Source organism: Bubalus bubalis, chromosome 2 (genome assembly GCF_019923935.1).
Source record: "Bubalus bubalis isolate 160015118507 breed Murrah chromosome 2, NDDB_SH_1, whole genome shotgun sequence".
Lineage (NCBI taxonomy): Eukaryota > Metazoa > Chordata > Mammalia > Artiodactyla > Bovidae > Bubalus > Bubalus bubalis.
In genome coordinates, this window is record NC_059158.1 from 14,347,813 (window position 1) to 14,491,991 (window position 144,179).

Sequence of the window (144,179 nt, forward strand, 5' to 3'; positions counted from 1 at the left end):
CAAGTGTGCTACAATATAAAAAAAATCGGGGCTTTTGCTGAAAGCCTTCCTTTGTCTGCTTGCTAGCCTAGTTTGCCATCCAAAAGATTCCACAGAGTTGATGTTTCCGTTCCTTTAATTCAGTGTTTGGGATGACACAGCCCCAGCCCAGCTGTCTCCCAAGTGAACGGGTGTGTGTGTAAATGTTACCCAGTGTTTTCTCGGCCTCTTTTCTTTCTTTGGGTCGGAAGCAAGGCTGTCACGCTGTATGTTGTTATTTAAGGGGTATGCTGAGATGTTTCCTTTCTGCGATGGAAAAGATCTTTTCAAGGGAGTCTCTTTATTCCTCTGACATTTCCACTCTTGAAAAGCTGACCCAGTTCCCGCAGAATGACAAAAGAAGCACACAGAGAAAACAGATTCCCCTGGGGGACTGATAAACCCAGGTGAACTCTGGCCAACTGAGTTTCCCTTAGAGCACCAGGCAAACTGCCAGAAAGCTGAGGAAGAGTCGCATCTCAAAGATACGTGGACAAATTAGGATCTGTTCAGCTTTGAGCTGCCTTTCAGAATTTGTCTGTTTTTATAAGAGTCCACAAGAAAGTTCATTCAATCCCACACTCAGTCTGTGTGCAATGATGTCTGGACATCTGGTCTACCATTTGTCTTCCTTTGGTTCTAGAGGGTCCTACCTGGGGTCTAAGGATTCACCTTTAAGCCAGGGTTTCTGAGTCAACATGAATAAACCAAAGAAGTTTCCAAGACTCCAGAGACTTGAGTCAGCTCACATTCACTACAGGTATTGGCCTCTCCAGAAACTAGCACTACTATTGGGTTGTAGAATCTGGGAAAAGGAAGGAGATAAATGGATATAGTACTAGGTCCTGTATACCTCACACAGCTTTAAACATTACAGTTGTTTGTCTAATCATTGCTCAGAAAATTCTGAGTAGAAGTTGACCCCTTTGTGTAACTTACTTGCAACTCTTCCCAGATCCTCTGTATTTACCAACATTTCAGCCTTTTTTTCCCCTGATAACTAGAGAGAGGCTCAAAGTTTAATTTCCCTCTACTCGGTTTCCTCTTATTAGGGTGAGTCTGAATTATAAAACCATGACTGCTTTTGTGACTGGCCTATAATTTGGCGTTTTATGTACAAAGTAAAGAGGAATTCTTTAGGATACATGTTCTTTTCATCAGATTCTGTGAGCAAAGAACATCAATCGATGTATCCACTTGGCTTGTCTCATTCCATATGTTTTCTTAGATCATATTCCCTATCCTTTACATTTTCAATTGAATTTCATTGACTCCTTTCAACTATCTTTTTTCCATTTAGTCATTCAACCAACAATTTCTGTAAGTAATTGTAGGTATTGTCCCAGAGAATGGAACAAAGAGACTCCTTGCCCTCTAAGAGATGATGGTAGGTGGGAGAAATCAAAATAAGAGCATCACAGTATGATCAGTAACAGAACCAAGAATTGATGCTAGAAGAGAGACAGATACAGAGTGCCTTGGGAGCAGAAGAAATAAGAATCCCTTATTCTGCCAGGGAAGATTGCCAGTCAAGATTTCTGGGAGAGATAGCAATAACCTCAGATATGCAGATAACATTACCCTTATGGCAGAAAGGGAAGAGGAACTGAAGAGCCTCTTGATGAAAGTGAAAGAGGAGAGTGAAAAAGTTGGCTTAAAACTCAACATTCAGAAAATAAAAATCATTACATCTGGTCCCATCACTTCATGGCAAATAGATGGGGAAACAATGGAAACAATGACAGACTTTATTTTCTTGGGTTCCAAAACAACTGCAGATGGTAACTGCAGCCATGAAATTAAAAGACACTTGCTCCTTGGAAGAAAAGCTGTGACCAACCTAGACAGAATATTAAAAAACAGAGACATTACTTTGCCAACAAAGGTCCATCTAGTCAAAGCTATGGTTTTTCCAGTAGTCATGTATGGATGTAAGAGTTGGACTATAAAGAAAGCTGAGCACCGAAAAATTGATGCTTTTGAACTATGGTGTTTGAGAAGACTCCTTAGAGTCCCTTGGACTGCAAGGAGATCCAACAAGTCCATCCAAAGGAAATCAGTCCTGAATATTCTTTGGAAGGACTTACATTGAAGCTGAAACTCCAATGCTTTGGCCACCTGATGAGAAGAACTGACTCCGTGGAAAAGACCCTGATGCTAGGCAAGATTGAAGGCAGGAGGAGAAGGGGATGACAGAGGATGAGATGGTTGGATGGCATCACAGACTTGATGGACATGAGTTTGAGCAAGCTCTGGGAGTAGGTGATAGACAGGAGGCCTGGCGTGCTGCCATCTATGGGGTTGCAAAGAATCAGACATGACTGAACAGCTGAACTGAACTGAACCAGGGAAAAACTGGAAATGTTTCACAAATGAGTTGTAGGTGATAACAGTACAGCAGTGAGCAAACAGTGGGTTAACTTGTCCTGTCTACTTATTCATAGTCCCTAGCTGAAGGTGAAAATGAAATCAGGATTTTCCTCTGTGTGAACTTAAATCGATTTTTGAAAACTTTACAGAATTAATGTTTAGCAAAAGGTAATAATGAGTCAGTGGCATTGAAACTATCAAATATTCTCAATGAGGGAATCTTGTCAATAATGATGGAAAACTGTTTCACACACACACACTTACATGTGCACAAGCATGAATTTAGTTACACATACAAGTAGCTCAGACAGTAAAGAATCTGCCCACAATGCAGGAGACCTGGGTTCGAGCACCGTGTTGGGAAGATGCCCTGGAGAAGGGAATGGCTACCTACTACAGTATTCCTGCCTGGAGAATTCTATGGACAGAGAACCCTGGTGGCCTTGGACTACAGACCATGGGGCCACAAAGAGTTAGCCACAATTGAGGGACCAATGCTTTCACTTTCACATATCCATTCTACCCTAGTGGCAGATTTGTGAGTGGGAGATGCAGGTGAGGAGTGATGGCTATATAGTCATGGCACCTCATCAAATCACTCCTGAGAAGGCCATAGACCCTCTGACCTGTCTGTGTGCACACCCCAGTCCCTTGTCCCAAGTGTTAGGAAGGGCCATCTTCATGGCCATGCCAGCTCCACAGGGACCAAAATCATCACACCACCTCTGTCTCTGTGCCAATGTATTTATCACTCAGTCAGTTTTCTGAGTGTCTAAGTGTGTTCAACCCTAAAGAAGAGAAAAAGTATTTGTTGTCACTGTTTAGTTGCAAGTGTCCCACTCTTTGCACCCCCGTGGACTGCAGCCAGCCAGGTTTCCCTGTCCTTCATTATCTCCCAGAGTTTATTCAAACTCTTGTCCATTGAGTCGGTGATGTCATCCAACCATCTCATCCTCTGTCACCCCCTTCTCCCCCTGCCCTCAATCTTTCCCAGCATCAGGGTCTTTTCCAATGAGCTGGCTCTTTGCATCAGGTGGCCAAAGTATTGCAGCTTCAGCTTCAGCATCAGTCCTTTTAATGAGTATTCAGAGTTGACTTCCTTTAAAATTGGTTTGATCTCCTTGCTGTCCAAAAATGTATATTGTATTTAATGCCTTCTATGTGCCAAGATCGGGAGAAGGCAATGGCACCCCACTCCAGTACTGTTGCCCAGAAAATCCCATGGATGGAGCCTGGTGGGCTGCAGTCCATGGGGTCGCTAAGAGTCAGACACGACTGAGTGACTTCACTTTCATACATTGGAGAAGGAAATGGCAACCCACTCCAGTGTTCTTGCCTGGAGAATCCCATGGACAGAGAAGCCTGGTAGGCTGCAGTCCATGGGATCGCACAGAGTCGGACATGACTGAAGCGACTTGGCAGCAGCAGCATGTGCCAAGATCATGTTTCTACCTTCATGTATTGTCACCTCACTTAAACCTCATAATAATCCTGCGAGACAGACATTGCCATTTCTAAATTTCGTTCCAGTAAGCCAAGTCTCAGAGGAGTTAAAATGGCTGGCTAACATCACAGAGCTTTCAAGTGATCTTCCTTTGTCATAAAAGGTATATGGATCAGAAGCTAAACTATGTGTGTTGGAGTTCTTCTTACATCTGTGTCCTAGCTCTGAGACAGATATATAATACTGGATCATCTTGGAAAAATTTCTTCCTCTTCCTTAGCCTCAGTTTATCTGTAACAGAAAGATAATACTAATTGCAGAGGTTTATAAGGATTAAATGAGACAGTGTTTATAATGTGATTAACCCTTTGTCCGGTACACAGCAGGCACCTAATATATAACAGCTGTCCTAAAAATGGTTAAATTGGGAGTTCAGGTCTGTTTTCATTACATCCCTTCCATAGGAAACTTTGGTGAATTTCCTTTTTCCATTTTTTCCAGCTCCACCCTTAATGTCAAAGAGATGTCACCGGTTCAAGGCCAGAGCCTAATGGACCATGAACAAGCAGCTTTCAGGTATGAGCCACCAGCTGGGATGCTTGTTACTCATCGTCCAATCCTCTCTCTCCTTCTGCAGCTTAGTCCCTAGTGGCCCCTAAGGATAAAAAGAGCAGTTATTCTGGGGCACACATGGCATGTGAGGATGTTTTCTTTTTACTGAGTGGCACAGGCAGTAATCCAATTCCAAATAATACATAAAGCTAAATGATGGAGTTAGCCGAGTATACCTGAAAAGGCCAACATTCAGCTCATGATTATTAAATGCCTACCTAGGCTAGACGCTAGTCATACAAATAATTCACAGCCCTGTCTATCTACCACAGGCTCAGGGTCAAGCCAGGAAGACCAACAAGAGAACAAGGTCCATTTAGGGCAAAGGGCACTACCAGCCTTGCAGAGAGGGTTGCAAGCTAAGGCTGCAAGTGTCCCACCTCAGCATCCAGGTTGGCACATAGACAGCATGTGAGTGGTACGGATGGCACCTGCTCAAGCCTGTCATCCAAGCCATGCTGTGATTGAGCTCCATTCATATGAAAGGGTGAATATTTCCCCAAATTTCCTTGACCATTTGTCTTGATCTGTTCATACAATTTCTTCCCACGTAAGGACTTAAATTTTAAATACAAAATAAATGCTACTGGTCATTTCGCACTAAGTTCCCAAATATGAACTCCTTAACTGGATTATGAGACTTTCTCTATTTTTTCTGGTGGAGGATCAAAGGTGAGAACCTGATAAAGAGGCACGAGGGGGAATCTGCCACAAGGCCAGAATCTGCCAATATTGCCAAAAACATGAATCCACTTCACCTGGCTTTGGGAGTAGCTGAAGGAAGAAGATGCATTCCAGGACAGAAAGGCACATCTGAGGTTTACAATGGGAGTTAGAAAAACTTGCATCAACATTATTTAGATTTCTTAAAATATCTCCTTATAAAGCTTTGGTCATATCTAAAGAAGTTTAGTTAAGTGTGTGAATGTGTGTGTTTTTCTTTTGAGAATTGTGAAATACCAAGATGCTTGATACAGAGAAGGCGATGGCAACCCACTCCAGTACTCTTACCTGAAAAATGCCATGGATGTAGGAGCCTGGAAGGCTGCAGTCCATGGGGTTGCTGAAGGTCAGACACAACTGAGCGACTTCACTTTCACTTTTCACTTTCATGCATTGGAGAAGGAAATGGCAACCCACTCCAGTGTTCTTGCCTGGAGAATCGCAGGGACAGGGGAGCCTGGTGGGCTGCCGTCTATGGGGTCACACAGAGTCGGACACAACTGAAGTGACTGAGCGGCAGCATAGCAGCAGCAAGATGCTTGATAATAGAATGCATCAAGACCCTTGGGTAGTGGTACTTGGCTGCTATGTTTTAGACTTTGCAAATACAATGACTGTTTTGGAGATAGTTTCTTAGAACCTAGTTCTGTGCCTGGCTTTGTGCTGGATACTGCAGGGCTGTGGAAAATGAAACATGTCTTCTGGGCGGCTTCTGTTCAGAGGCTGACACAGAGATCTCACCTACAACTGAAAAAACTTTGAGCAGGTATATAAATCAAATGATGAAAAAGAATAACACTCCGAACCAGCATGGGGTAAATGCTGCATATAAATCTTTGCATTACTGCAAACCTCGAAGGTACTGCAACTACCCTCAGGTGCTTTGGAAGCATTCCAAAATGCATAGTTTAGTTAAATGCGCCTATCCAGATGTTGAGATAAAATTAAGATCTTTCTTGGACTCCATACTAGAGAACTTCATCACATCTCTACATGACTAAGTCACTTCCTAAAGTGTTTAGTGTGATGTGAAGTGCCTGGAGGAGAATTTCAGAGAAGCTGGAAATGGCTAAAAAGTTAGAAAAGAAGTATTATAAGAAAAAAAACCCACAAAACTAGATAAGACCATTCTACTTATAGAAGAGAGCTAAGTGAAAATAAAATCTCTTCCCAGGTGGAGTTAAACTAAAACCTCCACAAGCCCCTTAGAAGCCAGAGGAAAGTGGGTGAAGGAATAAGTAACTTAAAGTGAGCTAGTGGGAAGGGCCGAGCATGAATCCAATTTTGTGCTTAATCTCCTGGCAAATTGGAATGGATCCTCAAATCCGTAGTACTTTTCTCCAGAAATCTGGGGAATTTGATTAATATTTGCTACACTTTGCCACGGTACAATGCTAGCAGGCAGATAAGATATTGGGTATCTTATTGGGTTCAAGTTCTCTGGGATGCAAGTAACAAATCTGACTAACAAAAACTGAAAGGGACCTTACTTGAAGGGCTGGGGTAACTTACTGAATGCAAAAGAAAGCTGAAGTTAACAAACGATGTGAAACACTTTGGGGAAGGACAAAGCCCATAGCCTTCTCTCCCTTTGATATCAAGATGACTCAAGTCTTCTGTTGTAAGGCATGTCTCTCTGGCCCCAGGGAGAGAAAAGTCTGTTGGGTCTACCAGCAGTCCTGACTGATTGTGAGGCCAGGAGCAGGAACAGGGACAGAATATAGATATGGCACATGGGTGTCCACTCCTATATTTTAGGAGTAGTTGCCAGAGGAGAGGGGACCCCTGTAAGCCATTCCAAGAGAGGGCTACAGTTCCCCAAAAGGAGCTGTTTGTTACAACAGTGCACAGTGAGTTGTTTCTAAACTCCATGGATTGAGGGTAGGGAGACAAGGAGAAAGAGAAAAGAAGGGTATTCATCAGAGGAAGAAGCATTCACATTTACTCTGACAGACAATATTGTGATGAAGAATGTTGTTAAATATGGAATGTATGCATACGTGCTTGCTAAGTCGCTTCAGTCATGTCCAACTCTTTGAGACTCCATGGATTGTAGCCCACCAGGCTCCTCTGTCCATGGGATTCTCCAAGCAAGAATACTGGAATGGATTAACATTTCCTCCTCCAGGGAGTCTTCCCAACCCAGGGATCGAATCCATGGTTCTTTTTTTTTTTTTTTTTAATTTATTTCTTTGACTGTGTTAGGTCTTAGTTGCAGCATGTGGGATCTACTTCCCTGACCAGGGATGGAACGCCTGGCCCCCTGCTTTGGGAGCATGGAGCCTTAGCCACTGGACCACCAGGGAAATCCCGAACCCGTGGTTCTTAAGTCTCCTGCGTTGGAAGGCAGGTTCTTTATGACTAGCCTGGGAAGCCTTATGAAATGTCTCCTCGCTAAAAAAATGAACTGTAAAAATAGAAAAGGATCATGCTTGGAAATAGGATATATTCTCCTTTGCTTACAATGGCTAGGTTGTAATTCTGTTAAAAAGACAGGATGACCTCCTGAGGCTCCTCTCACTAAGATTTTGTGATTTTGTGGTAAAATGTTCCCCTACTGCAGATCAGCATTTATTAAAATTTGTCCATTAGATGTTAATCATTACATGTTCTATTAATTACAGAATTCCAATTTCATCAGGTTTGAGAACTACTAAAGTTCATGCTTGCTGCTGTTTTGTTATAGAATTTCTCCCAGTATTAACATATACCATGATTCTTTAAAAGGTGAATAAGATAATAAATGTGTAGATAGGAAAGACCCCTAGTGGGGTTTGGGGAGTTGTTAGGCAGTCAATCCACCATACTGCTTTAAAACCCTAATCTAGTCTGGAGGTTATAGTTGTCTTTGCGAAGACTTGAGCATAGCTCACATGGGAAGGATGTAGGGAAATTTGAGATAGGTAGGTGAAGGGAGAAAGGACTGGAGGAAAAAACATTTCATGTGCTGGAGATAGCCTGTTGGAAGGTCCCAGTGCAGGATAGAACTTTATGCATTAAAGTTACTGAAAGAAGCCCAGTGTAGCCAGTGTATCAAGGGAGTAGACAGGGGTCAAAACGGACACTGGGGACAGATTAAGTAATTTGAATTGGTCCCTAAAATTAGTGGGAAACTGTTAGTGTATTCTAACCATAAGTGTGACCCAGGTCCTCAGAGTCTTATTCTATTGGTCTTTCCACTCTTTCTCATAGGTTTTGTAATCTTATGGTATCAATAATCTCATTGCTAGACTCTCTTCAGAGAAAGTGAGTTATTCTAAAATTTAGTTCAACCAACTATCTTAAAGAGCTTCATGCTGAGGGAAATCTAGGGACTGATTTCCACATCTGACAGTTTAACATCTCAGCTGTGATACTCAATGGTAAAAAGTTGAAAGCCTTTCCTCTAAAATTAGAAACAAGGAGTAAGATGTTAGCTGAGTGTTTGTCATAAATGGCTTTTATTATGTTGAGATATGTTCCCTCTTTACCAACTTTGATGAAAGTTTTTATAATCAACAGGTTGAATTTTGTCAAATGCTTTTTCTGTATCTATTGAGATAATAATGTGATTTTTATCCTTCCTTTTGTTAATGTGGTATATCACATTAATTAATTCATGAATATTGAACCATCCTTGCTTCCCTGGAATAAGTCCCACTTGGTCATGCTTTATGATCCTTTTTATATATTGTTGAATTCGGTTACAAATATTTTGTTGAGAATTTTTGCATCCATATTCATCAGATATATTGACCTGTAATTTTCTCTTTTTGTAGTTTCTTTTCCTGGTTTTGGAATCATGGTAATGTTAAAAATGTTACAAATATTAGAAAGCTAAAAAAATAAAACTATACTTTCTAAGCTCTTGCAACAAGATCTGGACACAATCTGTGTTCTGCCAAGTAGAGGCATCCACAACAGACTTGGCAGAAGAAATGAGCCATGAAAAGCAGTGCTGGCAGGGGGCTAGGGAAGGGCAGATGAAGGGCACTGGGCTTCTTAGCTCTTCTGGCAAGCACAACTGCAGAGACACTGGGTCCTTTTGTGGTTAAAGTTCCGGTCAGGGTTTGAGTTTCGCTGGATCATGGAAAAAGCAAGAAAGTTCCAGAAAAACATCTATTTCTGCTTTATTGACTATGCCAAAGCCTTTGACTGTGTGGATCACAATCAACTGTGGAAAATTCTGAAAGAGATGGGAATACCAGACCACCTGATCTGCCTCTTGAGAAACCTATATGCAGGTCAGGCAGCAACAGTTAGAACTGGACATGGAACAACAGACTGGTTCCAAATAGGAAAAGGAGTACGTCAAGGCTGTATATTGTCATCCTGCTTATTTAACTTATATGCAGAGTACATCATGAAAAACGCTGGGCTGGAAGAAACACAAGCTGGAATCAAGATTGCCGGGAGAAATATCAATAACCTCAGATATGCAGATGACACCACCCTTACGGCAGAAAGTGAAGAGGAACTAAAAAGCCTCTTGATGAAAGTGAAAGAGGAGAGTGAAAAGTTGGCTTAAAGCTCAACATTCAGAAAACAAAGATCATGGCATCCGGTCCCATCACTTCATGGGAAATAGATGGGGAAACAGTGGAAACAGTGTCAGACTTTACTTTTTGGGCTCCAAAATCACTGCAGATGGCGACTGCAACCATGAAATTAAAAGATGCTTACTCCTTGGAAGGAAAGTTATGACCAACCTAGATAGCATATTGAAAAGCAGAGACATTACTTTGCCAACAAAGGTCCGTCTAGTCAAGGCTATGGTTTTTCCAGTTGTCATGTATGGATGTGAGAGTTGGACTGTGAAGAAAGCTGAGTGCCAAAGAATTGATGCTTTTGAAGTGTGGTGTTGGAGAAGACTCCTGAGAGTCCCCTGGACTGCAAGGAGATCCAACCAGTCCATTCTGAAGGAGATCAGCCCTGGGTGTTCTTTGGAGGGAATGATGTTTGAAGCTGAAGCTCCAGTACTTTGGCCACCTTATGTGAAGAGCTGACTCATTGGAAAAGACTCTGATGCTGGGAGGGATTGGGGACAGGAGGAAAACGGGACGACAGAGGATGAGATGGCCGGATGGCATCACCGACTCGATGGACATGAGTTGGAGTGAACTCTGGGAGTTGGTGATGGACAGGGCGGCCTGCTGTGCTTTGATTCATGGGGTCACAAAGAGTCGGACATGATGGAGCGACTGAACTGAACTGAACATCATAGGAACCTTGTGATGAGTAACAAAAGGAGGCAGCAGTGAGATTTCTACTAGAGCCATCTAGAGGAGTTTGGGTAGTTCTTCTGTCTGCTCTAACTCCTGATGGTTCTATCCTAGCTTGTTTACTTGTCCCTTCTGAAGTTTCTGAAACTTCTAACTATTGTCTAAAAATTCTTTTCTTCTTAAGCTAGGTAGAGGATATCCTGTTTTTGCAATTAACTATTACAGGTCTCCTGTTCTATACCCTTATTGTTCACTATACTTTTCCTTCATAGTATATATCACAACTGCAACTAAATAATTGTTTAGTTTTAGTGCGTATCTGTCATCTCCACTGGATGACAAACTCCCTGAGGGCCAGAATTGGGTTGTGTTTTCAGCGCCTAACATCATACCTGGCACATAATAGGTACTCAGTAAGTATCGATGAACACATGGCACTTTGCCCCAGCTCTACCTCTTCTTAGTAATTTTACCTTGAGCAGCTCAGTTCTCCCACCTGAGCTTCAGGAGTCTGTGAAGATAGTGCTCTGATTCACTGGGATTCATTCAAATGGAAGAAGATATTTGGAAATACTTTATGAAGATTTCATTCAAATGTCAAAGGTTGTTAATCTGGGCTAACAAGAAACAAAGAGTAAAGAAGACAAACATAGTCTAATCATTTTTCTGAGCCCAACTATAATAGATCTTTTATTTTCTTAATACTGCAAGTCAATGCAAGCCCACATATATGGGACTACTGTTCAAATTCCAGAGTCATCCTAAGCACTCCCGGATGTCCAGAACTCGTAATACAAACATTAGAGAGTGATATTAATTTATAGCATGGACATGGCACTGCTCTTAATGACAACCCAAGGTCAAATACACATATACTGGAAGACAGAGAGATTCTTCTCTTGGAAGATTTCAAAAAGGGTTTGTGGACATAAATGTTTATACAAAACAGAATAAGGATTCAAAATATATAAGCAGAATTATATTACTACTTTGGAAGTTACAACTTTTCATAACTCAAATGATACCTTATCTTGAAGTAAGTGCAACAAAAACTCTCCCATTCCTTTGCCTGTTGTGTGCACCAAGTTGAATTATGTAGGGCAACATGCAAGTAGTTGTCAAGCCATGTTTCTGGGGGTTAGAGCTGGACTTACTGATTTTTCACTCATATTTTTTCCCACAAAAATAATTTCAGGCTCTGCTTTGACCCAAATCCCCTGTTGACCTGCTTTGAGGGCTAGGTGAGAGAACTGAGGACTGAGGATTCATGAAGGCAAAGCATCTCCGTTTGTAAGAGGGAAAGAGAAAAAAGAGTAGCAAAGGAAAATTGAACAGGCTTTAAGGTAATTAGCAATTTTCAAATGCAGCAATGGGCAAAGGAAACAAAATGTAGAACATGTATTAAAAGTCAAGCGAATGGTTTAGAAAATACAGCTGTAGGATCACACAGATTTTGACCATCCAAACCAAATTCAATTATCATGTCTGTGCTGCTTTTCTATTTCCGCCACTGAAAGGCTATTATTAGGTGCTCTCTCTCTTTTCTACATCTCCAAGTATTGCCTTCGTAAAACATTCCAAAAAGTAAACATTAGCTTTAGGCCATTTGATTACTGGTTTCCCAGAACGCTATGTTCTGTCCTGTTTCTCTCCATATTCCTTTAATATTAAAAATAGGAAGTGACTGAAGGCAGTTGAATGGCTCTGCCTTAGAGGCTGTTCCCCTAGCCAGCCTCTCAAGCATTGTTGGGTCCTTACGCTCTAAAATCCATTTTGTCCTTATTACATAGACAGTCCTCTGCCAAGCAGAAAAAAAATAAAATAGAAACTGAACATTTCTTTCCTCTCTACCAATTACTATTTTTTCAAAGTGCCTTTTGCTTTGTTTAACAAGCCTCCTTAGCTGTGGTTCATTTTAAGTAAGGCTCATTTTCTTTTTCGTGCTGGATTAGCATCTGAATGGGGAGGAGAGCTGGCTCTGGCAGTGTCTTTGAACAGGTGATATAAACAGAGCCTGGGATAAGGAGAAAGCACGACACGGCCCCCCGCGGGTGGCACCCAGGAAGTGATCTGGGCTGATAGAGGTGTTAGCTGTGTTTACCGCAGATGCACTCTTATTCACACACTACTTCCTTCCAGCTCTGAGCTGACCCAGGGGAAATGGTGTGTGACATGCCTTGTGTAGGAACCATTCCTGGGAGTCTCACAGGGCAGAGAAACAGCTAGGAAGACAGACTGTGTATTTCTTTGACGGTGCAGATGGATATGAGATGAACATAGGAACCTGTGCTCCACATTGCAATTCTTCCTACACTCCTCTAAAGCAACACGGAGTAAAGTTTGTCCCAGTCAGTTTATTTTTCCTCGTCACACACCTCTAAAGCAAAATGCAAAAAAAAAAACCCCACAAAAAATGATCATGCAGTTAAGCCAAGGAAGAACTTAATCCTGAAACCAAAATCATTTCAACATAGATTTAAATAACATTTTAGGGGACTTCTCTGGTGGCCCAGTGGCTAAGACTCTGAGTTCCCAATGTAGGGGCCCAGGTTCTTTCTATTCCTGGTCAGGGAACTAGATCCCATGTGTCCCAACTAAGAGTTCATATGCTACATGAACCAACCAAGATTGAAGATCCTGCATGCTGCAGCTAAGATCCGGCAGAGCCAAATACCTGCATTGGCAGGTGGGTTCTTTACCACTAGCACCACCTGGGAAGCCCAATAAATAAATTAAAAAAAATATTAAAAAAAAATAACATTTCAGAAAACCTTAAATCATACATCACTTTGCATTCTTTTTGGGGCTTCAGTAACATTAAAAAATACATTTGTACACAGATATAATTGTTGCCTTTTTCTTCCAAAATTTAACACTAGTTCACACATTTTCATGAACTATGTATCAACATAACCCATGAACTTATTTGTAATACTGATATAGAACACATTCTTTCATTTACTTAATCACTCGTCAAATATTTATGAGTGCTCCTAGATACTGGAGACCTATCTATAACCACAAAGGAGATTCTGAAAGATAACTCACGAGGGTTGCTTTTCAGTAGGTTCTAAAGCCAATCTCTTTATATTTTATTTTGCAAAGTCAGATTTCCACATCATTAAATGCAGACAGTTTTTTCCCTAAAGAAAAAGTAAGCATAGAATACAAAATCTCATCTCACTTGTCTGGGCCTTCACTTCTATGCAAAATGAAGTAGGGGTAAATTTAATATCTAAGCTCCCTCCCTTTTTTTCCCCTGGAATTGTATGGTCTGGGTTTAAGGATATAGCAGAAAGATAACATGCATAGTGTCATCAAACATCTTATAAATGCCCTTAGGAGTCATAATGCTTTTTCTAATTCATCAGCGACAATTAAGCAAGAACCTAGATTTTTATTTCTTAGAGCCCTGCTAAGTATTTAGTTTAAAATAGGCATCTTCGGAAATGGAGACCAGGAATTTAGGAACTAGAGACAGAGGGGCTGACATAAGGAATACAATTTACTTCTGTTTCTTTCACTATGATGAGGAAAGACCAAGAAAGACTTGAGAAGACTAGAATATCCCACTACAGGATCCAAAGAGAAGAGTGAAACACATTTCCTCCTTAATAAGTGTGCTTTTATGTTCATTCCGGCCACCTATTAATCCAAATTTTAAAAAAATGTTCTTGACATTCCCGTCTGAGCCCATGGCTGTTCTGATATCCCACTGAGATCTGTAAGTAATCAAGAAATCAATAATTCCAAATAGTGTTTATAGGACCACTTCTGTCCATAACCTGTAAGCTGTTCTTTGATGAAGACAGATGGATAAAGTCTGTAGGACCCTGTCTTTGAAAACTGTCTTTGAGAACTTTTGACAACCAGTGGGGATGCACGTCTGTCTCTATTTAATTGAGTTCATTATAGTTAATATTTTTGTGACTTTCAATCATTGCTCAAGTGTTACATGTTTTAATCAAAAGTGAAACACTTTATGGCACAAATACTGTTAAAAATCCCAAGTTTGACTATATTATTTTTGGAAAAAAGTCTTCTGGAGCAAGATACTTTTTAAAAAAGTAGGGAGGGGCACAGTTCTTATGATTTTTGTTTGCTGAAATCGATGTAAATGGAATAATAAACAGGCCCAAGTTACCTTAAGAATGAAGCATTGCCCCTTGTTACTTTCACAGATCTCTTTCTTTAGTAAGCCATTTTCTGGTCTGGCTTAGAGGATTTTATTTTATTGGCTACTAGTTTAAAAGACATAGTAAATATAGTACATTTGACATTTTATTGACCAAAATTATGTAGTAAATGGCGCTTCTGAGTTTACTAGCAAAATGATAGTTGTTACTGACACGGATGATAGAGAACAGTAGGCCATAAGTCAAAAAGTCAGATGGAAACCAAAGTGGTCCTTGGGGGCAGGGAACATTAGAAAGTGTCACTCATCGAAGAGAAGAAAATCCTCTTTATTGTAGGACTTCAGGGTGTGATTCTGGGGGTATTTCTAATACTGGAATTAAGAAGCCCCTTTTGATGTGATTAGGAAGTGAAAATTTAGTCAGTGTACACTTGAAATGATAACCTATTTGAGACACTGGTGATAAGGAATTGCCATGGCAAACAGATCTGAGAGGCATGGCCCTAAACAGAATCTAGGAACGTAGAGTTGAGGGTGTAAGAAATTTTCAACTGCTTGTTTTCAGTGCAAAGATAAAGCTCGTTGGAATGCTGAAAGTACTGTGATGTGGGCCAAGTAGGTAATTGGATGCAGGTAATTCAGCAATTTACCACCATGCCATGGAAATGACCTGGAGATCTCTCAACTCCCTGTGTTCCATAAACCAGCCAGAGAATCTTCTTTTTTTTTTACTTAAAATTTATTTATTTATATTTTTGGCTGTGCTGGGTCTTCGTGGCTGCACTAGCTTTTCTCTAGCTGCAGAGATCAGGGGCTACTCTCTAGTTGCGATGCTCGGACTTCTCACTGTGGAGGCTTCTCTTGTTGTGGAGCATGGGCCCTAGGGTGCAGGAGTTTAAGGAATCAGGCTCAATAGTTGTGGTACACAGGTTTAATTGTTCTGCCACATGTGTATCCTCCCAGACCAAGGACCAAACCTCTGTCTCCTGCATTGGCAGGCAGATTCTTTACCACTGAGCCACCAGGGACAGCAACAGAATCTTAATTTGGCTTCTTGATAAAGAACGGGAATACATTGATTGAGCCAAGCAAATCAGTCATTCAATTTGGTGGTAAATTATGACTTGTTTTAAATTAGTAAATTGACATTCAGGTACAGATTCATGTCGTGCTGAATGCTGGAGGGACTTAGAGTCCTGATTCCCATCATGCAGTGAGGTCCAGCATAAACCAATGTTGATTCTAACAGAATTCCCATGTTACCACCAAAGTGTTGCAAGGCTCTGCGCGCATTTTCCAAGAAACATTAAATCATGTTAAATGGAAATTATGTTATATTTGTAATTCCCTGAAAATCATGATTTAGATAATAATAATACTAATACCTAATAGTTATTAAGTCAGTTATCACTCGTTATTGATTCATGTCATGGACTCATTTAAGATTTTTATGTATGTTATTTTTTTAAAATCCTCATCACATGCCTTATACCCATTTTACAGATCAGACAATGGAGGCACAGAGAGGTTTAATAAATTGCCCAGGATCACACAGCTAGCAAAAGGCACGGTCAAGATTTGAGCCTTGGCTCTTAAGATCTTCAGTCCATCCTCTTAATCACTAGACAAAAGCTCTTTATTAAATAAATATTTCATTGAGTAGCCTGTGCCATTCTCCAATCAAGCCAGAAAAAAGTTTTACTAAGTGAAGGAAGACTTCTCCATTTGCAGTAGCATTCCCTAGCATTTTGTCACCCTGTTTTGACTTTTGTATTCAGGAATATATCTTTTCTTCATGCCTCCAATGTGTCTGAGGTCACAGTTTTGATATGTGATACATTCTTTGCCAGATCAACCCCTTGACTTCCAACCGCAAGTTTACTATGAGTAATTAAATACCCTGAAATGCAAAGATTATGGTTGGGTCAGAGAAAGGCAGAAAAGGGCAGGACCCGGCTGCCATTCTTATTTGTTTTTCAGTGTGGATACACTGCCAGCCACTTTCAGCTTATATCATTTTTTTCCTTTGCCAATTATTGACCCTGGGAGTGTTAAACAAAAACTTCTCTCCCTTGCTATTCTTGAAGCAAACACACAGTTAAAACACAGGTGTGTTTGTTTCACTGGAGTCTTTGCCGTGGAAATTCTTTAAGATATCACCCAGGGAGAATAAGGTAACCTCACTATGTCACTGAACAAGAGAGATGGGGCACTCTAAAGAGACACACTGATCTCAGAGCGTGACCTTGACAATGCATTCTGCATGGCTTGCCAGGGGCACCTGCACAGCAGAGTGCATAAAACAGGTGCTCCAACCACAGGCATTGCCTAAGGGGGTAGACATATCCCGTGGAACGGACTGAGGTCATCAGGCCCAGCCAAGACAACAGAGAACCCAGTTTGATTCTATTAAGACCCTGATTCTGGGAAAGATTGAAGGCAGGAGGAGAAGGGGATGACAGAGGATGAGGTGGTTGGATGGCATCACCAATTCAATGGGCATGAGTTTGAGCAGACTCTGGGACATAGTGAAGGACAGGGAAGCCTGGAGTGCTGCAGTACCTGGATTTGGTCACAAAAAGTTGGACACTGAGTGACTGAACAACAGTAACAAAAGTAACTCGAGGATTTAGGCAGTAGTCCTGGATATTCTTTGGAAGGAATGATGCTAAAGCTGAAACTCCAGTACTTTGGCCACCTCATGCGAAGAGTTGACTCATTGGAAGACTCTGATGCTGGGAGGGATTGGGGGCAGGAGGAGAAGGGGACGACAGAGGATGAGATGGCTGGATGGCATCACTGACTCAATGGATGTGAGTTTGAGTGAACTCCAGGAGTTGGTGATGGACAGGGAGGCCTGGCATGCTGCAATTCATGGGGTCACAAAGAGTCAGACACGACTGAACGACTGAACTGAACTGAACGAAACACCAGGTTGGTGAGACAGGAATAGTAGCAGGAGACCTTGTAGCCTGAAGGGGTTGTTCATCTTCCACAGTGAACTCTTCATTCAGTCTCTTATTTATTCATAAAAACATGTTATTATTGAAGGCCAACTATGTTCCAAGTGCTGAAAAACACAGGAGCTGTCTCTTGCCCTCAGCAAAAGTGTAGCCTAGCTCAGGAACCTGGCTTGACCAGAAATCAACTTCCAAGCAGCAGGCCCACCAGAGAAGTGGGAAGAGAGTGACAGCAAAATGGACAAGGTGGACAGTGTGGGGTGGAAAGAGGGCAGAGGATGTCCAGCCTAGGACCTGTGTCTGTAGGAATGTCTGCAAAGACTAGAAGACCACTGGCAAGGCTCAGAGTCTGTGAGGTCAAAGACAGTTAGGTATAAAATAGCTAGTCTGCCACCTAACAGCAGAGGCTGGTCTTAGAATGTCAGGCTGTATACTATCAGCCCAGACTCAGTTCCTGCTGTGGGGCAGTCAAGGCTCCATGGACCTTGAGCGCAGATTAAAGATGGACCCACACTTGCAAGTAAACTGCCTCCTACTGATCCAGGTAAAATCCACCTCAGAAACAAGTAGAGGACTTTGCCTAACCCCGGGTCCTTTTTGCATCTGTGGTGCAGCTGTAAGGATGAGGCCAGGTGCCAGGTGTGGCTTGGAGATCTGCAGAAAGCATGTGGCAATGGCAGTGAATTCTAGGACTGACAATACATACTCAGGCAAATGGTATTAAACTGAGCACTTGAATCATCCAGATACAAGAGACGGTGCAGGAGGATCTTATATCCCATTATAGGTGCTTCTTGGATTTCCATCCTCACCTTAGCTGAACTGTATGGAAAACTACTTGATACCTGTGAGGTGAAGGTCAGCTAGGTAAAGAGCTCAGGTGCAAATAAGAATCTCAGCCCAGGTATTGAGCAAGGAGGCCAACATAGATGCACGAACCCCGGATTTGGGTTCTTATGTCAGAATTCTTTTCCCCCCAAGGTTTGTCAATTACTCCTTCTTCCTGGCTTTAGCCCCTGTGAAGTGACAATCAGTAGTTATCTCACGGCTGTTCGGGTTAGCTATCCATCTACCTAAGTTGGAATGTTGTGTGCATGCTCCTTGTTCTTCCTCGTAAAGTACAAACTCGCTGCCCTCTGTTGCAGGCTCTTTATTTCCTCCCATTGTGCTCATCAGAAATGCTTAGCTGCTTTCCTGCTCAGATGCTGAATTAATAAATTACAAATGCCTGTTATCAGAGATTTGGAGGTTTTGACAAGTGATTTAGTTGATCACAAATGCAAGGTTGTGTTAGGGAGAACCTTTGTTTTCGGCCTATAGAATGTAGATGAGCCTTGAATCTGAAAAATAAACAGGCAGGTTTGATGAACTGAAATTCATGGCAGGGCTTCTTAATATTTCCTGAGGTTCTAATCAAAGGAGCATCTTAACTGGCCCCAGAGGGAAATGGAAGATGAAAGGCACTGACATTGATGCCCACTGCACCTTGCCTCATCACAACTCTTTTTTTTTCCTCCTTCCTTTTGCCTGTTTCTAAAAATATCTGGGCAGGTAAGAATTAGTGGTAGGATGTTATTTAGGCAAAAACAAAAAACCCACTGCATAAGGCACCATATCTTTAAATTTTTTAACATCTATGAAATTAAAATCAAGGAAATTGACATAGATAGGATGAAAGAAGACACAGCACCTCTAGCTTATGCCAACTAAAAATAAGAATTATTAATGAAGCTCGGCTTTCTTCTGCTGTGCACATTAATTATTTATGATAATAATACTCCGCACTGCCATATTAAAGAATTTTCTTCACCCAGCTTCCCAGAAAACTCTATCTTCTTGGGGTGAAAAAAAAAACGGAACCTTAACATGTTAAGCCCACAAAAGAATACATTCCTCTCGGTGTATTTATTATACAGGAAGATGAATATAGTCTTGGGTTATTAAACTGGAATGAAAAACACATCTTATTAGAACTTACATGGTGATTTTTATTCTCACTAGTTTCATATAAACTTAATGATGCAGACTGCATTTTTATGCTCATCTATTTTAAAATGGTGCCTGGAGCAAAAAAATCTTCCATTAATGCCAGTTTGGTATTTCAAATACAATTTGATGTAATTTACTTCAAATATATGTGAACAGAAAAGGATAATGCCAAGTGCATTTTCTAGATTCAGATGTGGGTTAGCTTATGGCAATGATTTGTAACCCTAAGTTTTCTGTAAAAAAAAAAAAGAAGAAGAAGAGTATTTCTTTGGGTTATAAAATGCAAAAAAAGAAAGAAAAAGAATATATTTCTACTAGGGTTAGAGGAGGGGGAAGAAAAATGCTGGGTTTTATGATAAAAGACTGGCTTTAACTTATTCTAGTTTTCAATATTTATTAACTATAAACCAATTATAATGCATTTCCCTCTGGTGATAAGCTTAACCATCAAAACCCATTGTTTTCTTATATTCACACATTATAGCATTATATTCATGAGCATGTCGACATCAAATCACATAGTTTAGAGGGGTTTGGTATACTCTAAGCTTGGCAGATAGCTATTAAATGCTTAGATTTCCCAATATTTACATTTTTCTCTCAATTATTTCTGGAATTATATTTTTTACAAATGAAAAAAAGAAGTTTAATTATTATTGCCCTGACAGTTAATTCTAGAAATAAGTCAAGACTGATTTTCTTGTTGAATCTCAAGAGTGGAGTTTGCATCACCTTCTCCTTTTTCTCTTGTGATCCACTTCTGTTCTCTGCTGCTCTGTGTTGATGCTGGGTCAGCCTCCATGTGAGGGATGGCTGGTGTGTCTGTTGGAAATGCCAAGGCGTCTTCACACACTGTGGTTGTTTGGTGAGATGACAAGTGTGTGTGCTTAGTGTCTCAGTCATGTCCGACTCTGTGAGACCCCACCAGGCTCCTCTGCCCATGGGGATTCTCCAGGCAAGAATACTGGAGTGGGTTGCCATGCCGTCCTCCAGGGGATCTCCCGACCCAAGGATCAAACCCAGCTTTCCCGCATTGCCGGCAGATTCTTTACCATCTGTGCCACCAGGGAAGCCCAGCAAGATGACAGAGCTTTTGCTAATTTAAAGGACTGACTCTTCTGTGGTGATACTTCAGAAACAGTGAATCTCGCTGCCCCATCTTTATTCTACTTCCTATTTGAAATTGGTCTTTAAAGGGCCAACCAGTCATTACTTGTGAGCCCTAAAATATCCTTTTTACTGAAACACAGTATGCTGAAAGGAGTGGGTCCTGGTATTAGAATCTCTTAATTTTCAGCCCAATGGCACATCCCTGTGACACAGAAATGGTCTCTTTAAACTTGGGCTGCATTTTCACTTTCCTATTGCTTGGGGCAGGGCTGGGGCACAGTGAGCAGGGCAGGGCAAGAGGCCTGAGTGGGCAGGAGACGTGGACAGCTGCCCTCACTCTTCCCTTCCTGATTTTTCCCCAGTGGCTGGGAACGCTCGGGGAAGAGAAAACATACCCTGTTTCTCGCCAGGGTGTTGAAGAAATGACAGGAGGAGAGGGACCTGCTAGGGGTGAAACAACTGGGAAATTCTGGTGGCTTCTCTCTCAGAACCTTTGAAACACTGCCCCTGCAGGGGAGGGCGTTTCTCAGCCCCGCCGCCTAGAGAATACAGTCCATCGCCATCAATGACGAGGCTTCCCAGGGGGCGGTAGTGGTAAAGAACCCACCTGCCAATGCAGGAGATGTAAAATATGCGGGTTCAATCCCTGGGTTGGTTCAAGCCCTGGAGGAGGGCATGGCAACCCACTCCAGTATTATTGCCTGGAGAATCCCATGGACAGCGGAGCCTGGCGGGCTCCAGTCCATGGGGTCGCAAAGAGTCGGATACAACTGAAGTGACTTAGCACTTGCACGTCAGTGACGAGGCTCTGAGGGCAGGGCTATATTTGAGCAAGAAACTGGGAGGGAGATAGATATCAATCAGAAAAGTGTCTGTCCCTGGCTTCACCATGCCTGGATTTAACCCAGTAAGTGGCCTGGAATCTCTAGCATCAGCTTGCCTATCCCCAGGCTAGAGTTGGGGCTGGGAGAGGAGAGCAGATGAGAAGTTCCAATGGAGAAAAAGAAGGGAGACGTGTTGGCCTTTACGTTTCATCAGTGTGTCTGTCAGTAACCAGTAACTAGGCCTGTTTTGCTGCCACTAATAAAGGCAGTTGTTAAACAAGCCTCTATTTAGGAAGACCCACACATTTCCAGGAGTCCTGCTTGTGTGTCTATGCCAGAGCTCAGCCCCCACCCCCATCCCCAAATAACGCAATGGTCGGTGCTTTCTTAAAGTTCTGCAAGAACCTGAAAAGTTATTTAATGGCTTTTAAAGCTACATGGTTTTCGCCTTCAAACTATAAGCTAGAAGTGATCAGCAACGACGTATCTGTGTCCAAAATCAGGGTCCTAGTGTGAGCCCAGTAAGAAACCAGTAAGAGGTAAAAATCCCAGTAAGAAACTGACCTAGAAAGATTCAGAGAGATGCAAGAGTGTTCCCATAGTCCTCTCCACCTTCCCTTCTCCTCATTAGCCAAAAGATGAGGACGCTGAGCCTCAAGCGGTCAAAGAAATGTCTTTAAAAATCTAAGACACTTTTCATGTTGCAGCTTAGGACACACACAACAGAAACAAGTGAACCTTAACACTACTTAGCCTTCCTATAGACAGGAATATGCTGGTATTTTCTATTTCATTCTATTCCAATTTGAAGAACTAAGATGAAGAACTGAATGACTGCTCATCCCACTTCTGGGTTATATGGTGATGGTGGTGGTTTAGTCGCTAAGTTGTGTCTGAGTCTTTGCGATTCCTCTGTCCATGGAATTCTCCAGGCAAGAACACTGAAGTGGGTTGCCATTTCCTTCTCCACGGAATCTTCCCAACCCAGGGATCAAACCCAATTTCCTGTATTTCAGACTGATTCTTTACCAGCTGAACCACCAGCGTAGTCCACTGGGTTATACACCCAGTGTATAACAGTGTTTGAAAACTGTGGGATCAAAAAGACCAGCCCCAAGCCCTGTAATGCTTTAGGATTTTCCAGAATCCGATTTCTATGTTCAATTTCCTTGTATTTGGGAAGGAAAGTGTCTATGACTGACTGTCAAAGATACCTCTGAGAGAGCAGATTGTCTTTCTTTCACTACGTTTTTACAGGGAAGGAAAAAGCTAACATTGAAAGAGATAGAAATAAAAAGCCAGCTCATCATTTTGGATGAGGGATGGTCAGGAATTGGGTTAGGAAAAATGCAAACACAAGACTAATAACTTGTCGGGAGACTAGAGCCTGAGGAGAAAGGCATCTAAAGGACCTTTTAGAACAGGAACGTTCAGTGTGTTTTACACTGTTTCCCTTATTCCAATGTAAATTTTTCCATGTTCTTGAATGGTAGTAAAGTCTGACACATTCAAATAGCCATATGCTGGGTGGAAAATAAAGGACCCCATGTGCTAAATGGAGCTCAGACTCTCCCACACCCACCCTCTGCTGACTCTAGGGTGTGGAAGCAGAAGCCTACTAAGGGGTCAACATCAAGTCCTTCCAGAAACTGACCAATTTAAGGAGTTAGTGGTGCTCAGGAAGGGCAGAACAGGAGAGTGACACCCCGACTATGATGTGTTCTTGGTAAGAAGGCTGATTTTCATAAAGAGAACTCTGGTACACATCTATTTAAACAAGGGTTTACTTGTTTTATCTCTTCTCTTGTGGTTACCACATATCACAAATCAAAAACTCTTGTCAAAATCCAGCTGAAGCATCTATTATTTCAACAGAGGCCTCTTTTTGTATCAAGTAAGTTATTTTTTATTTTATTTCTTTTATTCATTGAGATTTAATTGACATATAACATTGTGTAGGTTTAAGGTGTACAATGTGGTGATTTGATACATGGATATATTGTGAACTGATTGCACAATAGGCTAATTAACCCATCCATCACCTCACATAGTTATCGTTTTGTGTGTGTGTGGTGAGAATACTCAAGACCTCGTCTCTTAGCAAGATTTACATATACACTACAATATTGTTAATAATGTCACCATACTGTACGTGATATCTCCGTAACTTATCCATCATATAGCTGGAAGTTGGTAGCTTTTGACCACATTTACCCATTTCTCTCATTCTCCACCACCCACCTCCTACCCCTGGCAACCACCAATCTAGTCTCTGTTTCTCTGTTTCTATGAGTTCGGTTGTTTTAGATTTTACATATAAGTGAGATCATACAGTATTTGTTATTCTCTGTCTGACTTATTTCACTTCACATAATACACTCAAGTTTTACCCTTGCTATTGCAAATGGCAAGGTTTCCTTCTTTTGTAATAGTTGGATAATACTTAATTGTGTATTATAATACTCCATTGTATACACATATAGATACATCACATTTTCTTTATGCATTTATTTGTCAGTGGACACTTAAGCTGTTTCCACGTCTTAGCTACTGTAAATAATGCTTCAGTGAACATGATGGTGCAGATATTGCTTCAAGATACTAATTTCATTTTCCTTCAGAAGTAAGATGGCTGGTAGTTTTGTTTTTAATTTTTTCAGGAATCTTCATACTGTTTTCCTTAGTGGCTGAATCAATTTACATTCTCACCAGCAGGGTGCAAGGGTGTCTTTTTCTCCACATCTTCTCCAGCACTTTTTATCATTTGTCTTCTTTATAATAGCCATTCTACAAGGAATGAGATTTTGATTTGCACTTCCCTGATGATTAGTGATACTGAGCAACTTTTTCATGTGCCTCTTGCCCATTTGGATGTCTTCTTTGAAAAAATATCTGTTCAGATCCTTTACCCATTTTTTAATTGGATTACTTGTTATTTAGCTATTGGATTATATGACATCCTTATTTTGAATATTAACCCCTTCTCAGATATAAGCTTTTTCTCCCACACCATAGGTTGACTTTTCATTTTGTTGATCATCTCTTTTGCTATCCAAAATCTTTTCACTTTGATGTAGTCCCACTTGCTTATTTTTCCTTTGTTGCCTTTGCTTTTTCAACAAATATGTACTGAGCTTGTCTTAGCTATTGGGCAGCAGAGATAAACAAGGTCTAGTTTCTACACTTAACGATGATTGTATTCAACAAAAATGATATGTTTAAATATCCAAACTACTAAAAAGTAATAATTGCCATAAACAATGCACTGTGAAGTTTCAAAAAGTAGGTCATTTCTCAACTTTGAGACTGGGAAAGAGTTCATTAGGGACTGGAGAGATTATGATTGGAAGGTATTTGATAGTCAAAGAGTGAGGTAAGAGAGCAAAGGAATTAGAGCAAAAACATGGAATTAGTGTGATGAGATGTAAAATTGCTTCTTCAACTTTGTGACCCCAATGCCTGGCAAACAATAGGCACTCAGTAAATTATTTTTTAATGAAATAATGAATACAAATTTGGAACCTGACCTGAGGGCGTAATTCATAGCATGCTTAGGTGCTCAGACTTTACCCTGTACATTTTTGGTACAGCAGCAGGATTAGAGTCATGCTTTAAGACGATGAATTACGCATCCTTGAGAAAGAAAGAGAGAGAATTAGGAAGTTGAAGGCTAGTGTAATAGTTTATTAGATTTTTAGCAAGACAATAACAACATAAGGGTAAAAATGGATTAAAAAATACATTTTGAAGATAGAATTATCAGACATTGTAAATATTTAGATGTGAGCAGCAAGCAAAAGAAAGAAGTCTTGGACTTTGAGTTTAGGTGGCTGTTTATGAAGGGAAAGTCCATTGAAGAATTAACTTAATAAGTTTAGATATTATATATGGAATATGGTTGTGCATATACATAACAACACAAAATGGTGAAGTCCTACAGCACTGTGATTCTCTATATATTCCTCTTTCTGTATTAACTCTGATTAACTATCTGTGGAAAAAAAATCTTTGAACTGTTCTCCCAAGAGAAAGCGACAGGTTTATATTGATTTATCCAGTTCAGTTCAGTCGCTCAGTCGTGTCCGGCTCTTTGCAATCCCATGAATCACAGAACGCCAGGCCTCCCTGTCCATCATCAACTCCCAGAGTATACTCAAACTCATGTCCATTGAGTCGGTGATACCATCCAACCATCTCATCCTCTGTCATCCCCTTCTCCTCCTGCCTTCAATCTTGCCCAGCATCAGGGTCTTTTCAAATGAGTCAGTTCTTCGCATCGAGTGGCCAGAGTATTGGAGTTTCAGCTTCAACATCAGTCCTTCCAGTGAATATTCAGGACTGGTCTCCTTTAGGATGGACTAGTTGGATCTCCTTGCAGTCCAAGGGACTCTCAAGAGTCTTCTCCAACACCACAGTTCAAAAGCATCAATTCTTTGGCACTCAGCTTTCTTTATAGTCCGAATCTCACATCCATACATGACTATTGGAAAAACCATAGTTTGACTAGATGGACCTTTTCTGGCAAAGTAATGTCTCTCTTTTTAATATGCTGTCTAGGTTGGTCATAACTTTTCTTCCAAGGAGCAAGAGTCTTTTAATTTCATGGCTGCAGTCACCTTTTGCAGTGATTTTGGAGTCCCCCAAAATAAAGTCTTTCACTATTTCCATTGTTTCCCCATCTATTTGCCATGAAGTGATGGGACCAGATGTCATGATCTTAGTTTTATGAATGTTGAGCTTTAAGCCAACTTTTTCACTCTCCTCTTTCACTTTCATCAAGAGGCTCTTTAGTTCTTCTTTGCTTTCTGCCATAAGGGTGGTGTCATCTGCATATCTGAGGTTCTTGATATTTCTCCCAGCAATCTTGATTCTAGCTTGTTTTTCCAGTAATTCCTATATACTTATCATTAAAATAGCTAGAATTAAGGGTGTAGTCTGAGCCTATCAACAAGCAGAGTTAATTAGCCACATAGAGAAAGAATTCTAAACTCTTAATTTCTTGGTCCCCAAATAGACAAGCTATAGTCTAGTGTTGAGTTTTCAAAAACAAATGAAAGAAAAGTGAAAAAGTTACTGAAATTTACTGAGTCAAATCTAAGTTGTTAAGTAATTATTTCACTTAGTTTGATAGTGGTTTTTTTTTCCTGATGATTTGGCTGCCCTAATCGGATTTCTCATCAGAATTATCTGGAAAGATTTTTAGCACTACAGATTCCCTGGCACCACTCTTGGGAATTCCAATTCAGCGGGCACATGGTAGAGTCCAGGAATCTGATGTTGTTCAGTCACTCAGTTGTGTCTGACTCTTTGCAGCCCCATGAACTGCAGCATGCCAGGTTCCTTCACTATCTCCGGGAGTGTGCTCAAACTCATGTCCATTGAGTCAGTGATGCCATCCAACCATATCATCCTCTGTCGCCTTCTTCTCCTCCTACCCTCAATTTTTACCAGCATCATGGTCTTTTCTAGTGAGTCAGCTCTTTGCATCAGGTAGGCAAAGTATTGGGAGCTTCAGCTTCAGCATCAGTCCTTCCAATTAATATTCAGGGTTGATTTCCTTTAGGATTGACTGGTTTGATCTCCTTGATGTCCAAGGGGAATCTGATAGAAGAGACAATTTCTTTGACAGTCCTTCATTCAACAGAGTATAACATGAGTTAACTTTTCATAACTACTCAACTTTGCAGTAATTCTTTATCAAATATACTTTTATTTACTTTTTGTTGTATTCATGGTCTTAATATGCTCTGAATGGAATATAGAGTAAAATTTAATACTATAAGCAAACTTGTTTAGATAACTGAATTTTGAATGTGGTCACAGATAATGTTAATTACCCTGTGAGCCCACTGAAACTACTGAAAACTGAAATCAAGTTTTCATTTTTGCTTTTCCTAAGGACTTTCTCAGCCAGGACTTGCATAATTAGTTATTTTTGTTGTTGTTACAGTTGTTGTTCAGTTCAGTCGCTCAGTCGTGTCCAACTCTTTGCGACCCCATGAATCACAGCACTCCAGGCCTCCCTGTCCATCACCAACTCCCGGAGTTCACTCAGACTCATGTCCATCGAGTCAGTGATGCCATCCAGCCATCTCATCCTCTGTCGTCCCCTTCTCCTCCTGCCCCCAATCCCTCCCAGCATCAGAGTCTTTTCCAATGAGTCAACTCTTCACATGAGGTAGCCAAAGTTTTGGAGTTTCAGCTTTAGCATCATTCCTTCCAAAGAAATCTCAGGGCTGATCTTCAGAATGGACTGGTTGGATCTCCTTGCAGTCAAAGGGACCCTCAAGAGTCTTCTCCAACACCACAGTTCAAAAGCATCAATTCTTCAGCGCTCAGCTTTCGTCACAGTCCAACTCTCACATCCATACATGACCACTGGAAAAACCATAGCCTTGACTAGATGGACCTTTGTTGGCAAAATAATGTCTTTGCTTTTCAATAACAGTTGTTGTTATTCTGATTCAAATAACAAATTGTACATTTACTGCAGTTAAATTGTACTGTGTTGGATTTAACTCACAGTAAATGTAGAGTTAGTAAATTGTAGTGGCTTAGTTGATTCTCCCTACTATCCATTGAATTTGTGAGCTCACCAGGCTTTTCATCATCTGCAGACATGATAAGAATACCTTCTTGTCCTCATGCAAGTTTCAAATTTTAAAATTTAAAAATTTTAAATTTTTAAGTGGATGAGAACAGGGTGAAAACAGCCTCCAATGGGCATGTCTCTAGAAATCTTTATCTAAGGCTGTATAAAGAGACATAGAGGCAAGGGTGGGATGATTTGAGAGAATAGCATTGAAACATGTTTATTATCATATGTGAAACAGATTGCCAGTCCAGGTTTGATGCATGAGACAGGCTACTCAGGGCTGGTGCACTGGGATGATCCTGAGGGATGGGATGGGGAAGGAGGTGGGAGGGGGGTTCAGGATGGGGAACACATGTACACCCATGGCTGATTCATGTCAGTGTATGGCAAAAACCACTACAATATTGTGAAGTAATTAGCCTCCAATTAAAATAAATTAATTAATTTAAAAAATAAAATATACAGTAGCTTACAAACAAACAAAAAAAACCTTTAGCCAGCACTCTTTGAAATCTAACATTCTACTAGATAATCTACCTTCGATCTAGTAGATAACTCCCACTTGGAGAACTCTTGCTCCATCTTGCTAGTAATTATGTTCACAAATAATTGTCTTAATAATCAAGTGTAGAATCTGATTAAGATTTCAGTCAGAAAAAGCATGCTCTTTCCAGGGTTGGTGCTAACTGTTGTTAGTTCAACCATGTTTTCATAGATAGTCCATCCAGCTTTTAGAGAGTTGACTTGAGTAAAGATGCAGATTGTGGCCATACAACAGTGCTTCTCCTTTGCATGAAACTATCACACCTATCCAGAGATCAGACCCCAAACCTTGACCTGGGCAATGCTACCCTCCATCATTTGAACTGGAATTCATCCATAGAAACAAAAGACTCAAGGGACCTGTGTGTCTTGATCCACTACCAATCTCAGTCAATGAAAAGGTGCTTAGAAAGTATTCCAGGTTTATTCAAGTTTACCTCTCAATAGACTCTCATCTTTCCACCCATTTTTGCTGATTATTGCTAAACATTTATATCACACAAATACACAATATTTGTAAACTTTTCATTATCCTCAATAAAAACTCAATAATGTATGGCAGGAAATTAAGATATGCAGAAGCTATTGATTTGCTAATGACAGAAACAGATATTTTTTCAAGCCTGTGATTTAGACCAAACATTTGGATTGCTGGCCAGATTTGGCCCACAGTAATTTTTGTAAGTTTCATAAACTAAGAATAGCTTTCAGGTAGTTGTTATATGGAGCTTTCCAGGTGGTGCAGTGATAAAGAACCCTCCTGCCAATGCAGGAGACCCAAGAGACCCAGGTTCTATCCCTGGGTTGAGAAGATCCCCTAGAGTAGGAAATGGCAACCCTCTCCAGTATTCTTGCCTAGAAAATTCCATAGGCAGAGGAGCCTGGAGGGCTCTTGGAGGCAGAGGAGCCCATAGTCCATGGGGTCACAAAGAGTCAGACATGACTGAGTGATTAACACACACACAGTTGTTTTATTTGAAAACTATAATAATTCAGATAATCCTGGTTTTCATTTGATTTTTTTTCTTAGCCTACAAAGCCTAAGTAGTTATTATTTAGTTAATAATTCTGAGGGTTTCTTTCTTATACAATAATTCTGATTTTTTCCCCCTTAAACTGTGAAGTCTAAATATTTACTATTTGGCCTTTTGCAGAAAAAATTCCCTGTTCCTGATTCAGAATAGCCAAACTTATCATGAAACTATCACCAATTTACTGAAATGTAGTGATAATTTTTATTTTACCTTTAAAAAAAATTATTGAGTTAGCACTTCTCATCTCCTTGCCACTAAGCAATATGTTGAAAACAACCCAATATATTCAGGGCTTGTTTAGGAGGTAGAAAAAGACTCGAAACCACAGGGCATCAGGAACCCAAGGTCTCTGCCTCCTGGTTCTGTGAACCCTCCTAGTGGGCATTCATTTGATGTGAATTAGTCAACACAGCAGAAGAGAGAGATTTCACCACAAAACAGCATCCTTTCTCCATGGTTACCAAGAGAAAGTCTCCAAAGGGGCTAATCAGCCATATTAAAATGAAGATGACACAAATCATTGATGTAAATAAGCAAAATGAAAGAAGCAGGAGTCCTTTTTTTTAAAAAAAAAAAAAAAGCTTTCTCTTTCCCGATGATAATTCAAAGGACCCTCCCAAGCTTCTTAACCCTAAAAAGTGTAACCTGAGGAAAAACATGGAAGCTATAAAATAGGAGATTATATGAATAAAGATAACAGATGTACTCCTAACCTCACATTTCCTGCACGTTTGCTACCATTCAGTGATATTTGAAGCCCATGTTGCTGTCAGATCCTTAAGTAAAGGTTAAGGGTGAAAAACGCACATGTTACCTTCCACGATACTGTTGTGGAGTTAGTGTTAAGACTAGCTGCTGTCAGATTCACTGATTTGGGACTCATCTTCCGACAAAGTATATATGCTGATGAAAAGCTGCTTTCGTTGCAGAGAGACTGCTAATTGTTTGATTATACAGGTCTTCACATTAATGAAGCACTATTCCATGGGTTTGCGGCATGGCGTGCAACCAAATTACCACCCCAGCCCTCTCGCTGTGAAATCTGATTATTCATTAGCCAGTCAGTGAGTGGTACCAACATCTTTTCTTTTTTCAAACCATCAAATGAGAATGACTGCTGTTCACCACTGCCCCCTCCCCCCAACTTTAAGAATATGAGGATTTAAATTTGCTGCATACTGGGAAGGGGCGCTGCAGAGAGAGATGGGGTTTCCATAAAAGTTGGTTCCACACGTTTAATGCAGTGTATGTTATGACAAACAAGGAGCTATATGGATTGCCACTTGCTGCAAAAAATGGAGCCTTGTTCCCATCATCCGGCTTCACATACTCTCAATCCTGGGTGTCCTTGAAAGAAGGTTTCAACCATCCAAATGTGGTTGCTTGAGTGATCTGGAATTTTACCACCTCAGCACTGCCTGATGAAAATCACTATAACACAAGTGTTCAAAGTAAAAAAAGGGGAAGGGGAGGTCTTTTGTACATGTGTTCGTACGTGTGTGTGTTCTATGCACGTGTGTGTTCTATATGTGTTTGTTTTTTTGTTTGCTCATTATAAGTACTTTTATCCCCATAAAGAAAAGCAGAATAGTCTAAAGAAGACATAATTACTAGATTAATTTATTAAAGAAAGTGAAAGTGTTAGTCACTCAGTTGTGTCCGTTTGTGACCCCATGGACTGTAGCCTGCCAGGCTCCTCTGTCCATAGGATTCTCCAGGCAAGAATACTGGAGTGGGTTGCCATTCCTCCTCCAGAGGCTCTTCACAAGCCAGGGATTGGACCCGCACCTCCTAGAAGAATCTCCTGCATTGGCAGGTGGTTTCTTTACCACTAGCGCCACTGCTGCTGCCGCTAAGTCTCCTCAGTCGTGTCCGACTCTGTGTGACCCCATACATGGCGCCACTAGCCTAATCTATTAACATCCTTTAGATTTTTCTATAAGTGAACAAAATGCTTTCCTCATTTAACTGCCAACAAAACCATTTTTTTTATTATGCCCTTTATGTCTAAAGCCAAGACTGATAGAAATTTAGTGTGACAGGTTTAAAGAATCCACCTCATATATTTCAGCGCCAATATCAAAAGTCAGAGGAAGCATTCAGCCATGATCACTCTATTTTTAACTGGAGCTGGATTGGGTTTCCAAACAAATGGTAGGAATCCCTTCCTCAGTACCAAGGAAAGATACTGACACTTTGGCAAATGGGATTATCTTTAATGAGATTACACTCAGAGTGATTAAGATGTGAATTGACACTCCCCATGAGAGGCGACGAGGTTGCTAAAGAAGCAGAAACAGAAGTGAGTGAAGTATAAGAGGAAGAGCTGTTCCCAAGAAAAAAAATACTCTTTTTTCAAAGACCCAAAAAGAACTAGGAACCAACCTTGTTTTCTAAACCTGCCCACAAGAAAAGCTTGTGATCATCAATAAGAGGGTCTCAGAAGTGAATGAAAACTGCCATAAAACCTATTCTAGACCATTTTAAAAATGTTATTTATTTGTTTATTTTTGGTTGTGCTGGGTCTGCGTTGCTGCGCTCAGGCTTTCTGTAGTTGTGGTGAGTGGGCTTCTCATTGCAATGACTTCTCTTGTTGTGGAGCACAGGCTCTAGGCATGAAGGCTTCAGTATTTGCTGCACACAGGCTCAGGAGCTGCAGCTTGTAGGCTTAGTCGCTCCATGACATGTGGGATCTTCCCAGACCAGGCATTGAACTGGTGTCGCCGGCATTGCTAGATGGATTCTTATCCCCTGAACCACCAGGGTAGCCCTAGACCATTTTTTATAATAGAACATTTTGAGTCTTCTCTTCCAGGTTGGTGAAGCATCTCTCCCGTAACTTTTGGCCTTGTTATTCCTCCAGTGTGAACACCGCCCTGAAGAAATCCTCTCCAGGTGTTTCTCTAGATTGAACCAGGTTCTTTCATTGTTAAAGGAAATGCAGAGATGCTGAAGCCAGTGTGCCCATTAATAGATGAAGAAACTGAGCTTCGGGGGGCTCAGGGACGTGCCTGGGTCCCACAGTCCATTGGAGGCACTGGCAGCTATAGGATTAGAGCACAGGTGCTGGGTGAAAGGCTGGAGAGGTAGTACACAGAGCAGGGGCAAATAGTGAAAAGCGTGCCAACCCGCAAAAGACAAGACAGAGATGGGGAAAGAAGGGCACAGGGAATATCATCTGCTGCGAAGTTCTGTTAAAATAAAAACAAAGCAGTAGGTCCATCATGTAGCTCCAGCAGTTCCTTTGAGGCCACGGTAGAATACTGTTTCTCTGTGTCACCTTGAACATTCCACCTTCATGGGAGTCCATAGATCAGTTCTATGAGAGAGAGACTCAATACCCCCACAGGCATGAGATGAACTGGAGTTGCAGGGAGGGGGGTGGGTTCCAAGAATTACTTTAGTTTCTATTCTTATCTTGCTATACTCCCTTTAGAAACTCTTTTATCTACAGGTATAATGAAGTGAAGTGAAGCGTTAGTTGCTCAGTCCTGTCTGACTCTGTGATCCCGAGGACTGTAGCTTATTAGGCTCCTCTGTCCATGGGATTTTCCAGACAATATTGGACTGGGTTTTTCTCGTTTGTTGGTTAATTGCTAAGTCCTGTCTGACTCCTTGAGACGCCACGGACTGTAGTGCACCAGGCTTCCCTGTCTATCACTAACTCCTGGAGCTTACTCAAACTCATGTTCATTGAGTTGGTTATGCCATCTAACCATCTCATTCTCTGCCACCCCTTCTCCCCTTGTCCTTGGTTTTTCTAAGCATCAGGGTCTTTTCCAATGAGTAGGCTCTTTGCATCATATGGCCCAAGTATTGGAGTGGAGTGGGTAGCCATTCCCTCCTCCAGGGGATCTTCACAACCCAGGGATTGAACCTGAGTCTCCTGCATTGCAGGCAGAATTTTTTTTTACCATCTGAGCCACCAGGGAAGCCCCCAAAGGTATAATATAGGTGAAATAATACTACCTATCTCACTAGGGTGCTGTGAAGTGTCACTAACTAATGTTTATAAAGCACCAAGAGACTTTCTAATGAAAAATTCCACATACAATAATTACGAGTATTAGCATTATTATTAACTTGCAACATTCATTACCAGCTTCATTATCATTCAAGCTGTAGGTTTTTTGTTTCGTGTGTGTGTGTGTGTGCGTGCGCTAAGAAAGACACTCCTGACATTTCTTGTATCTGCTCTTTTCTTCTTCTACAATTGGTCCTCACAAGGATTTTTAGGCACAACCAGTACATAAGTTAAGAAACCATACATTAAGACACTTGTTACAATTTCACGTGGGTTTTTTCCTAATTAAATTATTTCAAAGAAATCCTCAAATCAACTACATTATAGGTAAGCATAACATAGTGGTTTTAGAAGTTTTTTTTTGGATCACAATTCCCTCTGATTATCTAATAAAAGCTATGTTACACTGCTTCCTGGAAAATGTCATACATATATCTTGCAATCAATTTCAAGGTGTTTATGGACTTTTAAATGAAGGAACTGTTTCTTTATCACCTGCTACAGGCTAGACACTGCCCTAGGCACTTAGGAAGCATCAATGAATAAAATACACAAAGATTCCTACACTACTTGATCTTACATGGATGAGAGAAAACAGATAATAAAAATAAATGTAATCAATAATGAAAGTTTATTATGTTAGAAGGAGGTAGGTTTTATGCAATAAAGAAAAAATAGAGCAGGCTAAGAGGAACAGAGAGAACTTGGTAGGGATTCTCTTTACAGCTTGAAATAGAGTAGTCCAGATAGGTATCATTGAAAAAGTGAGTTTTGAACAAAGATTTGAAGGAAGTGAATGAAGTAGGCAAGTGTATGACTGCTGGAAAAATATTCTGTGAAGAGGAAAAAGCCCAGTTTGAAAGCTCTAAATCAGGTCAATGTGCTAGAGCAAGTAAGCAAGGGGAAGGACAGCAGGAAATGATGCCATTATTGCCATGATGGTTGTAACCAGGATGGTAGCAATAGGGACAAAGTGGTTGAGTGGTCAGACTCTGATTAGATTTGAAGAGTCAACAGGATTTTCTCTTAGTTTGAAGGCAGAGCATGAGAGAAGGAGTGATGAACAGATCAAAGCTGATTCTGAAGATTTTGGTCTGAACAACTGGAAAATGGAGCAAGTTTGGGGGTAATCTTACTCAAGGATCACTGTACCACCTTTACCCTCTAACGTTAAGAACACTGCATCAAGAGCATTTCCTTTCTAAGAGAAGGAATTTCTCTCTCTCTTTTTTTGTTCTTAATTGACGTACAGTTGAGTTTTCCCAGGTGGTGCTATTGTTAAAGAACCCACTTGCCAGTGCAAGAGACGGAAGAGACATGGATCTCCCCTGGGTCAGGGAGATCCCCTGGAGGAAGGCATGGCAACCCACTCCAGTATTCTTGCCTGGAGAATCCCATGACAGAGGAGCCTGGTGGGCTACAATCCTTTGACACAACTGAAGTGACTTAGCACTCACACATGAAGTATAGTTGATTTATAATATTTTATTAGTTTCAGGCATACAACAGAGTGAGTCAATATTTTTATAGATTATACTCCATTTAAAGTTATTACAAAATAATGGTTCTGTTTCCCTGTGCGGTACAGTATATCATTGTCACTTATCTATTTTATACTTAGTGGTTTGTATCTTAATCACCTACCCCTATTTTCCCCTTCCCCCTTCCCTCTCTCCACTGGTAACCACTAGTTTATTTTCTATATGTGTAAGTCTGTTTCTGTTTGGTTATATACACTTGCTTAGTTTTTAGATTCCACATATAAGTATTAACAGAGTATTTGTCTTTCTCTGTCTTATTTCACTAAGCATAATACTACTAGGTCCATCCATGTTGCTGTAAATGACTAAATTTTATTTACTTTTATGGATGAATAGTATTCAATCATATATGTATGTACCACATCTTCTTTATCCATTCATTTCTTCAGTTCAGTTCAGTTGCTCAGTCATGTCTGACTCTTTTCGACCCCATGGACTGCAGCACGCCAGGCTTCCCTATCCATCACCAACTCCCAGAGCTTGCTCAAACTCATGTCCATCAAGTCAGTGATGCCATCCGACCATCTCATCCTCTGTCATCCCCTTCTCCTCCTGCCTTCGATCTTTCCCAGCATTAGGGTCTTTTCCAATGAGTCAGGTGGCCAAAGTATTGCAGCTTCAGCATCAGTCCTTCCAGCGAATATTCAGGACTGATTTCCTTTAGGATTGACTGGTTTGATCTCCTTGCAGTCCAAGGGACTCTCAAGAGTTTTCTCCAACACAACAGTTCAAAAGCATCAATTCATCATTTCATCTCTTGACGGACACTAAAATTGCTTCCATATCTTGGCTATTGTAAATAATGTTGCTATGGTCATTGGGTTCCATGTATCTTTCTGAATTAGTGTTTTTGTTTCCTTCAGAAATATATCCAGGAGTGAAATTTCTAGATTATATGGTAGTTCTATGTTTAGTTTTATGAGGAATCTCCATTCTGCTTTCCATAGTCTGTACCAACTTATACTCCCTAGCTGAGTAAGGAGCTAGGTAAGCTTGGGTAAGATTCTCATCCCATTAACAGATTCTGTTGCAACTTCCTGCTAAATCTGGAGAAGGCAATGGCACCCTACTCCAGTACTCTTGCCTGGAAAATCCCATGGATGGAGGAGCCTTGTAGGAGGACCCCATGCAGTCCATGGGGTCGCTAAGAGTCAGACACGACTGAAGCAACTTAGCAGCAGCAGCAGCCTGCTAAATCCCACCCACAGGACTCAAAATGTCCATTGAGTTTGAAATTGACACAAAAGATCAGGCTAAGGAGCTGAAATGTCAGACCATGAAAATATCAACTAGTATAATGGGATCATTGAAAAGTGAGAAAGCTGAGGTCAGGGAGATGAACTTACTTATGCTGAACTTGCTCAAACCACACGGTTAGATGAAAGCACAGCTGGATCCCATGTTCCCAGAGAGATCTCTTCCCACCGTAGATGTGGACTCAAGCCCTTCTTACTGACAATCCAAACTTTTCCCAGAGAGATCTCTTCCCACCATAGATGTGGACTCAAGCCCTTCTTACTGGCAATCCAAATTTTTCCCAGAGAGATCTCTTCCCACCATAGATGTGGACTCAAGCCCTTCTTACTGGCAATCCAAACTTGTGTGAACAGGCAGGCCACTTGGCTTTCTGATTAAGCCACACTGCTGGTAACAATTACTTCAAAGGTTTAGGCAGTGAGATGAATATCTGCTAAGGAAAAGTGCTTTCTCCTTTTAATATTTGTTGACTTGCTAGGAGCAAGGGGTTATAAACCTGGTTCTGCTGTTGGCTGGCTGGGAAATCCTAGAGAGCCCGGGTAATCCTAGAGACACTTTGTGCTTCAAGTTCCTCTTATACAAAAGAAAAGCATTATAATCCACTCACTCAAAGGCAGGTTTGCAGGTTTAAGACTCCATGAGTCAACCAACAATCTCACTTTGAAAGAGTAATGTCTTTGCTTATTTGAAGACTTACAGCAATTGAGTGCTTTTCTTCTCTCCACAAAAATAACATAACATTAGGAATGCAGATCTGTACATTTTGATAATGGAATATGAAATAGACAATAATTTTAAAATGATGCTTGTGAAGAGTTCATAGTAATGCTGCTAATGTTTTTGTTATGGTGCTGACTGAAGAAATCAGAACGAGAGTCTGTTTATGACGTTATCCCACTTATAGGTGTTTTCTAACTTGCACAACAGCGAAACATTGCTTGCCTCTGACAGGTGGAAGCATGGTGGATCACTGGTTTTTCGTTTTCTTCTTTGAGAGTTTCTCTATTTTTCATGAAAAAATAAAGCACTTTATTTTCAAGCAAAATAAATAAGCTTTGTTTTTTAAAAAGATTTATGACCCTGGCATTTTGCAAGCACCTGAAAATTTATGCAGTTAGCAAACCTAGGCCACTAGACTCTGCCAAGAATATAAATGAGCCCTGATAGGATAGAATGTATCTCATGCTTCTTTCAAATTCCGGCAGCTACTTAACAAATATTTTTGCCCTTGACTCTGGTGCTAGAAAAATCTTATCTTAAGAATATGAGGTTAGAGCTAAGAAGTGGGATCTTTTGCAAGAGTCAAGAACCATGTGATTCTCAGAAACCAGTTTGAATCCCTACGTAGTATAAGATGCATGTTAGGCAATAAATAGAATCAGATTAATTGACTGACTTAAGGCCCAAAAGCGTCTGGCTTCAGCTTCCCCCTTATGCCATTTGTCAAGCCTGCCTCGGCTCTGGGCCCTTGTCCAGGCCAAGTGATACTTAACCAGTCTGTGGGCTCCTAATTGGGGATGTAAGCTTGAAAAACACAAATCAGAATACCTAGACAATAGACAGCAAATACATTTGTAGTTCATGAACCACCTGCTACTACTTCCATTTCCCTAGCAAGTATTGCTGATGAATAAAGGTTTGCACCCTTTATTCTTGGAAACAAACTTAGAGACTTAGAAACAACACTAGCAGTCACTTGAGCTTCTCTGGTGGTTCAGACAGTAGAGGATCTGCCTGCAATGCAGGAGACCTGGGTTTGACCCCTGGGTGGGGAAGATCCTCTAGAAAAGGAAATGGCAACCCACTCCAGTATTCTTGCCTAGGAAATCCCATGGACAGAGGAGCCTGGCAGGCTGCAGTCCAGGGGGTTGCAAAGAGTTGGACTCGACTTAGTGACAGACTCACTTTCCAACCAATGGGAGCTGAAGTGTAAGAAGAATCCAAATCACCATCTCTTCTTGGGTAAGGTCTTAAGAAATAAATGAAGAGTATTGGATGGATGGATGTGAATCTTGTAGTAAAATGTTTTGACAGCTCTAACTTATAGGCCTGAAAATCTTGACTGAGGATGGAGGGAGATCCATTTCAAGATGGCTTATTCACATACTTGCCAACTTAGTGCTGGTTGTTTGAAGATAGATCTGCTTACGCATCCTTGCAACATGGCTGTTGGCTTTCCCTGAGCCTGTGATCCAGATGAGAACAAGGCAGAAGCCATAATGATTTTTATGGCCTGGCCTCAGAAATTCCACCCTATCCTTTCCACAGTATCCTATTGGTTGTATGGGTCAAGCCTATTCCTGATGGGAGAGTATTACTCAGAAGTATGAGTACAGGATGTAGAGAACATTGGGTGCCATCTTGGAGCTACCATACATATGTGAAAAAGCCCATCCTTGCTCTCACAGAGCCTATAGTGTAGTTAAAGGGACTTCATATATGCCAAAAAAAAAAAAAAAAAGTTAATTAAGTAGAGAACAAAAAACAAAAACTATAACAGGCTAATAGGACTCATCAAAATATATATTCTCTGCTTCTTGTTGGATGTACTACTACAATCCATTTCCTATCCTTCTCGGATTTTGGTATGACTATGTAACTAATTCTTAGCAATAAAATGTAAGAGGAGGTAGTATACGTCACCTCTAGGCTTAGGCAGTAAACAGCAGCTTTGTTATCTCCATGCTTTTCTCCTTTATTTGGTGGAACTAGGACATAGAACAGGGCTTCTCAAGTGGCACTAATGGTAAAGAATCTGCCTGCCATTGCAGGAAGCCTAAGAGATGTGGGTTCAGTCCCTGGGTCCAGAAGATCCCCTGGAGGAGGGCATGGTAACCCACTCCAGTATTCTTGCTTGGAAAATCCCATGGACAGAGGAGCCTGGAGGGTTACAGGCCATAGAGTTGCAAAGAACCGGACATGACTGAAAAGACTTGGCACGCAAGCATGCATAGGACATAGAACAGTGGCTTAAGATAGGAGTCCAGATTCATTCTTTTGTATGTGAATATCCAATTTTCCTAACACAATCCATTGAAGAAAGTATTCTTTCCCCATTGGATAGTCTCGCCTCCCTTGTCAAATACTGACTGACCATATATGAGTGAGTTTATTTCTGGATTCTCAGTTCTGCTGCATTGGTCTATGTGTCTGTTTTTATGCAAATACAATACTGCTTTGATTATTATCAGTTTGAGATTGGGAAGTGTGATTCTTCAACTGTGTTCTTTCTCAAGGTTTCTTTGGCTATACTGGGTCTTTTGTGACCTCTAAAACATACAAATTTCAGAATTGATTGTCCTATTTCTGTAAAACTTTCTGTTAGAATTTTGATACATACTGCTTTGAATCTATAGATGGCTTCAGGTAGCATGAACACTTTAACTGTAAAATTCTTCCAATTCATGAACATCGATATCTTTCCATTTATCTGCGTCTTCATCAGTTTCTTTAATCAATGTTTTATAGTTAAATTATGCAGGCCTTTAATTTCCTTGGACAAATTTATTCCTGGTTATTTTATTCTTTATGCTATTGTGAATGAGACTGTTTTCTTTATTTCTCTTTTGGATAGCTCATTGTTAGTATATAGAAATACAACTCCATTTCTTTAGGGTCAGTTATTGGAACTATATTAGTTTCCTTTGGTAGTGTCATGTTTATCTGTCTCTCTTTTTAACATAAAATTCACAGTCACATGCTTGGGGTTATATACTAAATTGAATGCAATCTTAGAATCTTTCTTGACTGTAAAGTTTCCAAGGAAAGGCTTGTGCCCTTCTCTGTTCATCATCTATATTAGATCAAATGTCACCTTTCAGATGCCTTTATAGACTATTTGGTCTAAACGAGTGCTCTCCTCACTGCTACTAGTTACTTAAAAAAAATATTATTCTGTTGAATTTTCTTTATAACACTCCTTACTGGATGATTATTTATATTTGCTTATTTACTTGTTTATCATCTGCCTTTTCCCAATGGAGCAGCAGCTTCTTGAGATCAGGAGTCTTGTGTTTCTTGTCCCCAGTATCTCAAACAGTGTCTGGTTTGACACACAGCTGGTACTCAGCAAATGTTTATCAGGTAAATCAATGAATCTTCACATTTCCCACTATGTCTAATGACTGGTCTTCGAGGGATCAATAACTATTTACTAAATGAATGAAATATCTAACTCCTACAATACATGTTGATATCGCTAAAGTACAGTTTTATTTGTAAAATTCTGATTTATAAAAATCTTTTTTTCAGGACAACATTGATATTACAAATCAAAATAACAAATAAGGAATGTTTCTTCCCTGTCAGGCAGCTGACTTAGCTTTCTAATTATGTTTTCTCCCTATTAACACTGGAAAAAGTCAGTGTTCTCTCAGCGCACATCATCTGGTTACATGATGGAGAAGAAGAGTGGAAACAGAGGGGATCGTCTCAGGTGCTGAGGGGATCTGGCTCATGCTTAATTAACAAAGCAGCCACTGAGATGCGCCTGGGTGGTTAGATAATATAAAGACTGGCATAGGATGAATCAAGAAAGAAGGAAGAGAGAGCTGGCCAGCAAAGCCAACTACCTAAATTTGAGTTCCATATGGAAGAATCATTAAGAAGGAGATGAGAATCTGAGAAACAAACAGCAATCCTTTTCCTGCACTAAAGAGGTGATGGAAATTTTGGCTTTTTTCCTAGGTTGTTTGGTAAAAATTATCAACGGCTGACATTTAAGAGAAATGAAATCTGATGAGGCAGAGTAAATGCAGTGTGAATGATTTGCTTTTCCCCATAACTGAGTGGATAAACACGATTATTTACCTAATAAAGATTTCTTTGATGTTCCCAAAACAATCCTATTAGTTTAATAAATGGTTGAAAAATTATGACTGATACAAGCTTGGTTAATAAATATACTGTGCAATCTCTGCCCATTTATCATTGATTTCCATATGTTTGTACAGACAGCTGAGTTCTTTCTTTTCCTCTGAATGCTGCATTTGCAGAAAAATCAGGATTGAATTTAAAACATGAAATAATCATTAGAAACCTTCTAGGTAAATAGTACTAACTCATTACTCAAATGCTGAAGAATCGGGGGCAGCATCCAGTAATGAGAATTTTCCTGCTTTCTCTGTTTTGTGGAAGCGAAGACTGTCCCACAGTATACATACCATCAACCTCTGGTGGTTCAGATGGTAAAGAATCCACCTGCAGTGCACAAGACCTGGGTTCAGTCCCTGGGTTGGGAAGATTCCCTGGAAAAGGGAACAGCTACTCACTCCAATATTCTTGCCTAGAGAATTCCATGGACGGAGGAGCCTGACAGGGGTCCATGGGCTTGCACACGACTGAGTGACTTTCACTTTTCATATCATCACCCCAAACACAGTGCCAGAGTTGAGGAAGACAGGAGAAAGAATCTTCACTTCATGATCATTTCTTGGCAAAAGTAATTACCAAGGCATCAGAGATGAGCTCCCTAAAGGGATACAGAATAAAAATATTCCCTAAAGAATAAAAATCTCTGATCTCAAATACAAAAAGCAGTTCTGAGTCATTTTATAAGTTGTGCTCTTGACTCAGTTGTGTCCTTCTAAAATTCATGTTAAAATCCTAACCCTCAATGTGACAGTATTAGGAGATGGGGGCCTTTGAGAGGTAGTTGTTTATGAGGTCATAAAGTGGGACCCTCATGATGGAATTAGTACCTTTATAAGAACAGACACTGAACAATTCTCTCTCCCTGCCAAGTGAGAATGCAAAGAGCAGGCGGCCATCTGTAAGTCAGTAAGAGAGCCCTCATCAGAAAATGAATCCTGCTGGCTTTGATCTTGGACTTCCCAGTCTCCCAGGCTCCCAGTAAGAAAATAAATTTCTGCTGATTAAACCACCTATTCTATGTTATACCGATCCAGGTTGCCACAGTATATTCATGTATCTCATAAGCTTGCTCTAGGTCAGATTTCTAAAATAAAGAATTGTGTTCTTCTAGTAGAACCCTTTAATACCTTTACATGGCAGGAAGGTAGTGATCCAGTTTCAGCAGAAGTTTGCAAGAAGATGCTGAAGGAGTATCTGTGAGAAATGCTTTGAAAGAATGAATAGAGCAGATGGAAGATTGACTTGTCAATCAAGTGGATGCTAGTAAATATTGAGAACATGCAATAAAAATAATTAATTGAACTGTTAGTTCACTCATTCGTGTCCGATTCTTTGCGACCCTATGGACTGTAGTCAGCCAGGCTCCTCTGTCCATGGCATTCTCCAGGCAAGAAGACTGGAGTGGGTTGCCATTCCCTTCTCCAAATTAAATGAAATTAACTCATAAATTAGGTGAAAGCATCTGGACATTTAGTGGGAAGGTGAGGGAAGAGGGCATGAACTGTAACTGGGAAGCAATCTCCTCCACATGCTGAGAAGGTAGGGAAAATATTCCTACTGGAATGACAGATTAATATTTCAGGAGTTTTTGAATGATAGGTGGGACTGAGCTGTCACTGCTCCAACCACAGCCACCTAGGTCTTATCATGGCAATGTAAAAAGCAGAGACGTCACTTTGCTGACACAGGTACATATAGCCGAAGCTATGGTTTTTTGCAGTAGTCATGTGCGAATGTGAGAGTTGGACCATAAAGAAGACTGAGTGCTGATGAATTGATGCTTTTGAAGTGTAGTGTTGGAGAAGACTCTTGAGAGTCCCTTGGACTGCACGGAGATCAAATCAGTCAGTCCTAAAGGAAATCAACCCTGAATATTCATTGGAAGGACTGATGCTGAAGCTGAAGCTCCAGTACTTTGGCCACGTGATGCGAAGAGCCGACTCATGAAAAAACACCCTAATGCTGGGAAAGATTGAAGGCAGGAAGAGAAGGGAATGATGGAGGATAAGATGGTTAGATGGCATCACCAACTCAACAAACATGAGTTTAAGCAAGCTCTGGGAGATAGTGAAGGACAGGGAAGCCTGGTATGCTGCAATCTGTGGGATTGCAAAGATCAATCGGACACAACTGAGTGACTAAACAACAATGCTTATTTTACTCTTTTTTTTCTATTGAGTTGTTTGTATATTTATTATTGATTTCTAGCCACTTTTACATATTCTAATACTAATCTTGACTGATAGAGAAGAAGCAGAAATTTTGTATGATCTGACCTAATAATAAGCTTTGACAACCATTAAGTATGATATTTGGTAAAAGTCATCCATCAGGAAAGAATATATCTTTCTATCTCTAGTCATCTAGAGTACATTTAAATGTGTGTTGAATTTTACCAATTGCTTTTACCACGCATTTACCAAGAGGTATTTTAGTCTTAGATTTTTTAATGGAATGAATAGTGAATTACATTTTTAAAAAATATGAAGCCATTCTTTAATGTCTCAGATAAATCAAATAGTTGAATACATTGATGGATTTTTTTTTTTAGTACTTTGTTGGAAATTTCAGGATCTATGTCCTTAAGTAAGACTAGCCTATAATATTCTATTATTACATTGTCATTTAAGTGAGCTTAGTTTTCAAATGAGTTTTTGGATTTTCCTTTTTTTCTTATTCTGTAGAAGTGTTCACAGGATCTGAATCTTCAATCATGAGATGTGTTTTAGAACTTTCCTGTTAAATATTTTTGTGTAAAGTTTAGAGAAAGTATACATTTAACTCCCAGTTCAATTTCTTTATTGGTTATAAATCCTTCCAGAGTTTTCATCTTTTCTTAAGTCAGGTTTGGTATTCAGATTTTTCTAAGATATTGTCTACTTTGAATGTGTTTTTTTTTTTTTTAGCCTAAAGTTATTAATTCAACATCCTTGTTTTTATTATCTCTACATCTATCCTTTTCATTTTTAATACTAGATATGTGTGTCATTTCTTCTTTTTCTTTTCAGAAATTAATTTTGTTTAGTTTCTTAGAAAACCAGTTTGGGGCCTTATTGATATTCCCTCTCATATCTTTGTTTATTATTTACTAATTTCTTCTGTTTATCATTTCTTTAAATTTACTTTGGGTTTTCTTAAGTTGAATGTGTAGCATGTCATTTCAGTCATTCCTTTTTTTAAGCCACCTTACTAAGCCATGCTGTGTAGGGCCACCTAAGACAGATGGGTCATGGTGGAGAGGTCTGACAAAACGTGGTCCACTGGAGAAGGGAATGGCAAACCACTTCAGTATTCTTGTCTTGAGAACCCCATGAACAGTAGGAAAAGGCAAAAAGATAGGACACTGAAAGATAAACTCCCCAGGTCAGTAAGTGCCCAATATGTTACTGGAGAACAGTGGAGAAATAACTCCAGAAAGAATGAAGAGATGGAGGCAAAGCAAAAACACCCAGTTGTGAATGTGACTGGTGATAAAAGCAAGGTCCGATGCTGTAAAGAGCAATATCGCATAGGCACCTGGAATGTTAGGTCCATGAATCAAGGCAAACTGGAAGTGGTCAAACAGGAAATGGCAAGAGTGAACGTTGACAGTCTAGGAATCAGCAAACTAAAATGGACTGGGATGGGTGAATTTAACTCAGATGACCATTATATCTACTACTGTGGGCAAGAATCCCTTAGAAGAAATGGAGCAGCCATTATGGTCAACAAAAGAGTCCGAAATGCAGTAACTGGATGCAATCTCAAAAAGGACAGAATGATCTCTTTTCGTTTCCAAGGCAAATCATTCAATATCATGGTAATCCAAGTCTATGCCCCAACCAGTGACACTGAAGAAGCTGAAGTTGAACAGTCCTATGAAGACCTACTAGACTTTTTAGAACTAACACCCAAAAAAGATGTCCTTTTCATTATAGGGGACTGGAATCCAAAAGTAGGACATCAAGAAACACCTGGAGTAACAGGCAAATTTGGCCTTGGAGTACAGAATGAAGCAGGGCAAAGGCTAATAGAGTTTTGCCAAGAGAACACACTGGTCATAGCAAACACCCTCTTCCAACAAAAAGAGAAGACTCTACACATGGACATCACCAGATGGCCAACACCGAAATCAGATTGATTATATTCTTTGCAGCCAAAGATGGAGAAGCCCTATACAGTCAGCAAAAACAAGACCGGGAGCTGACTGTGGCTCAGATCATGAACTCCTTATTGGACTCCAAATTCAGACTTAAATTAAGAAAGTAGGGAAAACCACTAGACCATTCAGGTATGACCTAGATCAAATCCCTTATGATTATACAGTGGAAGTGAGAAATAGATTTAAGGGACTAGATCTGATAGAGTGCCTGATGAAGTATGGACAGAGGTTTGTGACATTGTACAGGAGACAGGAATCGAGACCATCCCCAAGAAAAAGAAATGCAAAAAGGTAAAATGGCTATCTGAGGAGGCGTTACAAATAGCTGTGAAAAGAAGAGAAGTGAAAAGCAAAGGAGAAAAGGAGAGATAGGCCCATTTGAATGCAGAGTTCCAAAGAATAGCAAGAAGAGATAAGAAAGCCTTCCTCAGTGATCAATGCAAAGAAATAGAGGAAAACAATAGAATGGGAAAGACTAGAGATCTCTTCAAGAAAATTAGAGATACCAAGGGAACATTTCATGCAAAGATGGGCTCAATAAAGGACAGAAATCTTATGGACCTAACAGAAGCAGAAGATATTAAGAAGAGGTGGCAGTAATACTCAGAAGAACTGTACAAAAAAGATCTTCATGACCCAGATAATCACAATGGTGTGATCACTCACCTAGAGCCAGGTATCCTGGAATGGGAAGTCAAGTGGGCCTTAGGAAGCATCACTACGAACAAAGCTAGTGGAGGTGATGGAATTCCAGTTGAGCTATTTCAAATCCTGAAAGATGATGCTGTGAAAGTGCTGCACTCAATATGCCAGCAAATTTGGAAAACTCACCAGTGGCCACTGGACTGGAAAATGTCAGTTTTCATTCCAATCCCAAAGAAAGGGAATGCCAAAGAATGCTCAAACTACTGCACAATTGCACTCATCTCACACACTAGTAAAGTAATGCTCAAAATTTTCCAAGGCCGTCTTCAGCAATACATGAACCGTGAACTTCCTGATGTTCAAGCTGGTTTTAGAAAAGGCAGAGGAACCAGAGATCAAATTGCCAACATTCGCTGGATCATGGAAAAAGCAAGAGAGTTCCAGAAAAACACCTATTTCTGCTTTATTGAGTATGCCAAAGCCTTTGACTGTGTGGATCACAATCAACTGTGGAAAATTCTGAAAGAGATGGGAATACCAGACCACCTGACCTGCCTCTTGAGAAACCTATATGCAGGTCAGGAAGCAACAGTTAGAACTGGACATGGAACAACAGACTGGTTCCAAATAGGAAAAGGAGTACGTCAAGGCTGTATATTATCACCCGGCTTATTTAACTTATATGCAGTGTACTTCATGAAAAACGCTGGGCTGGATGAAGAACAGGCTGGAATCAAGATTGCCAGGAGAAATATCAGTAACCTCAGATATGCAGATGACACCACCCTTATGGCAGAAAGTGAAGAAGACCTAAAGAGCCTCTTGATGAAAGTGAAAGAGGAGAGTGAAAAAGCTGGCGTAAAACTCAATGTTCAAAAAACTAAGAGCATGGCATCCGGTCCCATCACTTTATGGCAAATAGATGGGGAAAAAATGGAAACAGTGACAGATTTTATTTTCTTGGGCTCCAAAATCACTGTAGACGGTGACTGCAGCCATAAAATTAAAAGACCCTCCCCCTTGGAAGAAAAGCTATGACAAACCTGGTTGCTGCTGCTGCTGCTGCTGCTAAGTCGCTTCAGTCGTGTCCGACTCTCTGAGACCCCATAGACGGTAGCCCACCAGGCTCCGCCATCCCCAGGATTCTCCAGGGAAAAACACTGGAGTGGGTTGTCATTTCCTTCTCCAATGCATAAAAGTGAAAAGTGAAAGTGAAGTCGCTCAATCGTGTTCGACTCTTCGCGACCCCATGGACAGCAGCCTACCAGGCTCCTCTGTCCATGGGATTTTCCAGGCAAGAGAACTGGAATGGGGTGCCATTGCCTTCTCCAATGACAAACCTAGAGAGCATATTAAAAAGTAGAGACATTACTTTGCCAGCAAAGCTCCATATACTCAAATGTACGGTTTTTGCAGTAGTCATATACAGATGGGAGAGTTGGATCATGAAGACTCAGCACCAAAAAATTGATGCTTTTGAACTGTGGTGTTGGATAAGACTCTTGAGAGTCCCTTGGATTGCAAGGAGATCAAACCAGTCAATCTTAAAGGAAATCAACCCTGAATATTCATTGGAAGAACTAATGCTAAAGCTCCAATACTTTGGCCACCTGATGCAAAGAACCAACTCATTGGAAAAGACCCTGATTCTGGGAAAGATTGAAGGCAGAAGAAGGGGACGATAGAGGATGAGGTGGTTGGATGGCATCACAGACTCAATGGACATGAGTTTGAGCAGACTCTGGGAAATGGTAAAGGACAGGGAAGCCTGGTGTGCTGTAGTCCATGGGGCTTGCAAAGAGTTGGACACAACTAAGTGACTGAACAACAAAACTGGTCATTCATACATCATTTTATCAATTGTCTTTTCCCAATTTTGGTCTTCTTATTATTGCATTGTAAAAGTTATTTGCATAGTCTAGATACAAAGCCATTTATTATATATATTGATTGATAATGTATTTATATTCTGTATCACTATATTTAAAATTATATATATGTTCATTTTCATGAAACTAAGTTACCACAAAGTGAGGCTAAAGTGAGTTCAGCTTCACCATGGAGACCCATCCAGTTATATGGTAAAGATAGATTTTTGTTTTAAAGTGTGAACTCAAGCCAGACTGCCTCTGCTCAAACCCTACCTCTGCCGCTTCCTGGCTTCAGGAACCTGAGTTGTTGCCCAACTCTTCTTTGCCTTAGTGTCCTCATCTGGGAAATAGGGGAAACAGTATAGTACCTACCTGCCAGAGTTGTCAAAGGATCAAGCATTTTCAGCAGTCCTTAGGACACACTACCTGTTACATATTGCACTCAGATTGTTTTCTGTTGTTACTTTGGCTTCCATACTCTCTTTCACACAACCAGCTGCGCGCGTGCGTGAGTGCTCATTTGCTTCAGTCATATCCAATTCTTTGAGACCCCATGGGCTGTAGCCTGACAGGTCCTTTGTCCATGAGATTCTCCAGGCAAGCATACTGGAGTGGATTGCCCTGCCCTCTTCCTGGGACATAACTAGCTACACCTAATCAAAGTAGAGTGTCCTGAACTGTGCAAATATTTTTGACACAAAGATTGATATAGCTGATATTAGCTCTGACCTCTGACCCAATAAATGAAGTAATATCAGCTACAGCTGAGTTAGTTGCTTGCTAAATGCATTGGAAACTCATAAAGAATGCAAAGAAGCAAAGAGAGTAACTAGTAAGTCACTAACTTTTTCATTTGTCCTAGGGAAAATTATTAGATTATGGAGTTGTTTAGCAATAATGAGGTAATAGCCTGGGGTTGTGGACACCTTAGTTGATTCATAATGAGAGAGGGCAATATGGTCAAAGTTAATGAGAATTCTCTAAGTTTAACTGGCCGTCCAAGACACTTAGCTGAGATATTCCTAATTACTTCATTGCAGAAGGTTTCTGGGGGACATTGGCACTTAAAGACAGCTGAGGCCCCATGCTGCAAGTTTCCAGGGTGGAATCTGCCACAGCAAAACAGCAGAGGACTGTTAGGAAGTCCCAGTCGTCTTTGCTTGAGTACCAAAAGGCAGTGCCCACTGGTTACCACTCTAGGTTCATAACCCTGGTACAGGGGTAGGTTCAGAGCTCTGGGAGGTTCTCCCGGAGCTTTCAAAGGTGGTCTAGGATAACCCACTCCAGTACTCTTGCCTGGAAAATCCCATGGACGGAGGGGCCTGGTGGGCTGCAGTCCATGGGGTCGCTAGGAGTTGGACACGACTGAGCAACTTCACTTTCAGTTTTCACTTTCATGCATTGGAGAAGGAAATGGCAACCCACTCCAGTGTTCTTGCCTGGAGAATCCCAGGGACGGGGGAGCCTGGTGGGCTGCCGTCTGTGGGGTCTCACAGAGTTGGACACGACTGAAGCGACTTAGCAGCAGCAGCAGCAGCAGGATAAAGGAGAGCTTCCAGCTGACCCAAGTCTCTACAATAATCCCTGTTAGGTAAACATGAGGGCTGAGGGGGAGAGGTGGGTCATTTCTGTACTCTATGCCTCCCAGCAAATCTAAGCTACTTTAGCTGTGAGGATCCATTCTCAAGGTCCCAAAAGTACTATTATGAAGAAATATAAAAAGAGGTGTCTCAAAGCTGTAAAGAAGTTGGTGCAGACACTTCAGCCCCCAAAGAACTTGCTGGCCTCAGGATGTGCTTATAGGGAACATCAAAAATGGTAGACCGAAGTTGCACATATGAGTGCCTATAGAGCCAAGTAGGTAATATAGAGTAAGGAGAGATTAGATCAGTGGGAAATTGGAAAACATGTCTATTTCAAGGGGCTGCAGTTGATCAACTCCAGAAGACTTGTACACACAGAGACCCAAAGCTAATCTACTTCTTCAAGAGAATCCAGCAGTCAAGTTGTACCTTGAAATCTTTCCATTTGTAAATGTTGGTAACTAATTAAAAAAAAAAAAAAACTAACCCCAAACTCATCACTACCGGTTGCCTTTGGCTTGTGGCTGCCAATTTCCACTTGTTTTAAAACATGGATCTGTAACCCTTTTGTAATCCATCACGGCACAACGGTCTGGGGCAAGGCCACAGTGCCTGTGACCACTGGGCAGTTACTACAGCAATAAGCTGAAGGAAACTGACAAACGTAGTTAATGTGATATATGTATTGTTAAGGTTGCAGACAGTCAATATAAAACACCCCTTTCTCTACTGAGTTTGGATACACTTGAAATGTAAGATACAGGAGACAGATAAAATGATGAAAAAAAATCAACTTTCTTAACGATAAATAATGTGATAGAGCTCCATGGCTAGACATGCTCCTCATATCTCCAAGAGTTTGATTTACCCCGAATGAATGACACAAGCGGACGGCTATGGACTGCTCCAGTGAGGCAAAGCCCACCCTGCTGAGTTTACCCACAGAGCACACCCTCTCACAACAGGAAGATAAGGGAGAAAAGCTCATCTCTGTGGCTTAAATAAGCTCAGATCCTTCTCCCAAACTCACCTATCAGAAGAGGAGTGACTCACAGGATGAGGAAAAACAGATGTTCCCATTTTAAAGCAAAGAAAAGTGCTCCCTCAATATAGATCTGGGGGAAAACAGATATTTCAACTTGGAATGGATTGGGGAAAGCTTCAAAACACAAGTAGAATGTGAGCTGCCTCTAAAAGAATCAGTAGATTTTTCTTAAATTGTGTTCAGTTCAGTTGCTCAGCCATGTCCGACTCTTGGCGACCCCATGAAGTGTAGCACACCAGGCCTCCCTGTCCATCACCAACTCCCGGAGTTGACTCAAACTCGTGTCCATTGAGTTGGTGATGCCGTCCAATCATCTCATCCTCTGTCGTCCCCTTCTCCTCCCACCTTCAATCTTTCCCAGCATCAGGATCTTTTCAAATGAGTCAGTTCTTTGCATCAGGTGGCCAAAGGATTGGAGTTTCAGCTTCAACATCAGTCCTTCCAATGAATACTCAGGACTGATTTCCTTTAGGATGGACTGGATAAATTGTGTTAAAGTACACATAACATGGAATTTGCCGTTTTTAAGCTTACAGCTCAGAGGCATTGAGCACATTCACATTGTTGTACTACCATCACCATCATCCATCTCCAGAACTGGTTTCGTCTTGCAAAACTGAAACTCCATACCTGAAACTCATACTGTTGAACAATGACTCCCCTGTCTCCCCTCCCCCAGTCCCTGGCAACCACAATTCCATTTTCTGTCTCCATGAAGTAGAGTACTCTGGGTACCTCATGTAGGTGGAATTACACAGAATTTGTCCTTTTGTGACTGGTTCATTTCATTTAGCATAATGTCCTCAAGGTTCATCAGTGTTGTCACATGTGTCAGAATCTCCCCTCTTCTTAAAGGTGAATAATATTCCTATGTGTGTATATCCCATGTTTTGTTTATCCACTTATCTATGGAAGGACACATGGGTTGCTTCCACCTTTTGGCTATTATAAATAGAGCTGCTTATGAATATGAATGTACAAGTTTCTCTTAAGTACCTGCTTTCAGTTCTTTAGGGTGTTATACTCAGAAGTAGAATTTCTAGATGATGTGATAATTTTATTTTCAATTTTTGAGGAACTGCCATACTATTTTCCATAACAGCCGCACCATTTTAATCTCATCAACAGCACACAAGGGTTCCAGTTCTTCCACATCCTTACCAATACTTGTTACTTTCGGGGGTTTTGTGTGTGTGTTTGTTTGTTTGTTTGTTTTTAATAGTAGCCATTTTAATGGATTTGAGGTAGAGGAATTGATAGTTTCTTAACATGAATGTATAAGGCATTTTTAAGGAGAAAAAGGAATATGTATAAAGATGCAGAAGTCAGGATCCGAAGGACTATGAAGGGAATAATTTAGCTGAGTCTTTATAGAAAACACTGGAAAGATTGTGAAGAGGTTTGGATGCCAAGCTAAGGCATTTCAAAATTGTTCTATAATCAATGACAGCTCCTAGTTATTTTTAAAGGGAAATGACAATATGAAAACAATATTAAAGAAAAATTGGAGAACACCATTTCAAAATCTGCACTAGCTCAGGAGGGGTGGGGCAGGGCAGTAGCAATGGAGATGTGGAAGAAGGGAAAGAAAAAAGTGAAAAGGAACTTTGTAGAAAGAATTGTCAGATCATATTCATTGGTTAACTATGAGAAATAAGAGAGAAAGAGGAGTGCAAAAAAATAATTACGTTATTTCTCCTCCCCTCTGCACACATTATTTCCTACTTGTTAATTATGATTTTTCCTAAATTCTCTTAGAAAAAAATCCCTCTTATTTCTATGTCCCTATAATTTTATTTATTATAATTAAATTTCTGTGTACATGTCTCCTACAGAAGAGCCTCTTGAAGCTTTTAGATTGCAAGTACCTTGTCTCCTGTCAAGGCAGCAGGCTAAGGGTGGCATAATACTGAGGGAGAAGCAGCAAAATTCTCAGTTAAATATGCAGCCACCATACCAGTCTTCCACTGTCAAACCTCTGAATCTGCTCCAGGTAGGAGAATGAACCTTGTGTGATCAAGACATCGGTTTTGGTATGCATAATCACACTCTTTTTGGTACAAATCTCACTCTCACTCATGTAGCCTGATTATTCTTTATTATTAGAAAAATAAAGCCTTATAATTCATCTTATAAAATAGAGACTTTTTGGATGTTGTTTATTTTTTGATATAGAAAAAGTCAGGGAGTCAGCAAGGGCCAGCCATATGCTCCAACTCTGTGTGTGTGTGTGTGTGTGTGTGTGTGTGTGTGCACGCGCGCGCTCAGTCTCTGACTCTAGACTAGCAAATTGACTGATTGCTTTCTTCAGTCGTTAGGGGAAAAAGCTTCAAATTTAGAAGATTTAACTGAAGTGGGTAGTAATGAAAATGCTGTTTCCTGAGGATTTGGAAACATTCTAAACATTCTGTTATCAGCTCTCAGAGAGTCTACAGAGTGGACCAGAAGGTAAGTTGATACTTGCTGCCCTTCTCCCATAACCTTCAAGTTCCTTTCTTGAGATGTCTAAGTTTATAACTGTTAACATGTTTCACTAAACCTAAAAAGGATAATTCAGAACTGCTTTTTATTATTTACCCAATAACTACATCCCAAAGCCTATCTATTCTTTTTCCTTCCACCCTTCTTCTTCTTCTAAGTCACTTCAGTCGTGTCCGACTCTGTGCAACCCCATAGACGGCAGCCCACCAGGCTCCCCCGTCCCTGGGATTCTCCAGGCAAGAACACTGGAGTGGGTTGCCACTAGAACACAGGTTTCCTGAGGTAAACATGCCCATAATATTGAAAACGACTAGGAGCTTTAACGTGAGCACAGACACAAAGACTTGAGTAATTATGCCAGAAGTGGGAATTAGTTAAGAAAGGTGATTCTGTAGTGGGAACCACCAGCATGGATTCTCAACCAGTCAAATTAGAGATGTAAGACTGTTAAAAAAAAAAAAAAAAGCGTCCAAGGCAAACAATAAAGCAAGCAGTACAACCAATTTCCAAAGACACGAATGGAATCACAGGTGAAAATTAAAACTTACATCATTTTAGTTGATCACATTCAGTGGTCTAAGATTGTTATAATGAGCTCGGTACTGCAGTCATCTGAAGTTAATGGTTCACGTGGATGGTTTTATGCTATAAAAACACACTGAGACTTTTCACAGAAATGCCCTGTTGAAGATATTAAAGTGTGTGTCCTCTTTCCCTCATCCCTTGCTCCCTGCTGTGTGAGTCCAGGAGCTTCGATAAAATGCCCAAGCTGAAGTTTTCAGATCCATTTAATGAGGCATCCTGACTCAACTTGGCAAGGCTTTTTTTTCCCCTTGCTTCTATGCCACCTCAAACTGTTTTGATTCATTTGTGAGAAATTTACTTTTGCCAATTGAAAAACCCTTTTGTGGCTGCCAGTCACTAATCTCCCCTCTGACACATTCATTCAACCAGACTAAATCCAATATTGACATTTGTATCTGGGGAAAAGAGGTTAAGCACTGGGAGGAAAAGCAACTCCTGTGCCCTGCCAAACGCTGTGCGGCATCTAAATGAGCTACGATGGGTTCAATTCACGGGGGAACCCCCGAGAACGGAGGGGGGCTTTGATCACATCCAGGGACCGTCATTTGCTACCTAGGCAGCCAAATGGAAGTTGTTTGATGCTATCTATAGGTATCTGCAGCAGCCTAATTTAAATTCTGCCTCGCTCTACCAGAAATCATTTTCTAATACCATCATCTCAAGGGACTATCTTGAACGTTTTTACTAGACTTTGCTTTCTCTGACATTAAAAAAATCCACCACTGTAGTCCCTTGAACATTCTGCCCACTTCTAGAACATTCCCTTTCTTAGACTCTTGCCTTAAGGTAACAGGGAGGCAATAGTGATTTTTCCTACCAAAGAAAGCTGTGTGGGGTGATCTGTCTGGTTAGGACCCTCTCATACGTCCTCACCCCCACCCAGCGCATATAACTCTTTCTTCACGGCAGAGTGACACACAGGGACAGCTGCTTATATAGGCATTACTAGAAAAGGATTTGTCTTTTAGTAAGAAATAAACAATACAGATTGGATTGAAATATACGAAAATAAACATATGCCATGTAAATCAAAAGTACAAGTGCAAATTTGACAGTGACTGAGAAGTCTAATGAAAACAGAGGTAAGAAAAATCAAAGTACAATTTGCAGGCAAGGGGATACCAGTCAGTGTTATTTAATCCAATTTCTCTAATATCTCCTCTCATCATTTACCCTGCCTCATCACTGAGGCATTACTTGCCTTTCTTCATGTTTCTTACCAAATTAAACAGAAAGAAAAATATTATACAGAGAGGGTACAATCCTTACAGCGTTGTAGTGTTTACTGAGTGTCAGTTTGTTTGTTTGTTTTTTCCTTCTAAAGAATGTGCTGTGCTCAGTTGCGTCTGACTCTTTGTGACCTATGGACTGTAGCCTGCCAGGCTCCTCTGTCCCTGGGATTCTCCAGGCAAGAATACTGGAGTGAGTTGCCATGCCCTCCTCCAGGGGATCTTCCTGACCCAGGAATCGAACCTGTATCTTCAGCGTCTCCCAGATTGCAGACAGGTTCTTTACCCACTGAGCCACTTAGGAAGCCCTTTCTTAAGAATCAGTTCAGTTCAGTTCAGTCGCTCAGTCGTGTCCGACTCTTTGCGACCCCATGAATCCCAGCACGCCAGGCCCCCCTGTCCATCACCAACTCCCGGAGTTCACTCAGACTCACGTCCATCGAGTCAGTGATGCCATCCAGCCATCTCATCCTCTGTCGTCCCCTTCTCCTCTTGCCCCCAATCCCTCCCAGCATCAGAGTCTTTTCCAATGAGTCAACTCTTTGCATGAGGTGGCCAAAGTACTGGAGTTTCAGCTTCAGCATCATTCCTTCCAAAGAAATCCCAGGGCTGATCTCCTTCAGAATGGACTGGTTGGATCTCCTTGCAGTCCAAGGGACTCTCAAGAGTCTTCTCCAACACCACAGTTCAAAAGCATCAATTCTTCAGCGCTCAGCTTTCTTCACAGTCCAACTCTTATATTCTCTGGTAAATAATATCAGAGAGCAGTAACACGGAACCACCGTAGACTCTGCGCCGTCTTAATATTGTATTGCTACATTCCTTTGCTTTAGGAATGTGCTATGTTTGTCTGAGTGGCTGATGGGGTGCAAGTTTGTCCACAGAATTCTAATACAATACCCTTTTATGTCTTTCTGCAGTTATTGACATATCTAAGTTCTTACTATTTTAAAAATGCCACACTTTAAACTGTGGGAACAGGTAACATACATCTTTTAAACCGTTTCTATATGACAATTTACATTTCATCTCCAATTACTTCTCAAAAGAAGGTCAGCAGTAGTGAATTCCCCTCTTTATTTCTAAACCAAGAGTATTTAATCTTTGTTCCCCAACAGTTTATGATGGTAGACTACCTTGCACCTCTCACACTGCAAGCTGGTTTCGTTACCTATTAACAGTCACATCAGCATCACTTTGCTCCTCGAATTCAAGCCAGACGTGCCAACTCCCTAGTTCCCAGCCTGCTAGATTCTCTTTCTTACCCACCTTTCAGTTGTGCTGATTGTCAAGCTCCATTAAGTAAGTTATTATTATGTAAATGTTATAGCGTGCCAGATCAGCTATTCATCACAATTGCCAACAACTCCATAGATCAGTCAGAAAAATGGTGACATATAGAAAATTAATCGTGTTTTCTGCAGAATAAAACTGAAACTTCAACATGTAGAAAGAAAATTCAGTCTATACTCTATTTCCCTGAGACAGTACTATTGGTCTGGGAGTACAGATCAGAGGGAGAGATCATTAGAGACTCTTAGAGTTGGAGGGACTAGTGAATATCTTCTAATATACTGTTTCCTACTGGGCCACCTAATGTAGTTTAGCAGACAAATTCACTGTCAAAGTATAATTGTCAGAAAGTTAAAACCATGGCCCTCATACACATGCAAAATGGATGGGTGTTAAAAATGTATCCAGCTAATTGAGTTTAACCATTAAAATGGTAAAACTGATCAAAATGAAAATAAGAAGAACAGATATATTACTAGGAAAAAAGTTTAAGTTTGCTGAAAGAGAGGGAAAAAACTGGCTAATGTTCTGTAGAGTTATAAATAGTTACTCACTTGCGCCAGGTTTTAGTTGCTTTTGTTGCTGCACGTGGAGTCTTTAGTTGCAGCATTTGAACTCCGAATTGGGGCAGGTGGGATCTAGTTCCCTGACCAGGGATCAGACCTCAGCCCCCTGCACTGGGAGTGCAGAGTCTTAGCCCCTGGACCACCAGGGAAGTCACCCATGGAGTTATAAAATCAAAACCTTTGGAATTATCCTTTCTACTGAGCAACAGTTAACTTGCATCTCTCCCTGAATAGCTTTACAAGCTATCATGTGCTGCCCAGTGTCTGAACCTTTCATTAACAATAACAGCAAAGTCAAACATAGATATACACCTTAGATAATTAAGTAATGTTGGGGTGAACCTGTTTTTTAAAGCCTCAGTTTTATCATTAAAAGAACATGTCTCCTAACTTTTTGCTTTATTTCCAAACATTAAATAACAAAAATAATAAATTTCTAGTTTATTCAGTTGAATAGTGTTCTGCCCCACCAAAGACTGTTGTTTAGTCACTCAGTCGTGTCCGACTCTTTAGCACCCCGTAGACTGTAACCCAGCAGGCTCCTCTGCCCATAGGATTTCCCAGGACAGAATACTAGAGTGGGTTGCCATTTCCTTCTCCAGGAGCTCTTCCCGGACCAGGGAATGAACCTGTGTCTCCTGCGTTGGCAGGCAGATTCTGTACCACTGAGCCACCAGAGAAAGCCCCACAAAAGATGCACATGCCCTATTCCCAAGAACCTGTAAATATGTTCATCTTACTGGGCAAAAGGGGCCTGGCAGTGTGATTAAGTTAAGGACTTTGAGATGGAAGATAATTGTGGATTATCTGGGCAGCCCCGATGTAATCATGAAGATCTTTATAAAGGGAATGCAAGAGGGTGAAAGGCAGAAAAAGATGTGAACACAGAGGCCAGGGTTGGAGTACTGAGCTATGCAGATGGGAGCCAAGGAATGCAGGCAGTATCTAGCAGCTGGAAAAGGCAAGGTACTGGCTTCTCCCCTAGAACCTTCAGAAGCAAAGTAGCCCTACCAACCCACTTGGGACCTCTGACCTCCAGAACATCATATGTTTGGATTGTTTCACGCCTTTAGGCTTTGATACTTTGTTATAGCAGCCTGAGAAAACTAATGCAGGGCTCCAAAGGAGAGCTCGCATAGCATCTGACATATGAGACTTGGTAGAAAAACGGCAAAATCTAGAAGTCCACCTCTTTTCTTTTGTAGTTTGCCCACCTACAAATTAATGGATCCACAATAGAGAAAAGGCTTAAAATTTTTAAAGCAATTAAGGTCAAGAAACTATTTTAATGAGTTAAAAAAACTATCTGGGGAACTTCCCTGGTGGTCCAGTGGCTAAGACTCTGCACTCCCCAATGGAGGGAGCCTGGGTTCGATCCCTAGTTGGTGAACTGGATCCCACTTGTCACAACTAAATATCCCACATGCCTTAATGACAACTGAAGATCCTGTGTCACAGCTAAAACCTGCTGCCATCAAATAGATAAATTCATTAAAAAAAAAAAAAAATCTGGCTAATCAAAACTAAACAAATCAACACACCGAAAATCCCACCTTGTTGTGTTTGCAAGTTTAAACAAGAAAACCAAAACATGTCTCATTATGCCCACCGATGTTATGACTGCATGATTAATGCAGTGACTCATAGACTCAGTAAATGTGGCTGAAGTCTTTACCTCTTTTAACTGGTTCCCTAAACTTTGTTATATTACTATACTCTATTTTCTATTAATATAGCCATAATTTAGAGTTTGTTGCTTGAAACCCTCTTTGATATGGATTTCTAATAGTGACTAAACCTAATTTTCAAGTCTTACCAAAGTTTCTCTTTGGTTTTGATTCCTATTAGAGGTACAGTTGCTTTACAATGTTGTGTTACTTCCTGCTGTAACAACGAAGTGAATCAGCTATATGTATACATCTACCCCCTTCCTCTTGAACATCCTTTCCCCATCGCCCCATCCCGCCCCATCTAGGTCATCACAGAGCACTGGGTTGAGCTCGCTGTGCTACAGAGCAGCTTCCCACTAGCAATCTGTTTTACACATGGCAGTGCACATACCTCAGTCTCAGTATCCCAGTTCATAAATCCAGATTCCTCACTTCTCTGAACTACACATCTGATAAGCGAGTTTTGGGAATGAGTGGTCCGTACTTGTCACTGCCCTCTATAGTACCCTTCAGAGTGTTCCCATTGCTAACTACTCACATAAAGCTGTCCATGACAGGGCATGATGGGCCCCGTCTCGCCACTCCAACCTATCTCCTCAGCCTCACACTCCAGCCTGGAACCCACTGAACCTCTCTACCAGGAAAACACACGTTGCCCTCCACCCACAACCGACAGGAACCATCTCTTCGGACCCAAGCTTGACATGGCCCTCCTCCACAAGCTTGCCCTGTGCTTCCAAAGCGGAGACAGAGACCCTATTGCATGCTCCAAAGCACCTCCTTCTTCCCCATTACAGTTTATGTCTGCTTCTCGGCTGTAAGATTTGCTGAAAGTGGGGACAGGGTCTACCAGTTCGCCCTTCGTCGGGTTCTAAACACTTGCTTCAGTATCTGTGCTTCTCTCATCCAGACTACTAACTGTCAGCAGACCAGGAATGATGTCTGGACAACACTCTGAGTAGCACTGGCCAGAGGAGTAGTGGTGACTGGTGTACAGACAAGCAGGAGGATAGACAGGCTGGAGGCAGGGCTATTTTGAGAACACTTGCCAGGCCTGAACCTGAGTAGGAGAGCTACAGACATGGGAGAGATGGCACAGATGTGCACGAGAGCTTAAGAGAAATCTGCTATTGCAAAGGCAGCTGTATGGGCACCCAGTGGCACTCGTGGTAAAGAACCTGCCTGCCAATGCAGGAGACGCAGGTTCAGTCCCTGGGTTGGGAAGATCCCCTGGAGGATGTGCCCACTGGCACATTTTTGCCAGGAGAATCCCCTGCACAGAGGAGCCTGGGGGGCTACAGTCGACAGGGTTGCACAGAGTCAGACACGACTGAGCACGCACGTAGGCAACAACATGTGCTTCCCTGGTGGTTCAGCAGTAAAGAATCTGCCTGCACTGCAGGAGGTACAGGTTCCACTCCTGTCAGGAAGATGCCCTGGAGAAGAGCACGGCAACCCACTCCAGTCTTCTTGCCTGGAAAATCCCATGGACAGAGAAGCCTGACAGGCTACAGTCCGTGGGTTTGCAAAAGAGTCAGACACGACTGAGCAACTAAAACAACAGCCTTTATGTAGAGCATGTAAATGTCTTCTTTCTAATGATTAGAAGTTTTTGCCTGGCTTTGGTGCTAGTGATAAAGAACTTGCCTGCCAATGCAGGAGACTTTTAAGAGATGTGGGTTCGATCCCTGGGTCAGGAAGATCCCCTGGAGGCGCGCATAACAACCCACTCCAGTATTCTTGCCTGGAGAATCCCCATAGACAGAGGAGCCTGGCGAGCTATTGCCCATGGGGTCCCAAGGAGCCAGTCACGACTGAGCACACAGGCACATGGGCAGCAGAATTAGGTACTTAAGAGGAATGTGACTGCCTCTTCAAGTTAAATCTTGATGATATTACTGTAGTAAAGAATGACCACTCCTCCGATAAATGCTGCATCATCAACATTCTTAATGGTACAGGGAATGAAAGTAATGGGAGAAAGCACAAAAGAAAAAGATTTGGAATAGACCGGATTCTGTGCCATTCAGAGAACTGTCAGGAATCAGATTTCCCTATCGGTGAGTCAAATAAAAAAGACTTTGATGAAAGGACTACTTAAAAAAATGTGGTCCCACCAAGAAGCCATTATTACTCCTAAGACTGAGGAAATAAGGGAAAGTGAAAGCTGTTCAGTCGTGTCCAACTCTTCGTGACCCCATGGACTATATAGTCTATGAAATTCTCCAGGCCAGAATACTGGAGTGGGTAGCCATTCCCTTCTCCAGGGTAATGGGATTGAACCCATGTCTCCCGCATTGCAGGTGGATTCTTTACCAGCTGAGCCACAAGGAAAGCCCAGGAATACTGGAGTGCGTAGCCTATCCCTTCTCCAGCAGATCTTCCTGACCCAGGAATCAAACCCGGGTCTCCTGCACTGCAGGAGGATTCTTTACCAGTTGAGCCACAAAGGAAGCCCTAGAGGAAATAAGGGAAGGAAACCTTAATAGGAAACTCAGTGAGAACTGGAGAAGATATAGTCCTGGAGGGTCACAGCTACTAACAGAGACACTGGCACAGCTGGAAGAAATGCCCCAGCCTCCCTTTCCTCGTGTCCTCTGGGGCTCCAGATGGTGCCTTTCATTGGCTGAACCAATCAGCATCCAGTTGGCACTAAGCTTGGAAGATCCAGTCCACAGGGGTCAGCCACACACGACACAGAGCCAGGCAGGAAAAAGAAAACAGATCTGAAGGGCCAAACAGAGAATGTGAAAGAGTGTTAGAATACTTGACAAATTTATTTCCCTGACATTTTCCTTTACAAGTATCTAAGCACTGAAGACATAAATGACAAAGACGAACGTCTAAATATGTATAAAAGAGCTGCTGCAAGAAGTACAAAACAAAAATTCTAAATAACAAAAACATGGTGTCAGTTTAACTGGAAGCCTTTTTGCTTTCCTCATAGTTTATAAAATACTGGTGAGTCATGTCAGTAGCATCATTGTTGTGTTCAGTGGCTAAGTTGTGTCTGACTCTTTGCAACGCCATGGACTACAGCATTCCAGGCTTCCCTTGTCCTACACATTGCTGCTTTAAAAAAAAGAGAGAGAGTTCAGTAAGTTAAGAGACTTTCCATGTCAAGTAAGTCCATATCTAGGTGGACTTCAGAGTTGAGTTGATCTGGTAGCCCGAGGATATTGTCAAGGACATGATCTCTTTTTTCCTGTTTGCTGCATTTTCCATTGTATCATATTCACCCTGGATCTGCCTCCCTTCTTGTGGCTGAAATAAGGCAGCAAGCAACTCCTTGAATTATCTCGCTCAATATTGCAAGGCAAGAGCAAGAGCTGTTTTGCCAAGAAAAGGACAAATGGATGCTTGGGAGATAAGTACTGCCTCTGCGATACTACTTAAAAAACTGTTCCATTACTCTTAATTGCATTAGGAAGCATGTAACACCTGTGCAATGGTTAAGATTCTTAATAGCAAACAAACACACAAAATCCATTCTGGGTAATGGGAAAAGAAAAGGCTTTTATTAAAGGGTGTTAGATAACTCCCAGGATCTTCCGAAGGGTCAGAGATCTGACCAGAGAGCTGTGCAGCCACACAGGTTCTTCGCTATGGAAACACCTGGTAAATACCACTTGGCACTGTGGCATTCAGAGCTGGGTACCAGAAACTTTGCTAGCACTGACACCAAGAAACAGAACACCTTTGCCACCACGCTTGCCGAGAGGTTCATCTTCAGTGATGCCAGTGATGTCTTCATGTGCACTGACATGTGGAAGTCTGATGGGCAGAGCCCAGACCATGTGCCAGAACCCTAGCCCCCGAGGGAGTATGGTGATGGTGCGTCTAGTAGGATTCCACGTGGGGAGAGCCGAAGATAAGAAGAGCATCCAGAAGACTGTGTACCACCACAAGAGGTAGTGCCGCATGCAACCCTACTCCCTGCTTGTAGAGGTCCAGGAGAATGTGCACACGTGTGCCAAGTTGCGTCAGTCACGTCCAACTCTTTGCAACGCTATGGATGATGGCCACCAGGCTCCTCTGTCCATGGGATTCTCTACACAAGAATACTGGAGTGGGTTGCCATGCCCTTCTCCAGGGGAGCTTCCCAACCCAGGGATCGAACCCACATCTCTTACATCTCCTACATTGGCAGGCGGGTTCTTTACCACTAGTGCCACCTGGGAGACCCCCAGGAGAATGTACTTTAAGGCAAATCAGTCCCAGCCCAGAGAAAGAAGGATGTGTTCATTAAATGCCTCACAAAATGCCTCACACAACAATTAATAAGGTGGAGTTATGAACAGAGTGCTGGGAAAGAAAGGCTTCCTAAAATTTTAACCTATATTGCCATAAAGCTCAAAATATATAGGACCAGCAGTGATCCCTGACATGACATAAACACTCTATTTTAACAAATTCCCGTGTATTTTCTCTGCATCATTTAGTTTCTCAATTCCTTCTGACAAGATCCTTATCTTTCATAATATACTGAGATATGAAAACCTACTAAGAACAGCAAGATACATTTAGGATTCATATCTCTTTTCTGACATGGCATGTTCACTATTAAGATTCCCGAAAGTGGACGACCACATGGACAGGCTAACTGTGATTGCTCTTGTTGTGTAGTCACTAAGTCGTGTCCAACTCTTTTGTGACCCCATGGACTGTAGCCCAGCAGGCTTCTCTGTCTGTGGGGTTTCCTAGGCAGAAATACTGGAGTGGGTTGTCATTTCTTTCTCCAGGGGATCTTCCTGACCCAGGGATTGAACCCGCGTCTCGTGTCTCCTGCATTGCTGGCAGATTCTTTACTACTGAGCCACCAGGGAAGCCCTTACTGGCATTTTTTTTGTGAGAATGACCTAATCACTTATAAAGGATTATAATTATGTTATCATATAATTGACACCAACCACGTGCACCTGTGTTAGCCATTCTACAAACACTATCTTGTTCAATCTTCCCAGTGAAAAGACGGTAAGTATTATTATCCCCACTTACCCGAGAGGAAACTGAGGCTCAGAAACATTATCTATCTTCCCCTTAGTCACACCATCTGCCTCCTAGCATCATCCACTTTCAAAATGCTGTCACGTGGAGACACAGGGATGGCCCGCCTCAGAGTTGAGAGGAGGATTCTTATATTTCCCGGAACTTTTCTGATGTGTGCCTTCAACATTTGTCTCTCGTCCTGAGATACCATGTCTGGTTTTAACCTGCATCTCCGATGACAGTCTCACCAACCCATCTGGCCTTGGTTTCTTCCAGCCTTCATTAACTCTAATTTCATTATCACCTGTTCTGGTGTGACCCTGAGTTCCCCGTGCACTTCTCTCCTTTCTCTTGGGAAATGAATTTCTGTCTCAGCATCAGCTCACTATCCAACCGTGTGAGCCCTGAGGCGAAGCACTCATTTGTATGTGAGTACTGTCCATCTCTCCCGTCATTGCCAGCCACCTCCGAAGGCTCTGACTTTTCGGTCTTCTCTGGCTGCAGATGAGACCAAGGGGAGTTTCTTAGCCAGCATGATTTTGTGTGTGTGTGTGTGTGTGTGTGTGTGCGCGCACACATGAACAATATCTCTCAGATAATTTTTATTTCATTTATGACTTGTCTTTCTACATTTTATTTAAATCTACTTTCACCTTTTTAATTTCATTTCATGAATTCTCATCTAATATAGCTCATATACCCTTTGGGAGAAATAATAAATAATTTTCTAGTTTGGTAACAAATTAGGTGTCATTTGGCAGCATTATTTGATTTGTTCAGAAAGGTCAAATTTCTCAAAACAGTACGTAAGGGGGAGGCTATTTTAGAAATACCAATGAGAGTCCGCAGCAAAAAGCTCAGAAGTCATACCAAATACCAAAGACAAGAAAAGGAAAAAAAAAAAAAAAAATCCCTGCTTCTCCTTTCTCCTCCTTCCCCACCTAATCCTCCCACCTCCCCCACCCCGCGAGCCCTCTGCAGCAGGAATGTTCTCTGATTAGAGGCCAGATAAAATAGCAGAGCAGTAACGTTTTATTTCTGTTCTGTTGCCAATGAGCTTGTGCTACGTCCCTCTTATCTCCTCTCTTCACATAAACATCTCAAGCCCAAATAGGGCAGTGGGATTAGAGTGTGTGAAGTCAGGGTAAACACACACATATATATGTATATATACAGATACTGTTCCTCTCATTTTCACTCTTTTACAAGTGCAAGGCAGTTCTTTTTATGCTCTAATACTTTTAAAAATAATCCTGAAAAAGATAAACTACTAACTAAACGTTAGGTGACATTATTACACATTACATGGAGTCTCCTTTAGGCTTTTTAGGTTTTGTATTTTTTTTTCCCCAAGAAAATAAATGTTGTCATTATGGTCGAGGACTCTTTTAGCTTTAGCGGGCATTATGAAGGCCAACCATGAAAAGTAGGATAAATATCTATTGATTTCAAAAAAGAAACAGGACATTGTGCTCCTCTGATCAAGACAGAAAACGAAAGCAATTGCAATATGTCAAAAGAAAGAAGTCATAGCTATTTGGCAAAGGGAATGGCTAAGACAAAGTTGAATCTCTCCAAGAAGAGTTATGTTTGATTAAACTTTTTCCTCTGATTCATCCTAAGAAGCTATTTTTCCCCAAGGCCTGAAGTGGACTTCTGAAGGACACATGTCTGTTATTGATATTGAATTCAGCTTCAGTGCACTATTTTTAAAGCAGTCCCAGTCATAGCTGTATGCCAGTATGTGTATAGCCTTCAGATAAGCAATTGACCGTGAAATAATGGTACATGGCTTTTAATATATACCCTCTGGTTATGGGTGTGCATACTAAACATACAGTATTTTTAAATATATGCCTATACGTATAAACACACAAACCCTGTAAGTTAAAGCTCTCTATATCTAAATGGACTGGCAGCTGCTTGAAATTTCCCCCTCTACTCTCCCGAAGGTCTCAGGTGTAGGATTCATGAGCCAATGTCTCAGCTAGAACAGGTGTCTATCGCTGGGTAAATAGCAATTAGGCCCAAATTTCAGACTTTTTTTTTTCAAATCCCTTTCGGAGGAAAAGCCCAGGAATAAATAGTTGCTGTAACGGCCAGGGGTATTGTGTAGCATTATAGCCTCCAGCTGGTCTATTACATACTATAGACAGGCAAAGAATACGAGCACCTGACAGATGTGTTCTGTTAGCTTCATTAGGAAAGAAACAAAGAAACTCCTCAATTAATAGCAGCGGAGCCAAATGGGGGTGGGGGGGAGCTTGAGGGGAGAGGAATCATAGCCTGTTATTTAAACAGAGTCAGGGAGCCTTTCTCTAGTGGCTTAATATGATTCATTAATAAAAACAGCTTTTTGAATGCCCAGTTTAAGTCAAAAGAAATCACCAGCATTTTTTTTTCCCCCAGCAAAGGAAGGGCAAAATGACAAATTGCTGCTGTTAAATTCATTTCATGTGGGGATGGCCTTTCTCAAAGATCTCTTAAACTGCAAGGCTGGATGTTTGTCACATTAAGTGGCAGAGCAGTTCTCAAAAATCGACTGTGGCCCACCAGGGTCTCAGATGGATGGCCAGAAGTGGCCATCCAATAATTTTATATATCCAGACCAGGAAGCATTTAGTATTGCTTAAATGAACGAGGATTTTTAAAGTAATGAAATGCGGCTCTTATCCTAATGAAAGGAAAATGTGTCCACAGACTCGCTTTTTCCCTCTTCTTGGAATGGTGTGAAATGCAGGGGAAAAAAGCCCTGTGACAGTGGGTATCACTCTTTGCGAGCAGAAATCGGGAGGTTTCTCCTTTTATATCTCCTTTCCTGAAGATGAACGGTGAACTTACCTATCACATCATATATAATTGTGAAAGGGTGAGCTGTACATTGTGTTAGTAATATATGAGTTCTGAATGAAAACGGTTCTTTTTCCATGGAAGTTAGAATCTGCTGTAACAACTCAGCTTTTATAATAATAATTCTCCAGCGATGACTTGGTGTGATATTTTTTAAGAGAACACAGTTTGCTACCAGGAGGTTACAATAGACAGTCTGACCCAGTTACCAGTCTTCAGGAGAGAAAAATGAATTCGCTACCTTTTCCTCTTCGTCCCCAGGTCACCGCCACTCAATTTACACAGCATGGAGTGAAAAAGGCTCAGAGGCAAGAACCTAGAGAATTCAGGGAAACAGGTTTCCCTGGTGGCTCAGGCAGTAAAAGGATTCAGGCATAATCAAGGTCAAATCACCACTAGTATATTAACCCTCACAGTTTTCCTATATGCTAAGAATTGGTGGATAGCAGGATTATAACCATCAAGGCACAACTGGGGGAGAATAACCATTGGAGCCCTGGAGTAACCTAGGCCAGCAAGGATGGGCTCCAAAATCCGAACTGAACGCTCATCTGTCTAATTGGGGTGTTGTCCCGCCAAAGAAATAGAAATCAAAACATAAATGGTCATGGCCAAAGATGATGGGCCAGGGTCTTTGTGATGGAAATGTAATTGTAAATCTTTATGGCCAACTCAGGCTGTGATGTCTTGATGCTCTTCAATTTTTAAAATATACTCTTGGCTTCTATTTGTATTTTCCCCCTCAAATAAAAGCTGCAGAACAAGAAGGGCTAATATCTGCTCCCAAATGGACAGGAATAAAAAGGAAAAACAGCAAGCTTTCCTGAAAGCAAAGGCATTTTTCACCCCCTAGTCTCTTTGTACACTGCTGATATTTCACATTTGACACAGAGTTGAAAGCATGAAGGAAAAAGTTCAGAATGTGAAACTGTTCTGTTTAGACTTTATGTCTTGTGGATCTTAATCTTTAGAGACTAGTAATAGTTGTAGTTTCTTTTCAGAGGCAATTTATAGAAACCTTGGTTACCAAAGGTTGGCAGAGCTTCATTAAATGCACTGTTCCATTCTAAAATCAGATTTCAAAAGGATGCAGGAAATCCACAACCCCTCATGACCACCACCAAAGGATGAGGTCAAAAGTCAAAATCATGAAGACAATCAATTTAGGACAAGCTGACAAATTATCATCCCACCTGTGTATTTGAATCATAAAATACAGTGTACATCAGCTCATTTAGAAAAATGTGCTTTGGATTTTTATTATTTTCCTTTCTCACTTCAATACCGAGCGCCATTTTCCTCTTTCAGTGTTTTAAACAACTCAGAAGCGCTGATGTCCATTTGGTCCCTTGTACTGTAAGCACCTGGCAGCCAGGTATGATGTCTGTGTAATTTCCTTTGCTCATTTGCATGCCAAATCCATGACTGCATTTGATTATCATTTGGTAAAACTGAAAAGTATAGGGTTTCTGGTTTTATTTCTCTTTCACTAGAACTAATGTTTGAAAAGAAAACTTGAAAATAGAGAAACTTTCAAACAGAAAAATGTCTTGCTTATTGAAATGTGTACATGTAGCCAACTATGTTTGTTGGGGTTTACGGAATTTGCTACAAAATCTGTTGAGATATCTTAATTGGGACCATAATCTGAGAAAGACTTTTCATTCTGTGTTCCTGTGAGCTGAGGAAGAATCCCATTCTTGGAGATGCTTTCCCATGGGGAAATTACTCATCTCCCTTTAGCTGTTCGCAGATTCCTGGGGCCAGATTCAGTTCGATATGCCACAGGCAGGCTCAGACAAATGCAAACAGGAAATGTGTTTTCAAGTAGCTAAGTCTGGGTAGATTCTACCACTTTCTATACTGTCTCTTGTCTCGAACAGCTCCTCATCTGTCAAGCCTGCAGGTTTTAACCTTCCGTTTTGTTGTCAGCAGCTCATCCTATTCTCTCCAACCCTTGAAACCACACAATGGAATTTTATTTGCATTTGGATTTAGAACAAAAAACTTACAAATCTGTTCTACCATGTTTGAAGTTCCTCTTTGTGATCTTTTCTCCCATTCTCTGCCCTTTAGTTCCTTTAACTGGCATCAAAAAAAAAAAAAAAAAAAAGGAGAGAGAAGGGAGAAAGAATGGACTTTTTGGTACAGCATAGAAACCCTTGGGTTAGCACAATTTTTAAAAGAAAATCAAATAATAACCCCAAGACCTTCTCTTAGAGGGTTAACCGTAAGAGAAAAGAGACATTCATGAGAAAAGAATAAATGCAACTTTAAAAACTTAAAGCAAATTCCATACGTATAAAACAAGGTAAGAGATAAGGTAGAGAATTATCAGCAGCAAGTGTGACCAAGTGTTCAACTTCTCTATAGAGAAAGTACACTTAAATGGATGGGAAAATCTGGGGGTCCCAATAGTCAAATGGCACAGGGTGTGAACAGACAATTCGGAAGAGCAAAGCATTCAAACACAATAATAAAGAAATGCTAATTAATAGGGCAAAATACCTTTCTTCACTTTGGCAAAAATTTTTGAATACTACTATTCAATAAAGTTAAGGGGAAATTGAGATTCTCACATTCCTGATGGTATATAAATTGATCCAATTTATAAGAAATTAGTTTGTCAATGTTCCAAAACTCCTAAAAATGATCATATTTACTTATCCTGAAATTCCCTTGTGGAAAATATCTGGAAATTATTTAAGTTTTTAAAAATATAAATATATTTATCTCAATGTGAATTTCTATAACAAAACATTGAAAATATCATGTTTGTGATACACGTGTACATAAATGAAATACACAACCAGTAAAAATTACATATGCCAAAAGTTTTTTTCCTAATATAAGGAATGCTAATGGCACTATATTCTGAGAAAGAAAAATAGAATATAGTATTGTAAATATTTTACTCTCATTTGGCTCATTTTAGGAAAAATGCTCTCCCACTTTAATCATATGTATATATAATATCTAATGTAAAAATACCTTTAAAAGACTATCATAAATGCAGTAAATTGTTAACAGACAAATATTGAGTGGTAAGATTATGACAATAATCTTTTTTTAATATTTTGCATTTTAATTCTTTATAAGAATATGTGTTACTTTCACAATTGAGGGAAAATATGGGTTTAAAGGACTTAGAAAGCTGAAATTTTTTACTTTTCCTACTTTAGATCTTCTATGATAAATGAAATTTTCTAAATATTAATCCTTAGAAGGGAAATTATTGTAACCCATATGTGTCAAGCACTATGCTAAGCAGTTGGACATATTTAATCTTTATGGTAACCCTGAAAATAGATATTCATCCCTTTTTTATGTATGAAGAACCCCTGACACTCAAAAAATTTAAGTATCTTGCCCAACATTATAAGTACTAGAGCTAGTCTTTGAATGCTGTATTATTTCCACATTATTACCAATGCTAGACACACCTGAAGTGACCTCCCTTGCGGGTTAAGTCATTTATTAAGAAGAAAAATAATTACAAATTTAATTATTTAAGGAATGAGATTAAAATGTGCTTTTAATTTGAGCTTTTGCATTGCCTTGGTTTGTTTTGTTTAGAGATTTAATGAGCAGCAAAAGACTTCAAGAAGTGTCTTTTCTAAAATCAGGCAGTGTTGTTTTAGCTTTTCAAACGAGAGCAAAACAGCTAGCAGTCTATAGGCACCCTTGTTTTCTTTCTACATGCCTCATCTGGCAATACCACCTCTGGATGGAAAATACATCCTTCACTAGTAAAACAGTAAGGCCATACAGAATCTTTCCCACAGACCTTTTCTGTGATACTCTGTGATTGGTCTAAAAAAAAAGATTGGGTAGGAGACTGCCTTCAAGTCTGTTAAGTGAGTAGATTCCTCTTTCTTAAGCTTCTTGCACATCTGTGCATCAGAAACAATTCATGGATGTAGGTTCACTTGGGAAGTCTGAGATAGCTTTGCTCCTGTGTTCTTGTTCGTTTGGTTCCTTTGTTACTTAATTTATGCCTATGAGAGTGCGTTCTCATTCACTTCAGTTGAGTCCAACTCTGAGACCCTCATGGACTCTAGCCCACCAGGTTCCTCTGTCCATGAATTTTTCCCAGCAAGAAAACTGGAGTAGGTTGCCATGCCCTCCTCCAGGGGATTTTCCTGACCCAGGGATCAAAGTCGCGTCTCCTACGTTACAGGTGAGAAACCAGGGAAGCTTCAGTTTATACCTACTGCTACTGCTGCTGCTAAGTCGCTTCAGTCGTGTCCGACTCCGTGCAACCCCATAGACGGCAGCCCACCAGGTTCCCCCGTCCCTGGGGTTCTCCAGGCAAGAACACTGGAGTGGGTTGCCATTTCCTTCTCCAATGCATGAAAGTGAAAAGTGAAAGTGAAGTCGCTCAGTCGTGTCCGACTCTTAGTGACCCCATGGACTGCAGCCTACCAGGCTCCTCCGTCCATGGGATTTTCCAGGCAAGAGTACTGGAGTGGGGTGCCATTGTCTTCTCCGAGTTTATACCTAACTGACTGCTAAATGCCATTTTAAGTACTTTCCTCACTCTGAGGGCAAAGCTCACAGGTGACTAAAATCACTTAAAGTGTAAGCCAAGATGCTTCAGGTTTGTTTCTAGGTATGTCACATGCTTGAGCCAGAAGCCAGAATCTCATTCATACCCCCACCCCCAAAAAAGATTGTACTCTCTCTTCTCTTGACGTTCTCAAAAATTAGAGGAACACTCACGTATCTTCCCGTGACACTAGGAACAAAGAGATTATAGCCGAACTTCTGTATCCTTGTTATATTTATGGAATTTATGGATAACTTCTTACAATCAAGGAATGAATGCAACCGGAAAAGTCTGTTTTAATCTGCATGCATGTATTTTGTTTTATTTTTTAAATTTTCCTCTTTCATCTTTGCTTCACACACTACCACAAATTATGCAGGTTCTGTTTCTCCAGTGCATTCAGCCAGTGTGCTGCTGTGTCCCAGCTCTCCATGTGGGTTCCGGCATCAAAGCCTTAGGCCAATTTTATTTCATTTGTATTTGCTGTCAGAACAATGTCTTTATTCTAAAATGCCCTTCTCAAATCACCTCTCAGGTGGTTTGATAGAAGCAGCATGCAGCAGAAAAATAATATCTTTTTAAAAATCCATGCTATTTCTTTTATGTTTTACCCTGTGAATACTGAATGCACCGTGCACTTAGTTAAACAGCATCCTGAATTCCATTTTTAAGATGAAAAGTACCTTTCATTTTAAATCTCCCAGAGACAACTGATCTGCTTTCCTTCTATGTGAGGGATTTGGGGAGGTGGGGAGGGGAGGTGGTATTCAAATTGCTGCTTGGCAATAAACATTTTTACAATATCATTTGTTTTAGGCTGCCAGATGACACCTAGATTGATTAAAAAATTCTCACAAAATAAAGATTGAAGTACAAGCAGGGTGCTGACAAGGCTGTAGGATTCCATCGCGTCAAATTAGCATGAAAAGGAAAATGAGGGCGCGGGTGGACTCAACACCGTACCATCTTGCCTAAGCACACTGCAATTGTGGGGTGCTTGTGGGACAATGCCTCTCCTTCAGCACGCATCGTAGGATGTGGAAGGGAGGGAGAGGAAGAGATTTAAGGAGAAATTGCCGTGAGCTGGCAGGTAAGTGGGCAGGGGATCAATCCAGTTTGTCACATTAAGGATTGTAAAGAATCCATCTCAGAATGACATTGATGATTCAGGGTGTTAAGTGAAGTTCAGAATAAGACAAACCGCGGCAGTAAGCCGAGAAGTAAACAGGGAATTCAGGCCCAGAGCATGTTGAGAGAGGGGAGACCAGGCACAGCACCGTGGCCAGTTCTGAAAGGCTGTGTTTTCAGAGGAGTTAAGGTTCTTCCCTTCCTCTCACTGTTTCTTTCTGACCATTTCTTCAGCCACCCTCAATTACATTTAAACCGTCAGTAGCTGGCCTTCGCAGATGTCAGTCAACTGGATGCTAAGGAGAGTAAACTGTTGTGCGTACTTGTGTCTGTGTAGGGCTACGGGCAGGAAAGCACACAATGCACAGCCCAAGTGTATTCCTGAAGAAGTCTCGGTTGTGAGCCCAGCGAATGCAAATGCCCCACATCTGCCATCCCTTTCCGCTTCTTCAGAAACAATTGCTCATTAACCCCCATCAGCCCCACAGAGGGGTGTATACTCAGACATTCACCAACTACTTTGACCTTCTCTGTCTATCCATCTAGGTGACAATTCCTCTTTCTCCTTCATTGCACTTATCCTAATTAGCAGCTATATATTTATTTGTGTGCGTGTTCAGTTTCTGTCTTACATCCTAGGGTGCAAGCCCCACGAGGCATCTCATTACCACTATATCCCAACCGCCATGCATAGGGCCTGGCACACAGTAGGCCTTTGGTAGCTATACGTGAAATAATGAATGAATGGTTGGATAGATGGGCACATGAATTTAAAAAAATAGATTTCTAGGAAATGAAATATAGCACAAAGTTTAGTCACTCAGTCATGTTCGACTCTTTGCGACCCCCATGGACTGTAGCCTACCAGGCTCCTCCGTCCAAGGGATTTTCCAGGCAAGAGTACTGGAGTGGGTTATAGAGTTGCTATCTTATAGACCAAGTTAGGTCACAAAAGAAAAGCATTTTGTCATGTTGCTTCAGTTCTGAAGTTTTCTCATATTTTAACATCTCTCAGATGGAACAGATGTTTATGGATCCTTAAAAATTTAATCTGAAGAGTTTCCTTTCTTAATAATGCATAATATAATGGTGCATTTTACAATCACTGCTATCTTAAAAGAGTTATAATCACAAACCATAGCCAAATAAAACAAATAAGAACACCCGTATGGAAGCTGTCCCTCATAAGTTTTCCAGGGTTCCTGTAGACCCAGGTCTATCAAACTTTACATCAGAATCACTTTGTCAAAGACACACATTTCTGGGATTGACCTAGAGATTCTGATTCAGTAAGTCTAAGGCAAGGGCCAGAAATCTGAAATTTTAAAGTCTCCCAGTATTTGCGGTCCAAGTAATCCTCTGCCCCATTTGATAAAACGTTTTAAAATGCTTCTCCATTCCTAGAAAGGCAACTGGAAAGTTTTCTATAATTCTTTACAAATCACGGAAGATCTAGTCTTCAGAAAAGGACTAACTAGTATTGACCTTTATTATTTATGTCTTCCTACCCAAAGTCATTCCCTCCTGTTCCTATGGAAAGACACATTTAGTAATTAGTGAACACATCAACTAACTATGGGACAACTAGAAAAAGCAACTGTATTCCAGGTTGGACATTGTCCTACAACCAATTCATATTAGAAAGTATAGTTGCTTCCCTGGTGGTCAGATGGTAAAGAACCCACATGCCAATGCAGGAGACCTGAGTTTGATCCCTGGGTCAGGAAGATCCCCTAGAGAAGGAAATGGCAACCTGCTCCAGTATTCTTGCCTGGAGAATCCCATGGACAGAGGAGCCTGGCAGGTCATAGTCCATGGGGTCACAAAGAATCAGCCTCTACTGAGCAACTCACACGCATAGTATCTGAACCACAGTAATATATCCAGGAAGTCATATTTAAGTGCATTTGCAGGAGATTATTTAGCAGTTCTCAGCTGAACAGGGCTGAGAAGGAGTGTTCTCTAAACAGGAGGACACGCACATGCAAAATAGGTGAATGTGGATGCCACATCAAATCTTCTTTGGAAGCAGAATCAATCAATAATTCCAAATTAAAATACTGATGCCACTTTCTTTTTTCAAAAGCTTTTGATTTATTCAAGCAGGTATGCAACGAATCTCTTGTCCTTTCCTTGTAACAACTCATAAAAATGAGAATACTATGTGTGATAGGAGCCTCTGGGGCCCCCAGTGGCCCTCATCATGCCTGTGTGATCTGTGCCCCTTGTGTGATAGGAGCCTCTGGGGCCCCCAGTGGCCCTCATCATGCCTGTGTGATCTGTGCCCCTTCTGTGATAGGAGCCTCTGGGCCCCCAGTGGCCCTCATCATGCCTGTGTGATCTGTGCCCCTTGAGTGTGGGCTGGACCTGGTGGCTTGCTTCTAATGAAGAGAGGACGGCAAAAGTGATGGGATGTTACTTCCAAGATCAGGTCACAGAAAGACCTGCTTGCATCCTGCTCCTGCTCACTTGCTCTCTCGCTCCCTTGCTCTGATGAAGCCAGCTGCCACACTGTGAGCAGCTGTAAAGAGAGGTCCACATGCAACTGAGAGAGGCCCCTGGTGAACAGACTGCAAGGAACTAAATCCTAAAAACAATCACATGAGCGAGCTCAGAAAAAGACCTCACCCCACAGCTCCCAAGTCAAGCCTTCAAATGAGACCAGAGCTCTGTTTGATGGACTGACAACAAGCTTATAAGAGATGCTGAGGCCAGAGGCATCCAGCTAAGCTGGGCTCAGATTCTGGATCCAAGGAACCTATGGGATAATAGATGTTGTTTAAGATGTGCAGTTTGGGGTAACTTGTTACACAGCAATAATAAATAATACAGTACTCTTTTTTGTATTTTTGCCTAGAAACACATAATATCCTTAAGAGATAAATAGAGCAGGTGTTTTTAAGCCCATTTTACAGATGGGAAACTGAGTTTAAGGACTTTGTTACCCGAAAAGGTCATTTAGCCCAAGTAGTTACTCCTGAGACTCAAACCTAGACTCCAAGCCCATTCCTTTCAATTACATTTTCAAGAGTATTAGATTAAGAATCTGAGAATGGAATTCTGATCCTAGCTATCTGGCCACTGAGTAGCTCGATTAACACATCTGGATATTAGATTCTTTGTGAATATAATGAGGTTATCGGGAGTTGGGAGTTGCTAAAGTCTCTCTTAGCTCAAAATTTCTCCATTTTATAAAAGGAAGACAAACTAGGTAACTGAAGTTGTTTCCATAATTAGGGGCAAAAAAAGAAAAACCTTTCTGTCTCTCAGTTCTGAGCTCTGTCCTGTGTTAAGCATGCTATGTTGTTCTGATTTCCAGCACTGCCAACCCCAGGAGGTGTGTGGACCTTCATCATCCTACCTTTGAACTTCCCCTTCAGGGACAGTCTCCTGACACGACCTTCATAGATCCGACGATGCCCAGCTGTGGGGCCTATAAATACCAGGTGACATTTATTTATTTATTTATTTTTCCAGGTGACATTTAAAAGGCTGATTTTTATTAGTAGGTTCTACTCACCAAAGCATTGAGTTGCCCATGCTCAGAAAAGCATAATCTCATTTTTGTAACTTCCCTCTTTTAGTTAATACCTAATAATTTGGGGAGTCAGAGGCATCACCAAGAGAAAATGAATATGTAATATATTGCTCGAGTATTCTTTGAAAGGACTTCCCATTACATGATGAGTTAACAGTGCGTTATTGGAAATGTGACTACCTTTGTTGTAAATGATTTTTTTTTTTTAATCTACACGCAAGAGGAGTGGGAGAGTAAACGTACTGTGCCATTATGAACCTGTCAGTCACGTACGGATGAGACATCAGCTCCATCTAGAACAAAATTTCCTGCCACTCAGAAATCATGTTTCCCTTTAATCTGTTATTCTGATCTGCACTAACTAGATTTTTGATGGACAGATGAACTTAGGAAATTTTTAATATAGTCATTTTCTAAAAAGCTAAAACTTGACACCAGATTTACTCTCTGGTAAGAATTAACCTTCATTATCCCATGTCCATTTCCATAGTCTGTTCTACTCTTACCCATCTTACCATGACTAAGTAGCTAGTGAGACTCTGCAGAGACATTCAGAGTATAGACAATCTGCTTAAGATTGTGGCCAAATAATTGCTGGTGGCAAAATTAAGAGTGAGAAAGTACACTCTGGCACTACAGCAAATAAATACTAAATTTATCTACTCACAGATGCAGACAACAATGCATTTTAAATCCTTGTTTTCCCTCAGGCATGATAAAGATGGATAAATAAATAAAAATCAGCAATACTGTGTCCAGGGCACAGAATTTTTTAAAAACTGTTTTTCATGGGATGGCATCCTAAATTAAAAGAAACAGCAAAGATTTAAAACACAAATGGCAGACCAAAATGAACTGATGAGCAAACAGAAAAAAAGAAGTAAAATAAAAGACATTTTTAAAAATTATAGAAAACATTATAATTCACCTAAACTAGGAACAGAGCCATCATCTTAAATAGTAATAACCCTAGAAGTTTCCTTACCATTTACACTTTCTTTTGTAGACCCCTTCCCCCACCCCCACCCCTATTGAACTGCAAGTTCAGTTCAGTTCAGTCACTCAGTTGTGTCCAACCCTTTGCAACCCCATGAATCACAGCACACCAGGCCTCCCTGTCCATCACCAACTCCCGGAGTCTACCCAAACCCATGTCCTTCGAGTCGGTCATGCCATCCAGCCATCTCATCCTCTGTCGTCCCCTTCTCCTCCTGCCCCCAATCCTTCCCAGCATTAGGGTCTTTTCCAATGAGTCAACTCTTCACATGAGGTGGCCAAAGTATTGGAGTTTCAGCTTCAACATCAGTCCTTCCAATGAACACCCAGGACTGATCTTCTTTAGGATGGACTGGTTGGATCTCCTTGCAGTCCAAGGGACTCTCAAGAGTCTTCTCCAACACCACAGTTCAAAAGCATCAATTCTTCAGCGCTCAGCTTTCTTCACAGTCCAACTCTCCCATCCATACATGATTACTGGAAAAACCACAGCCTTGACTAGACGGAACTTTTTTGGCAAAGTAATGTCTCTGCTTTCAATATGCTATCTAGGTTGGTCGTAACTTTCCTTCCAAGGAGTAAGTGTCTTTTAATTTCATGGCTGCAGGCCCCATCTACAGTGATTTTGGAGCCCAAAAAAATAGGGGCTAGTACAATTTGATGAATGCTATCTTCAATACTTAGAATTCAAAAGTAACCTCTTTGGCAAAGGTTATATATAATTTGAGGCTTTCCAGGTGGCTCAGTGGTAAAGAACCCACCTACCAATGCAGAAGACTCAGGCTTGATCTCTGAGTTGAGAAGATTCCCTGGAGGAGGAAATGGCAACCCACTCCAGTATTCTTGCCTGGAGAATCCCATGGACAGAGGAACCTGGTGGGCTACAGTCCAAGGGGTCAAAAAGAGTCAGACATGACTGAGCACACATATACTATTTGTTCTCCCAAATCAGTAGGGGTCACCCACAAGTAAAGAACACCTTTTTAAACAAAGCAACTACTTAACATCTAATAACATTTGCATATTTCAGGAAGTTTTAGCAATCTGTCTCAGAATGGAGCATACTTACGATTTAAAATGCCTTTGTTACTTACCTGAAATTGAAATTTAACTGGACAACCTGCATATTTACTTTCTAAATCTGACAACCCTGTCCCGAAGTCCTGAGAGGAAGCAGAACAGGTAGCCAGGTAATTGATGCAGAGCTGAGATCAGAACTCAAATCTCTAGACACTTAACCATGAGCACCTTCCAAAGAGGAACCTAGGAGGACAGTTTCAGCTAAGCCAATATGAGATGCAATTCATTAACCCAAAAAAGTAATGAGTCAGGAGGAGAAGGGGAAATATACCTTCCCAACTGGCCAAGGGAAAAAAATGCAAGGCAGCTGCAACTGCTTGAAAATTATTTTAAAACAACAAATGTCTCATTTTCTGAAAATGTCTCTCCAAAACTCAGTTCCTGAAACCCAGATTTGATTCTTTTTACAAAAACTTTGACCATCACCTCTGTGAATTCCTAGGAGAGGTCAGATCACTTAGAAGTCATCAGAATCCAAAGGTAAGATCTAGAAATATGAGCTGACAGAAGATAAATATTCAGCACCATGGACAATGGTTGTTATTGCCATAGAGGAGGCATTCTCCTTTCCACTGTTCTTGATATTGTGACTTTTCAAAAATTAGCTTTTCCCTCTGTGAACCAGCTTCATGTTCTCTCTAATTTCCAATCAGTATGATGGGTTGGCTCACCACTGTGGCATATAATGTTTTCAAAGAGATGTTGACACCAATACCCAAGGTACCTTCTATCACAACTATAGGCCCTTCTTTTGGTCTGTCTTTGCCCCTCTCCAGACCCTTTTCTCATTTTTAAAATTCTCTTTCACTTTATTTATTTTTAATAAATAAGCCTTTTGCTTACTTATTTTTTCCCCATCCTTTTTCCCTTTTTTAAAAATTCCTTATTCTATCCCTTGTCATGTACCTTGTGCAGTCCTAATGAGGACCCTCATACTAAAACAATATTTTCCTTAAGTAATCGAGATGGCATAGAAGAAATAAAGGCAAGACCATAGAAACACACAGTGGATTAGTTGTTGCCAGGGGCTGAGAGTGAAAGGTGGAGTTAGCTACAAAGGGAGGAAGGTGATGAAACTCTACTATATCTTGATTCTGCTGGTGGTTACACAGTGGTACACATTCATCAAAAGTCATAGGGCTGTATATTATAATTATACTGCATGTAAATTACTCATCAGTAACCCAGATGATTAAAAAAATGACATCAGAGGAAAGAGTGATATATGTTTGATAACTTCAGGGCAGATCATGGTCAGTCCTGCCCACTTGCATTAAGGCATCAGCTGAATTGAATTCATTATGTTTGCTCTGGAAACTTCATTTAGAGAGGGACACTCGCAAACTAAAAACAATAGTCACCAACAGCTGTTGGTGTTGGTGACTATGCATAAAGGGTTAGACCTTTCTGTGTGTCTCCAGAAGGCAGAATTCATACCAGTGAGTGGAACTGAGAAGAATATGGAATTGAATTATCCAAGAATAGAATGGGTTGCCTTTCTAAGATAAGGGGGAAGTTATTCAAGTAGTAGCTGTATAACATTCCATCAGAGATTTTACCAAAGAGATTTGGAGTTATATGGGAGGTTAGACTAGATGTCAGCTAACATTCCTACAATGCTCAACTCTGTGAAATTTACCTGAAGTCCCATTTATTTGTGCTGCTTAGTATCCCTTAACAATGGGTTGCTTACACAAAGCAGTTGAAGGCACACTTTCTGGTAAGCAATCATGGCTTTTCCCCTTAGAGGACAAAAAATATATATTTATTATTCCAAATTAATTCTTCATTACATCAGTAATTGTGGCCTTTAAATAAGAGGAACAATATTTGCATTAACTTTATTAAAAGTACAGAACAAGTTTTTTTGTGAAATGATCTATTAAGGACTTAACTTGAAATTAAGGACTTGATTTGAAATCTTAACAATGACATTCCGCTAGCCACTAGGTTTTTTCCCCTTTTTACTTCTGTGGAAAATGGAGTCATTAACCTTCTATTCTCTAGAATTCCAAAATAAAAATTTTGAATGTTTAACATTTCCCAATGGATCTGAGATCCTTTGATGCAATCTTTAAACTGTCATAAAATTGTCAGTGGTAGGGACATTAAACTGTTGCCCTTCTAAGATTAGTATCAAAAACAGGATAGTCTTTTCCTTAAGTTACCTACTCATTTTAAGTAAATAAGTGGTAATTGCTTTAATATTAAAAGTACTTGAATGACAAACAACATACACAAGTCTCGGAACAGTCATGTGTTTAGATTTGCACAGTACTACATTCTAGAAAAATCACTGCAAGAAATTTTAAGAGCTCTGAAGAAATCAAGCTTCTCTAAAGAAACCACATATGTCATTTAACCTTTGTTATGGATATTTTCCTGTAAACTAAGTATATGAATATTGGCTAAAGTAACTTGTTATTTTTAGCAGTATATATGTTACATAAAAAACCAAGTCTGGGTTTCTTCCCTAATTGTTCTATATTGTATATATCTCGTTCATTATGAAATCTAGCCAAAATTTTATTACAAAACATTTTTGCTCTGTCTTTAAAAGTTTTAAAGTCCTATTAAGGATTCAAACCAAAATAGAAACTTTCTGGAAGGAGATGAGAAAGATGCAACTTTTGTTAAAAATTCCAGACACCATGCTGGGGAAAATCTAACTGTTACTTTTAACTGAGTTAAGTAAAATACAAAAATAAATGTAAAAACAAGAAAAAGAAACAAAATCAATTAAGGCTCTTAAAATTATAAGCTGCATGGCAGCAAATTTCAGGTTTGTTAGTTCTTTTTCCTGGAGTGGAATTTCATATATGGAATGTAGGAATCATTGAATATTATTTGAGAGGTGTAGGCTTCCTCTCCCTTGTTATATAAACATATAATATAAAACTCTATTAAGCAATGGCATGAGCAATATAAGAAGCAAAAGACAAGCTCAGTATTCACTCCAAAGCCATGGTTTTCGAACATGAGTGTACATCCAGATTACCTAGAGAGTTTGTCAAAGCACAGATAGTTAAACATCACCCCTAGAGTTTCTGATTCAGTGAGACTGGTGGGGTTAGAATTTCCCAGATGATGTTGATGCTGCTAGTTGGAGTCATATTGAAGAACCACTGCCCTACAGAGAAGATAAGGGTTACCCCAGTAGCGGGAAGGGCACTGGTGTGAGAATCATGAAATGCCAATGCCAAAGGCAAGAATAAGGGTGGGATATTGGGAGAAAAGATGCCAATCTGAATCCCAACTTTTAAAGCATTGTTTTTTTTTTTCATCTATAAAATGGGGATAATGATAACTCCAATGTCATTAAATTATATCAATAATTTAAATTACTTGGCACATGCCAGGATTTTCTCACGAATCACTAGCTAGAATTATTAACTGTGATTAGGAATGACACATATAAGTTACAGTTTCAATAGAAATAGAATGTTATATTAAACAATGTTTAAGAACTTATTACTCTAACACTCTGATTCGATATATTTTCCATTTTCCTTATTTAACACAATTTAATATTAATAAAATTTAAGATATTTTATGCTCCACTAAGTGATTTGGAGACACAAAATTAAGGGTAACACAAGCTCCCTGCTCGTGCCCTTGAGAGGCTTCCAATCAGGTTGAAGAGAAAGACCACATATACATGAAACAGTTAAATAATAATTATGATAATATATGATGAAGTAACATAGTTAGTGGTTCAGACAGTTCATAAAAAAAATGTAGGTTCTCCAAACTTAAAAAGGAACTTGGGCCTTAAGCTTCATACTGAAGGATATGCATGATGACAATAATGAATAATAATTGCTTAGTTCTTTTCATAGCTGTAATAATATAATAACAATATACTAATGTAATATTAATCATTTTGCACAGCTTTCAGGAAAATTTATATAGATTATTTCAGATATTATCCCATCTCATAAATGAGAAAAAAAACAAGGCTCAGAGATGTTAGTTACACAGATAGTATGGTGGGAAGTAAGAATCATTCTCTGGAGAAGGAAATGGCAACCCACTCCAGTATTCTTGCCTGGAGAATCCCAGGGATGGAGGAGCCTGTTGGGTGCCGTCTATGGGGTCGCACAGAGTTGGACATGACTGATGTGACTTAGCAGCAGCAGCAGCAAGAATCATTCTCAGCTCTTCAGTCATCATATACTCTCCATTATACCAGGGAATAGATGGCAATTTAATGAAGGGCATGGAAAAAAAAAATGAGCATATGATATTCAAGGAATGGGTTGATATATCTTGACCAGGAGATTTAATTTAGTAATCAGTAGCCCCCAAGTTAAGTTAGAGCTAGAGTTGGGTAAGGTGGATGGTAATTACGGGAACCCTTAAAATTCATTTTGAGGGTTTACATTTTGGTTTGAGGTCAGTGAGTTTGTACAAACTGGATTTAAGGAGAAGCAAGTTAATCTTGTTCATTCATCCACTCTACTCAACAATAATTTATTGGGCATTAAGTGCCAGGTTTTGTGCCAGGTCCTGGGACTACAAAGATGAATAAGACACGGTCCTGTCTTCAAAGAGGGTGGGAGAGAAATGTACATTAAAGATTACAGTGCCATGTGACAGATGTAATACTAAAAGGAGAAATCAGTCGAATGCAAACCTACATTTGCCTTTCAAAACTTTCATTTATAGTGTGTTCTCCATTTAAGTAGATTTAGCATTAAATCACGGAGAAGGCAATGGCAACCCATTCCAGTACTCTTGCCTGGAGAATCCCATGGATGAAGGAGCCTGGTAGGCTACAGTCCATGGGGTTGCTAAGAGTCAGACACGACTGAGCGACTTCACTTTCACTTTTCACTTTCATGCATTGGAGAAGGAAACGGCAACCCACTCCAGTGTTCTTGCCTGGAGAATCCCAGGGACAGAGGAGCCTATTGGGTGCTGTCTATGGGGTCACACAGAGTCGGACACAACTGACGCGACTTAGCAGCATTAAATCAGTTGCCAATGAGTGTCTCTAACTCATGTGAAAAAACTCCCGGTTACATTTTGGTATAACTCCTAGGACAGCAGATAAATTTCTACTTGAGGAGGAATGAAATTCCTCCAACAGGGCAAGGGAAGGAGCAAGAAGGACTCATATAATATGGGATACTTAAGCTGGTTCTTAGAAGATGAGCAGAAATACATCTAACAGACTAAGAGAAAATGCATCCCAGGCATTGCAAAGGCATGGGGCCCTGAAATAGTCCATCCTATTAGGAGATTTGCAAGAAAGTTGCTTTTGCTGGTGCCTGGACTCTGGTGATTGCAATAAAAATAGATAGTAAATAAGTATGCTTCTTAGAGAACTTATATGCAATTATCTATAGCAAATGCCTAACAATCTCCCTGGCACATCCTAGACCCTCAATACATGTTAGTTCTTTCCCTCTGTGTTCACTTCACACCCATTTCTGTTTTAAAGATACACATAGGTTTGAATCAAAACACTTACCTTTTTATTCACTGGTGTCTTTAACTCAAAAATGGTAGATGTGATTGTGACCAGATGCTTAAAAATGTCTACCACTATCTAAACCTTAGAATTGTCTCCCTGAAGGGTGATCCTTGGAAGCCCCAAAATGCAGATTCCTAAACCACACCCACAGAATCAGAATCTTTGGTGATAAGTCAATCCAAGGCATCCTAAAGAATGCATGCTCCACAGAGAAGTCTAATGTGCAGCCAGGTTTGGGAATCACAACCAGAGCTCCAGGAATTCATCAAAGATCCTCCAGTTGTGGAACACTACCGTCACATTGGCTCTGTTGTTTAGTCATTCAGTCCTGTCTGACTCTTTGCGACCCCATGGACTGTAGCCCACCAGGCTCCTCTGTCCATGGGATTTTCCAGGCAAGAATACTGGAGTGGGTTGCCTTTTCCTTCTCCAGGGGATCTCCCTGACCCAGGGGTCAAACCCTGGTCTCCATGTCTCCTGCACTGCAGGTGGATTCTTTACCAGTGAACTACTTGGGAAGCTCATAAAACCCAATATTTACTTATAAAAATTAGTTGCATTCATGGAGAAAATATTCAAATATATATATACACAGACACATACATATATGTACACATATATCATGAGAAACGCTGGGATGGAAGAAGCACAAGCTGGAATCAAGATTGCCGGGAGAAATATCAATAACCTCAGATATGCAGATGACACCACCCTTATGGCAGAAAGTGAAGAGGAACTAAAAAGCCTCTTGATGAAAGTGAAACAGGAGAGTGAAAAAGTTGGCTTAAAGCTCAACATTCAGAAGACAAAGATCATGGCATCTGGTCCCATCACTTCATGGGAAATAGATGGGGAAACAGTGGAAACAGTGTGAGACTTTATTTTGGGGGGCTCCAAAATCACTGCAGATGGTGATTACAGCCATGAAATTAAAAAACGCTTACTCCTTGGAAGAAAAGTTATGACCAACCTGCTACTGCTAAGTCACTTCAGTTGTGTCCGACTCTGTGTGACCCCATAGACGGCAGCCCACCAGGCTTCCCTGTCCCTGGGGTTCTCCAGGCAAGAACACTGGAGTGGGTTGCCATTTCCTTCTCCAATGCGTGAAAGTGAAAAGTGAAAGGGAAGTCGCTCAGTTGTGTCCGACTCTAGCGACCCCATGGACTGCAGCCTACCAGGCTCCTCTGTCCATGGGATTTTCAGGCAAGAGTACTGGAGTGGGGTGCTATTGCCTTCTCTGACGACCAACCTAGATAGCATATTGAAAAGCAGAGACATTACTTTGCCAACAAAGGTCCGTCTAGTCAAGGCTATGGTTTTTCCAGTGGTCATGTATGGATGTGAGAGTTGGACTGTGAAGAAAGCTGAGCGCCGAAGAATTGATGCTTTTGAACTGTGGTGTTGGAGAAGACTCTTGAGAGTCCCTTGGACTGCAAGGAGATCCAACCAGTCCATTCTGAAGAAGATCAGCCCTGGGATTTCTTTGGAAGGAATGATGCTGAAGCTGAAACTCCAGTACTTTGGCCACCTCATGTGAAGAGTTGACTCATTGGAAAAGACCCTGATGCTGGGAGGGATTGGGGGCAGGAGGAGAAGGGGACGACAGAGGATGAGATGGCTGGATGGCATCACTGACTCGATGGACATGAGTCTGAGTGAACTCTGGGAGTTGGTGATGGACATGGAGGCCTGGTGTGCTGCGATTCATGGGGTCGCAAAGAGTCGGACATGACTGAGCGACTGAACTGAACTGATACACATATATATATTTGTAGTCCACTTTAAATTTTGAGAGAAAATTTGTATTTCATGAAATGTGAAAATCTGACATTTTATGTCCAAGTTTTGATGACTTTTGACAAATACAAATTCCACATCACCCACACTCCATTAAGATATGTAACAGTTCTATCATCCTAGAAAGTTCCTTCATGCTGCTTCTTAGTTGATCCCTACTCTCTGCTACCCAGAGACAACTCTCTTCTGATTTTGATCATTAATGATTAGTTTTGCCTGTTTTAGAACTTAGCATGAACACTTGGCTTCTTTCACACAACATGATTTCTGTAAGAGTTATCAATGTTCTTTAGTATATCTATAGCTCATTCCTTTTTATTGTTGAGTAGTATTTCATTACACAAATATAATTTATTTATCCATTCTCTTCTTGATGGACATGTGGACATTTCCAGCTTTATTAGAAAAACTACTATGGACAGTCTTGTAAAAATGTTTTTATGAACATACTTTTTTTTTGTTTATCTTGAGTAAATACTTTTGAGTCATAGGGTAGATATAGGTCTAATTTCATAAGAAACTACCCAGCTTCTTACTATTGAGTTTTGAGTTGTTCTGTGGCCCTTACAACTTTTCCCTTGACCAAAGATTGCATTACTGTTACTACCTCCCAGGCAGGAAGCTAAACAAGAATTGGGACCTTCCCACTCAGAGCCGTGAGACTACCGTTTGCTGATCATGGCATTTACACATGAGATTTTTTAAGCTCCTTCCTGACAGCAGCAGCAACCTGTGATTCATGAGTTAGGTTTCAGTTCAGTTGCTCAGTCGTGTCCGACTCTTTGCGACCCCATAGACTGCAGCACCCCGGGCTTCCCTGTCCGTCACCAACTCCCAGAGCTTACTCAAAGTCATGTCCATCGGGTGAGGTTTACTTGATCACAAGAAGAAAACTTAGTCCCCCCAGAAAAATCCTAAAACCCTAATGCTGTAAATTCAGCCTTTGCACTGTCAATGGACAAATGACTTACTGTAACAGAGGGCAGTGCCCTTATGAAGTGAAACATTTGGAACTCAAAGAATTGAACTGGAACAAGTGATATGTATTAGCTGCCGGAGAAAGTAACTTTTTAAAAAGATAACAAAAGATCCGGCCTAATTTCACTATTTTATCAGCTTCAGTTTCCACTCCCTAAGCACAGTTTGTTTATTTTTAGATTTGTTCCAGAAATGTATTTTATTATATGATATGTTAGGGTGGGGGAGAGAGGAGCAAGAAGAAAACAGCTGTGGTAATGACAAAGACTTCCTTCCAAGACATGCCAGGTCAGTAACAGAATTCCAGCACTTTATCATAGTTCCCCCTTCCCGGAGAGTGGACATTACCTGAGCTTCATTTCCCCAAAGTGCACTCCTCAGCGCTTCAATACTGTGCTGAAAGTATACCTGTTTTACACTATTCATTTGAGCATACTCAAATGAGCCAAAAAAGAAAAAAAAAAGGTCTAGCCCATCTGTCGGAGTTGGAAGAGAAGAAGGAATATAGGAAGAATTTGTGCATACATGTCAAAGAGAAAATAAAAGGAGACTGTTCTGGAAATATTAAATGATCTTATAATCACGAGATGTTAATAATGTATATGAAGCAGAGCCTGCATCCTCCATGGTGCCGGGGGTAGGGGGTGATTAGAGGGGTGGTTAGGGGAAGTGCGAGAGGGAGAGTGGATGAGCTGAAGTAGAACAGAAACGAAAAAATGAACGTCCAAGGAAAATCTATAGTAGCACCATACATGGTAATGGCCTGACTTTATAGGTCAATGTTTTACGGTAGCTTTTTTGCAATTCAGTTTCCTGCCCTCTTCCCTAGGTGATGAGTCTCAGCTTCTCCCAGTTAAGACAAAAAGGAAAAAACGATTTACAGCTACCTTCTGGATAGCAATACAGAAAGCCCACTCAGCTGGTGACCTTGCTCAAGGTATGAATTGCAGAGCAAAAAGGGCAGTTCTCAGAGCTTAAATAGCTATGAGCAGCTTCCTTCCTGGAAGCAGAGAGATAGATAGTCAGGTAAGAAGAATATATATAATAAAATAATATGTATATATATGAAGTAACATATACAGTATATATAACTAATGTATACATTGCCAATTACATGGTACATCTCACATAATACATCAAATATCAAGATGAGGGCACACAGCGCTAAGGGAAGTGCAGTTCCCATCTCAGCTCTGCTATGAGCTTTGGGGTTTTAATTCAGTACAAGGAAAAACAACAGTAAACTGAAGTGCTCTTTCCATCCTTTCAAAGCACGGTTTTCAGGAACAGAGAGAGGCGTTGCCAGGTGGGAGGAGAGAATTGACCGGGAGAAACATTACAGCCAATCTAGACATGATTGTCCCTGGTGTGCCACGTTCGATTCAGGGAAGGAAAAGAAAGCTGACCCTGGATTAGTTCTGTCCTTGGATTGTCCTTCCACCAAGTGCCCACCCAGCGCTCAGGGCAGCCTCTCCTGGATCTAACCTGGCTTGTCGGAAACCAGCAGCCCCCCTCCCCTCCACCGCACCCCAGATCAGGTCTGGCTGCTCTACTTTCTACCGGTTCTGGAGAGCAGCATCAAGTTCTCAGTAGTCCTTGTAACTCCTGTTCTAGATGTCTATCCTCCCGCTGCAGGGGCCAAACCAACCTGCTATCTGTTGCCACCGTGAGAACTGAGTGAGGGCTTTGAACATAGCTGGGGAGCCAAGCGGTAGGGGGTGGACAGAGCTGTCTTCCCTTGTGTCTCCATCCGTCACTGCCTCTACCAGGCCCCACCACACTGCCACCAAAGAGTGGGGGAAAAAATCAGGGTGTGTTTCACTGCCTATTGTTTCATGTTTTAGTGAACAGTCTGCAATGACCAAAAGAAGAAAAATAAAAAAGTCCCCTCATCAGAACCACGGGGCCCTCTGGGGTTCAACAGCATCATTCCCAGTACCCAGATCACTCCCCTACACTTCGTGGTTTTTTTGATCCAGTCCGGCCTCCTTGCCCAGCCTGGGCAGCAGAGCAGGGGCAGCAGGCCGAGGGGCGAGATGATGAATTCAGAAACACAGGATCAGCGGGGAGATTAGGCTGTCAGCCTCGGAAGCACTTTCCTGCTGAAGAGGAGATAAGCGGGAAAAGGTGAATGAGAACACTAGTCACGACAGATGGTTTGGGAGATTTGGAAAAGAGAGAGGGAAAAAGGGAAAGGTGTGGGGTGCGGGAGACAGACAGGGTTTAGGAGAAGGGCTGGTGGGGAGAGAAAATGGTCAGCAAGTGGTCTCTGGATGGAGCCTCTGACCTTGAGACCACCTTCCTAGCCATTAGGATGGCTACTATAAAAAATGTTTTAAGAAAGGAGAAAAATCAGGAAAAAGGGTTGGTAGAGATGAGGACAAATTGGAACCCTGACGCACTATTGATGAGGATGTAAAATGGTGCGTCCACTATGGAAAACAGTATGGTGGTTTTTCAGAACTCAAGAATAAAAGTATCATATGATCCAGCAATTCCACTTCTGAGCATCCACCCCAAAGAATGAAACTAGGGATTCAAGGAAATATTTGTACACCCATGTTCATAGCAGCCTTGTTCACAATAGCCAAAAAGTAGAAGAAACCCAAGTCTGCTGACAGAAGAATGGATAAATAAAATGGGGTATATACACAAACCATGGAAACACTACTTAGCATGAAAAATGGAGGAAATACCGTCATGTGCTACAGTAAGGATAAACCTTGAGGGCATTATGCTAAATGAAGTAAGCCAATCACAAAAATACTGTATGATTTTACAGATATGTGATACTTCAGGGTAGTCAAATTCATGGAGACAGAAAGTAGAGAGATGGTTTCTGGGGGCTGGAGAAAAAGGGAAAGGAGAGTTATTGTTTAACAGGTTCAGAGTTTCAGTGTTGCAAGGTAAAATGAGTTCTGGAGATGAACGATAGTTATGGCTGCGCAACAATGAGTGTACTTAACCCACTTGAAAATGAAAGGGGCAGCCCAGGGTACTCAGTCTACAGTCTCCTGTAAGCTGCCTGCTGGGCCAGCTAGTGTTACTTGCTCAGTCGTGTCTGACTCTTTGCAACCCCAGTGGATTGTAGCCCACAAAGCTCCTCTGTCCATGGGATTCTCCAGGCAAGAATACTAGAGTGGGTTTCCATTTCCTTCTCAGGGGATCTTCCCGACCTAGGGATCGAACCCGGGTCTCCCACATCGTGGGCAGATTCTTTACCATCTGAGCCAGCAGGGAAGCCCAGAACTCCTTCCAAAGCCTAGTGTGTCAATATGCTTCTGTGAAGACCACTATATCACAGCTTAATTTTTTATCATTGCAACAATGATATCAGTTTAAAAGTATGCAGAGCAGGGTTTTTCCCCTTTCAGTGTTTTCCTCTGTTTGAATTGTTTCTTCCAGTTAGTAAAAAAATGTTGACACTGCCCCCCCGTGATTAAAATGGTAAATTTTATATGATGTGTATTTCACCACAATTTAATTTTTTTTAAGTGGGTGCAGGGAAAGTAGGGAAATATCTGAATACCTTGAGATCAGGGCTGTGTTTGCTATTTGTACTATGAGGCTGCTTTTCATGGTTACAGTCTCTAACCAGAAAAACCATATAAGAAATTCATTCACTAGCCCCCACATTCTCATCACATCCTTCCTCAAACTTGATGTCTCAGAAGGCTGAATTTGAATCTGTTTTTCAGATTTCATTGCTGACACAATTGCCCGTATGTGGACAGAATTTCAAGCCTTCTCATTTTAGCTTTATTCTAGCTTTCTCTTTCTGCTTTGGCAAGCCTGTTCAATCAAGTACACAGGACCATGCAGACAGGTACCGCTTTAACCTAAGAGTCTCCTTGTGCCTGTCTTCCCTTGAGTGGTACAAATATGCTCTCTTCTCAGAAATATTGATCAGGCATTTCTGCTCACTCAGCCTGAGCTGAAGACTTAAGTGCGAGGATTCCAGCTCTGCTGGTATTATGCATTCTATTAACATTATGTTAATTAACTGAAAAGCCACACATTGATTTTCCTTGAGAGGTTCCAAGGATCAAATATCAATGAATGGACCCAGCTAAGCCTAATTCGCTAATGGATTTTTAACCTACATGGAGAGAAAAGCTTCAAGGGAAAAGTAATTTTTCCATCTGCCAGAAGAAATGAAGAACTTACCTTTTCCAACTGATTTAGAGATTTTCCACATTCTAAGAAATCCAAAAATAATTTCTACACATAAGCCTTATGTTTTCTTTAATTGTTATAGAAAAGGTCAGACGGAAAGAATCTCAAAGCAAGACCCCAAGTTCAATTAATTATGGAATATCCAGGAATTGTGGATTACAATAAACATATTCGTTGAACCTGGGCATTAGTGTCTTATTCTGACAAGGCTCTTAACAGTACTACGTATCAAAAAATGTTTAATGCTTGTATTTAGGAGGGTAAAAGGAAAATTCTGACAATCCAGTATAGCACCCAGCTCATCACTGGGACCCCAAAGTAGATGAAACATGTTTTCTCCTAAGAGGGAACAGTTTAATAAATCAGGGGTTGAGGATCCCTTCAGTAAATGGCAGTAGGTAGAACTGAGTGATGTGACTTTGTCAAGGTCTCCCTAAAAATCTCTTTTTACTCAATGCTGACTACATTATTATCATCATCCCTTAGACTGATTTCCAAGCAGGTTTCCTTAAATCATAGTGAAATGGGAGGTACAAAGAGTAAAACTACTAGTAACAAAATGATAGTTTCTGTGAACACCCACAGGACAACACATCTCTAGTCCCACGGTGCCACAGCCCCAGACATTTTCCCTGGTTCAAGAGGATATTGGATGGGGTGGGGGGAGAGTAAAGGAAGAAAATAGAGCTTATGTATCTTACATCAAAAACTGGGCAGCATATGTAATAGAAGAAGCAAAGACTTTACAATTATGTAAATACATTTGTAGAAAAACTCCATTACTTTCATCCTAAGGGACAAAAAAAAAGAGAGAGAGAGGATATTGGGAATTCCCAGAAGCTCCTGGGGGCTTCCCAGGTGGGACTAGTGGTAAAGAACCTGCCTGCTAATGCAGGAGACACAGGTTGGATTCCTGGGTCGGGAAGATCCTTGGAGAAGGCAATGGCAACCCGCTCCAGTATTCTTGCCTGGAGAGTCCCCTGGACAGAGGAGCCTGGCGGGCTACAGTCCATGGGGTCGCACAGAGTCGGACACAGCTAAAGTGACTGAGAGCACAGAAGCTCCTGCTGCTTCTCAGCGCCTCCTGTGGCTCCAGCAGAGTGGGCTTGCTGTACGTGTGTCACTCCAACCCCAACTGAGGGCATGTCCTGTCTCTTCTCATGTCAGAGACTACTGTGAATTACCAAAGTGTGTTTCCTCTTTCCCCGGGTATAGGTATACTACACTTCCCAGCCTCCTTTCAGGTGCATGGCCCTGGGACTGAGTTCCAGCAGGTAGACTATGAGAAGAAGTGAAGTACCATGTCCTGGCCTGGCCAATAAAACCTCCCTCGTGACCTCTTGCTCTCTCGCTTTCTCTCCCTCTGTCTGGCAGCTAGTTATTGGTGTCCACAGAACGTGCTGAAGATGCCAGAGCCTCTGTTGGCCTGGGTCACTGAATGACTGCCCCAAGCAAGGTCTTCCTTACCTCTTGCCTCCACGCTCCTCTCCAGATTCACTACCACTGCCTACCAACTGCTCTTTATGTCAACAAAACATGAAGCCATGAAATTCAGAATTTTTTCTATTTCAGCCAGGGGTATATTTCATGAAAAGGTAATGAAGGCTTAAGTCTGGGCACTCCTCACGTTCATGGCCCCCTTCAAAGAACCAAGAAAGGTCCCTGGCAATGATTTCATGTGGTCATTTTTGTTTTTTTCCTAAAATTTGCAGAAGTCAAATGTTTTAGTTACAAGTGGAAAAGCCCACGTTCTTTTTCCTCTTTAATTTCCTCTCCATTATGTGTCACTTTGTCTCTAATGGCATTGGAGTGTCCAGGGGGCATTTTTGGAATCTGGCTAAAGGAAGTTTATTTTGGATTTCATGGGATCATTTATCTGGTTCAAAGTCACTTCCAGGTATATCGAAGTTATTGCTGGCTGAACCAGGATAGAAATGGTTTTCCAGGAATTCTTCTAGTGCCCTCTGTGCCAACCTACCTGGTGTACAAACATAAAAGAGCAGGACCAGAGGCTCTAACGCAGCATGTACAGGTTCTGTGACTCCTGACATCAGAGCCATGGGTAATAGAGCACAAAGTTTGAAATGTGCCCTGTCAGAAGCTTCTCTGTGGGAATTCCCTCTAATCCTTAGGCATGTAAATGTGTAAGCAGATAATTTGGTTCTCAACAACACCTAGTCAAAACAGAGATTGTCTTTGGTGAGTGTATGCAGTTATAAATATGCCATACATTTCCTCCCCCTTTTATTATAGAAATCACTCAAAATCTTTCAGAATTCTTGTTTGTTGAGCACAAGCTGGTAGGAATATTACAAAGAGTGCATCATTTGCATTGTCTTCATTCTTTTATTCACCCTAACAATCAATAATTGAGAATTAATTCTGATTAACCATTCTAGAAAAAAAAGACCAAATTATGTTTTCATTCTTTCTGCAGAAAGTGATATTACAAAATCATCGGCAGATGAAGAAGTGATCAAAAAGTATGCCACCCAAGAGAGTAAGGAAAAGAAGTCTTAAAGAGATGTGTCAGGCAACTAGTAAAAATATATTGTTACATTTCTGGGCTTGGTACTATTTATCAGCTTTTTAAAAATTATTATTCTTTGGAGTACAGTTGATTTACAGTGTTGTGTTTCTGCTGTACAACAAAGTGAATCATTTATACATATACACACGTCCACCTGTTTTAGATTCTTTTCCCATATAGGTCACCACAGAGTACTGAGTAGAGTTCCCTGTGCTATACAATAGGTCCTTATTAGTCATTTATTTTATATATTTGTTGTTTTAGTCACTAAGTCATGTCTGACTCTTTGCAACCACATGGACTGTAGCCCACCAGGCTCCTCTATCCATGGGATTTCCCAGGCAAGAATACTGGAGTGGGTTGCCATTTCCTTCTCCAGGGTATCTTCCCGACCCAGGGATCGAACCCACGTCTCTTGCATCTCCTGCATTGGCAGGCGAATTCTTTACCACCAAGCCACCTGGGAAGCCCCATTTCATATATACTGGTACATGTATTAACATGTCAGTCCCAATCTCCCAGTTTATCCCCCCTTTCCCCTTTGGTAACCATAAGTTTGTTTACGACATCTGTAACTCTATTTCTGTTTTGGAAATAAGCTTTTTAAAAGTTTAAGTTATTGGGATTCACCTAATTATTCTAAAAAATAGTCCCTTTTGTGCCAAGTTTTATATTTGTAACTGTGTATTCTTTTCTTAAAGAGCCCCCAACATTTTATAACCCTCAGGCCCCACTAAGTCCAGCCCTGACACAGCATCTAGCACTATTCTAGCAATGCACCCCCTTCAGTGCCACCCGGGCCACTGTGTCTCGAGGGGGACGTGCTGACGACCTCAGTAGCCAAGGGCATCTCCAGGGAGGAACCTGTGTCCCTTGGGCCACTCTCACACCAGTTCCCTGTCTCAGATGATAGGAGGCAGGTTCTCTGAGGCTGCACAGAAAGCCAGCGCAGAGGCTTCTTTTCATCTGTGCTCACAGCGATCAGTGCCTCCCTTCTAACCATCATTCCTGGATGCAGCACGAGCACCTGTGTTCTAGCTCCCCATCAGACATGGTGCCAGGTGATGCTCTTGGGAGCCAATTGTCAGATTTAATAAAAACCAGTCAGTATGGCTCCCCTGAGCTGTCAGACAAGCTCAAACCTGGGCAATGTGCCAATTAACCTTCCAGACTTGCCCAAACATGTCTGGTCACAGCCAAGATACCCAGCTCGGATACTTGGCTTCCAGTCTTTCTAGCCAAGATGCATTTCTAAGTAATAAAATCTCATTCAGTCTTGAGAGTTTATGAGTGGGGGTCTTCCCTATGCTACAGACAAGGGAAATAGATTTAGAAATCTTCACCAACTTCCCCATGATCTCAGAATCTACAAGTCATAGACTAAGTGCCGAAACTCAAACCTTCTGCCTTCTGAATCTATGCTCTGCGCCCCTTCAATCCATTGAGATTAAAAGCACTGGTTACAGAAGGATTGGACAAGATGAAGATGCTGAAACATGAGCATGGTTGCTGAGAGTTTTCAGGGGTTTCAGGGCTGTTGTTTTGTCTTTATAAGCAGACAGAGAGAAAAAAAAGAGTTGGCACCTTGCACCAATAGTAACTATGAAATGGACTATTTCTTCCTTGATCCACTTAATTCTTGATGAGGAGAGAGTTAAATAGATGACCCCATAATGCTTTTCTGTTTGAAATAATCATCAGTACTACATAACCAGGACAACAAGTTGTGTCTTCTTTTCTCTTACCGTTGATATTCATGGTACACAAAAGCACCACAATGTGTTCAAAGTGGTTATAGTATCAATTTTCTTACACTACAGAAGAAAGAGTGATCCCTAAAGCCATTGTAGAGAGTTGGTAAGAAGAGAAATGGGAAAAAAAGATGAGGATCTGACCTTAAAGAGACTGAACAGCTCTCACACGCTAGAGGTGTAATTCATAGCAGAGGAGATGACTGTGTCAGAAATATTTCTTGATAGGTCTTTGGTTGAGGAAAGTGAGCCCCACCCCCACCTGCTGCTCCCAGGGGCCAACTAAAAGAAAAGATGAAACTGGAAAAGAGCTGCATTTCTTGATAAGAAAATAACAGAATTAGGAGCTGTTCATTGATGACTTGAGAGAAATGGGTGAGGTAGATGTGGGAACCAGGAAGGAGGAAGGAGGTGAAATAGAAGGAAGATCTTGAGGAAAAGAAAGGGGTTTGAGTGGCATCCATAAGCTGAAGTCAAAATGGGAGATGCTGGCCCAGTAAAAAATGCCCTGAATTAAGAAAAGACCATGGAACCGTAAGTCAGGGAGGTCTACCATGCATTTTAAAGGTTTTTACTTGCAGTGCCCTCTAATGTTATCATCCACACCATCCCTTCCCTTTTCCCTAAAACCTTGGGTCAGAATCTGCTCCACCATCCTTGCTGGGACACTTTGGAGAGAAGGGACTGAGGTTGAGTCCTGCATTAGCAAGCTGATCCAAGAAGACAGAGGTGTCAGAGCCAAGACCAATGACCAGTTGCAGCCCTGGGAGCCCTAGAGAGTGAAGCCCCTCAGAAAAGGCAGGCACATCAAAGAATCCTTCTGCAACCTGTGAGATACTCAAACTATCTTATCTGCATAGTAAAAAATGACCACAGAATTTTTCAGAAATGAGAGACATCAGGAATGCATAAGCATAATATAAAATAGCTCACTAATAAAGCTGATATTAGTCTTGGAGTCTTAGCATGAAGTGAAAGACATTATGCAGGAACAGAAGCCCTGAGATCTAAGACTAAAAGCAAGGAACAGGGCTAGCGGCAAGGCTGGGATTAACTCAGTGATCTGCTTCTCTGATCATGGCCTTTCCCAGAGCATCATCTGTTATGGGCTGAAATGTGTCCTCCCAAATTTTATATATTGAAGTCCTAACCCCCAGTACTGCAGAATGGAACTGCATTTGAAGATAGGGTCTTTAAAACAGGTAATTAAAGTAAAATGACGTTATTAGAGTGGACCCTAATCCAATGACTCATGCTCATGCTAAGTTGCTTCGTCTTGTCTGACTCTTGGCGACCCCATAGACTATGTAACCTGCCAGGCCTACTCTGTCCATGGAATTTTCCAGGCAAGAATACTGGAGTGGGTTACCATGCCCTCCTCCAGGGGATCTTCCCGACCCAGGGATTGAATCCACATCTCCTGCGTCTCCTGCATTGCAGGCAGATTCTTGCCCCACTGAGCCACTGGGGAAGCCCTAATCCAGTGACCAGTGTTCTTAGAAGAAGAAGCAATCAGGACACAGAAACACACAGAGGGAGGACTCTGTGAGGACACAGGGTGAAAGCCATCAATAAGTCAGAGAGGCTTCAGGAGGAAACCCACACCTCAATCTTAGACTTCCAGCCTCCAGCACTGTGAAATAAATTCTATTTAAACCAGCCAGTCTGTTTCGCAGAGCAACCCTAACAAACTAGTACAGCGCCCCCCTCTCCTCTGGTCACTGTTAACTGAGGTCAGACGAGTCCCATCCCTACATCCCAAGGTGGTCCAAAAAAAAAAACCCTCCAAAGCATGAACAAAACTTCTGAGATAATTTTCACTTTGTGGTTTGAATAATTTGATCCAAACTAAATTTACTCTATATATACAAGGTAATTTTGCACATAAATGTGTGGTTTCAACAAATGAAACCCTATTGTGGACCAAGACCAGCAAAAGCAATCCGTGCTCTCTTTTACTCTGATCTCCAGGAAAGCAAAGTATTTGTATTATGTAGGAATAAAAAATATTTCTAATTGCTTTGTATTAATCATACAAAAATATTTTGCATTTCATTCAGTATTTGATTCTATATTTCTAGGGATTTTTACATAGCACCCGATGGTGTGAAACCTGGCAGTTTGGAGCCATTGTGGAATAGTTGGCCGTACATTCTTTGGTCATGTTGCTTTTAAGGTATTTGTAAGTTTACAGTCAGTATAACTGATTTCTACACTTTAGAGTTTACCTAGTGAATTATTATGATCTTCGGTCTTTGTCAGCATCAAAAAAAATACTATGAAAACAAGAGGATACCCTCAAAACTCTATACATACACAACTCTATACATACACAACTCTATACATACACAACTCTATACATACACAACTCTGGCAGTGTTGGTTTAGTCACCAAGTCATGTGCAACTCTTGCAACCTCATGGACTGTAGCCCATGAGGCTCCTCTGTCCATGGGATTTCCAAGGCAAGAATACTGGAGTGGGTTGCCATTTCCTCCTCCAGAGGATTTTCCTGACCCAGGGATCGAACCCAGATCTCATGCATTGCAGGCAGATTCTTTACAGCTGAGCCACTGGGGAAGCCCCATGTACAACTCCAATTGTATCCAAAAGGCAACATAATACATGCCTTGGAAAATGTATCAGTTGTCACTTCTGTCTGAGAAACTTTGGTTCCACTTATACTAGTGTATACAGCTGACCCTTGAACAACACCAGTTTGAACCACAGCAGGTCTACATATATGTGGATTTATTTTTTCACTAAATACATACCATAGGACTACATGATCTGGGCTTGGTTTAATCCATACACGTGGAACCTTGGATAGGGAGGAACCGCAGATCCAGAGGGCTGACTATAAAGTTATACCCAGATTTTCAAATGTATGGGGTGGAGGTCATCGGTGCATCTAACCTCCAGGTTGCTCAATGGTAAACTACACTCAAGTTTTACACCCCCAAATTATAGGCATGCCAAACAAGTTATCTTTCCTCTCTCTTCTGATTGCTCTTTCAGAATGAATACACATGGTAGACCCATGTTTTAGAGTTTCCTATTTGATTTCTTGAGTACTCCAAGTGAAGACTTCAACTTTTTCAGACTCATTTTCTCCTCCCCTACACTGACTCTGGCAGTGTTGAACAAAATGGCAATCAAATCCAAAGAAATGCAGACTAAATGGTGATACAGGAAAAGCAAAACGTAATATATCTTTATCTCACAAACAAAATTATTTTCTAGACCAGTGCTTCTTAACATTAATGCTCATAGGCAGGTGTTGTAAATTGCTGTTGGAGGACGCGAAAGTGCTTACCAAACTGAGAACTTATCTTGAGACCAAAAAATGAGGGAGGCAGTTCCATGTAATCGATGGATCCATTTATTGTAGAGCAACTCACTCACAGGGTAAGACTAGGAGGGCAAGGATTCAGAAGCATCCACAGCTGCACCCCGCACCAAGTATCCATAGGGACAATTTTATAGTTAACCTAGGGTATAAGGTATGTGCTTGGAAACAGTATGTGCATTCCTAAGTCAAGATTTATGAATGGGTAACTAGTCTCGTGGGTGCTGCGAATACCTCAGCAAAGGTCTTCATCATTGTTTGGGGATTAACAGAGCATTGAGGCCACCTGGCCCTGCTGTTGCCACTGCTAAGACAGTTCAGTCGTGTCCGACTCTGTGCGACCCCATAGACGGCAGCCCACCAGGCTCCCCCATCCCTGGGATTCTCCAGGCAAGAACACTGGAGTGGGTTGCCATTTCCTTCTCCAATGCATGCAAGTGAAAAGTGAAAGGGAAGTCACTCAGTCATGTCTGACTCTTCATGACCCCATGGACTGCAGCCCACCAGGCTCCTCCGTCCATGGGACTTTCCAGGCAAGAGTACTGGAGTGGGGTGCCGTTGCTTTCTCCCCACCTGGCCCTAACAATCATTAAATATTATCTATTAACTACAAAGCCCTTCAGGACAGAGAAGTGACTTGCTACACAGTATAGTCCTGGGTCAGGTGAGTGGAATGACAGAAGGGACTGCGCTGGCCCAAGATGGCAGTGGTTATGTTAACAGCCATACAGTTGCAGACCCGAGGGGCTCTGGAATGGGTCCTGAGATTCTGCATTCTGTATGAAAAGCTCTAAGGTAATGCTGATGCTGCTGATTTATGAAACAATTTAAGTAGCAAGATTCTAGATCTTTATTTCTAGATCTATGAAAATGTAACTACACAAATCATTAGAAAAATGTAGGAGAATATTTTTTTAATTGGAAGGTCAGAGTCTCTTTCCATAGTAGATTTAAAGAAAAAGGCAATTAGATTTAATGCATAAAAATTTAAACTCCTATACAATGAATACTTCTGTATGATGAAGTGAAGGACAGTAAAGAAACTGATAGCATATTTCCAACGTATATAACAAAACTTCCTATTCAGAATAAATGAAGGACTCCTTGAAATCATAAGAAAAGACTGAAATCACAGAAGAGTTACAATTTAGCAATAAACATGTGAAGTTGCATCAACCTTCTAGTAAGGAAGGAAATGCAGATTGAAACCACATGAGATATTTTCTATTCACCCACTTGTCAGAAATTTAAAACAATGCTTTTTGGCATTTTATAAGCTGTCATTGTTAATTTTAAGGCAATACAGCTCCAAAAATAGGTATTTTTTTTTATCATAGATTCCAACTTAAAGATGAGGAAACAGATGCCTAGAAACATGAAACAATTTGCCCAAAACTACTTACTGTAGTAACTGTTTAGAACAGTGGCCTCCTGGCTGGCAGTTTAGCTTTGGAGATAAGAGATGTTAGAGTTAAAAATTTCAAAGGCATGCTGCAATCCTTAACAGAAAGACTTACCATTCTGTCCCATTTATCACTGTTGCAAATGCCATCAGTGCTTTATTTTCTATAATAGATGATGAAAATGTAGAATTCAATTTTGTTTTGATCATATCTTTCTATGTATATTCATGGTATGATATATGTACATATATATACAACTGAGATCATATCATGAAATAACTGTATAAAACATTACATAAAAATATGTATTAACATTATGTAAAAATACTTTCAGGGAATTCTGCGGTGGTCTGGTGATTAGGATTCTGAATTTTCACTGCCTAGGGCCTCGGTTCAATTGCTGGTTGGGGAACTAACATCCCACAAGCATTGTGGCCAAAAAAAGTTTTTTTTAACTACTAAGAAAATACAATTTTAATGATTCCTTAATGGATCATCATATAGTGGAATATGTCGTGATTTATTCAACATGTCCCCAGAATTGAATGGTCATTTCCCCCTCTTCCTTGCTTATGCTAGTCTAAAAACCATCTTGACAAACAAGTAAATCTGTTAACAATTCGGCTATTATTTCCTTGGGAGAGTTACTGAAAAGTAGAATGTGAATCAAAAGACTGAAATTGTTTTAAATCTTTTAATACATGTCAGCGAATTCCTATCCAGAAAGATTATGCCAGTTAAGGTACACACTATTATTGTTATCAATATTGTGTTTTTAAATGAATAATGTGATCACTAAAAAAAAAATAATCACTGTTTAAATGTTTAGTTTGTTAACCATGAGTGAAGTTAAACATTTTTTCAGGTTTATTAATAGATCTATGTCCTGTCTATGAAAAACTTCCATCCACTTCCTCGGCCCTTATGGGGGTTAGGTCTCAGTGTCTTTTTTTGCCTGTATCAATTCAGTTCATTTGCTCAGTCATATCTGACTCTTTGCGACCCCCTGGACTGTAGCACACCAGGCCTCCCTGTCCATCACCAACTCCTGAAGCTTGTTCAAACTCATGTCCATCGAGTCAGTGATGCCATCCAACCATCTCATCCTCTGTCATCTCCTTCTCCTCCTGCCTTCAATCTTTCCCAGCATCAGAATCTTTTCAAATGAGTCAGTTCTTCGCATCAGGTGGCCATCAGGTGGCCAAAGTATTGCAGTTTCAGCTTCAGCATCAGTCCTTCCAATGAATATTCAGGACTGATTTCCTTTAGGATTGACTGGTTGAATCTCCTTGTAGTCCAAGGGACTCTCAAGAGCGTTCTCCAACACCACAGTTCAAAAGCATCAATTCTTCATCACTTAGCTTTCTTTGTAGTCCAACTCTCACGTCCGTACATGACTACTAGAAAAACAATAGCTTTGACTAGATGGACCTTTGTTGGCAAAGTAATGTCTCTGCTTTTTAATATGCTGTCTAGGTTGGTCATAGCTTTTCTTCCAAGGAGAAAGTGTCTTTTAATTTCATGGCTGCAGTCACCATTTGCAGTGATTTTTGAACCCCCCAAAATAATCTGTCACTGTTTCCATTGTTTCCCCATCTATTTGCCATGAAGTGATGGGACTGGATGCCATGATCTTAGTTTTCTGAATGTTGAGTTTTAAGCCGACTTTTTCACTCTCCTCTTTCACTTTCATCAAGAGGTTCATTAGTCCTTCTTCAATTTCTGCCATAAGGGTGGTGTCATCTACGTATCTGAGGTTATAGATATTTCTCCTGGCAGTCTTGATTCTAGCTTGTGCTTCATCCAGCGCAGCATTTTGCATGATATACTCTGCATGTAAGTTAAATAAGCAGGATGACAATATACAGGCTTGACGTACTTCTTTCCCTGTTTGAAACCAGTCTGTTGTTCCATGTTCGTTTCTAAGTGTTACTTCTTGACCTGCATACAGATTTCTCAGGAGGCAGGTCAGGTGGTCTGGTATTCCCATCTCTTTCAGAATTTTCTACAGTTTGTTGTGACCCCACAGTCAAAGGCTTTGGTATAGTCAATAAAGCAGAAGTAGATGTTTTTCTGGAACTCTTGCTTTTTTGATGATCCAGTGGATATTGGCAATTTGATCTCTGATTCCTCTGCCTTTTCTAAATCCAGCTTGAACATCTGGAAGTTCACTGCTGAAGCCTGGGTTGGAGAATTTTGAGCATTACTTTCCTAGCGTGTGAGATGAGGGAAATTGTGTGCTAGTTTGAACATTCTTTGGAATTGCCTTTCATTGAGATTGGAATGAAAACTGACCTTTTCCAGTCCTGTGGCCACTGCTGAGTTTTCCAAATTTACTGGCATATTGAGTGCAGCACTTTCACAGCATCATATTCTGGGATTTAAAATAGCTCAACTGGAATTCCATCACCTCCACTAGCTTTGTTCATAGTGAAGCTTCCTAAGGCCCACTTGACTTCACTTTCCAGGATGTCTGGCTCTAGGTGAGTGATCACACCATCGTGTTTATCTGGGCCATTAAAATCTTCTTTGTATTGTTCTTCTGTGTATTCCTGCCACCTTTTCTTAATATCTTCTGTTTCTATTAGGTCCATACCATTTCTGTCCTTTATTGTGTCCATCTTTGGATGAAATGTTCCCTTGCTGCTGCTGCTGCTGCTAAGTCGCTTCAGTCGTGTCCGACTCTGTGCGACCCCATACACGGCGGCCCACCAGGCTCCTCCGTCCATGGGATTTTCCAGGCAAGAGTGCTGGAGTGGGGTGCCATTGCTTTGGATGAAATGTTCCCTTAGTATCACTAATTTTCTTGAAGAGATCTCTACTCTTTCCCATTCTATTGTTTTCCTCTATTTCTTTGCACTGATCACTGAGGAAGGTTTTCTTATCTCTCCGTGCTATTCTTTGTAACTCTGCATTCAAATGGATATATCTTTCCTTTTCTCCTTTGCCTTTCACTTCTCTTCTTTTCTCAGCTATTTGTAAGGCCTCCTCAGACAACCATTTTGCCTTTTTGCATTTCTTTATCTTGGGGATAGTCTTGATCACTGCCTCCTGTACAATATCATGAACCTCTGTCCTTAGTTCTTCAGGCACTCTGTCTATCAGATCTAATCCCTTGAATCTATTTGTCACTTATATTTAGAATATTCATTTTTGTCCATCATATTTATGGCAAGTATTTCCCCCACATTTTGCCTGTTTTTTCTTTCTCACTGAGGAGCTTTTCTGCAAGGCCAGTAATTCTATACTTTTTGACTTGTAACAAATTCTTCTCCAGTCCCAGCGCTACCATGGCAGGTCCAGGCTCTCACGATCTTAATGTTAAATAGCAAGAGTCTTATAATGACCTCCTGTTCCACACTTTTCCTCCCAAACCCATCCTGCTGGAGAGCCCCAGGTTTCTTATCCTAAAGCCTGTTGTGAACCACTATACATGTGAAAGGAGACAACTTCCTTGCACACAGTGTAAATGAGTTCATGCTGATGAACCTGCATTTGCCTAGAAAGAGAATCAATACCTTCCCTAGCCTTATCCAGATGAGAAAAAGATAATTACTTAATTTCTTCTAGATACCTCTATTAAGGACTCACATCCAGGCTATTCTCCTCCCAGGTTTATTTTAAGCAGATTTTTTTTTTTTAATCTGTCTTTATTTCCAAATCCACTTATTGTCTGGTTCAAAGAAGTTACCCGTTCCTATCAAGTCAAATTTGGTCCTGACTTAAAACCTTTTGGGCTTCCCCAGTGGCTCAGCAGTAAAGACTGCCTGCAGTGCAGGAGACGCTGCAGGTGGGGGTTTGATCCCTGGGTCAGGAAGATCAACCCAATGGCAACCCAATCCAGCATTCTTGCCTGGAGAATCCCATGGACAGAGCAGCCTGGCAAGCTACAGTCCTTGGGGTCGCAGAGTCGAATGTGACCGAGCACATAAAACCTTTTGTTTCGTGATCACTTTCCCTCAGACAGCATGAGAGCCTTGCTCTGCTCTGAGCTACTCTTTTCTCAAATCAGTGTTTTAGTTCAACTCCTGAATAGCTAGACAGAGGCACCCATGTGTCTGTGCTTCCCCCTCATCCCTCCTCGCTACTCTTGAGAACAGACCATAGTTATCTGTTTCGCCAAACACCAGAGACACACTGTCTCCTTCAGAGGGTCACCTCTAGGTCATTCTCATGAAAGGAGGGGCTTAAGTTGAAGAGAATGTGACAGCCTGAGGGCTGGTCGTGAAATGAGATGTGAGTCCCTGGGGTCAACTCACCAGGGTGCCTGCAAGTGTCTAGAGAAGCAAGAAAAAAGTCTCTTCAAGGACAGAGGTGGAGTCAGCTGCCCGGGTCCCTCAGACTGAGGGCCCCCTCCTCTGCTGCCTGTGAACTTTGCTTCTCCGGAGACAGTGTCTGAAGGGGTCGTAACCCATTCTCTCACCACGAAAGACACAGACTTTTTCCAGCTCCGAGAAGAATGTGGGGCAGGGGTGTGAATCTCCTTTGAGTTCATTGCCCTGTGTCTTCTCTCTCTCCAGCCCCTCACAACTTGGTGAGGGCAGGGGGTATCTGACTAATGGATCTGAGTCCTGTAACCTTCTGAAAATGCTAATGCATAAGAGAAGGGCCCCAGGAAGCATAAAAAAACTGACGTGACTAGGGATTGTCTGAACCTGTGCAGAGGGACGCGGCATTTTTATCAGGCAATTTTCCAAGCATGCTGGGTCTCCTTGAAGATGCCACAGGCTCAGGAGCTCCTGGATGTCACGAATCTTGCATTTAATGGCAAGATTATTTTCAGTTTAAGTCTCTTTTGCTTCACTGTCTTCTGCTACAGGTTGTCCAAACAGGCACAAATCTGCTTTTTCTTTGGAGGTTGTTTCTGGAGGAAGGAGTAGGAATGGGGCAAGAAAGGCAATAACTAACTTCTTTAGCGCGTCCTTGCTTTACATATTTTGCTCGTTTTCTACCTTAGCTCTTTCCTTGATTTAACCATTTCCTACTATCTCACGATAACTCACAGAATGAGAATTGAGAAGAACCTTGGAAACCTTAAGACCTTACCCCTTCATTTCGCAGATAAGAAAACTGAAGTCCAATGAGGAGAAACGAGTTGCCTAAGGTCACACCTGTACAGGGTGGAGATCCCCGCAGACAGAATGCTCTTACCCCACCCAGGTTACCTAGTGACCAGCACACCTCCCCACACTCTCCGCTGTTCTCCTTTCCCTCAGCCCTTGGAGGTCCAGATGGCCCAGGCATGTCCTCACAGGCACCTGCGATGTGATGCAGTCCTTCTCTGGCTGTTCCACAAATACGATCAAAAACAAACTCCAATCTTTGAGATTGTTCAGAAATTCTCCCACCCTGCCCCCTCAGGTTCCTAGCTTGTATTGGGTCCCAAGAATTACACGTGGTCCTTGGGAAGGGCAGTGCTTCTGTACATGGGTCTTATTTCCCCAGTTAGACCACAAGAAATGGAAGCACTCTTCCTTCCCTCCTCTTCAAGCAGAATTCAGTTTGATGGCTGAATTGAAATCTGCAATGAAAAGAATCCAAACAAATGAACTCAGACCACTGCACAAAGGAGGGCGTGCAGGAGGGAGACAATGAGAAGGGGGGCGGATCTCTGTCGGGACCAAGACTTACAGGAACAGGAGGGTTTGGCTCCAGCTTTGCTGCCGTGAGCAGAGATTCTCCTTACAGTGCTGCTGTCCTCACAAAGATGGTTTTTGCTTCACCTGATAGACATTTTTGTCAGCCCTCCACCTCCGTCCTGGGGCTGAATCCGACAAAGCACATGAAAGGCATACCAGCATACCAGGCCTCGAGGATTCCCTACCCTGGAAACAAATCCAAGGCTGTTGCATCCTGTGGCCAAAGCACAGCCGGAAAAAAATGCTGCCTGATCACCCCATCTCATTCTGTTCAGGCCGCTGGACAGAGCACTTGCCAGCTCCAAACTCACTTTTTGTGCAAAGACTCAATACACCTATTGAGATCATGTCCAGGAATGGCCTTTCCTTCTGCTGCCTCCAGGCAGGAAGCCCAGCAGACTCTGTTTTGTGAGCTGAGCCCCAGAGAGGGAGAACCAGGACACAGGGAGACCGCCCAACCCCATCCACATTCATCTCTCTTGCTTTGCGTCCTTGTCCTCCTCCACAGCAGTGTCCCATTTACAGAGATCCACCTGGGCACAGCACTCTGCTGAGTCCTGAGAGAAACAGGATAAAGAGAATGGGCGCTTTGAGTCATGGTAGGATTTCCAAGTAGCAACGTCCAGAAATCTTGTGTAAACGAAAGTATCTAATCACCAGGTACCACCAGCAGGCATCTTTCTGAAGGGGGTCTTCTGCCTTCAGCCTGCACAGAAACTGTTTTTACCACCTAATCACTCCAGTGTGTATAGTTGAGAACTGCCAGGAGTCTACTTGGTATTTATTTAGTTGTTGGAATTTTGGTGAATTCCCTCTTTGTATTGATTTATATTCCTTCTCACCTCCTCCTTCTCTCTAGCATCACTGCCTCCCAGTTTTCAGCGTTAAAGACACGTCTTTATTCATAGCCATATGAACACATACAAATGTTTATAAGTATACGTAAGAATTTTCCTTTTTGTATTTTTTCTTTTACAAAAATGAATTCATACTAGGTTAGTCTCCTTGTTATTTGATTTCTCACTTAGCAAAGCAGGGGGGATAAATATCCCCCCTGGTGAATGGATATAGTTCTCATTCTCTTCAATAGACACATTGTATTCTATGGTTATGTGTTCATCAACTCATTCAATCATTTCTCTACTAATGATAACTGAGGTTACTTGCACTATAAAAGGGCTTCCAGTCGCTCAGCCGCAAGAATCCGCCTGCAAAGCAGGAGACAAAGGACACATGGGTTCAACCCCTGGATCTAGAAGATCCCCTGGAGGAGGGCATGGCAACCCACTCCTGAATTCTTGCCTGGAGAATTGCATGGACAGAGGAGCCTGGCAGGTTACAGTCCATGGGGTCACAAAGAGCCAGACATGATTAAGCGGCTGAGCACGCATGTACGCACTACAAAAAATACCACTATGAACCGTGTTGCTGAAAAATCCCTGTTTCCATGTCCTTAAAAGTTGAATTTTGTTTCTATAGAATAGCTTCCTAAGAATGGCATTCCTAGGCCAATTACATGTATTTTAAAGTAAAAGTGATTATAGTAGGTATATTTAAAATGATGTATTTTAAAATACATGTAATTGTAATAGAAATAAATGTTGTTAGATTGTTTTCCAAAAAGGCTATGGTGTTTCCCAGTCCCACCAGCAATAAATGGAATGCCCCTTTCCCATTTTCTAACCAGCACTGAGTTTTAGCGCTATTTCTTAACTTTTGGCAAATAGTTGAGTGAAAAAAATTTTAATTACACTGGCACATCAATTTGCATTTTCCTGATTACTAAGAAGATGAATCATCTTTTCACAAATTTATTGGCTATTTGGACTTTTTCCCTATAAATTGTCCACTCATGCATGCCCTTTGTCCATTTTTCTATTGAGATATTAATTTTTTTTTTTTACAAGTGAGTGGAAACAGTGTCAGACTTTATTTTTGGGGGCTCCAAAATCACTGCAGATGGTGACTGCAGCCATGAAATTAAAAGACGCTTGCTCATTGGAAGGAAAGTTATGACCAACCTAGACAGCATATTAAAAAGAAGAGACATTACTTTGCCAACAAAGTTCCATCTAGTCAAAGCTATGGTTTTTCCAGTAGTCATGTATGGATGTGAGAGTTGGACTATAAAGAAAGCTGAGCACCAAAGAATTGATGGTTTGAACTGTAGTATTGGAGAAGACTCTTGAGAGTCCCTTGGACTGCAAGGAGGTCCAACCAGTCCATTCTGAAGGAGATCAGCCCTGGGATTTCTTTGGAAGGAATGATGCTAAAGCTGAAACTCCAGTACTTTGGCCACCTCATGCAAAGAGTTGACTCATTGGAAAAGACTCTGACGCTGGGAGGGATTGGGGGCAGGAGGAGAAGGGGACGACAGAGGATGAGATGGCTGGATGGCATCACTGACTTGATGGACGTGAGTCTGAGTGAACTCTGGGAGGTGGTGATGGATAGGGAGGCCTGGCGTGCTACAATTCATGGGGTCGCAAAGAGTCGGACACAACTGAGTGACTGAACTGAACTGAACTGATGAGCACATATATTTTGGATGTTAACACTATGTTATGTTTTTCACAGCATGTAATCTATCATTTGCCTTTCTTTTGTCTTATAAGTAAAGGCAATCTAATATATGCTTATCTTTTCTTTCAAACCACTTAGTTCCAGGTACTATTCTAAATACACAAAAACCCAGGAGATGGGTAATCTTTAATTTTCACAACAGCTCAGTGAGGCAGATAGAATTGCAGTACAGAGAGACAAAGTGACTTGTCCCAGCCATACATCTGTTAAGTAATAGAACAGAGACTTGAACTTAGGCAGTAGGATTCCAGAATCTTCACTTCTCTGTCATCCTGCCTCTTCCACGGTTTTTACTTGGAATCAACCATTGTCTTCATTTCCATCTGACCCATTTCTGGATACCCTGCTTTTCCACTTATCCCCAGGGGCTGCTACTGGCATTGGGATGGACGAGCCTGGTGGGCTGCCATCTATGGGGTCGCACAGAGTCAGACACGACTGACACGACTTAGCAGCAGCAGCAGCAGCTACTGGCGTTGTTGTGTGTACACTTCTTCCTGTGTGTGTCTTATGTGTGTCATGAGTTGCTTTTTGCTATTTGCTGAGAACCTACCATGTGCCTTGGATCAGTCAGTGCTTGATCATCTCATTTATTATCTCAATATGTATCATCTCATTTATTATCACAACATCCATATCAGGTAGGCACTTTCCATCTTTCAGCTAAGAAACCCGAGGCACAGATACAGTGTCGGGGCACACAGGTAATAAGTGGCAGGGGAAAAAACATTCAAACCTAAGTCAGCCTGATTCCAAAAACTGCTCTGAGCCAGGCCTCTACATCCTCCCAACTTGCAAAGCTAGAGAATGCTCTGATTACCATCTAAAAGAAACTTGGCAAATGCAGACACAAGCCTCTCTTGTCGACCAGCTTCCTCGCCCAAGGGAGCAGCATTACACCCTCATGTGCCACCCAAGCAAGAGGCCTGGGGTGACTCCAGGACTGCTCACCGCCTCCTGTCTCCAAGTGCACCACTCATGTGCCATGAAACCCCTCCACTGTTTCTTCCTCTCCTCTCACAGAGCTCAAGTTTTGATTCCAGAGGCTGGTGCATCTGCCCCACATGGTCAAAAGCTACCTCTCCGTGCAGTTACCTAAGAAATGTTTTTGATCATGATGGTGCTGTATGACTAAGTAATATTTATTTATTTCCCTGGTGGCCGCTTAGGAACAAAAGTACTCTACTATGATTTCCCAGGAAACATTTTATTTCACAAGTAGCAAAACTGGAGGATAAAGTCTCACCTGGATGAGACATTAATCCATAATCTGGATTTCTCTAGTACTTAGCTAGTTAAGATAATTTTGTAAAAATTACTGAGTCTTTCAAGAAGTTACCCTTCTCACATAGCAAGTATTGCAGAGTTAATTCTATAAATGTGTGCAATCAGGATGCATTCATTTTTTAAAAAATCTCATAAGCACAAGTAGAATAGTTTTCACATCTCTTTATCACTAGATGTCCTTTTTTCTTTCTACTTATCTAGAGTCTTACACAAAAATTCATAAACAAATATTTGAAAATTCCCAATGGAAGCACATTAAATGGTTTTACACTGAGAACTTGAACAAACTAGAATTTACACCCATATTTTCACATCCAAAAGTTCAGCTGTTCTGAACAAATTCCAACAATTGTAAGAACTTTGGCATGAAAAGAGTCAAAACTGAAACCTTGGAATTACAGCATCTGCATTCAATACGGATTCCCTTAGACTTGAAAAAAAAAAAAAATCCCACTCTATGCATAACGGCCCCATGGCTTTTTATCTGATGCTAATCAGAAGGGACATCCCTGGCAAGTCCATGAGTATGACCCTTATACCTCAAGGACAGGCCCAGTGACTTCCAGGCCTTCTCTAGGCAATTGGCACAAACATTCAAAAGAATGTTCTTTTCTGGACCTTTTTTTTTAATGTATAATTCTATTTATTTATTTACTTTTGGCTGTGCTGGGTCTTCCTTGCTGCATGGGCTTTTCTGTAGTTGGGGAGAGCATAAGCTACTCTCTATTGTAGTGCCCTGGCTTCTTATTGCGGTGGCTTCTCTTGTTGCCGAGCTCAGGCTCTAGGGCTCAAGGGCTTCGGTAGTCGCGGTACATGGGCTCAGTAGTTGCAGTTCCCAGAGCCTAACCCACAGGTTCAGTAGATGTGGTGCACATGCCTACCTGTGGGATCTTTCTGGATCAGGGACGGAACCTGTGTCTCCTGCACCAACAGGCAGGTTCTTTTACCACTGAGCCACCAATGACGCTCTAGACCTATTATCATTTTTTTTTTTTAAATGGTTCGTTATTTTTTAAATTTATTTATTTTAATTGGAGGCTAATTACTTTACAATATTGTGGTTTTTGCCATACATTGACATGAATCAGCCAGGGGTGTACATGTGTCCCCCATCCTGAACCCTCCTCCCACCTCCCTCCCCATCCTTTTTTGGATAAGAAAGCTGTGGTACATACACACAATGGAATATTACTCAGCTATTAAATAGACCTATTATTTTTTGATTTGTATTAAGGCTAAATTTGCATGCTGCTGCTGCTGCTGCTAAGTCGCTTCAGTCGTGTCTGACTCTGTGCGACCCCATAGACGGCGACCCACCAGGCTCCCCCGTCCCTGGGATTATCCAGGCAAGAACACTGGAGTGGGTTGCCATTTCCTTCTCCAGTGCATGAAAGTGAAAAGTGAAAGTGAAGTCGCTCAGTCGTGTCTGACCCTCAGCGACCCCATGGACTGCAGCCCACCAGGCTCCTCCGTCCATGGGATTTTCCAGGCAAGAGTACTGGAGTGGGGTGCCATTGCCTTCTCCAAAACATACATGCTAGTGAACCTTAAAAGTAACATAAAACCAACTTAAATGATAATAATAAGCAATAACCAAACCAATAAAATTGCTAGTTTATTCTCACTCACAGGCCTTTAGAAAATGAAATTGTTGTTTGCATTTCAGGTTTGAATTTCAAGTGTTCTATTTCATACCAGAAGTTGAAATAAACGAATGACTGCTTTCGTGATGGAATCCACTCTGCATTCTCCCTTCTGATCCTGAAATCCCCTCTATAGCTCTTTGAAGAGGTGGTCTCTTCTTCAGGTGGGCTTGAATTCTTCTAGTGACAGAGAATTTATTACCTCATTATTTGCCACAGTTTAGTGAGTTACTGTTTACCTTCTTGTACTCCTGTTGTTGTTTAGTCACTAAGTCGTGTCCAGCTCTTTGAGACCCCACGGACTGTAGCCCGCCAAGTTCCTCTGTCCTTGGGATTTCCCAGGCAAGAATACTGGAGTGGGTTGCCATTTCTTTCTCCAGGGGACCTTCCCGACCTAGGGATTGAACATGCGTCACCTGCCATCTCCTGCATTGCAGGCATGTTCTTTATCCACTGAGCCACCAGGGAAGCCCAAGAGCCTGCATAACTGATACCAAAAGAGAATAGCAGCATTTATACCTAATGATGAAAAAATTTAATGGGTTTGTTTAAAGTTATTTCATGGAAAAACTTAATGGGCTTGTTTTAAGTTATTTCATGGAAATGTCTTGGAAAAACAGAGTATGAGGCCATTAGTCCACAAAGATGAACAGAAAGTTCACAAAGGTCCCTGAAGGTCCACAAGGACCCATGAAAGCTTTATTTGTCTCAGGATGTGGCTCCGCTGGTGTGTTTTGCTCTGTGATGGATATAGATGCAGCCTCTAATGTCTTCTCTGTGGCTCAGGCTTTCTCTTCCTGTGTCTCTTACTTTTCCTGAGACACTCTTTCTCTACTGCATTTTCTTCCTTTTCTTTCCTCAGTCTTGAACTTTTTAGGAAAACTAAAATTTAATATTAAAATTTTAATTGATTGTGCTTAGTGACTAAAATTTACATAGTCTGATCTTAATGTATGAGTGATTTTCTTCTTTAACAAGTTAAATTTTTAAAGGGTGAAAAATAAAGTCATAGGTTTGTTTTTGTTTGTAATTGCACAAAGAAACTCTGTAAATATACCTTAAAAATTAATCTAGAAATTCAACTACAGTGGGCAGGATGGAAAACTAAGCAGATGTGGGGAGAGAAATGGGCACAAGAGTTTCCACGAAAAAATTTATTTTTTGGCTGTGCTGGGTCTTTGTTGCTGGGCTGGCTTTTCTCTATTGCGGAGTGTGGGAGCTCCTCTCTAGTACCCATGGTGGCTTCTCTTGTTGTGGAGCACAGGCTTTAGGCACCCAGGCTTAGCTGCTCCCTAGCATGTGGAATCTTCCCAGACCAGGGATCAAACTCATGTCCCCTATATTGGCAGGCAGATTCTTATCCACTGTACCACCAGGGAAGTTTGGCTAAATTCTTAAAAATATTTAATTATCAAACTATATAAATGTATTCCAAAAAATGAAATAGAAATGTCAAACTAAGTAACCACACTTTTTCCTCTTGTCATTATAAACACCCTAAATAAATAATTCCCTACTTCTTGCATACAGTCTGATTTTACATAGCATGTCTTTTTTAGAATCAGAATTGAAACAGAAGAGAAATCTATTATTTCCCTGATATCAAAATTTGCCAGTCTTATTTTTGCTAGAATATTTGCCTAGGTAAAATATATTACAGCTAGATAAAAATTTCCTCAATGAAAGCAATATTTTCAAGGTTGCCTAGAAAATAATGTCAGTGCCTATTAAACTATAGTTAAATCAAGTGCAATGATTTCATTTTATGAGATGATTTAATTTTATGTGTCAATTTGTCTAGACCACAGTGCTCAGACATTTGGTCATTGTTCTGGATGTTTCTATAAGAGTTTTTTTTTTTTCTTTTCTGTCCCAAGTCTTAGCTGTGGCTCTTGGGATCTTTGTCACAGCATGTGGGATCTAGTTCCCTGACCAGGGATTGAACCTAGGCCCCCTGCACTGGGAGTGTGGATTCTTAACCAGTGGGCCACCAGGAAAGTCCCTACAAGGGTGTTTTTGAATGAGATTTACATTTAAACCAGTGGACTTTGAGTAAATCAGGTTGCCCTCCATAATGTGGATGGGTATCCTGAACAGAACAAAGACTAGCCTCCCCCAAGCTAAAAGAGTTCTGCCAGCCAACTGCCTTTGGATATGAAATGCAAGTCTTTCCTGAGTCTCCAGCCTGCCAGTCTCTTGCATCAGATTTTGCACTCGCTATGCCTCACAATCCCATGAGCCAATTCCAAACCCCACCCCCCACACTCTCGCCTGTTGACACTTTAGGCAACTAAACACATTTATTCAACATCTGTGATTTGTGTGCCAGGTGCTGGGCTAGGGCAGGGGCAGAAAGACAACTAAGAGAACCCCTGCCATCAGGGAGCCCATGAGTCAGGTGAGGGAACAGGTAAGTAATTGATAGGATGTTGCAGGTGCTACCCCTGTAGTAACAGGGACTCCAGGAAGGAGCGGTTGGTTGGGGGGCTCGGGTTAAAGGAATGCCTAGAGAAAAGGACACTGAATTGATCTCCTTTTGCTCCTTTTTGGTGCAAAGCATGAACAGTAATGATCTGCAAGGTCCAGAACCCCAGCCTGCTGACCTGGATTCAACTGCCTGCCTATGGCCTAACAGCCACTCAGGAGCACCATAGGATAAGCAGGGACCCACCTGCTGGGCTTTGAGTTTATCAGATAGGAGAATTCCTATAAATACCAAAGTAGAAGTAGAATGAATAAATCACACTCCTTGTCTGTTTTTCTGTTTTCTGCAAAGTTAGTGAAAATTTTTTTGCCAACTATCATGTCCTTTATATTTCTGGAAATCCAGCTCATAGTATATCAGTGCAATATGTATAAAGTTCATTTATCAGATATATACATTTAGAAATAGTCACTAAAATAATTCATTAATTTTTAAACAGAGACAAATGGCATGCTTATTCATTATTCATTTACTTATTTACTTTATTAAAATTTTAAAATGAAAAAAACTACCATTTTTTCTTTGCCATAATGCTCTTATAAATCTAGATGCCATAAAGGATGTAAAATATACACAGGGTGTGTATTTTCATAGATTATTAGTTGAGACATCTTGTATCTTTATCAGAAATTCATGAGAATGTACAGAGATCTTTACCACTCATGAGACAATTCTGGCCTAAATCTGTCTTCAGTACCCAAAACCAAAATATTTCCCCAAATCAAGATTCAGTTTGTGAAGGGAGATCTGGAATTCAAAGCAGAGTAAGAAAATGGAAATATGTAAAATGAGTTGAGGCTAAAAATCATTAAAATGGAGGGATTTTCACAACAACAATAACAAAAAGATGTGGTAAACAGAAAGCATAAGCTGTTTGATAGCAGGCTTTGATGCTGAATTTATAGGATGTAAACTGCCCGGCACATAAAGTTAATGAGAATAAAATATTCCCTAAGCCAACCTCCAAGAGTCATAGGTGAAACAGGACTGGGAGAAAGCATAGCACCACCAAACAAGCCTTCCAGGAAGTATGGAATAAGTCAGAGATGAAATGAAATACCTGTTTTCCAGCTGTCTGGTTCCTGGCTCCAGCAAGAGAAACACCTCTTTTTACCTCAAAAGGCCCAGCCAGCTGCGGGATGAGCAATGCCCAGCCTCTTTCAAGCCAGAGCATCCTTCGGGCCACCTTGACCCTCTCCTTCCAGTTAGCACTGGAAATGCACCGGGCATTTGCTTTGCTGATATACACTGCTTGGTGAGGCGTCCAGACCCTGAGATGCAACCAGGCAGGCGATGGATAAGCTGTTGCTGGCTGCAAGTAGGCACATCTTTTTATCACAGTGAGTTGTAAGAAGTGTGCCGTTGGGGTGTGTGTGTGTGTATTTAATGGTTTAACTATACTAAAACTAAGTATTTCCCACAAATCTCCAGAATGAAATCACACTCATTAAAATAGTAAAAGCAAGAGATAAGAACATTCTATAACCCTTCAGTCAGTCCAAAAAGGATATTAACACTGAAAATATATATACACCAGAGAAGGCGATGGCACCCTACTCCAGTACTCTTGCCTGGAAAACCCCATGGATGGAGGAGCCTGGTAGGCTGCAGTCCATGGGGTCGTGAAGAGTCGAACACGACTGAGCAGCTTCCCTTTCACTTTTCACTTTCATGCATGGGAGAAGGAAATGGCAACCCACTCCAGTGTTCTTGCCTGGAGAATCCCAGGGACGGGGGAGCCTGGTGGGCTGCCGTCTATGGGGTCGCACAGAGTCAGACACGACTGAAGCGACTTAGCAGCAGCAGCAGCATATATATATACACCATGTTCAGATTTACAACTTTTTAACAAAGTAGATACTTTGATAAATTTTCATTTTACAGAGCTTATGGTTGGTTTGACTTTAAAACAGTGACATCCAATTTTAGAAGCATGTGTGAAACAGCTTCTTTAGACCAGATATGTGCTCACTGGTATCCTCTCTGCACTGCATGCTCCCTGAAGCTGGGGGCTAACCTTGCAGATCCAATCCCTGGTGGAATGCTTGAAGAACCAGTCACTCCACTAGGAGGTCAGTAATCATTTATCTCACTTCATACTCATAAGACTTTAAGTAGGTGGTTTTTAATCTCCCTTTTATAGATAAACAAGTTCAAAACAGTTAAATGTAATTAGTCACACAGCCAGTCAGTAACTAGTGACACGGACTCCCCTGGCACTACCGAGGGTAAGAATCCACCTGCTAATGCAGGGGAAACGGGTTCAATCCCTGGTTCAGGAAGATCTCACCTGCCTCGGGGCAACTGAGCCCGTGAGCCATAACTACTGAGCCCATGTGCTGCAACTACTGAAACCCATGTACCTAGAACCTGTGCTCGGCAACAAGAGAACCCACTGCAGTGAGAAGCCCATCAGATCAGATCAGATCAGATCAACCTATAAAGAGTAGCCCCTGCTCACCGCAACTAGAGAAAGCCCATTCACAACAGCCATTAAAAAAGAGCAGCCAAAACAGTAATTAATGACACATGTGACAATGTTTCTTCAAAATGCCAAACCCCAAGTGAGATTCAAATCCTCACATGAATTGTCCTCACCATCATGCAATACTTGCCTTGGTGGGAATTAATATCAGATCTTCACCTCGGGTGTGCTTAGTCGCTCAGCCGCATCTGATTCTCCATTAGCCCCATCGACTTTCGCCCACCAGGCTCCTCTGTCCATGGAATTTCCCAGGCAGGAATAGTGGAGCAGGTTGCCATGTCCTCCTCCAGGGGATCTTCCCGACCCAGAGATTGAACCCAAGTCTCTTGCAGCTTCTACATTGGCCGGTGGATTCTTTCCAACTAGCACCACCTGGGAAGCCCTTCGCCTCGAGTGATGGGCACCATTATAGGAGCTATTGCATGTTCTGTGAATATTTTTAGAAGGAGAGATGCTGATGGCTCCACCAGCGTTCTTGCTGCTCTGAAACCAGTGTGGTTTCAGGGTATTTACCTTCCTGAGCCTCTGACACCTTGTTAGTATTATGATCAAATCCAGATTGAGCAAAATCCCTGCTGGAGATAGTTCTGATTGCTTTCACACTTCTAAAATTATTTGGGAAGAAATTCAGAAGCAGTAAGGAAAAGGGTGGTTTTGAACTGTGGCGTTGGAAAAGACTCTTGAGAGTCCCTTGGACAGCAAGGAGATCCAACCAGTCAATCCTAAAGGAAATCGGTCCTGAATATTCATTGGAAGGACTGATGCTGATGCTGAAACTCCAATACTTTGGCCACCTGATGTGGAGAACTGATTTCTTGGAAAAGACCCTGATGCTGGGAAAGATTGAAGGCAGGAGGAGAAGGGGAAGACAGAGGTTGAGATGGTTGGATGACATCACTGACTCGATGGACATGAGTGTGAGCAAGACCTGGGAGTTGGTGGTGGACAGGGAAGCCTGGCATGCTGCAGTCCACGGGGTTGCAAAGAGTCAGACACGACTAAGCAACTGAACTGAACTGAAGGAAAAGGACCTAGAAAAAAAAATACAAACGGGAAAGGGCCAGCCCACACATGGCAGCCAAATACCTAAAGACTATTGTCTGCCAGAAGATTTACATGAATCAACAGAGCTTTCCTGACATTGATTAGAGAGGTGAAAACTGGACCTTGGAGGAAAGATTAAGTGGATTATTGTATCTAGGGAAGAAATGGTGAGGAAATGGCATAATAATAGTCTTCAGTTACCCAAGAAGATAAGTCTTCATTTCCACCAACCACAGGAAAGATAGAAAATAAAAAAAGTGAAATAAATCTATGCTGAAGCAGGAGGCATTGAGATTGCCAATAATAAAACCTAATTTCATCCATACCCTGGTGATTCTCAACCTGTTTGGGCTTGTCATTCCTTGTTTTTGTTTGTTTTTGCAACAGAGTTTTGAAAATCACCCAAGGGGAGAAAAGACTGGGTGACATATGTACACACACATTAAAATTAATAGGAATTGAAATTAATTTTGTTGCTAGTGACCAAGCCAGGGTTTTACCGCCACAATCTGGCCGACGGGGCAGGCAGGCTTGGTGGGGGAAGGACATCTGAGATAAGGATGTCCTACCACGTTCTGTGTGTAAGGTGAAACATTTAGACTGGGGCTTTGGGGACAGAAATTTCCAGATTTCCCTTTGCTTAAGAGTGAATGGAGGCAGCAAGGTGTTCACGAAAGAGCACTGACGAGAGTCGGACAGACCCAGCTTCAGATCCCTGCTCTTTCTCTTTGCTATAAGACCTTGAGCAAATCATTATAAGACCTTGAGCAAACCCTGCCTCAGTCTTTTCAACTATAAAATGGAAAGATAGCACCGGCCTTGTTGAGATGTGAGAATTGCATGAGGCCGAGCACAGAAATGGCATCCCACTCCAGTACACTTGCCAGGAAAATCCCATGGACGGAGGAGCCTGGTAGGCTGCAGTCCATGGGGTCACTAAGAGTCGAACATGACTGAGCGACTTCACTTTCACTTTTCACTTTCAGGCATTGGAGAAGGAAACGGCAGCCCACTCCAGTATTCTTGCTTGGAGAATCCCAGGGACAGTGGAGCCTGGTGGGCTGCCGTCTATGGGGTCACACAGAGTCGGACACAACTAAAGCGATTTAGCAGCAGCAGCAGAAGCAGAGCACAGAAAAAGCTAGGTATGCAAAGGACACTCAATTATTAGCTACCTTCCTGCTCCTCCCCAACCTCTACTAAATTACCCCTGGGGTGACCATGCTCTGGGGACTGCCTGAGCAGAAGGCAGGATGCTCATGACCCCAGGATCTTCATTTGTCTCTTGAAAATAGGAGTGAAATACCTGGGTTCTGCTTTGCCAACCAAGAAGATGGAAAAAAAAAAAAAATCAGTCTTTCTTACAAAAGGCAATGGCTTAACGCAAAGTACATGTGGTTGGAGGGCTGGTAACGAAAAATGCTTCTCTGATTGAGGTTGGGGACCCACTAGTACCAGAGGCTACTCACTACCCGACCCGAAGGAGGAGGAAGACAACCCAAATCTTAAGCTTCCCACCTAGGGTACTGGAGATGTTTTGGCAGAAAATGAATCTGGAATTTGACTTCAACCTATCTCTGGGAGTGCTTGTGATTTCAGCCAATTTCAGCCTCACAGCCAACTCTGCACACGTATGGATGTGCATTTTCACATGTGCATTAAGACGGGGACTTAGTCATGGACGAAGGCACTTTGATTGCACAGCTTCCATGGGTAAATCTTAGCAATGATTGAGTTGCATAAGCATCTCTCTCACCAGATCCCTACAAATGATGCTATTTCATCTACTGCTACCTACCATGGCTATACCCCAAATCAGTTTGCTGATCCCTGAGACCAGCATCCCTGACCTCTTGTGAGGATAAGTAATTTGATTACTCACCAGATATTTGTCAAGTACAGATATACCAATTCCTTCAACAGGCAAGGGCTTCATATACTTTCTGATCATGAGCGTGTGTGCGTGTTCAGTCGTGTCTGACTCTCTGACACCCCATGGACTGTAGCCTCCCAGGCTTCTCAGTCCATGGGATCGACCAGGCAAGAATACTGGAGCAGGTTGCCATTTCCTCCTCCAGGGGATCTTCCTGACCCAGGAATTGAACCCACGTCGCTTGTGTCTCCTGCATCAGTGGGCAGGTTCTTTACCATTGAGCCACTTGGGAAGCATTCTGATCATGAGGCCTCCTTTAAGTGTCAACAGTTTGTAAGGATCACCTCCAGGACAGCAGTTATACTTTTGTTCTCTACTGAGTAAGACTAAAAAGGACAAAATGTAATCAATTTACATAATCACAAAAGCACCTACCTCATGGACCCAGCCTTTAAGGACACTGTGCTGGGCCCACGGGGAATGGTGATGCTGGGCCCACGGGGAATGGTGATGCTGCCTCCCTCACTGTGCAATGCAGGTAACACGAGCCTTCGTGGCTAATGGACACAGTGAGCGTTTTTTAAAATTAAATATGATAAATTACCAGTCGAGTCACAGTGATGTTAACGTGACACGAACTCAGCATCTCAACTTGATTTCAATTTGGCTCTTATTATCCGTGTTCCTAGGCAGCCTGATTGACTTTAGATATTTATTTTTAATTTGGGTCTATAGAGCCCTGTGGGATGAACATATTTCCCAAAAGGCAACAAACTATGTTAATTCCAAGGGACTTCACACTCAATAGCAAAGTGTTCTCTAAAATATGAGATGATAAAGGACACTGAAAACTTGCGTTCCTTTTTCCTGTCTCTTGTAAAAGCTCACCGTGAGATGTGCTTCAGGCTCTTTTCTGGACTCACAAAGCCCTGGGTGGTCTGGTCTCTGTGGGTCGTTACCCTTCGTTTCCCTGTTTATTTACTCTGTTGTGCCCTCTTCACTCTGGCCACACCAGTTTTCTCATCCCCTCATGTATACAGAGTGTCCCTCCTACCTCAGGGCCTTTCCATATGCTCTTCACTTTACCTGGAATGCCCGTCCTTCTCCCATTTCACCCTGTTAAATCCCCTAAGAACTCAACTCAAAAGCTGGTCTCCAGGAAGATTTCTCTGATATCCCTGATGTGAAAGTGTACGTGTGTGTGTGTGTGTGTGCTTCTGTAGGGTTTGTGGATGGAAAGAGTAGGGAAAGAATAGTTTCTCCTAACACCTGTATCTCTCATTTTCTTTGTACTTTTCACAATGTCTACATTTGTTTCATAGCTGTTCTATTTTTACGTCTCTGCCACTAAACTCTAAGACCAACACAGATGGAAATCATGTCTGTATTTGTTCACTAGTTTCTCTAATATTAGGAATGCTGCCCAGAGCATAGGAGAACCTCAGTAACATGAGACACTTCATTTGTTGAATGAATGAGTGACTATATTAAGTATAATTATTCTCTATATTTTAAAAATCATAATTGATAAAGGGAAAGGGAGAAAGTCACACTGAGATATCCTGGTTTAACTAAAGGCAAATAGATTAAAAAGCAGGAAAATGACTCGGGCATTTTCCAGCTATGTGATCTTGAGCAAACTATTTAATCTCTCTGAGCCTCAGTTTCTTCAACCGTAAAATTGTAATAATGTCAACCTCAAAATATTGCTATAAAGACTAAATAAGTTACCTATGAAATAAAAACTGATTGGTTCCCATTCCTTTTATTATCTTCTTATATTTGGCTTTGCAAAGACCAAGTGTTAAACTCAGCACCATGATATGCTCAAGGGGACCCGTTCAACTGGTCAGTGTTTAGAGACCCCCTATTGTATTCTGCTTCTCTTCACAGCTGAGGGGGCAGATTTTCAATAGAGCAGGACACAGAACAGAGTTTCCAAGGCCAAACCAGCCTTAGGAGTCAGAGGCCCATGGTGGACTACTGCCTTCAGTTAAAGACACTTTGAAACCAGAGCCCTCTGTATAGATAACTCTTGTGGATTTCAAGAGCATGTCTCATTTACCCCTGGTTTCCCTCTTTCCAAGTTAGTGTGGCCTTTTGGGAAAAGCTTCAAAACAGCTTTGAAAACAAATTCAAAATAGCATCCAGCGATATCATTTATTTTAAGTACACAAACAGGCAAAACCAATCCAGGCTGTCGGAAATGAGGGCAGCTGTAACCTTTGGGGATGGGGGGTGGTGACTAAAAGGGGGTGTGAAGGGTGTTGGAAGGTTCTGGTATTGATCTGATACTGACTACCCAGGTGTGTTTACCTTGTGAAAACACATTGAACTTCACTCATGTGATGGACACACTCTTCTGTCTATACGTTATGTTTTATTCAGGCTCTGTGGAAACTGCTGAGACTTGGCATCGCCCTGTTCCTCTCCTATGATGGCTATGGTTCAAATGCCGGGGTCTGGAGGTCAGTTTGCACTTTTTCTCCCTCCCTCGTCTCCTTTCTCCTTCTTTTCTGACTGCACGCCTGCAGAAGTGCACGCACACACACACACATACACACAGTTCTTACGGTCACTCACTGTCATGACCCATAGGCAGCCTGCTTCCACAACTGATTGAGCTTGTTTCCAGCTCTCATTTGCTGAAACTTATACTATGGAAGATTTTCCTGTCCTTTGCAAAAGGAATTTATTGCGAAAACTTAAGTGACTCCGTATCTCAGACCCTTAGCAACTCCTGTCACCCTCCTGCAACTGCTGCTGCTAAGTTGCTTCAGTCATGTCCGACTCTGTGTGACCCCATAGACGGCAGCCCACCAGGCTCCCCCGTCCCTGGGATTCTCCAGGCAAGAACACTGGAATGGGTTGCTATTTCCTTCTCCAATGCATGAAAGTGAAAAGTGAAAGGCAAGTCGTTCAGTCGTGTCCGACTCTTCACGACCCCATGGACTGCAGCCCACCAGGCTCCTCCGTCTATGGGATTTTCCAGGCAAGAGTACTGGAGTGGGGTGCCGTTGCCTTCTCTGCCTGTCACCCTACCTCACTCAAACACATACACACACACTCCATTCACACAGCACACAACTGAACAGTTCCAAGTGTCAAGTCACTCCACTATGGACCGAATGTCTTTGTCCCCCCCTAAACTCATGTGTTGAAGCCCTAACCCCTGACATGATGCTCTTCAGAGGTAGGGCTCTCAGGAGGTAATTATATTTAGATGGGATCAGTGTCCTTATAAGAGGTAAAGAGACCAGAGCTCTTTCCCTGTGACTCAAGGACAGGACAAGAAGGCAGCCGTCCACACGCCAGGCAGAGGGTCCTCACCAGAGCCCAAAGGTTGGCACCCTGATCTCAGGTGTCCAGCCTCCAGAACTGTGAGAAATAAATTTCTATTCCTCTAGAATCACTCTTGGTACCAAAAGATGCACCTCCCCCCCCACTTCAATGACATTCCACTTTTCTTAGAATAAAATTCAAATCCCTGGCCGTATCCCACGCTGAGACCTGGCCCTTGTTCCCTGGGTCATCCTCCAGCCCGGCACAGACATCGTAGCCCTCCTCCCCTGCCAGTCTCCTTGCTATTTCTCACTGGCCTCTGGGCCTTGGGCCTGTTTCTTCTGCCTGGACTCAAATCTCCATACAGACGGCCAGATCCCATCCTTCCAGGGGCAACACCAAGGGCCTTCTGCTAGGCCTTGCTTACCCATCCATGATAGCCACGTTCACCATTCAATGATCGTTTTTTAACAGTGCTCACCACTATCTGGTATTTTTCTGTTTTTCAGCTTTATCGGGGTGCAATTAACAAATAGAAGTTGTATGTATTTTAGCTGTACAATGTGATGTTTTGATTTGGCTGATATTTTCTCAGTCATTGATTTGTCTGCCATCTGCCTCCTTTTGCTAGAATGTGGGGGTCCATGAAGTTGGGGATCTTTCTTGTAGTATCAGCCCTCCCCAGCACCTCCCCTCTGGCCTGGCAGTGTGTCTGGCACACACCAGGTACATAACTCACATTTATGGAATGAGGGAATGACTGGATAAACATCAAACCCCGTTTTATTCTTGCCTCTGCTTTTTCTCCTTAATCAAGTCCCCACCCTGTAACCCAGCTCATTGTCTGACACCCCCACGTCTGGGTCTCTGCCCTGAAGACCTACTCTGTTCTCTCAAGCCTGGTCCTTGCCTCACGCCTGCCGGGCCCACCCATTAGCCCTCCCATCGGCAGCCAGTCCAGGGAGATGGCTCTCGCCCGCCCCTCGCTTCCTGTGCTTCACCCCACCCGCTCCAGCCCTGCCCCTTCCCAACGCCCACCACCTGCCTCTGCTTCCACATGCCACCTGCCTCTGGATTCCTGAACAGCCAACCCCGCCCGCCAGCCTGCACGCTCCCTGCAGCCTGGCACTATTGGGTGCGGCCAGTAGTTTGGCCAGAGGTATCCTCATCCTGCAATTCAAAGGACTTAGAGCTCCAGGTCAGACCAATTCCACCTGCTGAATGTCGTTCCACCAGCTTCCTCATCTCCCACGGCCACTCCCTTTGTTGAAACCCCATCATTCCTCCAGGACTATGGCAATCATCTCCTCACCAGCCTGACTTTTCTTGTACCCACTCTTTCTCGCCTGCTCATTGGATGGCTTTCATAATTAGAAAAGCCAGCCATGAAAACATGGATGAGCATGTATTTTGTGTCATGTACGATCAGACACTAGAAACTGGACAAGATGGTACAAGAGATGGTTCTGTGCCACCAAGGTTCTGTGCCCACCATCTAGTGGGGCTGATGAACCAAGTGTACATGGAGTGTGCAAGTGAAACGTGGTGAGTGCCGTGAGGAGGGAAGTAAGCAGTGCCTGCAAACAGAAGATTCAAAAATGAATAAAGTGGAGACTGGATGAGTCTCAGAGACCAGAGAGGATGAGCCTTGGGCTGAGAGACCCGCATGCTGAGCCCTGGGTCCCCCATGTGCTCCCCAGTGGCTCTGAGACCCAAGCAGATTCTCTTGCCCAGAGTTGATGCTCGGTTAATTTTAATGCACGTGGAATGAGTAAGTAACTCTAGAGATGCTTAGTGCTCACTCGCTCAATCATATCTGACTCTGCGACCCCATGAACTTTAACCTGCCGGGCTCCTCTGTCCATGGGGTTATCCCGGCAAGACTACTGGAGTGACTAACCATTTCCTTCTCCAGGGAATCTTCCCAACCCAGGGATTGAACCTGTGTCCCCTGCATCTCCTACAGGCTGGCAGATTCTTTACCACTGTGCCATCAGGAAAGCCCAAGTGACTCTTAGTACAACCCACTTATTTTATATAAGAGGAAACTGAGGTCCCCAGGAGTTAAAGGAGTTGTTAAAAAGTCATAGAACTGATTAGCGTTTGACCAAAGCCCACCCTTTGGTGGGCTCCGCCCTCCCCTGACCCCACCCTGCCAGAGCTCTTTGGTCTGCAGTTGGCCTTTTCTTCCCTGAGCTAATACGGCCAATTTATTTTATCGTTTCTTTTAGGGTCATTTTTATATCCTCTTAAACATCTTCTGTAAGAGAAGAGCAGAGTAGGTAATTCTTGACATTCAAAATAAACTTTTCCCATGTTTGAAAAATTGAACATAAGAACACCATGGTTTACTTAGCATGTTGCTGGTGTGTTTGATTATTAAATATGAAATAAATAGAACTGCATATGATGTCAGCTTGCTGGAAAGAACGCACACACACTGATGCTCTCCTTTTGCCTTTTATCCTCTTGGCAGGGTGTCATGAACTAAAGTACAGCATTTCTCCAGAAGAATTCTATATATCTAAAATACTACATAATCTGCATCTTGTACGCTTTCAGAGAACACAAATATGGTTATGTGGTGTTTATTTTTATTGTGGTAAAATATACATAAAAATAAAGTGCACCATTTTATCCATTTTAAAATGTACAATTCAGAGGCACTTAAATACATTGATAAGACAATGGTGTACAACCATCGCCACCGCCCATCTCCAGAATGAGCCTCTGTACCCATTAAACAGTAACTCTCCATCTCTCCTCTCCTCATTCCTGGCTACCACCATTCTACCTCCTGTCTCTATCAGTCTTAACTACTCTAGAGACTTCCTAGAATATTTGTCCTTCGTGTATGGCTTATTTAACATAATGTCCTCAAGGTTCAACCATGTTGTAGCACATGTGAGAATTTCCTTCCTTTTTAAAGCTTGAATAATATTCCATTGTATGTACAGAGCACATTTTGTTTATCCATACATCTGTGGATGGACTCTCGGGTTGCTTCCACCTTTGAGCTATTGTGAATAACACTATGACTATTGAAGTCCAAGTATCTGTTTGAGCCTGTGCTTTCAGTTCATTTGGGTGTACACCCAGAAGTGGAAACTGCTGGCCAAATGGTAATTCCAAGTTTAACTTCCCGAGGAAACCCCACACTACTTTCCACACCAGCTGTACCATTTCACATTCCCACCAAGGCTCAAAGGTTCTACTTTCTCCATATCCTCACCAACACTTGGCATATTCCATTCTGTTTTGGATTTTTTTTTTTTTTTGGCTTTTTGTTTTTAATAAATATCATCTTAATGGATGCAAAGTGGTATCTATCTCACTACCAGGTTTTGATTGCCTCTGTGTGACTTGCTAAAGATGGAAAGAGAGTAGCTTCCTCTCTTGGGGCCGGAAAAGACCTCTGTCATTAGATTCCGAACCCCATGCTCTCAGTAAGGCCAGGACAGCAGTCCCCAGAGAAAGGACATAGCTCTTGATCGCAGCCCAAAGGCTGTGAGCAAGTTCACAAGCCTGTTAGGCTGAGGCGCTGGCATCTTTCCATATCTTTTCAAACTCACTTCCTAAAGATTCTTCAGAAACTTGGAGGGAGAGGGAGTGGGATGGAGAGAGAGGGAGTGGGGTGTGTAGGGCAGAGGAGACAGAAGGAGCAAGATCATACATCAGAGCCCGGTGAGGCCCAGCAGAGGGTCACACAGGCCTATGAGAGTCTTTACTAAGACACAGGACTGGGTCCTCTCACTGAGCTGCTGGAGCTAATTGTAGGCAGGCAGGGTCCAGCTCGAACTCCAAGATAGAATCAAATACTAACAGGGGAGAAATCAAGAATCCGGGTAAGGTTACCAGAGAGGTCAAAACCTCAGAGATTAGGATCTGGATTAAAGTAGAGGCAAAATAACAGGAAACAAGGTCAAAAAACCAGAAGGTCCAATTTGAGCTTCTAAATTGGGATCAGTTACACAGGAAATTAGAGGCAGGAAAAAAAAAATGAGGAAGTAGTAGGGTTCAAGGTCACTGACAAAGACCTGTTAAGCACAGAGAAGCAGATTTCCAACACGGCTTTGAGGTCCCCCAACCCCCTGGCTGTGCCTGGTGGCATGTCTTTTCCCACCCAGTTGACAGCTATTCTCACGAGCTCATCTTCCATCCCTGTGCTCAGCAGCTCAGTCATGCCTGACTCTTTGCGACCCCATGGATCGTAGCCTGCCTGGCTCCTCTCTCCATGGGATTTCCTGGGCAAGAATATTGCAGCAGGTTGCTGTTCCTACTGCAGGGGATCTTCCTCACCCAGGATCGAACTCATGCCCCTTGCGTCTACCTGCATGGGTCGGTTGGTTCTTTACCACTGTGCCACCTGGGAAGCCCCTGCTCTCACTGGAGGGAGATAACACCCTTGCAGTTATTCCAAAAAGCTATTAAGCAAACCATTACATATATTTCTCATTTCTTCAGTGGAGTGAAGAGAGCACACACGGAAGAGTTCTCCCCCTGGTCAAACTGGGTCTGCCCCCACCACCAAACATACCGGAGAAAGATGCTAAACCTGGTTAGCGGGGGCGGTGAAGGGTCCTAGAGAAAAGCCAGCAGAGAATCTGGAGACTTGGCTGGTAGGTGGGATTCTAAGATGCCCATCTCCTGACATGCATATATAAACCTCTCCCCTTGAGCAGGGGTGGGGCCAGGGAACATGACGGGCTATCACCCTAATATAAAATGGGGGATGTCCGGGGTGGGCTTGATCTAATCAGAGGAGCCTTAAAAGAAGAGGAAGCATCAGAGAGATCTTCTTGCCATGGGCTGAAGGGAGGTGAGCACCGTGTTTTGAACTGCCCCGGGAGCGGGGAGCACACAAGTGGGCACCACAGGCAGTCCCCGGGCACTGAGAGCCAACAAGACAGCAGCCTCAGTGTTACATCCCAAGGGAGTAAATGCTGCCAACAGCCCGGACAAGCTTGGAGGACGACCTGAGCCTCAATTGACATCACAGTCCTGGCTGACACCTTGCTTTTCACCCGGGCCAGAGGACCCAGCTAACCCATGCCTGGGCTTCTGACCCTGAGAAACTATGGTCAGAATTTGCTGCGGTAAAACCTGAATGCACCTTGCCTACTGGATGGAGGACATAAGCAGTAGGTGTAACCAGGACCTTGAGTGTCTTTGATACGCTCCTTGTAATGCACGACAACAGATCAGTACTCACTTCATAGCCTCACAGTGTCACGTGGGGCCACAGAGAACATCATTTCCAGCCCTCAGAGAGGCTTAGATAGATGACTTGCTCAAGGCCACTCTGCAAGTTAGTGGTAACTGCAGTGGTCAGACTTCAACATGCCCTTATCTGGAAAGATCTGCGGCCAAATGGGTCAAGAAGGTCAAGAATGCCGAGTATTAGAAACTGCAAGAGTCTTCAACATCATCTGGGTGAAACCCCCTGCCTTTGAGACAGGAGGAAACTGAGGCCTGGAGAGATTAGGGGATTTGCAACATTCTTTCCAGTTCAGGAAGCTGTGACAAAGCACGGGTTCTGCCACCTAACAAATAATGGCACGTGTGTCACTGCCCTTCCAGACAGAAATCCATGGCGTGTGCCAACAACTGATCCCCAAATTAATAAACAGCAAGTAAGATGCAAAAGAGACACTCCAACTCCTCTGACAGCCAAGTTGCTCCAGCTCATACATAGGACATGGTCACTAAAATGCCCAGGGCTTTATCCTTTCCAGGAAGCCTCAACTGCATTGAAAGAGAAAGTGGGGAGAAACAGGGACAGGCTTGTTAGGCTTTTTAATTTTTTTTAGAAGCTTAGAAACGGAGGTATTGCTGCTCTGCCAGTCAAGGACCTTTTGTGGAGGTTGATGTACGTCAGTCAGATTTGGGTGCATTTGTGTGTGTGTGCGTGTGTGTGTGTGTAACCGAATAGCCTGTCACAGCCTCATTTTCCACGAGGCAAGTCTCCTCTAACTGATAACACTCTAAATAACAGGTGAGTGACTCCTGGCTGGAAGGAGATTGTCTGACCTCATTGTTTGCCTTTCCCCCCCCTCTTTGTTCTTCACAAATAAAGGTTTTTTAATAAACTGAAAGGTCCTCCGCTCTTGCCTGATGATAAAATGAAAGGAACCAGTGAGGTATGGTACAACGAGGCAGCAAAAAAGGAGAAGCTCATCAGAAAATAACAAAGGTGCAAGTTAAAGATAAGGCAGCTGTCAGAGATTAATCCTGCCCGCCTGATTGTTTTCTTTAATACCAAAGCCTGCAATAGCAAGCGATAAGTTTGCTGAGTAATTTGGTTTTTGGTGAGGAAATAAAATTCAGGTAGGCCCCATAATTGATTTCCCTTTCTTTAGTTTTCTAAACATTAAACAACAACAAGGAGCCTGACTTGGCTACACTTTCTTCCTTCCAGCTGTACTGCCAACGCCGTCCTCAGGATCGGGCCCACCTTCTTCATCCCGAAAGCTTCCACAAAGAGGCTAGGAGTGAGCAGGAGACGTTCCCTTTGCCCAGAGACACGAGGTGCCATTTACATGAATCTGCACACTCAATGTCCGTCAGGGTCTGAACTGTGCCATTCTTCCCAGAAAAGATGCTAAATGTGACCTTATTTGGAAACAGCATCTTTGCAGAGGTTATCAAGGTAAAATGAGGTCGTTGGGGTGCACCCTAATCCAATCTGCCTGCTATCCTTATAAAAAGGGAACGTTAGACCCAGACACAGGTCCAAGGGGAGAATGCCATCTGGAGATGAAGGCATGGATCTGTGTGCTGCATCCAGATGCCAGGAAACTCCATGGTAATGGACAAACTGCAGCAGTCAGGAGAGAGGCAGGGGGCAGCTCCTCCCTCAGGCTCCAGAAAGACCCAACCCTAGGACAGCTTGATCTCAGACTTCTGGTCTCCAGGACTGTGAGAGAACACGTTTCCTTGTTTAGGCCACCCCATCAGTGGTGCTTTGTTAGACAGTCCTAGCAAACGAACCCAGCATCTACGTCCAACACACCCAGGCATCAAGGAACCCTCACTTCCACCCCGAACGTCTCCTTAATCCAATTCCCCTCAATGTCTTCACATCCCCACCCCACCTCCCACCCTCCGCGGTTTCTCATCGCTTTAGGTGAAACTGTAAAGAAGGCAAAGGAGGGAAAGAGAACCCTGAAGGCCCAGCGCTATCCCCGCTTTTGAGGGTATGAGAGGCTCAGAGCCCTCCCACCTAGCACCCCGAGGCATTTACGGGTACCGGGTGCCTAGACCAGGGCCCTTGCACACATGCAGCCACTTCCCCTCTGCGGTCCCTAGTTGGTGTGAGCGCAGAGCAGCCACCCAGGGCCCATCCTCGAGAGGGACCCGGGGAGGGGAATGCTGCTTGGAAGCCCCAAACAATCAGGCAGGGTGCTGTATCTCCAGGTCCTCAGCTTCAGGATTTGCATTTGCGCACTTTCAGATCCGTGATCTTCCAACTTGAACGTGCGTAGGAGTGACTCGCCCGGGGATCCTGTTGAAATGCTCTGACTCAGTTAAGTATGGGGTGGGACCCGCTCAAAGCTGCTTTACCAACAAGCGCCTGGGTGATTCCCACGCTGCTGGCGCGTGGACCACGCCTGGGGTGCAGGGTTTGGACCCTCACAAGGTGGAGGTGTGGGAAGGGGGCTTAGAACAGGGGTGGTCCTTCTTGGTGGCCCAGAGGCAAAGCTTTCAGTGGCCACAAACCTCCGCAGATTCCAATGTCTCTGGGCTGGAAAAACCTTCAGTAGGGTCAGAGGGGGAAACACAAAAGGAAGCATCCGAGGGGGTGCAGCTGGGGGAGGGGGACCCCCAAACGAGAAATGAGATGTGTTCCCATGCTCCCAGACGCACGCTCACAGGCGGCGCCCGCAGCAGCAGTTTTCTTTATTGTGATAAAATGAACAGCCCCCTGGTCGCTCGTCCTGCAGCTAATTTCTCATCTTATCTATTATGTGAATGAGATGGGAAAACAGTTTCCTGTTTCTCACAGATATCACTGACAGGAGAGATACTGAGCGAATTTCCTGGAAAAGCCTGCAGTCCCATCCCTCCGCGGGCGCGGTCGGTTCACCAGGAGGAATCCATGTGCCGTAGGGGCTAGCTCTCAGACTGAGAAACCCATCATCGCAGATGCTCCTCGCCTCCCCCGTGTAAATATCACCTTGGAAAAGAGCTGAGGGGCCCCCAGGTCTTTTTCAGTTGTATTTCATAGCAGGTATTCCCTGAGGCCCAAATGACAGGCCTGGAAGTGGCTGTGTGCTGGGCCAAGGATCTCCGTCAGGCCGCAGCCACCTCCTGTTCCTCCCACCTGCCTTCCCACCCTCGCAGGGAGCCCCCACACCCTGTCCCCAAGACCCGCCGATCACAGATCTTCCCCCTCAGATGAAGGAGAACCCTGTCCCAGTATGACTGTCTTGTCAGCCACTCAGTCATGTCCGACTCTTTGCGACTCTATGGTCTGTAGCCTTGCCAGGCTCCTCTGCCCATGAAATTGTCCAGGAAGGAATATTGGAGTGAGTAGCCATTCCCTTCTCCAGGGTATCAGGGATGGAACCAGGGTCTCCTGCACTGCAGGCAGATGCATTGTAGGCAGGTTCTTGACCGTCGGAACCACCAGGGAAGCCTGCAATGGAAGACTCTGCCTGCAATGCAGGAGACATGGGTTCAATCCCTGGGTCAGGAAGATCTCCTGGAGAAGGGAATGGCTACCCACTCCAGAATTCTGGCCTGGAGAATCCCATGGACAGAGGAACCTAGCTGGTTGTGAAAAGTCAGACAGGACTGAGCCACTAACACTTTCCCTTTCAAGCTTCTTGGGGAATCACAAATTTTCATGCACATTTGGCTCAATTCTTATTATCAGTGAAGAAACTGAGGCTCAGAGTGGTAGACAGATTTGGCCAATGTCACCCAGCAGGGATATAACGGAGCCTTTTTGGTCCATGCTGGGGTCAAGGTGTGGCAGAAGGGAAGTCTTAGACAGCAGTGTTAGTGGAGCAGAGCCCATGAGATACCCAGAAAAATCCTCCTAACTCAGGTTGTTCCAAGTTTTGACCTGGAAACACAACACATCTGAGAACAAGTTCTGACTGGGAGAGACAGCAGGCCCCACACAGGAGGGACCCAACTTGGGCTGCTGGTTATAGTCATTTGAGGGTTTTTTTTTTTAATTTGAGGGTGTTTTTTTTTTTTAATGCTAATGACTGGGCCACACCTCTGACAACTTGAATCCCAATCTGTCAGGCTTTTCAGTCCCTGTGAGCTTGTTAGAAATGCAGACTCTCAGCCAGCTCCCCCATCCCCCACCCTGCCATCCAATGGCATCAGAATCTGGGTGATTCCTGTGCATGCCAAGACTTAAGAAACATGCTTGGGCTACATGTTGGAACCACCTGATGCACAGGCCGCAGTCCAGGCTAAAGCAGTTATAGTCTCTGAGGGTCAAGGCCTGCCATGAGTGGTTTTTTAGAGAGGCAAGGACCTCAGAGAGGACTGCAGGGCACAAACTGTAAGTTCAAGGGCCTCAAAGACATGTTCATGTGTATTCCAATTTGCAGAGGCCCAGGTGTCTTCATGGGAAATAGATGGGGAAACAGTGGAAACAGTGTCAAACTTTATTTTTGGGAGCTCCAAAATCACTGCAGATGGTGACTGCAGCCATGAAATTAAAAGACGCTTACTCCTTGGAAGGAAAGTTATGGCCAACCTAGATAGCATATTGAAAAGCAGAGACATTACTTTGCCAACAAAGGTCCATCTAGTCAAGGCTATGGTTTTTCCAGTGGTCATGTATGGATGTGAGAGTTGGACTGTGAAGAAAGCTGAGCGCTGATGAATTGATGCTTTTGAACTGTGGTGTTGGAGAAGACTCTTGAGAGTCCCCTGGACTGCAAGGAGATCCAACCAATCCATTCTGAAGGAGATCAGCCCTGGGTGTTCTTTGGAAGGAATGATGCTAAAGCTGAAACTCCAGTACTTTGGCCACCTCATGCGAAGAGTTGACTCATTGGAAAATACTCTGATGCTGGGAGGGATTGGGGGCAGGAGGAGAAGGGGACAACAGAGGATGACATGGCTGGATGGCATCACTGACTCGATGGACGTGAGTCTGAGTGAACTCCGGGAGTTGGTGATGGATAGGGAGGCCTGGTGTGCTGCAATTCATGAGGTCACAAAGAGTCGGACATGACTGAACGACTGAACTCAACTGAGGTGTCTTCAGGAAAAGGAAATGTAGGTGAGGAAGTGGAGCCCAGAGAGGTGGTCCAGCTCAGCTCAACTTTGTGTTGTTGTTCAGTCCTCAGTCATGTCCGACTCCTTGTGACCCCGTGGACTGCAGCACACCAGGCTCCTCTGTCCTCCACTGTCTCCCGGAGTTTGCTCAAACTCATGTCTATTGAGTCAGTGATGCCATTCAATCATCTCATCCTTTGGCAACTTTATGACCTGGAGCCAGTCACAGCAGACTCTTGTGATCTTGACTGGAAGGGTGATGATTCTGGGTTCACTTTGATACAGGGTAAGAGCGGCAAGATGGCTCTGAAATCTCCACGCACCACCCTGGGTATGTAAGGGAGGGGAGGGAGGGAGGCAGGATGGAATAGCTGCTAGAGTCAAAACTAGCTCTGCGGCAGCTCTGTGGCCTTGGGCAAATTATTTAACCTCCATGCCTCAGTTTGATCATCTGTAAAATGGAGAAGATAGCAATTCATTCACGGAGCCATTGTGACCTGTCAGGAGCTAAATAAGGCTGTTGACAGTTTGGGGTACTCGTGCAAAAACAGTAGCTGTCATTAGTGGTAATTCAATTTCAGCTCCACGGTCATTTTGAGGAAGATTTTTATAAGTGAAAGTGAAGTTGCTCAGTCGTGTCCGACTCTGCGACCTCATGGACTATAGCCTACCAAGCTCCTCAGTCCATGGAATTTTCCAGGCAAGAATACTGGAGTGGGTTGCCATTCAGCTGGTAAAGAATCCGCCTGCAATGCGGGAGACCTGGGTTCGATCCCTCAGTTGGGAACATCCCCTGGAGAAGGGAAAAGTAATCCACTCCAGTATTCTGGCCTAGAGAATTCCATGGACTGTACCCTATGGTGTCGCAAAGAGTCGGACACGACTGAGCGGCTTTCACCTCACTTTTCAAGGAACATTAACTATAACAAAACTGTTTTTTAGTTAAAGACAGATCAAATGTGAACAATAATCCTCTCCTTACAGAATGAAAAACTAACGTTGTGGTTTATAAATAACTCCCCTGGCTATAAAAGACTACTATCTCTGTCTCCTCCAGGCAAGCCCAGTTAAATTCACCGCTGTGGTTTCCTACAAATGCAAAAAGAAGCACAATGACAAAGAATATACAAGAACACATGGGGAGGCATGGAAATCAAAAAGACGTCAACTGATAGGGAAAAGGGAGCAAGGAACTAGGTTAAAATTATGCGGAAGACCCTCTAGATAAATAGCAGAGTGAAAAGGCAGCTAATTGAAGAATGAGGGAGTTTTCTTAACCAGTGCTAGCTGAGTAAAAATATAATTAGCTTTGATTCATGAAGATTGCTACAATATGACTCATTTACCAAAACAGTTACTAGCAGAATTACATTTGTTACTGTGAGAAGACCACGTGGGAGCGAGGGCTGTAGTAAATACCAAGTAATGTTTCTACTTTCGGCAGTGGCACCTTGGAAAAGAGTTCTGTTTCCTCATCAGCGGTTTTCTGTGATGCTGCGGCTCTGAGTGGCGCCTTTGGCGACCAGCAGGAACGCAGAGACCTTGTACAGAGACAGGAGATGCCGGCATCACTGCTCCCAACCAGGGCCTTGGAAAGGTCTCGCTTTCCCAGCCTGCATTCAGCACGTCTGGGTCTCAGACTTCTTTCCACCAAGCGACGTCACAGCTCCTCTGCAGCCATGCCCTTGGCTTTCATGCCTTTGGTGCTGAGGTCCCTCTCCTTGGAGATTCCATGCAAACCTCAAAATCAGAAGACCTTCCTTCTGGTTGATTGGTTGTCTGATGGCTTTGAGAAGGGAAAGCCAGTGTTTTTTCCATTTCGATATTTTCTGTTTATTCACTATGCTTGGCTTGGGCGCTCCTCCCCATAGCACACAGCCCTTGAAAGATTCAAACCCTTATAATTAACTACACTTAAATCAGAAAAAGAAGAAGAAAACAAGTTTCCTTTGCTGACCCTGGAGACATACCACCCAGTCTCTGGGTTTGGAGCCCTGGGCCCAGTTACACCTGAGGCCCTGAGTACCCGCAGTTCTGGTGCCCCAGTTCCTGTCGCAGGATACTTACTGGTAAATCCTTGATTAACTATGTATGTCCCCCCCAAATCTACCTCCTCCTCCCCCTGTCCTTACCGCCCCCCATCCGCAAATTCAAACCTTCCACGATCTGTGTGCACAATTCAAAGAAGATGCCGGCTAGGTTGGCACTAAAACAGATGGGAAGATAGATGCTGGGTAGAGGGTCACAGAGATCTTAGAAAAGTCTTGGCCCAGCCTCTTTAAGGATGGATGTGGATCCAGGGAATATGTGTGTACACGATGAGAAGAGCCATGTGATTTCTAAAAACAGAACGCATGGCGCAGGAAGAAATAAGATGCATTTCTCACACGGAGAATGAGCACTGCAGGGAGAAATGTCCAGAAGAAGGCAGCAGCAAACAGGTCTGCAAGTCCAATACTAATGAAAATAAATACAGCTTACAAGCCTAATGAAGAACATCTCAGAGCAGGTTGAGCCCCTAACTGATACAAATGAGGACATTATCTTGCCTGGGCTCTCCTGTTCAGTGTAGGACAAGAATCGTGCAAATAGAAGGAGATGACCAGGCCTGTAATGGTAGAATTATAACCCCACACCAGACCAGGGCCTCTTAATAAGAAGAGCCATTTTCATCCAGACCCCAATCCACTTGAGGGCCTGAAGACCATCAATGTAAATGATGCTTAGCTCTCCTCATTGTAGGGTAATTAGTATTTTAAGAGTCACTCACATCTCTTTCCTCCAAATGTATGTTAGTGCGTCAGTACTTCCCTAAAGCCCAGAAGCGAAAAATGATTCCAGAGGTGATTCTCAGCCTGAGACCCACCACCACACTCTATTAAGCGCCACTGTTTTCTAGGCATGGGCTAAGTACTTCACACGCATGGTTTGGTTAATCTCATCCACAGCCTGGGAGGTAGGTATTATAAAATACCCTTCATTATTTCAATTGAAGTACAGTTGATTTACAATGTTGTATTCGTTTCTGGTGTACAGCAAAATGATTCATATATGTATTATGTATATATATTCTTTTTCATTATGGTTTATTCTAAGATATTGAATACAGTTCCCTGTGCTATACAGTAGCACCTTGTTGTTTATTTTATTTATAGTAGTTTCTATCTGCTAATCCCAAACTCCTAATTTACTCCTTCCCCACCCCCTTTCCCCTTTGGTAAACATAAATTTGTTTGCTATGTCTATTTCTCTTCCACAAATAAGTTCATTTGGGTCATATTTTAGATTCCACATATTAGTGATATCATGATATTTGTCTTTCTCTTTCTGACTTCACTTCACTTAGTATAATAATCCCTCGTTGCATCCAGGTTGCTGCAAGTGGCATTATTTGGGTCATTTTTATGGCTGAGTAGTACTCCATTGTGTGTGTGTGTACACACCACATCTTCTTTATCCATTTGTCTGTCAATGGACATTCAGGCTGTTTCCATGCCTTAACTGTTGTAAACAGCGCTACTATGAATGTTGGGGTATATGTATCTTTTCTAATTAGAGTTTTCTCAGGCTATATGCACGAAAGTGGGATTGCTGGATCGTATGGTAACTCTGCTTTTAGACTTTTGAGGAATCTCCATACTGCTTTCTGTAGTGGCTATACCAATATACCTTCTCACAGCAGTGTAGCGGTTCCTTTTCTCCATACTTTTGTCTCCAATATTTGTTATTTGTAGACTTAAATGATGTCCTTTCTGACCAGTGTGAAGGGGTACCTCATTATCATTTTGATTTGCATTTCTCTAATAATTAGTGGTGTTGAGCATCTTTTCATGTGCTGATTGGTCATCTGTATTTCTTCTTTGCAGAAATGTCTATTTATGTCTCCTGCTTATTTTTTAAATTGCATTGTTTGTTTTTTTGTTATTGAGTTGTATGAGCTGATTCTATATTTTGGAAATAAGCACTTGTTGGCCTTGTCATTTACAAATATTTTCTCCCAGCCCACAAGTTATCTTTGTGTTTTGTTTATGGTTTCCTTTGCTGTGCAAAAGCATATAAGTTTCACTGGGTTCCATCTGTTTATTTTTGCTTTTATTTCGGTTGCCTTGGGAGACTGACCTGAAAAACATTGGTACAATTTATGCTGGAGAAAGTTTTGCCTATGTTCTCTTCTAGGAGGTTTATGGTGTCATATCTTATATTTAAGTCTTTAAGGTATTTTGAGTATCAATGCTCTCATTTTTAAGAACGGATAACTGAAACTCAGAGAGGTTGAGTAATCTGCCAAGGTCAAACAGTAAGTGACAAGTCAGAGATTGGAACAGAAAACCAGCTTTGATAGGTTATTTTTAGGGTCAGCCTCTGTGAGGAAATGAGAAATGAAACAGGAAAGTAAAGTGTATGCTCTGGATGGACGTGTCACCTTAGCTTCACATACCCTGGGCCCTAAAATGAGGAGCCGAGGCAGCAGAGGCCAGCGTGGTGCTCTTTACAGCACAGGTGCAGAGCAGGGCCCCTCTCGCCCAGGGCTATGGGTAGAAGAGCCTGACAGCCTCCATTTTCTTGGTGAAACCTGAAAAAAGCCAAGTTATTTGCTCAGACAGGTTGGGTGGAAATCCACTTAGAGGAATGCCACCTTGACTGTTTGGTCCTTTTAACTCTTGGGAAACATAGTATCTAAGCAGTTTGCCAGGAGAGTTTGTTTCCTAGCTTGAGGAAGAACCATGCTCCAGGCAATCAAATATTGATTACAGTCCCTAAGGTGCTGCAGTTTATAGGCATTCACTTGATAGATTTTTTTCTTCCTACCTGCCCACCTCAATCACCCCATAAAGTTTGCTTTGTGACAAAAGCATGAACTAGAAGGGGGAAAGAAAAGTACACCACACTCCCTACTTCAAAGCCAGAGAGCTGTTAAACCTGATTTTGACTCAGGAGTCCTCCGCGGTGTTGCAAGCAGGTCACCTTGAAAACAGTCTGTTCATCATAAAGACTACTGGGCCTCGTTTCAGGTGGGTCTTGTCCTCCTGCCTTGAAGGCAAGTCTGAGTTCAGATGATACCAATGGTCAACAGAGACGGGGGCAGCTGAAGGTGGGAAGTCCAGAGACCATTTTTTATAGTCTTAAAATAATATGAACTTTCAAAGAAAACGAAATGCTTGAAAAAGGAAGAAGACAGTGTGCATTAGATAACACAGCAAAGACTAAACACCAGTCATCTACTTTTTAAAATATCTTTATACGTTTGTGAAATGTTCATATTGTTGCTTTGAAGGAACTTGACATTCTCTCCCTGTATATTATACCTGGGCATTGACCAAATGGTGCTTTTTTTATTATTATTATTATAAATACTAGGATTTCAAAGACCTTTCTACTGTTAATTTCCTATAATGGCTCTTAACATCTTATTATCTGCATTTTATTGCTAGGAAAACTAAAATATAGAGCAGTTAAGTGACTACCCAGTAAACAAGGGGCAGAACTGGAAATAGCACCAGTAATTCATCCTACCTGTGAAAACATACTTCCTGCTAACCTAGAGGTGCCTGTTTGCACACTAATCTGCTTCTGACTCATGGCTGGTGACATCCTGTATGCCGACCTTTTAGGACTCTGTAGTCAGTCAGCACCTAGCTGTGTATTAGGTTAAATAATTTCATTATAAAAATAAGGGGGGATCAGACTTGAAACTTTGTCTTTGAGGACAACATAACTTATGACCTGTCATCCAGTAGACCACAAGCCAATAAAAGGAAAGCCTGGTTTTGAAGGGGGTGGAACGGAGAATGTCCAAGGATTTAGATTAAATTTATGCACAATGTATCCATAATTTATGGCCTTATATTAAAAATCTTGGTTGAACATCCCTCCCCCACTTTAATTTATCTTTTCTCATAGCAATTATAATTGACTGCTTTACATTTAGGTCCGTGATACCTTGGAGGAGGAAATGGCAACCCACTCCAGTATTCTTGCTGGAAAAAAATCCCATGGACAGAGGAGCCAGGCAGCCTACAGTCCATGGGGGTCACAAAGAGTTGGATGCGACTGAACACACACAAACATGCCATTTTATTTCCCCTACGAAATTCTAAAGGCAGTGATTGTGTCTCATATGTTGTTTGTCCTCCGTGGTACATAGCAATGCCTTACTCATGCTAGCTGCTCATAAGATGATGCTAAATAATAAGAAAAAGAAAAGAATACTTCGGATTTACATCAGTAGCCTCAGATTCACATCCTGTAGAACTAGTGAAAGTGAAGGTCGTTCACCCGTACGCAACTCTTTGCGACCCCATGGACTATATAGTCCATAGAATTCTCCAGGCCGGAATACTGGAGTGGGTAGCCATTCCCTTCTCCAGAGGATCTTCCCAACCCAGGGATCGAACCCAGGTTTCCCACATTACAGGAGGATTCTTTACCAGCTGAGCTGCCAGATAAGCCCAAGAATACTGGAGTGGGTAGCCTATCCCTTCTCCAGCGGATCTTTCTGACCCAGGAATCAAACAGGGAACTCCTGCACTGCAGGCAGATTCTTTACCAGCTGAGCTGCCAGGGAAGCCGGTAGAACCAGACCTACCCATAAACTAAATCCTAGGTCAGAGCCATGGGTGGGAGGAATTGCAGGTGGAAACCAGGCACAATTCTCATCCTTCACAATTACAGGCCAAATGAAGGATTGTACCTGAGAGGAAAACTGCTGTTGGAACTTAAAAAGAAAATAGATACAAATTCTTCAGTTAGTTTCTATTCTGACTGCAAGGAAGAGGATCCATGTATTTCTCATCAAGCCCAAAAGACTACCTAGGTAAGAAATAGAAATCTTAAGGGAAGGATGTTCATTGCAACTATATGGGGAACTCCTTGATGGCGAACTTGTACTCAGGGAAAATCTGTTTATTGTGAAATAAATGGAACGTCCCAAATAATGAGGAAGCATCCTGCACAGGGGAAGAGAGGAAGTCAATAACAGTATTCCAATGTGTGTTGTATCTAAACTAAACTACAAAAGTAGCTTTTTACCATTGCATGCAAATGATGTCTGGAAACTAGCCTAGTTTACATAATTGCACAGCTGTGGGCAGTCTGGCTTCCAAAATTCAGGATGCATCTTGATAGCATGTGTCGGACCCATAAAAGGGTTAATTTTGAAAACAGCCACTTTCCTATACAGATGGAGACAGAGTGCCATCATCAATGTTTAATCAATCAATAGGCGTTTATTCCTGTGATACAAAGTTTACATTATCCTCCGTCTGGAGCAAGTAGAGGAATAAGGAAGGGAATCTGTCAAAAGCAAAATTACTTCTTGTTAGCTTTGCCCCTGTAATTTCAGTTCAGCTCAGTACATGTTAATCTTTTTTATGACTTAAATAAAGCAATGAAAGTGATTATACTTTAACCCTCTTGTGCATTTCTTAAACAGTTTAATCTAAACCCCACAATTTAGACCAGGCTTGGGATGAGCTGTCAGATCTCTGTCTCAAAACGTGATCAGATAATTGGCCAGTTACTATGTAGTTTCCATTTCCTTCCCAATTCTCTTCAACCCTGTAGTTCCAGATTTCTTCTCAACCCTTCTCTTTCTGTGCAACTCTGCTCTCTGTTGTAATTTCCAAGTTTACATGAGGGTGGACTTTCTGTTCAAATAGACACACATTTGAATTCTGGTTCCATGGAATTGCCTGTATGAGTCCCTAAGCAAAATGTTAACCCCCTTAAGTCTCAGTTTCTCTTATCTGTAAAATGGTTACACTAACGTCTGTCTTGTAAAGTTGTGTGCACGCATGCTCAGTTACTTCAGTCATTTCTGACTCTGCAATCCTGTGGACTGTAGCCCACCAGGCTCCTCTGTCCATGGGATTCTCTAGACAAGAATACTGGAGTAGGTTGCCATGCCCTGCCCCAGAGGATCTTCCTGACCCAGGGATGGAACCCATATCTCTTATGTCTCCTGCATTGGCAGGTGGGTTCTTTACCACTAGCACCACCTGGGAAGCCCTCTTGTAAAACTGTGGTGAACCTTAAATGAAATAGCATGTATGAAATGCCTGGTACAAGCAGACCACTTAATTCATGACTACGACCTTTCCTTGCTCTCAAATGGGATCACTTGTTTCCTCTGCATTGAGAATAGTGTTTTGTTAGTGTTGTTCGTTTGTTTCGTTTACCAGACTGTGGCTCATTAATTCACGTGGTCAAAGCACAGTGCAGAAGCAGCAAATTTATGTCTTTCGTTTCTGCAAAGACTAATTAGTAAAAAGGGGTGGGAGATCAAGCGTGCAAATGTGCTTAGTTGATCACCAGAAAGGAAGATTATTTGTATATTTTTATTGTTATGTGTGTGGTAATTATTACTGGGATGGGCGGTGGTCAGTGAAAGTCTATACCCTCCTAACAGGACAAATAATACAGAGGAAGGCATAGTGCCTAAATGCATGTATTACAGAACATGCATGCTATTCTCCATCATATCTTATCACCTAAATTTTCTTAGTAAAGAAAGAAATGGATGGGGATTAATAAATTCCCACTGTGCTACTAGGATTTCCTCATTCATGCCTATCTATTAGAAACTCCTAAAGGAAGGGTCTCCAGGCTTCCTGTACTTCCCGTGACAATAATCATCTATTATGTACAGAAGGCCTCCACGTAGAAAATAGAGACCTGCCACCACTACGCTGATGTTCTCAGATCAGCGTTGGCATTTAAGGTGACACAGGGTTCTCATTGTGGCAGTTCCGTATATTCTGTCCAGGGTGACGTGGACTTTAGAATGCAGCATAAAATTAGTGAATACTAATGAATAATGAACAAAGGTTTACTCCCAAACCAGGCTGTCAAATGGAAAGTCTAACTTGGTTTCACAATCCAAACCATTGTTCTTCCACTTGTTCTGCTTCTCACCGTCTGTCCTACTTTTCTGTTCACAAGCTGCTAAACCATTAAGCAAACCTATCACACATAACAAGTTCAACCTGCTTCTTAGTCTTCTAACCTAGTCTTACAATCACAATTAGAAATTCTTCAGTAGTAAGACTATAGAGCCCAGATCCTGAATATTTGGTAATTCTTAAGTTGTGAGGGTCCCACAAGGCTGTCCATTGAAGATGCTCACAGCATGAAATCAAGGGGTGAAATTCAGCATGAAATTCACCTGTCAAGGTGAAAAAACAGTGGTTTTATTTCTGATAAGCCTTCCCGGGGCGGGGGTGGGGGTGGGGGGAGATTGGATAGAATGTAGCCAATGACAGAGAGTGCAAGGAATCCTGCATTTCCTCCTTTCCCTTTAAATCAACCCAAGTCAGATTCTAAATTCCAGACTCTGAGTCATAGAAAAGTCAAATTCAGTCCCTATGGGAGTGTCCCACCTTCAGGCCACGCAGGCAGTGGCCTGAAGTCTGTGGATTTTGCCTGTGTGCTTAGTCACTCAGTCGTGTCGGACTCTTTGCCACCCCATGGACTGTAGCCCACCAGGCTCCTCTGTCCATGGAATTCTGCAGACAAGAATACTGGAGTGGGTTGCCATTTCCTACTCCAGAGGATCTTCCCAACCCAGGGATCGAACCCACATCTCTTGCATCTCCTGTACTGGCAGGTGGATTCTTTACCAGTGTGCCACCTGGGAAACCCCAGTGGATCTTAAGTAGGAGTAAAGGCCCCACTGGCCATGAGACGTTGGGGGACACAGAATACCAGTGGGGACTCCATGGTCCCAGCCCCTTGGGATATGGCCGCTCAGTTGCTTCTGGTCCACTCATGGGGCTGAGAAAATCTTTGATGACCTGGAACACTCCACCCCGAGTCCTGCTGTGTGCATTGGCAGACAGCCTTCTGATAGCACTTCTTGCTTAAGCAGCTGCCACTGGGGTCCATGCTCCCCGTTACCACTGAAACTCACCAGCCTCCAACCTCCACGCAGTCCATGTGAACCATCTCCTGCCTTCCCTGCCAGTGCTCCTAGAGGCCCTGCCAGATCACCCCATCTTCTCTGGGGACACCTATTTCACCTGAGAGTCTGAGGCTTCAACAAAAAAGAGGAAGAGCCGCTATTGCTGAGGAAAGAGAATGACAAACTTCAGGTTTCTGTTCAAAATAGGAAGGGCAGGAGTGACTTAGAAAGAGCAAAACTGAAACCTCAGAAAATTATCCTATCCTGTAAGCCTCATAGTCAAGCAGCAGACAAGAGTTACCCTTGACTGCTTGGCCTGGGAATGGGTAGACCGAATGTTCCTGATTGAAAAGTAATTGGAGCCACAATTATATGCCCCAGCTCCAGGGACACTGGCTGAGGATGAGAACTGAGAAATACCCACGGGTGTTTCAGGGCAGCCCCCTGGGCACTTCCATCCCATCCCAGTGTTTCTGGGCAGAGGTTCACACGTGTTAGGAGTAGGAGTGGACTCAACAGAAGTGGGAAGATGAAATGATACCAAAAGCGCAGCAGGTGTCTGCAAACACAAGACCATCCTACCTTTGAACCTAAAGCCTAACTGGATATTCAGAAAGGGGTCACTGCATCAGTGGCCAAAGGAATGACCACATCCAGGCCAAGAGGGGTGCCCACGAGGAAGGAACTTGGGCTCAGAATTGCCCAGAGCTCAGTCACTGCCCAGAGCCAGCTTGTAGGGAACCTGAGACCCAGGCAGGACAGAAGAAATCAGGTTTCTCCCTGGCTATCTAGAGACCCGCGGGAGACACAGACGGCAGGGCAGGGGGACAGGAGGACAAGCCAGGCAATCACACGCAAAACTCAGAGACTCTGCCAGGGAACTGGGCCCCCCCCTCCAGGGACCCCACTGCTGGAGGTTCTAGAAAAGTCCACGTCTACTGCATTGGCCCCTGGGAACAGAGTCCTCTCTGACTGGGCCCTGGGAGTCTGATGCTGCCAAGGAAACTCCAGCTGCACTTTCAAACACAAGTATAAACTGTAAAACAGAAGTCAGTTAATCTTCTTAAATGACCAGGTATCTGGATCTGGTGCCTCTGTGATTTACTGAGATTGAACTTAAGCAAATATTTATGGGAACAGGAGGCTACGATGAACAAATTCATTAATTCAGTGATGGCACAGGGTAGCTCCTCAATAAATGGTGGTTGTTGCTGCTGCCGATGATAATTAAAATCCTGTTTATAGATGGGTTGTGATGTATAATCATTTCATAACTATCTAAGTCCTTATGCCTTGATGAGAACTATCATTATGTGTAAATATTGACTAAGGCTGAGCCTTGAGCATGCTGTGGAAATTCAAGTTTATCATCTCCCACTAACCAACAGTAATGAACTAAACTGGTATCTCTCAGTCCAAACAAACAACTGGGTGCGTTGATGGGGGGAGTGCAGGCGTGATCCCAGGTCAATACATCTTGTAGTCACTTTTTTCTACATTTTACACACAATCTGGGCATTTTGCATGAGACTTTTGGTATTTCCTCATCATTTGGGAACTTTTAGGTCTTCTAATGGGGAAAGTCCTCGCTCTGATTCAGCCTCACAAAGTACCAGGAGGAGGTTGGGAGGCTAGGAGCTCCTGGAAGTTTCCATGGACCTGTGATATACCCAATTTCACCGTTGGGCATTTCCCTAGAGATAAAGAGGAGGAGTAGCTTTTTATTTAGGAGACTCTCTTGTCCCTGCTGCTGCTAAGTCGCTTCAGTCATGTCCAACTCTGTGCGACCCCATAGACAGCAGCCCACCAGGCTCCTCCGTCCCTGGGATTCTCCAGGCAAGAATACTGGAGTGGGTTGCAATCATTTCCTTCTCCAACACATGCAAGTGAAAAGTGTAAGTGAAGCCACTCAGTCATATCTGACTCTTAGCGACCCCATGGATTGTAGCCTACCAGTCCAAGACAGAGTGGCTGGCCTTTGCTGCTCCTAGTTTGATGACCAGTGAGTCCTGGCTGGTTGCAGCCAGCTCAGGACAGGGGGGCTGATGTGCTAGTATCTTCCACAGGTTTGGGCCATTTGGCCCTTTCTTAAGGCTCCTCTGTCCATGGGATTCTCCAGGCAAGAGTACTGGAGTGGGTTGCCATTTTCTTCTCCACTCTTGTCCCTAGATTGACCAAAAACATATCTATCTAGATGTCATCCAAAACTGGTAAGAACTGAAGTGCTAAACTGAGTTTGGTTCCAGTCCAAATGTGTTCCTCGTGTTCAGTAGGAAATCAAAGACTGAATGGATGTACAAATAGGATGCCTTGAAATACTTTGCCACAACCAACACCCCCCACCACACACACACATACACACAAACTATTTCATAATTTACCAGGTGGAAACGATTTACAGGATACTCTTTGAGAGGGAATTAGAGTAAGTCAGGCAGCAACTTTAAAAATCAATAAAAGCAAGCTCACATTTTGTCATGTTACCCTTCATCACCGTCCACCCAGACAAATCAGCCGAGGTGTTTGCACAGACAGGACTACTAGAAAGTAGCATTTCCTCTGCGTGGAGCTTGGGGAGCGGGTGGGGAGGAAACGGTCTCCTTTGCAGGCATGAGTGAGATTAGTATGAAGGGGACTATAAATATTAACGCGCTTTTCTCTTCTGCATTTCTGTATACATACTTTCATTTGGAAGTTTCTACCGAAGGGTTGGGGTAGGATAGAAAACATTAAGTTTATTCAAGCAGAAATTCAAAGAG

The 144,179-nt window shown here is 42.2% G+C and overlaps 1 long non-coding RNA gene across 1 annotated transcript; it reads left to right on the forward strand.

Annotated features, from left to right (window-relative positions):
* Nucleotides 1–52,827: 52,827 nt before the first annotated feature.
* Nucleotides 52,828–110,466, forward strand: LOC123329156. Its single transcript, XR_006544354.2, has 3 exons — nucleotides 52,828–52,985; nucleotides 75,197–75,323; nucleotides 110,129–110,466. It is a non-coding gene; the product is annotated as an uncharacterized LOC123329156 (long non-coding RNA).
* The last annotated feature ends 33,713 nt before the right edge of the window (nucleotides 110,467–144,179 follow it).